The 144,179-nt window shown below is 32.6% G+C and overlaps 2 protein-coding genes across 4 annotated transcripts; both read right to left on the bottom strand.

Moving 5' to 3' along the window:
* Positions 1-27,991: 27,991 nt before the first annotated feature.
* Positions 27,992-89,136, bottom strand: LOC148629795 (uncharacterized). Of its 3 annotated transcripts, XR_015917659.1 has the most exons (5): positions 89,010-89,133; positions 82,116-82,250; positions 72,266-72,586; positions 53,202-53,332; positions 31,404-31,537 (listed from the first exon to the last, which is right to left on the bottom strand). XR_015917659.1 is itself a non-coding variant. In XM_088557212.1 (4 exons), the coding sequence occupies exons 1-4, from the start codon at positions 89,033-89,035 to the stop codon at positions 31,303-31,305; spliced, it is 702 nt and encodes a 233-aa protein (XP_088413338.1). In that variant the 5' UTR covers positions 89,036-89,136; the 3' UTR covers positions 27,992-31,302. The 3 variants fall into 3 exon arrangements, 2 of the variants coding, with proteins under 2 accessions (XP_088413338.1, XP_088413329.1); XM_088557212.1 differs by lacking the exon at positions 53,202-53,332 and having other exon boundaries at positions 27,992-31,537; positions 82,116-82,235; positions 89,010-89,136; XM_088557203.1 differs by lacking the exon at positions 53,202-53,332 and having other exon boundaries at positions 27,992-31,537; positions 89,010-89,132.
* Positions 89,137-128,037: 38,901 nt separating this feature from the next.
* Positions 128,038-132,041, bottom strand: LOC148629794 (cytochrome P450 7A1-like). Its single transcript, XM_088557194.1, has 5 exons — positions 131,893-132,041; positions 131,132-131,279; positions 129,957-130,885; positions 129,480-129,658; positions 128,038-129,213 (listed from the first exon to the last, which is right to left on the bottom strand). The coding sequence occupies exons 2-5, from the start codon at positions 131,209-131,211 to the stop codon at positions 128,926-128,928; spliced, it is 1,476 nt and encodes a 491-aa protein (XP_088413320.1). The 5' UTR covers positions 131,212-131,279; positions 131,893-132,041; the 3' UTR covers positions 128,038-128,925.
* Positions 132,042-144,179: the final 12,138 nt, after the last annotated feature.

The following is a 144,179-nucleotide window of genomic DNA, read 5'->3' as shown; positions in this document are numbered from 1 at the left end:
GGGTCCATTAGTACTGAAAGATACAAGTTGTTTGAATGACATGAAAATACAGATTGTTTCTATCACAGTCCTGAATACCTTTTTTGCGTCTTTCGGGACTGCTCCATTTTATGACCCTGTTAGTAACTCTATTTAGTAGAGGCGAAAGAACCTTGGTTTTTGGGTGACACCAAGGCACCAAAATGGCTTGTTGCAAGACTACATAGGTCATATACAATGTACATTAGCAGGGCCCGATATATATAAATATTAATTGCCAGTTTAATCTGTTACCTTTCGTTTATAGGGGCAATTGTACCTGTGTATAATAATGTTTTTAGGGAAGCTGCATCTCTGCCCTGTGGTATGCGAGTTTCCTCGTTGTTCATTGGGTAGCCTTGGGCTGAACTTTCATCTGGGTACGTTTGTTTTCTCTTTGGTATGTTCACCATACCTATTCTCGTCATATTCTATTCTATTTTATATATTAGGGTTATCTCGCTTTGTCTGTTTTCTAAAAAAGTAAAATTATATATATATATATATATGTTCTAACATCGTTGGGAATTTTTCAGACCTTTCTATACGTTTACATATCTTCCCTGTATCAATTTGATCCGATGGAGCAGTGCAGCGAATAGAGTCGTCACATTCTGAGACGTTGTATAATATTGATTTGTTGTGACATGCATCATTAATTTGATCCTCTATTCTACATAATAACATCTAAATGAACTGTCCCGTACTACCATACATCGTGTACTAAGTTACAGCCCTAGATTAATCCTACGAGGAGGAATGACCCGGCCAGCGAAAGCTATATTTAATATATAGCCTAGCTGGCCGAGTGGTCTAAGGCGCTGGACTTAGTGCAGGTGGTGTTGCCATAGATGTCACAGCGGTACGAGTTCGAGTCCCGCGGAGGGAACGACCAAATATTTGCATCGCAAATTTGACAGTTCTAACATCGTTGGGAATTTTTCAGACCTTTCTATACGTTTACATATCTTCCCTGTATCAATTTGATCCGATGGAGCAGTGCAGAGTCGTCACATTCTGAGACGTTGTATATATATATGTTGGAAAGAAATACTAATTAGTAATTATATTAACTTTAAGTTAAAGCAGTGGATGATATTGGACGACTCCAAATAGGTGTTTTATTAAGTATTAATCTATCAATTATTTTTTAAGCAATTGTTTTTTTTATAAACAGTCTTATTTGGGTATTGCTATTTATCAGTCAGAAGTTTTTTCATGAATATATTTTCAACATTCTGTTTGATATAAAAAATAAGAAAAATATTAACCATATTTACAGAGTGAAAAGATTTATACTTTTATCCACAAACTTTCATTAGCCTTTTTGTATTTTTAACTTATCAATATAGAATTGTCGAAAATTGTTGATCTAAATGTATATAAAATATACAAAAACATATGTACCACACATATTTATTCATACAAATGTAGTCTTTGTTACTTGATTTTCTAACTGAATAAAAGGATTCGCACTTCGCACGAGACAATATAAAATTCAGCGCAACAAATTTATTATTAAAAATAAACTACTTGTAAAAAAACTTGTAATTGCCTATTAAAACTTTGAATAACAAAAACAAAATTAAAAAAAAGAAAAGAAAAAGAAAGAAATAGCTCCTGTCAATGTGATTGGCATCGTGTTTACTCTTTTTCAATTTGAAACAATAAAAATTTCAATTGATGTCAATATATAGAATTGAAAAAACAGTAAGCAACATATATTTAAGTCTAGTGTCAATTATATTAATCAGAAGATGCAAAAACGATATAGTGTTAATTGGTACAATAAATATTATTTGAATATTTGTATTCAATTGTGATATTTTGATGAAATATTTCATGATAATATAAAATACCAAATTAAGTAAACACCTTTTAATGAAAAAGTGTATTTAAGTAAATTTTGTTTGTTGAAGGTACACATTAATACGATCTCTGTACTATTAAACAAAACTTGATATATTTTACGGTACATTAAAATATATGTATGTATTAAGATAAAAAGTTTATGTGAGTATCAACGTAACATCAATTTTGCTTCGTACTTCTCTGTTGAATTTTTGCCTGGCACCTTATATCTTGACATTCGATAAAAGAATATTTATAATAAAAATCTATTAACTTCACAATAAAATGCGACATTAAAACGCAGACTGTAATTTATTTGTTACAAATTTACTTGCTTGAATTATTTGAACCTTGAGAGTATTTACTGCTTTGAAAATATATTTTTTTGATTTTCGTTGTTCGGATTAAATCTTTCAAATAGATTAAAGATGGCCCATATTTCTCAACAAAATCTTATTATACCATTCACCATTCTTCTACTCTCAGCTCTGTAATTGTGAATGACTACAAGTCACACTGTCTACATAACGTAACGAGATGGTATTTTTTTTGCATAATGTCATCAATGCTCAATGCTAATTTTGGTTAGCGTTTTGTTAACTTGTTAACTTTGGCTCCTCAACTGACTATTTGGTGTCTCTGAAGATGAGATGATCTTTACAAATTAGAATTATTCAACAGACTTGAGCAAGATTAAACCTCTTTATTCTAAATCAAAATTTTAATCATCAAACATTTTCACAGAAAAGAAAAGAATTTATAATATTTAGATCCTATAATACATGTAAACACCCCTTTGAATGTGAACGTGGGTAAATTTTTTTTGCCCTTTACTTGGATTTTGCTAATTACTTTAGTTTGAACCATGATTTACTGATAATGCTAAGCTTTCTCGTATGTTGTGTATATTTTCAACATATCAATTTCCTGAAAGATTAATGTGTCTTCAAATATTTAGTACGTATAAGTATAAACTGGTATTTTTGTATTTAACTTTCTTTAGTTTTTGAAAATCAAGTTTACCATAGTGAAAGTACTTACCAAATCTTAAAGAAGTTTTATTTCTATATATTGTATATGTTTTATGGTAATTAAAGTTAGTTATAGTTGGACTGTATGATTAATTATCTTTAAACGTTAATTCATAATTGAATAATATGAAGAAAAAGCAATTTGTTCAAACAAATCAATGCCCGCTTGCACTGCATAATACATTAAGAATAAGCAAATTTCACACTGTAAATCTGATTTTTTGATAGTTGTATATATTTATTTACAAATATATGCTACTCCAGTATGTGATACTTACTTATTAATTTAACAACGCAATATAGTTCTGAGAATGAAGCAAGGACTTGATTAGAATGAAAAAAGTGTTTATAAACATCCGATTCTGGCAGGTACTCAGTTGAGGAAAAAAATAGAAAAAAAAAATAACGACTTCAAACAAACATGTGAAGGAATATATACTTCCAAGAGAATCAACCCCGATCCATTATATTGTAAAAAGTTTTAGCTTATTGAAAACGGGCAAGTTATATTGTGTAAAAGTAATTCTCCATCCCATCAAATTTGGGTAAACATTGTCTTAAACAAACACTATTGGAAATGACGGATAGAATTATTAACTTTTAATTTAGATTACGACAAAAATTGCCGACATGAGCAAACCTAAAAATAAAATAGCTGTCGCTTCATGACATCTAATTGTCTTTCAAAAGAAAATAGCAAGCAAAAAAAATAATAATAAGGTAAAAATATCAAAAACAAAAACCAAAACCAAAAACGTTGACACTGTAAGTTAATTTTAAAAATTTATTGGCAACAAGGAGTAGAAAATTCATAAATTGGCAACACATTATGTGAACAGTGAGTTGAAATGAGTTAAACAATACCCTAAATTGAAAATACTGAGGTTTAAAAAATATTAACAGTGGATATGTTTGAAGTAATTTCTATCAAACACGGCAAAAGACGCAGTGAAGAACTATGACCACAATCTCCGTGATCTTGTAAAAGCTGTCAATATAGACTAAGTCATCATTACAACTATTACTCCATTTTTAGGATAAACAAACATCAAAGATATTTAGTACTAATTCTTAATGATCAAAATAGTTTGTCTCGGAAGGAAACGAAGATGATACTATTAATAGACCAATTAGTACATGATTTGCTACAGTGCTTGAGTCAATGTTGATATTTATCAAAGGAAAAGAAAAGTAGATTTGGAATTAAGCACCCTCATGATGTTATTGTATATCATATGATAGTGTCTCAATTGTTTATATTGTAATAGTTGATAGCTAGGCTTCTGAAGTTTAATGGTACGAAGAGGTCTCGATGTCTAATCCTCTCCTATCAAGTTCAGAGATTGTCTGTTGTTTTTTTTTATATCTTTAACAAGTTTTCTTAAGTGAGAGAAGTTTCATAAGCATTACACGTAACCTGTAAAATGTTGGCATTCGGGTTTTCACAATCAAGACAGAACGAAGCAACTGAAAAAAATACAAAATTTGAATGAAATATAATAAGCAGCCTCAGAAGACAAATAAAGTAAGGCAATAGCTTACTGTGGTAATCATATTGTAATAGATTCCCATTATCGTGTCGGTACATTTACACGCTAAGTGGTCGCATGTAATAAGAGTGAATACATTTAATTCTTAACTCTACTGGTTTGTAGAAATTCAGAAATATGCCAATGAAATGTTAAAGCAAGTTTATGTTTTGAAATATGTCTTGAAATCGGTCATTTGCAATGGATTTACAATGCAGGTTAATGAAATTATAACTCATATGCCAAACGAATATGACAAATCTTATCTGACTGAAAACTCACTAATACCATACGTAGTTCTAAGTGTAAGATTTAGTCATCCTTAAATGTTGTCAATGGTACATTGTCGGACATTTGAACTGAATGAAAACTATTAAAATGTAAATTTTTTGAGTCACGTATTTTATATGTGGGATGTTACTCTTTTAAGGGATATTTCATAGTCGTGAATTATTTATTTTTAAGTAATTAAATTAAAATTTATCAGGTGATATTTTCTTTTATTTCTGTGAGCATATTTTGAGCAATTTTACAAAGAAATTTAAAAATTCATGTTATGTAAATCTATCAATAATTTCCGAATAACTATATCGGTTGACCAAAAGTTAATAGCAATAATAAAGATTAAAGGTTTGCAAATTTGATAAAAATTGGTCCCCCACAGAAATTTTAAATCTGTAAAACATAGGATTAGCATAACTGAATATAGAAACAGAACTTAAAATTGTTCCATTATATAACAAGTACATCAAGAGGATTAATATATGACCTCTCTCTCTCTCTCTCTCTCTCTCTCTCTCGATATATATATATATATATATATATATATATATAAAACGACTCAGAATGTGACGACTCTATTCGCTGCACTGCTCCATCGGATCAAATTGATACAGGGAAGATATGTAAACGTATAGAAAGGTCTGAAAAATTCCCAACGATGTTAGAACTGTAAAAATTGCGATGCAAATTTTTGGTCGTTTCCTCCGCGGGACTCGAACTCGTACCGCCGTGACATCTATGGTAACACCGCCTGCACAAAGTCCAGCGCCCTAGACCACTCGGCCAGCTAGGCTATATAAAAATATAGCTTTCGCTGGCCTGGTCATTCCTCCTCGTAAGTTACAGCCCTAGATTAATCCTACGAGGAGGAATATATTTTTATTATTGACAGATATATACCTCTGTATACAAATTATCATTTTGTCACATATATGTAACAAAATGTAACGACTCTATTCGCTGCACTGCTCCATCGGATCAAATAGATAAAAAAGGAAGATAATAGATATAGTATATAGTATAGTATAAAGTGGTCTGAAAAAAATGTCTGATCAATATTACCCATATTTCTTGGGTGATTAAAAATGCGAAACGAAAACGAAACGAAAAGAATCGAAAAGAAACAATTTGATCAAATGAATCAAAACGTAATAAAAAGAAAATTAAACGATACAAATCGAAACAAATCGGAATTTTTATAAAACAATAACATAACATACAACAAGGCAAGGACATATACACAAAGCTATACATACAATCAAGCAAAAAATAAGCATAGCATGCACATATTAATATATAATTACATGGCAGGGAACTAAGCATAAAAGTAAACATACAAAAACTAAATCTAAAGCAGAAGTACTATTATTCTAGTAGAAGCCAAACAAAACGTGTAGCTAAAATAAACATGAGACACAACAGAAAGTTACCTGCATGCTGAGCAGCGACATTCCGAGCCATTACAGGACTGAATTAGGCTTTTGAAATGAGAAAAACTGTTTTCTGTCCTGATATTTGTGGGAAGGCTGTTCCAGAGTGTTGCCGCAAACAATGATTCCTTATGAATGCCGGACATATCGCACTTCGGCTATCAGACATATCAGACAATGACATATGTCATTACAAAATTTATCATATTTGAAGGTTATAAGTATGATATATCAAATCAGAACTGACAAAATGATCAAGGTTGTTTTTAAGGTAGAAAAAACTTTCAATCTCAATTTCCGCTGTAAAGATTATGTATAATCGTTAACAATCCTAGTTTCGGGGATTTGATATATCGCATCTACCTCAAAGAACTTGAGGTAAAGGATACTACTATGAAGTCAGCCTCATATCTTGATCTACACTTAGAGATCGATGGTAAGGGAAAATTACTGACCAAACTTTACGACAAACCTGATGACTTTTCATTCAGAATTGTCAACTTTCCTTTCATCTGTGCAACATCCCTTCAGCACCTGCGTATGAAGTTTTCATATCACTCATATTTCTCCTTGCCATAACTACGCAGACTTTTTATATCGGGCTAGACTTCATATAACTAGGCTTCTGGAACAGGATTGTATTGCTACAAGATTGAGTTCATCACTACAAGAGTTTTATGGTGGTCATCATGAACTCGTGGATCGTTACGGTGTATCCATCTGCACCATGAGAACTGATTTGTTCAACGTGTCACAGTTTTTTCCTCTTTCCTCTACCCCGGACATGACCTTCTATAAGCAACTCGACGGGTGTTTCTAGGAGTGCACCTGGTCCATGCTCCCTGTTTTTAGTGGAGTTGCTCATTTACTTTTGTTACTTTGTATGTATTATTTTAGTTACTTTAGGTTCTTTGTCGTGTTTTTCTGTTATCTACACACAATATATACGAATATGCACACCGTGATAAAAAAGCTATAATACTAATGTTAATATCAAGATGTATACAGATTTCATTTAGCACAATAAAAAAGAGTACAAACGGTACGGTTGATTGATTGATTGATTGATTGTTGGGGTTTAACGAGCAGCAATATCTCAGCTATATTCAGGCGACGAACATGAAAGGGATGATAAAATGATCATGAAATGATGATGAAATAAAAAAGGGATGGGACACAAGGATAATAGGGTCGATAAATTTTGATTGCCACAAGATAAAAGGGAGGGATGGGTAAGGTCGGGCAATTTAGCCTTCTGTGGCGGAGCGCAAAGGTTCCTTCTCCTATCGAATACCACAGCAGGATTCTTTAACGTGCGAAGAACGTGGCATCTTTCCCAACACGGTGCACCGCACCACTATGGTTTGCGGTCAGGTTTTCCGTATTATAGCCTGACAACCCCAGCATGTAACACGCCAAGGGTACCCCATTCCACCACCTGGGCACACATCCCAGTTGCTGTGTGGGCAGAGCGCCTAGCCCCCGGCTAGGTTTCTGAGCACTATTTAGTCGCCTTTTACGACAAGCTTAGCGCTACTGCAGGCCTATTCTTTTAACACCCGGATCTGCACGGGGCCAAACGGTACGGAGGTGATGAAATTAAATGGATTAGATTCCCTAAATTAGAAGATGTCAGTGAGATCTTTTCTATAGATTTTATTACTGGTATGACACCAATAATTATCGAACTATATTCAATCAGCAAACTTAAATGGTACATCTATGTTGCCATCGTTCACGATCGCTGAACTACAATCAACCATTCTTTGGACAACAAATGGACCGGTGAGCTTCCATGCTCTTAAGATAGCGAGCAATTTTATTTCTAACTCAAATCCGTCAATGTTCATATGCATGGACACTTTTGAATTAAATTCATAACTTACATGAGATAAAGGAAGAAGATATTTTACACATAGTGTGTGCAGTTGAAAGTGGTATATTATATTACCACATGAAGGAAAAATATCATAAATTGATAAAAAAAAGCATTATAAAATTTGGCACTCGGTAATATTAGGTGTTTATACCGAGAACTGATAAGCTAACACATATTACTCTTACTAACCTCTAGAGATGGGCCTTTTGAAATTCGCAGATAATTTCAGTATTCAAATCAGATGTCGTTTAAAAAAAATAGTAACGTCGGACCAATATTCTTAAAATTTGAGAGTTGTCTGCAGCGTCTATAATACGTCAGAAATTTGTTAGGACCTAACTTATTATCCTGAAAAAATCATAAGAAATAATTGATAGAACCACATTAAAAAGTGTGAGTAGAGTAGAGAGCCAAAATATAAAATTAAAAAGCATGAAATATTGCATGCGATACATATAAACAAAAAAGTCCTGCATGCAGTTGTCGTATTTCTGATCACAGCTACTTTTAAGTTCCATCACATCACAATACCGGTACAAAGGGTCAGACTAGAAAAAAGCATAGTTCATATTTTCTACCTAACGTTGTTTACTTCCAATGCATGAGGTATTTGCAAAATTCTTTCCACCAAAGTATTGAGCATGTGTCGACGTAATGGTGTTGCATCGATGTATTATTGCTGAAACTTGAAGTAGCTGTCGTTTTAAATTTCAGATGGGAGGTGGTACATGAATGTCAAAAACCCACAAAAATTATATCTATATTTTATTAGAAACAGTTACAGACATCAAACTATTTGGTTGTTGCATTTTTGAGATAAATATGTAGATTGTGTATGATATTGGCACTTTGTGAAATTAATGGTTATAAATCGGATAAATGTATGGTTTCTCAATAATGCATAAATGAAAACAGAAAGGAATATCGTTATGTAACATAATGTACAATATGTAGACTGAAAAAAATTATATTTTGATCGGTTAATTTTTCTGTACCAAATCACATCTGTCATTTTATATGGTACTTACTGAAATAAAAAAAAAACTCAAATATATTTTTGCATTGTTGCAGTGTTATATATGTGTGTTGAGATTACTATAAAAGATACCAACAGCAAAACTTACATATTTAGTGAAGTGCGGATTGCATATTTTGTTCCTGAACTTCTGTAATTATTACTTTAGTTTATTGGTCATATTTTGTTATAAATGGTGATTTGTGTGTGAACTTTCCTATTTCTTGATTATTAAGGAAAATTAAGAAAATTAATGATAGTATAAGAAAGTCTTAACATTTCAAAGGAAAGAGGATTTCCTCTATGAGTACATTCATATTAATATGAAACGGATAAAGAACTATCAGTTATCTCACAGCACCATATATGTTAAAGCTAAAGACAAAAATAAATGAATAAAATAAGAGCATGGTATAATATCTGTAATACAATACACCATATATAAGATAATGTCTTATGGTTGCTCATATCATAATGAAAAACAAAATATCACCCTACTATCCTGTTACTTTACCATAATCAAGAATGGTACACCAGTTTTTAGCATGATGTGAATCAATTAACAAATAATCAAATTGGCACATTCTCAAACTCAGGTGTTCTACTTATGGTGTATTGTTTTAAAGGTGTGGTTGACTTTGACAGCATAAACAGTTTTCGATGTCGAATGTTATCATCTTTTGACCTTCAAAAGTCAACACCTGCTCAGATTGATCAAGGCTAAACTAAATATGTACACTTAAACACAGCAATTATGATGGTGCATCAAAACTTGTTCCCTTTGTTGACATTTTGAAGGTCATCTGATGACAATGAGTTGTCAGGAAGCTATGACTGGTATTTGCCATGCCCAAATGTATGTTAACTTTGAATAAATGGAAAAAATGGCGTATATGATTTAAGGAAAAATGCATCAAGGTATAACCTAAATCCTCAACAGTAAATACTTTCAGAGATCCCAAGAAAGGCCTTCTACAAGTGTAAACACATCTTTGAGTAAGCTCTGAAAGGCCGGACCACAAAAGTAATAAATCTTGAAAAGAATGACAAATCTTGAAAATCTAATTAAATAGTAATATAACGACACAAAGACACATTAATGAACATCATCTTCTGAAAATGGATAGGCACATTGGATCTGCGATCGGCTTTAACTAGTTTTCTAAGGTATTAAGAATCCCCCATTTAATGTAAGGTAAAAAATGAACTAAAACACCAAACAAGCACACCATAAAATTAACCTAATAGTTCATCCGTTTCCCCCATTATACATGTACACCATATAGAGAAAATGAGAAGATCCACTTCAAGAATGATCACAGTCACTGAAGGCTAGCTCAGAACATATTGAAGAATGACAATATAATAAAAAAAACTACCAGCATTGGAAGTAATTGGTCACTACAGTGGGGTAGTAACGTCAAGTACTAAATAGGCAAGATTCGATGTAGTGCAATACTAAAAAAATATCTTGAACTTAGTTTTCGAAATTAGGATTACTTACGGCCAGAATTTCATCATGATATAGAAAAGTATTATTAAATTCATGCAACGGATCATATTTAGAGTGATCTTTAAAGACTTTAGCCACGAACTGTGATTCGTAAAAGTCGGGAAATAGATAGGCTGTGACAGGAGCACAATTATTACCCATTAAAATACCAACAACATTTCTGCGTCTCTGTATAGAGCATTACCAAATGATAAAAAATGAAACATTAAAACTATCAAGTTATCTCCAATTAATGTATTTGTTTTAAATCATTGAAAATGCATTGTAGTCATTACGAGAAGTGAATTGAGACCCAGATTTATCAACGGATCATTGAATTATATATGACCTCTTTTCTTTAATAAGTTTATGTGGCAGCGTTGCATGAAAGAAAAAATGTGATAACCACAAACCGATTCATACGAATCTTGAACGTTATGAAGTCGATCTATCACTCAAATGAATGTTTAACACTCCAAAAATAGTTTACAATATTGTATTGCAATCACTTATGACAAAGTTTTTAATGGTGATTGAAATAGAAGTACAATGTAAGTAATTTGGGAACGTTACAGTTGGTAGAAGATTAAATAAAGCGTGATTTGAACGGCTTTTCATAAAGTTCAGGTATCCAGTATAACTCGGAACGGTCATATGATCAGTGGAAGTACACAATAAAGCAGCTCATTAATAATGTTCTGTATTTACTTTTCTCTCTGTAGATTTGGAAAGTTCTCCAGTTGGTTATTTCGTTACGCAGTACTTCTATATATAATTATTTATTGCAGAAAAGCTTGAAAGAATAACTATTATTTAACTTGCTTTTGTGTAATATCTACGTTGTATGTACATGTATGTATATTTTTAAATCTTATGTGGAATTTGTTTTTGGTCAAGTTAAGTGTAATGTGTCAAGTAGTCTTTAACTATTCTGCGGAAGCACTGATACATGCAAACCATATCACAATTAATCGGTATACGTATTATTAATTCAAATTTCAGCCTTTTTATGCATAAACTGTCTGCGTGTCAACCGTTTTTATTGTTAATAAAATATTTTCTTATCTTTTTTCTTATAACTATTGATTTCTATCACCGTCCTTGATAAAATTGTAACATTTCCTCATGGTTTTGACTTCTTTATAATTTAAAATTGAATTCATTATCGAAAATATTGAATTGAAATTTGTTATGGCTTCATTGATTGTTATTTTTGTATGACGAATTCATGTAGAGGAAAGGTTAGCACCGTATTTCAAATGCTGCTGAGCTATTCCGGTGTTACTTTGATTAACATTAACAGGCACCAATACATTTATAAGAATGGCAAATCTTGAAAAAGAAATTTGATAAAATGTACTGGTCAAGGAGCAGTTCTCGTCGGCAAGTAATTCTCGCCAAACGAATTTTCGTCCTCTCCTGTGAAACAAATTTTAAGACAAAACAGATTGCTGATATCTTTAAAAATGAGCTATCATACCACGATTTCATAGAGAAATAAAATTGTGGAGAGCAAATTGGTGAGAATTGCTTTTGTGTTGAAAATGGTGATATATATACTCTGAACAGTAACGATATTGAAACTATAGCACATCATGTTATCGTAAAGACACGTTCCTGCCTTCAACTCTTGGCTGAACTTATGTTCTCCATAATGAATTCGTCAATAGTCAACATTAATCTACTCATATAATGAATAAGGTTCATAAATGATTCTAAATATTTTGCCTCCCATCATGTCATTTACACATGACCTAATAGACTAATATCAAGTATTTGGTTCCAATACCACTTGCGACCTCGATATCTAATAGTTCTTCAAAGATATTCTTCATTTTTATACGGACTTGACTTTCAGTGACCAACTTGGCAAATGCCTTTCAAAAAGTTTTAGCTGCTCACCATTTTTAGAGCACATAACTTTCTATTTAAGTATTGTTTGCTATGTTTGTTTTTTTATGTTTGTGGGCATTTTGTAATACATATGTATTGAAGATTTTCCTCTTTATCCGTTAGTCTGGGTATGATTGGCATTGCTTTGTATTCGTTGTAACGGTATTGCATTGTATTTGGTGTAACCGGTATTGCTATGTCTTTTGTGTACCGGTTTTGTTATGTCAATGGATATCGTTCGTGTCTTTGAAACTGCTACTTTTTTCTTTTTAATACCTCCTTTTTGTGTTGCTTTGTTTTTGATGTAACCGCGTTGCTTTGTCTTTAGTGTAACCGGTATTGCTTTGTCTTTGTTGAAACCGGTATTGCTTTGTCTATAGTGTAATTGTATTGCTATGATATTGTTATGTGACCGGTATTGCTTTGTCTTTTGTGTATCCGGTATTGCCTTAATTTTGGTGTAACCGATATTGTTATGTAAACGGATCTTCCTTCGTTTTTGCCTTCGATTTTGCTACTTTTGTTTTCAATATGAATCACACTCTTGTATTGCTTTGTCTTTGTTGTAATATGTTATGTTTTGTCTTCAGTATAACCGGTATTGCTATGTTTTTTGGGGGGTATTTGCTATTACTTCATTTTTGGTGTAACTGGCATTGCTTTGGCGCATGCAGGTTTTATTAAGATGGTTCTAGGATACCGCCTTTGAAGTTTTCAAAGACCAAACTAAATATAGTATCAGCAGATTAACTAAATATATATTTAAACTGAAAGGTATTGATAATTTATTACAATTAAGTAAACACTATTCTAACAGCTAAGTCAGTGCATGCTTAAAGTATGTAGACGCAAAATATTTTCGATGTTTTATCTGTGCTAACAGTTTTTTATGGTTTGTATGAAATATTAATATTATGTACAAGGGCTTAGGTATTACATTGCAATAAATTTCTTCGGTGTGGGCTAGCATATATTCACGGATTGAATGTTAGACAATTGATCAAAAAGGGCGAGGAGTAGATGGTTATTTATGATTTGTCATTTTTCCAGACAGCCTTCTGAAGGTAGTCTTGTTAGAAACAATTTATCGAAAACATTACATTGAATTCTTGACCATAAATAACGATATCCGTGCTTGTATTTTCATCGAAAAAAATCTAAACAATTTCATAAATCATATGAATGAAAGATTTTACCAATACTGTGAGTATGTTTTCGTGTATTTAAAATTTTAACATATGTTTCACGATGACATAGTACTAAACAATTCTTTAAAAATGTGAACAAGACTTCTCATCTTGAGCTATTATTGGATGTTGTTCATTCAGGAAAAAATCCAGAAATCATCATGTATTGCTTTGTTACAATAAGTACCTGAATCAAAACACGTATATTTGATGAACTTAAACAGCTGCACATTTTTTTTCACAATAAGCAACAAAGAGAACAACCTTAGCATTTTATTTTAAGAATTCGGGCCTTAAATCTTCGTGAATTTTTGGTTCTGTTCGATAGTTTCCGGGTAAAATGCGTTAAGTGAATAATTTTGGCTGCTTGGAAAGTAGAAACAGCAACAGACTTATATTGACCAACTAATTTTTAATCAAACATTATCTTCATAGGAGGTCATCTGATAATAATCAAACATTGATATCAGTCATATATAGAGAACGAAAATAGAAGTTTTGTCTTTTGTTATTTATAATATTATTTTCAAATTATTTTTAAAGTAATAAGAAGGTCATTTGTTTATTCATTTTGTCTGGTCGATATTTGCCTCTTTGAAGTAAGTGTGTAATTTTTTACCGTCAATCAAAATGATTTATATGTTATTGTGTAGGAAGGATCTTATTGATATCCTACTGTGAAAATATATTTTTGTATAAGATTACGAAATATACCAATCAAGTAAGTTATTTGTGAATCTTCATACTTAATACTTCATTCTTGATTAAAATAACTATTGTTTTCTCACTTTAGTGCAGAAGAACATAAGTTTGATGTAATGAAGCAATGCTTTCAACATGATTGCACATTCATGTATAACGATTGAATAGTCATTCTTAAACATACTCCTATGTCATGGCTTACTAAAATATGCTCATCTGAAAAAATCTAAATATTCAACTAGCAGTTATTGTGCAAATGCTATATCATATTATACATGTAATTATACTTTAAGATAGGTATTTGACACGACCTGGAAATTAGTTAATACATTTTTTGTAGTGAGAAAACAATAGTTTTTAGGATAGTGACAGTTTCTATCTTCACAATCATGTTCTAATACTTATCATAAAGTTAATATCTTTGATAGTGCCGGGTATAAATTTTGAGCTCGTTATGCTTAGGTGTGCCTAAGGAGTGAAACGGTTTTCAAGGCCAAAAGAGGTCTCGGATTATAGGTACACACAACTTGTTCAAAAGAGGATTTGTAATTTTGATTGAAATGCACCTTTCCTATAATTTGAACTTTATTTAAACAAAACCTTAGATATAGCACATTAAAAGTGGAGAAAATATCAAAAGGTCAGAGCAAATCCGACATCATACTTTCAAATGAAAATATAAATAAAGTCTAAAGGCACGAGAGTTTTGTTTTTGAAATTCCCATTTCAAAAAATAATCAAGAGAACCAAGATTCTAGCAGAAATCAAAAGAATGTAATCCAGGGGCTGAGACCAGACATGGAAAACGAACAAACACAACGAAGAAAATAAAAAGATTAAAACGTTTCCATACAAATCAAATGTTTTAAATTTCATCACTTCTACGGTTTTTCTTGAGTTCTTTTTATTTATTTCGATTCGTCGCATTTTTGCCATTTAAAAAACACACTTATTTTAATGCATGAAATAAAATTTGAAATAAATAACCTTGAACAAATTTATAAAAATTATTAACAAAAATCAATATCTTAATTGCAGTGCATGACGATTTGGTGAATCCCTCAGAAAGAATTGAAATCTCCATTTACATCACATTGTTCAACAATGACAAAGTATTTCAAGAAATCTTAAATCTTTCTGTCAACCTTAATATTTTGTGGTTTTCAGCTCATCGCACTGTTTAAAAAATAACACTGATCCTTTTGGTCATAAGTTTAGTATAAAACTTAAACTTACCCTCGACAACCAAAAAAAAAAAGTAAAAAAGTAAATGTACAAACAACAAAAATAGATTCACGTACAATTTTTGGTTGTTTTCAATTTAACAAATGCTGTTTTGGACCGTAATTAACTAACAACAAGGAAGTCAGTCGCAAGGTCGGGACGCAAGTCGTTTTATTGTAAAGGTATCGTTATGGTCAAATCTTATATCATATGTAGAGGTTATTTTGCATATCTGATTGTTTAGACAAGTTTAGACACCAGGATAAAATTTTTAAATTAAAAAAAAAAACACGACGCTGCAACAATGTACTGTTATTCATTCTTTTGTTCTAGCCCTATACTACAGTGCATAATATTGTTTTCAGTTGTTTGATTTTTCATGCAAAATGAGATTATAACTCCCAAAATACGAACCTTTGCTTCTTTTGAAGATGACAGCATATATACCTATAGAATTGGTACCAAATAAACTGACAACACTACGCATGTTAATGTTAACCGGAGGCACTTTAAAATTAAAGAACTGTCATTTTTAAAATATTGTATTTATAATGGATAGTGTTTGGCCAATAATATTTGTTCGATTTTCTAAAACATAATTTACAAATAGAAAGGAAATAGAGCAAGTTTTAATCGACACAAGCTTGTTATTATTAAAAATAAAATAATACGTTACCGACTTGGGTTAAAATTCTTAATCTAATTTATACAACCCAGTCTACTCAATTTAATATGAAATACATTTAATCTAATATAAATTCGCCTCTACACAAAGGTGGGAGTAATGGGATTGAAATAGACATTACAAAGTTGTAATATTACCAATACCTCTTGTATATGATCAGACTCTTTCTATAAATGTTCAAAATGCAAAGCAAATAATATTTTAATTTAATTCACAAAAGAATCTTTAATTTGAAATATTTGAAATAATTTTTTTCTGAATTGAACAGCATCTGATGGCTTAGAAAGTAAATTGACGAAATCAATTTCAGCGGAACAAATGAAAGATATGATCATCTTAATTTCACGAACACCTGTACAAAAGCGAAGAATTTTAATTGCGTCACCTCTGTTCAGAATATTAAAGTTTTAGAAAAATATATCTGGAGAGCAAAACGTTGGAATACCTTGAGACTTTGTCATTTTGGAGATCGACAATGAAAAAGTACTTTAATGTTAAATACTTATTAAGTTCATCTGTTGTCATTTATATATACAAAGCTTTAATTCATCACTAATTACACTTGTCGCGGGTAATGCTTAAAGTAAAGTGTGTTATATGACAGAAGGATCTTTAGAACCACATGCAAATATTAATCGCATGAAATTAATGTAAAACTCGCATGACCTTTACATTTATTAACGTTATTTTCACTCGAAATATACACAAATTTCACGTGAAGGCTCGATTCACTCGATTTTCACGATAACTTTATTTTATTTGCTGTCACGTAAAATTCGTGTGAAAATCATGTGAAATAATTTTGCCTTTGTATTTTCATGGTTCGTAAAAACCGGTATTATCAATATATCATCATGTTAATTTGTAATAAAACTTAAAAATCAATTAAGATCTGCATTTGATTTCCTGTTTTTTTCTGTCATGTCTGACTTTCATATATGCAAATACAATAAACATTTTTGATATAATTCGAATTCAAATTGACAAACATATTCGATACAAATTTACTAATGCTTATTACTCAGTTCACATCTTAAGTTTCCAATAATAAGCATTCAAAATATTTCATTGAACTTCGCATTTTACAGCCATCATCTGAGTGTCCATAGTTCCTAGTGAATATTCACATACAAGTGAAATGAATGTGAAGAACATATTCTTCACGTATGTTGCTACAAGATTGAAGTCATCACTACAGAAGTTTTATGGTCGTCATCAAAAACTCGTGGATCGTTACGGTGTATCCATCAGCACCATGAAAACAGATGTATTCAACAGGTCATAGCTTTCCTTTCCTCGTTTGTCTACCCTGGACTTGACTTTTTATGAGCAACTCGGCGGGTGTTTCTAGAAAAGCAGAGGACGCTTACCCTACCAGTTTTTAGTGGAGTCCGAGTTGCTCATTTACTTTTGTTACTTTGTATGTATGATTTTAGTTACTTCATGTTCTTTGTTGTGTATATCTGTTTTCCATGTCTGGTCTTTGTCCCTGGATTACATTCTTTTGATTACCGCTATAACATTGGTTCCCTTGATTACTCTGTCAAAACGCTGAAATTGTACATAAGATTTCATACTGGAAAATGATATTGTAGTTAACTGAACGGTCAAACAAAGTCAAGGGAGGAGAAAAAAATATTACTGAAAAAGTATCCCCTAAAAAACAAAACAAACGCGTGAACATGTTTAACGTCGAAGAGAAATGGAACAGTCCAAAAAATTAATGTATTCAAGTATTTTTACTGAAGCTTAAAAATAATCTCAACCTTGGTGTAAAATAATCAGAAAAATACAATACAACTTCTCGTACAAGTGGGCGTGATAAACGGAAGGAACATAATTATATTGCCCGGTTACAAATGAAGACGTAGATTTAATACCATTTTACGAAAGGCATTTGTTAAAGCCATTGGCCGGTTACTATCAAATAGTATCGACTGATATGTTCGCATGTAATAAAAATAATTATTCTTTCACTGAGTTACATGTAACTTGGGTATACATGTTCGCTGCTGGCATGGTCTTGGGAGATCGTCATTTGGGACTTGAGATGTGACAGGCACTCATCGCTTAGAGAAAAATTACAAAGATCACAGTTTCTTTTTAAACCACTTTAGTGAGTTTTAATAATTTCAACATTATTTACATTGATACTGTTCTGCTCTTACTTTTGTTAGTTTTTATGTATTATTTTAGTTATTTTTGTGTTTTTCTGTTTTCCATGTCTGGTCTTTGTCCCTGGACTACATTCTTTTGATTTCTGCTGGAATCTTGGTTCCCTTGATTACTCTGTTAAATATACATTTAAAAAATACTGCTATTCGCTATTCCAATGTATTTCTTCGTAATTATAGTAGTTGACCAATACATTACATCGTAAAATTGTGTGATCTGTGACACGACATGCAGTTATTGCAAGAGGCAGACGTTGAAGGGTTTGGTTGGTCGACAAATTGAACATACCACAAAGGAATTCAAACCATATAATGTATTTGTATCTTTCTAATATCGTTTAGCTAGATCCTTTATTCTCAGTTTCTGCTATATAGATGACGTATTATCGTTAAACAAACCTAGTTTCGAGGATTTGATACATCGAATTTACCCCAAAAGAATTTGAGATGAAGGATACTACAGACACTGTAAAATCAGCCTTATATTTTTAGACACTTAACCACTTAGAGATCGATGGTTAAGGAAAAATATTGACCGAATTAAGAGACAAACGCGATGACTTTTCATTTCGTATTGTCAATTTTCCTTTCATCTGTGACAACATTCCTTCGGCACCTGCGTTTGAAGTTTTCATATCGCAACTCCTACGTTATGCCAGAGCTTGCCGTAACTACGCAGACTTTTTATATTGCGCTAGACTTAAATAACTAGGCTCTTGGAAAAGGATTATATTGCTTGTTTTTTTTTTTTAGAATCTTGGTCCCTTGGTTACTCTTCTAAAGAATAATTAAAGCAATATCCAATAATCAAGTATAATGTCGACTAATCTAATCTAATATCCATCTTCCCATGATACATTTCAATCTTTTATCTACATATCGACCTTGATCTCAATGTCTATGTAGTCTCAATCCAAATATAATATATTTGTTATACCTTGTACAAGTAACGCAATTTACATAAGCAATGGTAATATAGACTGATGGTCAACAATTTCACTGGAACTGCCCTTGTTCTAGAAAGGATTATCAACTGTCCCCATATAATTCCTTACAAGTATATATATATATTATAGCCTAGCTGGCCGAGTGGTCTAGTAACGCTGGAGGTGTTGCCATAGATGTCACAGCGGTGCGAATTTGACAATTCTAACATCGTTGGGAATTTTTCAGACCCTTTTATATATACATATATAAACGTCTCAGAATGTGACGACTCCATTCGCTTCACTGCTCCATCGGATCAAATTAATACAGGGAAGATAATGTAAACGTATAGAAAGGTCTTAAAAATTCCCAACGATGTTAGAACTGTCAAATTAACGATGTAAATTTTGAGTCGTTCCCTCCGCAGGATTCGTACCCATCTCATTGTAACTACAAAACAACCAACAAAGAAAATACAAAATAACACTAAATGTTTGACTTTTTATTCTGCTCTCCTCGATCGTTACAGCAGCAAGATATAAAATTAAACAGCAAGTATTAAAACGTATAAAGTCTAAGCTCGGGTTTGAGCTTTAGTTCGAATTTCGATTGTCATTATGTAATTGGGTAATTGTATGTTGCTGGCTTTAGTAATGCGCAGACCATTTTATTAGCGAGGCTTTCAAATAGAAACTTCCATGTGCAGCTGTTGCTTAAAAATAAATAAACATCCTTTTCACGCTTTTACAAAATAAAAAAAAATTAGACTCAACAAAAAAGGACTGCAGTGTTTTTAACTACCAAGCATGTGCTGTATACTAGTATTGTAACATGAATCTTCTTTTTTCCTTTGATCTTTTTATGGAATAACATAGAGACGACAAGCATGTACCAAAATGTATGCTCTAAATTGAAGCAACCAAATAATATTGCATGAAAGGTCACATGGGCCTATATAATGCAATGAGGAAACAGCCATGAAATAACCAAAACACTAAAACCAATATTGCATGGGTAAGCTCCGCCTCTTTGGGAAAAGATTACGCCTACAAAAAGCACACATACAAATGTCAATTTTATTAGGTTTCATATAATAAAATACAAATCTTTAAATCTCTGCAGGTTTTCTTTGCCAGACAGAGAACAAAAAAGATAATGTCTACTCATTAATTTAAAGATAGAACCGAAAAAAATACACATTTCTTTACTTTTGAAACATATTAGCAAAAAAAAAAAAACAACCCCCAAGTTGAACATAATGTATCGAAATGAAATTTTGCTCAAATACAGAGCTAAAAGTTAATAGATTTTTTTTACATTTGGGCCAAAAAAGGGGGTCCATGCCCCGAATAGTTGTGTTTAAAAGCATTCAAAAAGACAATTAGCGTAAATCAGTCTAATTCAATTAAAAAATACACACCTGAGAGAGAACCAAATCGTCGCTTTCTACATTTTCAATGTCAAGCCAATCTGGTAGAGAGAATGCGTCTGCCATACTGCCTACTGTGCGGGTTATTAGATTTTCCCGCCAAACGTCATTTTTTTCTGCACGGACTGTTATGGGCGTGTCATTCATGTTACAAATCATTTATAGCAACGCCTTCCTCGTTAGCCAAATAAACTTCTCACGCTGCGCGTTCGAAAGTTTATTTGTCTAACTCGGAATACTATGCTATAAATATAACATAGATTTTTTTATTATCTTTGTCATTTTTATTATCATTCAAATAACACTGTTTTGCTACCTTTAGTTTATATCTATTTTCAAAACCAGTTTCGAGTAAAGTGACCGTGATTGTAAACATTCAAGACTAGAATTGAACAATTTACACAGAAGATCAACAGAATTCGACTCTGCACAACTTACAAAGTCGCATGAGATTAAGCAGATACATTTTTTTTACTGTCGTCCATTAAGGCATTATATTTAACAATGCTGTTATTAGTTTCTCGAATATTTCAATTTTTTTATATACTCATACGTGCCAAAAACCCACGAAACTCATTTTTATTCAGAAACATAGACCATATAATCATTAATTTGTTGCACTAAATACAGGCATGATTATCGTTACGTAGCAATATAGCATCGTTTGCTCGGTGGGTTTTTCTACATAATAAATCATCTCCAACATGAGCAGTGTCTGAATTTTTATTGACTGGTACCTAATCTTTCGTCTAGAGAAAGTCGTTCCGAGTCTCCTACTAAAAGTAAACAGAATATTTGCAGCAACCAGACTTAGTAATCTGATTTAGCATGACCTTGGCAATATCGCAATTAAGAAAACAAAATATTATCATGACATGATGCGCCATGAAGATATTGGCATACGAATGCTTACTTTCTTTAATAAGGTGTTCAATTACAACATTGTTATTTTAATAAAATACGTATAAGTAAGTTATCTGTAATAAAAAAAATCATCATTTGACGTCATCACCTCTCCCTTTAAACCACTGATACGTGTAGGTGACCAATATTCAACGTGCACAAGCAGACATCATTATTTTTTCTAGAATTTTATTTCTATCGGTACCGGATTTCTGTGCATATCTTACATAACCGCGTGTTGCTACTATTTAGCTCCTACTCAAAAGCTTTGATTCAGGTCTTTGTCAATATTCAAAATTACCAAGTTCCTCTATATGGACAAGGCAGACGACAATGAACAAAATTAAAATAACTGTAACAATAACAAATGTCACTCGTTGTGTGCTTGTGTGTGTGTGTGTGTGCGCGATATTTTTTTTTGACGTTCTACTTAATTTATATTTGTTTTTCATTTATTTAAGTCAGGCTTGTATTCCTGTTCATACGTCAAGGCGCGTATATACTGTAGACGGGTTGAAACTATACGCGCCTATACAGTCTATAAAACTTGCAATCACAAATGGTTCAAGCCACTGTTTGCATAGAAAGGACCTTTATCTATAGGTTACAGACCACCAATTCAACCAATGAGCATTTGGAACGTACGCAAAAATAGTCCTACGCAGAAATTACCCCTGTTCCTCATAGTGCTGTGAAAAAAGTTCTCATCTTATTTAAAAAAATTTAACAGTTTCTGAAAGGAAAAACATTTCTGTACATTTTATAGGTGCATTTTGCTTCTTGTGATATGAAGCCTAATCTCCATAATGATTTTTAAATATACCCCTATCTTGTGAAAACACTGGGATTTCCCATGCTATTTATAGACCCTTCACTTCCGGTGACCAGTACTGCACTGCAAGTCTGCTAACCCCACATGCCATTCTGAGGATTGTGAGTTGACATATGTAGAATCATGCTGATATATAGTCCTCTGCAGGTTAAAGTTAAGATAAAGTCCAGAGAAGCCATTGAATATTGTGAAATTAGCATAGAAGCCTATGGGAAGTGGAATTAGTGGTTTTTAGCCTTAAGCTGAAGCCATGGCAAAATGAAAAGTTTCTTGAAATAGCTTTAAACTACTTGAAGATCTTGTTAACTTTGCCATGAGAGGAATACACTACAAAAATCCTTCAAAATATGCATTTTTTTAAGTTATAGGTCCAAATTATGGAAAATTGGTCTTTTTGGCTGATTTTTATGTCCTATCTTGTAAAAAGTGTAGAAAATTTAGTAAAAATATCAAATATTAAACTTTGAGGGCTATATTTACCTAAATATGGTGGTAATAAGCACTTGAAATCAAGTTTTGTGTAGATTTGAGCAAAAATTAGGTTAGAAATGAGGAAAAACTCACTTTCATTACTGCGGTTAAGGCCATATAAGCATTCCCCTATGGCAACATGGAAAATCCATTATTGAGCACTTTTTTTGCTTTAGGTGCCCTTTACTGATCATGTTTTAATGTGAAAACACTGTATTTACAAATTTAAAGCCAAATATATCACCTTTTGTGAAAATTTAAAGATTTAGGATTTTTGACATGTGATCAAGAAAAAGGGGGAGGCATGTCAGAAATAAATTTTTAAAAATAGACCAATTTCTCAGAAAATGATTACTTTTAAAACTATTTCTTCATTAATATTGTTAAAAAACAAGTTGTGATTGATATTTTTTATTTGAAAAGTCAGAAAAAGTTCTTTGCAAATATTTAATGCATTTAAGTATGGTAGAATATTGTCACTTTTTTGCTCGCACAACTTGGTTACCCTATATTTAAAAATCAAATATTTAAAAAAGTGCTTGTCACATTTCACTGAAACTTTGCAAATGCATTCAGTATGTGTGTATGAAAATACCTGTATAGTTATTTATTTTTTCTAAGACAAAAAGTGACTCTTTAGGTTACGGACCACCAATTCAACCAATGAGCATTTGGAACGTACGCAAAAATAGTCCTACGCAGAAATTACCCCTGTTCCTCATAGTGCTGTGAAAAAAGTTCTCATCTTATTTAAAAAAATTAAACAGTTTCTGAAAGGAAAAACATTTCTGTACATTTTATAGGTGCATTTTGCTTCTTGTGATGTGAAGCCTAATCTCCATAATGATTTTTAAATATACCCCTATCTTGTGAAAACACTGGGATTTCCCATGCTATTTATAGACCCTTCACTTCCGGTGACCAGTACTGCACTGCAAGTCTGTTAACCCCACATGCCATTCTGAGGATTGTGAGCTGACATATGTAGAATCATGCTGATATATAGTCCTCTGCAGGTTAAAGTTAAGATAAAGTCCAGAGAAGCCATTGAATATTGTGAAATTAGCATAGAAGCCTATGGGAAGTGGAATTAGTGGTTTTTTAGCCTCAATATATATCGGGCGATTTTTGTGTAAAAACTAACTTTATAAACCAAACACAGACTAGTGCCAGGCGCGTAGCTGAGGCCAAATTGAAGTGTAGGCAAAATTACGGCAGGGGGTCTGGGGGCCTTAAGTGGCCCCCAGCAGGTCCTGGGGGCGACGCCCCCCCCCCCCCCATTATGCATTTAATATCTCTTATCAATTTCTTAATATCAAGGCCTGTAGTTTGCAGTGACTGAAGGCTTTTTAGCACTCTATGACCTTTCACCTTGGATGCAAATGAAAGGTCACATGGACCAAAGATCAATGATGAAGGTCCAATGTCTCTACAACTTCCGGTTCTCGAAATATGATTCTTAAACTTTATTATGATATTTCTAGGGATATAACTCCCATATGGTTTGATAACAAAATACAAATCTATATATATTAATTAGGTCGTCTGCTTATGTACATGAAACCATTTTCAGACTGATTCTATGTATTATGGTTTTCAAGATATGAGCGATTGAAAGAAATTGTTTTAAAGGGGCATAACTCTTAAAGATGATAATAAGATCCTTAGCAGGATCAATTCCTAATTAAAGCTGATGACATCTACATGTTCACCAAATATGGCGATGATATCTTGAAAAATGGGTTCGGGGTACCATGTTGAAATAAAAAACGTTAATAAAAGGGAGATAACTTCCACAATGGATACTGGAATTCTTCACAGGGTCATCTTGTAAAAGTTCTAAATGAGCTGTATCGATGGTCTAAATTTGGTAATGATATCTTGAAAGATGAATAGGGGGACCATGTCAAAGTAAATTTTACAAATGAAGAAAGAATAAAAAAAATATTAGAAAAACAAAAAGGTCTTTCCCATGTAGGGAAAGACCTTAATAATGCAATAACTCTATTGTTAAGTGTAATCTAACCTGCATGTTTCATTTTTAGATCTTGTCATCTTTTTCAAAATGCTTCACAAAACGCAGTTTGATACGACTGTAGAGTTGAACCCTGTATAGTTGGGACAATTTAAGCTTGATATAGCTTTGAAGTTTGAATAATAATATAACCAGAATTGAAGTGACCCCTTTGAAGTCCATAATTCCTAAATGATTCCAGTCGTAACCTTCAAAATAAATTTTAAAGTGACCCATTTCTGCACCAGAATTGAAGTGACCCCTTTAAAGTCCATAATTCCTAAATGATTCCAGTCGTAACCTTCAAAATAAATTTTAAAGTGACCCATTTCTGCACCGGGTCCCCCGCCATGCATTATATGGGTCACAACTCCAAAAATAAAATTATGAAATATGCTTCACTCGTTGGCGATTCATTATTTTTAATCCCAAATCAATCCAAGTATGACCCTAATGTTAAAGAATTTTTACTGGAGTTATGATGTTAAATTCTATGAATAGCTTGTTTCGGCCCCTAATTCTAAAACGGCTGGGAGGAGAGCCCTAAAATTCAATACCAAACTCCCTAATATGATTTGGAACCTTGCCATTTAATTTTAAAAAGGATAACCAATTAAAACCTACTTTACCACACGACAACGTACTGTCTACTAAGTATGACGACAGTGACCATTTAACAGCTATAAATTCATAACATCCCCAAATGTTAGAAAAAAAATCAAGATAGAATTGTTTAATAATAGATAGTTACACTTCTTAAGGATTCTTTCTCTTTATTTGGTATATTGTAAAGGCATGGAATGGATGCACTTAACTAACACATTATTTTAAAAAAAAACTTGTGAAATTAACATTTTTTTCTTTCTTTTAATATATTTGATACTAAAAGCTTATTAACATGTTTCTATTTTGTATAAATATATTTACAATAAAACATGATGTTTCTTAATCACAAAACTCCACTGAGTTTCACCTTGAAATAAGTACACTGTATACATTTAACTTTATATACATATTAGGTATTCCAGCAAGTAATAGTAGGAGAAGGTTGAACAAATTATTTCCTATGTTTCTTATAACTGTAATAATGCTCTGCCTGGCACAGCTTGATATAACTGAAATTAATTTTTTTTGTTTAGGTAATAAAAAAATTAATTCATGTACTACCAGGAAATAAAACTTTTTTTCAGTAATGAAAGTTTGAAAAATGTCACCCTCTATATAAGTTTACAGTGCACACTCATTCTATATTTATACTGTAAAACCTGTCTAAACTAAGCCCTGAATTAACCGAAATCCTGTCTAAACCAGACACTTCTTGAAGTACCTTTGTATTATTAAACATGAGTAAATGGAAAACCTGTCTAAACCAAATAAATTCAATAGTCCAAAAAGGGTCTGGTTTAGACAGGTATTACTCTTGCCTCAACATTATATCACATGATATGTCCAACCATTCACCTTAACTAAAGTGATATGTAGCCAGTATTAAATTTTTGGACAATAAAAAGCCTGTCATGCACAACATGATACAACCCCAGCAAGTTAAACTCTGTTCATTTGGGGCAAGTGCTGACACAATTTAAGTTTATGACCACTAAAACATAGGGACAAACAGTTCATTATGGACACGACAACTGATTTGGATACATTAATACTACACAATATTTTGAAATTTAAGTAAAAAGTTCTGCTTTGACGGTACTTTCTTGGGAACCCATTAAATCAAAAACAGTTTATCATAGTGTAAATTTGCTAGCATACTTCTTCAAGCTCTTGTAAAGAGGAACAATGTAAAAAAAATGATTACAATCAGATTTGAAAAAAAATCTTCCAAAAGTTATACGTTTTTGGCCCCTTTGACCCCTTATTAACTCAAAACGACTACTGATTGAACAATGCAAGCATGGCTTCCCAAAAGGAATCAATTGTTTTTTTTTTCAAAGCTGGACCAGAAATAAAAAAGTTCAATTTGGGGGCTATTAGCCCCTTTGGCCACTTGCAACTTCGAAACAGTAACAGATACCTGAAATCTAATTGAATAATGCAGGTGTGGCTTTTCAGAAGAAATTTAAATTTATTTTTTTTAATCTCTTTACCTGACCTAATACACATGGTCTAGGTACAGGTCTCTTTATACTGATGCTTCATCATTCCTGGGAGCTAATTAGATTCCTGCATCTAACTAAACCTGACCTGAATAAAATTATGGTAAAACCCCAATAAATTTTGAAGCCTTAGAAAGCAAAATTACACACTTATCTTTGGAACAGGATCCATAAACCACTTTTATATAGTTTGGGTTGTAAAATTAGTCTATAATTGTGATAACAAATAAGTTATAAGAAGCTCTGTTACGCCACGACAGATGTATCCAAAGAGAAAAAGCAAGAGGCTCCCAGGAGCCTAAATTGCTCATCTGGTTATTTTTTTGGGATATTGGCTGAAAACTAAAAAAATTAAATGTCATTTTTCACTCTTCAAGGGCAATAACTCTTACAAGCAATCATCTGACAACTTTGATCCCTTAAAGACTTTTGTAGGCCATATAAAAAGGATCCTTATAATAAGGATCATTCAGCTATTGAAAGAATTTGGCTAAATATAACGGTTTTGGAGATATAATATGCGAAAACTACTGTCTGACCCCTATGTTCCATTTTCAGTAACAGGAGCCATTTTTTTTATAGATAAAAAATCCCCATGTCAATTCTACACAGGATACCCCTAGATAAGTTCAGACTAAATTTGGTTCCGATTGGTCAAGAAGGGTCAGAGGAGAAGGGTTCTGAATTTTTTAAATGAAGACGAGAAGACGCCAGTTGATGGCAATAGCTCACATGGCCTTTTGAGAAGACTTTTGAAAGAAATAACATTAAAATAGCAAAAAAAAGTAGTGTCAGAGGAGAGGAGTTTTGAAAAATTGTTGACGAAAATGAAGATGGACGCCAAGTAATGGCAATAGCTCACCTGGTCTTTGGCCAGGTGAGCTAAAGAGGTGAAAATAATATAACAAACATTCATTCAACTTAAAGTTTTAAATTACTATAACAGTTAGACTGGTTCAATGCACTTGCAGGAATAGCTATATTATACTGTTATAAACAACACATTAAAGCACTGGAATGATAATAATGACACAAACAAACTTTGGAATAAACAATGATGTCAATTCAAGGGTTCAAATTTACATTCAGAAGTGAAATGTTTTGACTTTATTTCATCCAAATGAAAGGTTTACAAGAACAAATTAAAAAGTCTGGTAGGTCCTGGACTTTGGTAATGAAATTTCAATGGTTCTGCATTAGAAAAAGAGTGACATAGACCTTGAATCAGCACTTATTTGAACCCTACAACTATGACATGTTACTACATTTGCATAATTTACAAAGCAAAGAGAGCTGGATAACATGAACAATGATGATAGTGGCATTTTACATTTTTTTTAGTAAATTTTCACTGCCTTCATCATGGCAAGCTATCCACATGAAAGGGTAAGAAACTACTTAAACTGTTTACTTCCCCAAAAAGAAAATCATAATTGGTTCTAAACAGCTTCGCCAAGCACAGCATGATACAACTGCAGTGGTCAAACCCTAAACAGTTGGGGGAAGTGTGGACACACTATCAGTTTTTGACACACTTAAGCATAAGGACTTACAATTCATTATGGACCCATCAAACAGTTTGGACACTATATTGCACAAAATTTAAAATTAAATTAAAAATTTTCAAAATCAGACCAAAAATAAATAAGAGGTGTCCAGGAGCCTGAATTGTTCACCTAATTAAACTTTTGCTTTTCAAGGGCAATAAATTTAACAAGGAGTTGTCAAACAATTTTGACTCAAGAAGACTTTGGTACGATTTATTAAAGGATCATTTTATCAATTTTTCTGTCAATCTATTATAGTTTTCAAGATACTGGCTGAAAACTGGAGAGAAAAAAAAAAAAAACTGCCATTTTTCACCTTTCAAGAGCAATAATTCTTACAAGAAGTCGTCTAACAACTTTGATCATGGGGAAGAGTTTTGTAGGCCTTATAATAAGGATCATTTAGCAGTTGAAAGAATTTGGCTAAACCTGACGGTTTTGGAGATATATGAGAAAAACTTCTGACTGACCCTTTTGTTATTTTCTTAGTAATGGTGGCCATGCTTTTCCACAGATAAAAAATCGCCATCATTTCCAATTGGTCTATAAGTGACCAGGAAGAATTTTTTTTTTAGAGATATAACAATAAAAACAGCAAAAAAAAAACTTTAAAAAAGAGCAATAAGTCCAACATGCCTTAAAAGATAGATCTCATTTTGCTGAACATTTTCATCCCAGAATTTGGCTAAACCTAACAGATTTGAAGATGTATGCAAACAAACTGACAAACACCTATGTTCTATTTTATAGTAACAGGGTCATGTTTTTTTGACAGATAAAAAAAAACCACCACAGTTCTATGCAGAATACCCAAAGGAACATTCTGACCAAGTTTGGTCCCAATTGGTAGTAGTGTCAGAAAAAAAGACTTTTGAAAGAAATACATTAAAAAATAGCAAAAAAAGTTGAAAAAAGCAATAACTCCTACATGGCTTAACAGATTAAAAAGACAATTTGGCCACAGATAGATCTCATCACATTGAACACTTTAACCCATGACAGAATTTAAATAAACCTAATAGTTTTGGAGATACAAGTAAAATTTTGTCTGACCTCTATGTTCTATTTTTAGTAACATTGGCCATGGTTTTAGATGGAGCGAAAATCGCCACTCAGTTTCTAAGCAGGATACCCCAAGGAACATTTATACCAAATTTGGTTCCAATTGGTCAAGTAGTGTCTGAGGAGAATTTTCAAAATCAGACCAAAAATAAAAATGCTGAATTTTTTGGATTTTGTGTTTTTCCATCAAATACTATGTCTGTTACAAATTATCTGAATGAGTGAGTGGACGACGTTGGTAACACGGTATCAACCACACATGGACATTCTAATAAATAAACAAAAAATCGTCTCTCAGACTTTTTTTATCACACTGGCAAACAGCCCAGAAGTTCTCAGTAGATAAATAAAAGAAAATCATGAATACATCGTTTATATTTGTGTTGACCTCTGTGTTAAAAGGATTCAATTAATAAATTAAAAATTACCAACCCCCATTAACTCTTTGTTTCAGCACCACATGCTTTCAATACCACTGAAAGATCGGCAGAAAAATAATGGGGTGTGTAAAATTTTTGTATGTCTTTTTCTGAATTTTATAAATCAAGTAATAAATGTATAATTCCCAGAGTCACTTCAATTCATTTGAATACTTAATTGTGCTGCACATGTACTGTTAATTTACTTATGCAATCAACTAATCAGTTACAGGTAAATCACAGTCACAGGTGGCTGCACATCGGCTAAAATTGACACACACCGGTCAATTAATTTCCAATAAACAATTAGGAGAGAAGTAGACAGGATGTTTAGACACTAATAAAACCATGCAGATTGTAATTTATACTATAAGGGCTGACATTTTTTTATGTCTGATATTGGAAAATGGTCATTAGCAAAATTTGTTGGACAATGACCGGCATTTTTGACTGGAGCCTTGGTCCCCAGACAAAGACGACGACTGTGCCATAGCATTATAAAACTGCCATTTTCAACACTAGTAGGTGTTTTTGTTGATATTATTATGGTAATATACATGTATGTTACACACACACCTAAAATGAAAATAATCATGGACTACGATTTGCATTAAATTCTCAAAAGGAGTGTCATTATTCCCAGTTCCAGGAGCAAACATTTGCCTAAGAACAATTTCTTTTTAAGCTAGAAAGATTTTAACAAATATTCATTAACCATGAATGTAGTGAAAAATTACAACTTTGCAAAGTTACTGTATCAAAACTGGCCTAAAATGAGCAACCAATAATACATATTAACATTCACAGATAATAGTTAGTATTTTTTCAGATAATAGTTAGCATCTTTTCAGATAAAACTTTAACAAAACAAGAAGATATAAAAAGTTGCTATAATTATACAGACAAGATTTTCCTGAGAGTTTACCCTTAAAATCATCACTTCAACTCATTGTACTTGCATCTCAGAAAAACAACATAAACTACAATATATAATTGTTTAAAAATCTTGATCAACTCAAGCAATGATTAATTTGCTACTGAGATATGAAAGAAAAAAGTCAGTACATCTTATGTACTATGAAACATGAAAAATGATGAGTGAATGAAAGATTGAATAAAATTCAATGAATAAATGAAGCAAGCAATGAAAAATGAAGTGAAAAAATGTTAATAGCAAATGAAACTAAAATAATGAGAATCACGGGTGATGATGATTTTCCAAAATGAGATCTTCGGTATTACAATTGCTGGCACCAGAAGTAGATGAATTATCACTATTGTCCATATGATTCACTTCTGTTGAAGTCCTTTTTTCTTTTTTGACAACTTTTTTCGGCACATAATCAGTTATAATAACTGTCACATCATTCACTGTCACAGAAATCTTTTCTTCAGATCTCTCAACTTTGTCTGTTTTCTTCACTTTTGGTGCCCTGGAAAATAAAGAATACCATTGTCAAAGTAATTCTTATGATTTTACTGTGCAGAATTATGAATGTAAAATCAAAGATTTCATGTACATGTAATATGTCCTAGATACATAATATGAAATGAATCCTTTCATTTTATGTATGGTTCTGTCTAAAAGTCAAGAAAGTAATTAATCACATAACAGGCAGCCTAGATGTAACTAATAATAATCTAACAATCAGTTTTATAATGTAGACATTATTGTATATTCCTTACTTACTCCACCCGTTACACTGATTAACCACTCACACAGATTACCTCCTCAGAATTTATCATCCTGTTTATTTGTTTACTTCACTGTTGACCAGGAATTATATCAGTATAATGAATACATACATGTAGTCCCTGAAGAAGGGGGGTGTTACATAATACCAACTATATCTCAAGTGATATCTTAACAACCCTGTGTGTACACCCATGTTACACCATCTAATACAAGCACTATGTGTATACCAGATAATAAATAGTCTTCAATGTTTATATACCAAGGAATCCTATAACGAAATACTTTTCACTGGTAATAGTGTAAAACGGTGCTTTGTGGGAACTTATTCATTTTTTTTTTTATAGTAGAAGTATATTTCAGTAGCTGCCCAACTAAAAAGTGTGTGCAGCAGGGGTGGTTCATAAGTTGAAAAATCTTTTGGGTATATAGAATACTTCAGATTATTGAAATCTAAAAATAATTTTACATTATTGTTTCTTCTAGTGGCATGAGGAAAATTCAGTGGAAAGTACTATCACTTTTTTAAAGGGAGTTAGCTGTAATTTTGACAACAGGCCTACTAGAAAGCTTCAAACAAAAACAAAAAAATCATTGCCCATTTACTCAAATAAATAAACGGCTGCATCAAAAGTGCATGATACACCTGTCCTCATGATTGAGTAAGAGTGATATTTGGGGGAAAAAAATCACAAACATCATTTTTCTCCTTTTCAAGGGCAATAACTCTAACAAAGATCCAATGCAGACTTTTGTAGGCCTTAATATCAGCATTTGAAAGTTTCTTTCTATTTATCATAGTTTTCAAGATATTGGCTAAAACTTTACAAAAGAAGGTCATTTTTTTGCCTTTCCTAAATCTGACTTCTGTTTGCCTTATCATAAGGATCATTTCTGCAATTGAAAGAATTTGGATAAACCTAACAGTTTCGGAGATATATGAGGAAAGCTTCTGTCTGACCCCTATGTTCTATTTTATAGTAACAGGGACCATGTTTTTCAATAGATAAAAAATCTCCACTCAGTTCTATGCAGAATTCCCTCAGGAACATTCAAGCCAAGCTCGGTTATAATTTGTCAAATAGTGTCAGAGGAGAAGATTTTTGGAAGAAATAACAAAAAAATAGCGAAAGAACATATAAAAAAGGGCAATAACTCCAATATGGCTTAACAGAACAAAATAAAAATTTAACCACAGATAAATATCATGCTGAATACTTTAGCCCTGTCAGAATTTGGCTAAACCGAACAGTTTTGAAGTTATATGTGAAAAACTTCTGTCTGACCAATATGTTCTAGGTTTAATAATAGCTACCAGGTTTTTTTGACAGGTCAACAGATCAAAAATCCCTAAATCTAATACATTTGGAGATATATGAGAAAAACATGTCATTGAATTTGGAACTACGAAGTTTAAATTAGGTCTGTTGCATAACATAAAAACAAAGAAGAAACAAAACAAAGACAAATCTCCCACTTTGAAAAGACCTCTCTCTTTAGAGTTCTTGAAGGTTTACACCTATGTATGAATCACCTATACTATAGGTTGTGAGTTTCTCTATATGAATCACTAATATTATAGGTTGCGAGTTTCTCTGTATGAATCACCTGTACTAGAGGTTGTGAGTTTCTGTGTATGAATCACCTATACTATAGGTTGTGAGTTTCTCTATATGAATCACCTATACTATAGGTTGTGAGTTTCTGTGTATGAATCACCTGTACTAGAGGTTGTGAGTTTCTGTGTATGAATCACCTGTACTAGAGGTTGTGAGTTTCTGTGTATGAATCACCTATACTATAGTTTGTGAGTTTCTCTGTATGAATCACCTATACTATAGGTTGTGAAATTTTGTGTATGAATCACCTGTAAGAGAGGTTGTGAGTTTCTGTGTATGAATCACCTATACTATAGGTTGTGAGTTTCTGTGTATGAATCACCTATACTATAGGTTGTGAGTTTCTGTGTATGAATCACCTATACCATAGGTTGTGAGTTTCTCTGTATGAATCACCTGTAATAGAGGTTGTGAGTTTCTCTGTATGAATCACCTGTACTATAGGTTGTGAGTTTCTGTGTATGAATCACCTATACTATAGGTTGTGTGTTTCTGTGTATGAATCACCTATACTATAGGTTGTGAGTTTCTGTGTATGAATCACCTATACTATAGGTTGTGAGTTTCTGTGTATGAATCACCTATACTATAGGTTGTGAGTTTCTGTGTATGAATCACCTATACGATAGGTTGTGAGTTTCTCTGTATGAATCACCTGTACTAAAGGTTGTGAGTTTCTGTATTTTTTATGAGATGGTACTTAAGAATTATAGAATATCTAAAATTATATCATAATATTTGACAAATTATCATTAATACTTGTGTAATTTTAGATGTATTAATTACAATTGTAAATAGAATCTGTTTTCCTATTGATGTCGTCATCAAACCAGATGTTGTTAGCGATTAATAGGTTCTTACACAAGTCTACATTGAAGATCTGGGATTTCTTCCAGGAGTGAAAAGACAAAAAATTTCTCACATGAGTGGGAAAAATCCCAGAACTTCCATAAATGATGAGTGTAAGAACATATTTCTTCTGTTTTACAGCAAAAAGCGGTAAAATTACAATAAAGGTCTTGTATTACTGGGTGCTGATTTACCATGTGCAATTAATAGTAATCACCCGAAAATTCTGTAACACAGTAATTAATTCTTTAGTTTTTGTTTTTGTATAATTTGAATATATTAACATACACTGGCATACAAAGATATGGACCTGCATACAAAAAGTTTAATTAATTAATTCAATGATCCTCTGAACTTTATTGGACTACTTTCACTTTGTGTATTGTGATTGGCTATTTTACCAATGACACACAAGGTTGCATTCAACAGTCTTTCATGGGTTGTCTGTCACAGAAAAAAACAACAAAAACAGAAGAACTTCAATTCTGATTACTGCATGCTTCACTCTTATCAAAACTTACAAATTTTGTAAAATCTGCCTTCCTTTTTTAAGGCCTGTTGATCTCCTAAATTTATTGTTTATCCCTAATTTCTACTGTTGATAGCATTCAAAGCCAATGATCCATTTGTATTTAGTTTGCAATAGACCTTTTTTGACTTTTTTTTTTTTAGTTTTGAGCAAAGGGTAAGTAACTCCATAACCTAACAATCTGGTTTATTGTTTGGTTTAAGTAATGCATAGAAGTGTACTTGAGATATTTCACTTGTATGATCTGTGGTACTTACTTAGATACTTATAGAACTTTTTTCAAACCATTAAGCTACTTACTGAAGTAAAAATAGTTTAAATTTCAAAGAAAAATATTTAATGTTCTTCCTTCCCTGAATGCCAACCAAGTTGTTGTGTGTTGGTCAGTTACGTCCCTTTAAAAAAAAATTGCTAAAATATGGCTTGCATTCTATAAATATCAAAAAGGACTATTACTAGGTACATCAATGTGATGAACAGTTGTCAGAATTTTCTATTTTGTGGTATTACCTATCATTATGTGTAGGTGTTTGTAAGAATCAGGCAAAATGAGAAAAATCAGAAACATGCATATCAAAACCCTACTGATCTGACAATAAAATGTAACTCATGGATATCTTCTCCATTTGAAAAGACCATTGTTTAATCTCTGCATCACTGGCTTTGCTCAGAATTTTTTTCAATAGAATAGTAGAAAAATGAGTTTTTGACAGAGTTGTCTGCTCTTGACATGTTCATTTTCAGTGCATTTCAATGAAATTGTAACTCAATGGTCCAGCATGATATGAAAAATCTTGTCTGTTATCCTTGACTCTGATGGTGAAAATAGTCAAATTAAATCCTATTTTGTACTAATGAACATGATAAGTTGTTTTTATGTTATTCTCAAATACTACTGAAAGGTTCTTTAAGAAATAAAAGCTTTAAGTTTTAATTTCGTACTTTCAGGAAAAAAAAAATCCAATGTTGATCTGTTTCAATAAATAAACATTTGAAATACAAATCCAATTACACATTAACAACAAGTGAAGGATCAGATCTCAAATGTCATATTTCAGCTTAAGAAAACATTTCCATGATGAACATAAGATTTCCCAAAACTACACTTTTATCAATTTGAATTTTCCCACCAATTTTACTTGGTTAAAATCACTGTTCTTCATTTCCTGTTTATTAATGATAAACTATTAATGAAAAGCTGGAGAATTTCACAGATAAGTGTTAAATTGAAGATTCTTAACACATTTTATGCTTCATGACATAACTGCAAGAATTGAATTTCCTAAATACAAATTTATTACTAAATATGATCTTTCAAGGCCAAAAAGGAGTCCTTCAAATCTTCAGTTAATATGAAGACCAGACCTCAATTCTATCTGCAGAAATAATAGAATATTATTGAGCTGAATAATTGCAAGAAACACATTTACTGGTTATAAAAGAGGTATTGAATGATATAAAAGGAATTACAAAAAAACTAAAAAGGTTTTATAACTTGTGACTACAGCAAAATATCAATTCATATTATTTCATTTAAAGTCATAACAAACTCACCCAGGCTTGTATGTTATGATGGTGAAATTAAATTCAGTTGATATTTTGTGATATTCAACTTTCACTCTTTATGAAATCTATATCACTGAACAGTTTATCCCATATTGAAACTGAATTATCCTTTTGTAGCTGCTATTTTTGACCACTATTTGGACCAATTTGGGTAACAAATTTTACAAGAACAACTGTGAACACAGAATACTTAAGTATACCCAGTAACCATATTGTTAAATTATAAGTCATCAAACAGGGAATTAATACCACTACAGTCTGCTGAAATTGAATCACACAACAGGGCATACCTATACAGTACTTTCAGTGGTTGAGAAGTAGTTGCCGAGACTATAATGAACAAGTGGACAGATGTGCAGAAGAAGGAACAGATGGACAGACACCAGGATCATTACTGTATATGTGGTAGTATAAATATCAAGTGGCTTTGATAAGTAGTAGCAGAGACAAAAAAAATTTGGTATTTTTAATTATATGGTTCAAATGTAAACAAGGGCCTTTTACCATTAAGTCGATGTTGCTCCAGTCTTAAAACATATCCCACCATACAGCAAACCTATATGAAGGGATACAGGATAGCTTAGCCCTCCAAAAAGAGGCACTGGCTGGAACAGTCGTGAGAAGCTGTAGTAAGAGTAATCAAGGGAACCAAGGTTGTAGCGGTAATCAAAAGAATGTAATCAAGGGACAAAGAACAGACACGGAAAACAGACATACACAACAAAGAACATAAAGTAACTAAAATCATACATACAAAGTAGCAAAAGCAATTGAGCAACTTGGACTCCACTAAAAACTGGGAGCATGGACCAGGTGCACCGGTAGGGTAATCATCCTCTGCTTTTCTAGAAACACCCGCCGAGTTGCTCATAAAAAGTCAAGTCCATATAGACAAATGAGGAAAGGAAAACTATGACCCGTTCAATAAATCAGACTTCATGGTGCAGATGGATACACCGTAACGATCCACGAGTTCATTATGACGACCATAAAACTTCTGTAGTGATGAATTCAATCTTATAGCAACATAACCCTGTTCCAGAAGCCTATTTGTTAGAGTTTTAGTGCAATACAAAAAGTCTGTGTAGTTTCAGCAAGCTCTGGCATAACGTAGGAGTTGTGATATGAACACTCCATACACAGGTGCTGAAGTGATGAACGGAAAGTTGACAATTCTGAATGGAAAGTCATCACGTTTGTCATAAAGTTTGGTCAATAGTTTTCCTTTACCATCAATTTCTAAGTGTAGGTCAAGATATGAGGCCGACTTCACAGTGTCTGTAGTATCCTTTATCTCAAGTTCTTTGGGGTAGATGCAATGTATCAAATGCCCAAAATTAGGATTGCTTAAAGATAATATACCATCTATATAGCGGAAACTAAGATTAAAGGATATAGCCAAACGATATTCCTTCTTTCGGATCAGATCAGCTATAAAGTCAGCCTCATAAGAGTAAAGGAATCGGTCAGCAAGTAAAGGAGCACAATTTGTTCCCATTGGAATGCCAACCGTTTGTTGAAAAACACGTCCACCACACTGGACAAATATGTTGTCGATTAAAAATTCCAGTTTTACAGTTGTGTGGCAGTATGGTAAAATCCCAGAACTACGCCTGGCTAGACAAGGCAGTCTAAATTTACATACACTTTTTGGCTCAGCTTTAACTTTTTTCAGACTCAAAATAAGCATACACCTTTGGTAACTTAATTTCTAAACATAGTCAACAACTAAATATAAATTTCACCTTGTGATATCAATAAATCAATCAAACTTCACAATTTCACATTTCCTTATCTATCATTCATTGTAATTACAATTTACTATTTAATTATTTTTCCCATTATTTATTTATTTATCTATATATCATATTTAATTATTTATCCATTTATTTATTCATCTATATATTTTATTTACGTATTTATCTACATGTATATATTATATTTACTTATTTATATATATATTTTATTTACTTATTTGCTATATATTTAATAGTATAGTTGATATGAATAAAAGTATTCATTTCAACCACAAAACTGGGCTGTCCGTGTCAGACCCAACATGATAGTCAAGGATGTTTAAAAAAAAACCTCAGTCAGACTAAGCCCTCAGACCACTCTGACCAGGACAACTTGTAGTGTGCATTTTGACAAAATGACAACTCAGACCATCAAAAAGACAATGATGACCCTGGAAAAATGACACCTGAATGGGTTAAGATTGTGTTTCAAATGCAAAAAAAGCTAACATTTCAAAAGGCCATCGCAGACCTACAATACAGTAATGTAATTCACCTGATGACAAAGAAATAGACCACTTCAAATCACATTAATTAAAATAACCAGTTACATATTCAGCCCACTATCTGGGCACTGTCCTTGACCCAGACCCCTCGCCATAATTTGGGTTTCCTCCAATTCATTTTCCATATCCTGCTATTCAAAAACTTTATGAAAACACTGCAATATAAGTTGGATATGATGAACAAATGTGTTCATTCTTTTTTTTTTAAATTTTCTTTCATGTTTTGAACACACCGATATCTTTCTGACCCATACAACAGCACTGGCTTGACATTACTGTTGCATATGCGTATTTTTGTTCTCTTGCTGTATACCTTTGAATTCCATACAGGTTTTAATCTGGCGAAGACAGTTCGAGCTTTCAATAATCTTGCCTGGATGTCTTTGTGCTATTGTCAGAGCTTATTATGCTGCCTAAATATGTGAAGCCTTCAACTGTTTCTACTGGCTTTTTATTAATAGTGATTGGGTTGGTAAGTGTCTTGTTGATGGCCATCACTTTGGTCTTGGTGGTGTTTATATTTAGGCCAGCCTCTTCTGCATAGTTATTCAAAGAATTTGTTTTCTCTTGCAAGTGTTGTCTTGATGTTGATATTTCTGCATGGTCATCTGCAAAATCCAGATTGTCGAGTTTGCTAAACATTGTCCATTGTATCCCATGACTTGTTCATGTGGTTTTCCGTTGGATCCAGTCTATGGTCATTAGGATCAGTATAGGTGACAATATACAGCCTTGCCTTACACCGGATCTTACACTGAATGGTTGAGAGATGGCATTTCTCAGGATGACACTACATTCAAAGTTGGTGTAGAAAAGTTTAATCAAGTTGGTAATCTTTGATGGAATTCCATATGTTCCTAGAATTTTCCACAAGGTCTCTCTGTGGATACTATCAAATGCCTTCCGAAAATCAATAAAGTTGATGAAAAGAGGCATATTCCATTCTATACATTGCTCTATGATGTTACAGAGCGTGAATATTTGGTCTATGCAGCCAAGTCCTTTCCTAAAGCCAGTTTGTTCTTCTCTTAGCTTCTTGTCTACTGCATCATCTATTCTGGCAAGAACGATCTTACAAAATACTTTACTTGGAACTGACAGTAATGTTACTCCTCTCCAGTTGTCACAGTTCAGCAAATCTCCCTTTTTCGTGATTTTGACAATAAGACCTTTCGACCAGTCAGGTGGTATGTGTTCATTTTTCCAGATATTTGTAAATAGGTTGTATTCTGCTTGAGGTGTTGATATCAGCTTTTGGTAATTCTGCATTGATGGAGTCAATTCCAGCGGCTTTGTTGTTCTTCAGCGATTTAATGGCTTTTTGCACTTCGTCTAAAGTTGGTGGATCAGTATCTATGTTGGCATCTTCAGCAACTGGTGTTGGATCTGCTATAGATGTTGGATCGGTGCAATTCAAAACTTCTTTGAAGTGCTCTACCCAGCGTTTAGCTTGTTCTTCCTCTGTAGTCAATGTACTGCTGTGTTTGTCTTTGACCTGTGCAGTTTGTACTTTCACTGTACCACATAGTTGGTTTGTGATTTTGTATACTGTTCTCATTTCACCCCTGTTGGCAGCTTCTTCTGCCTCTCAGGCCATAGAATCTACAACAAATTCACGCCTGTCTTTCCTAGCACTCCTTTGACTTCTTTATCCTTAGTCTTGTATGAAGTCTTGAGTTGTTCTTGTATCCTCGATGATTTGGAATTAAGAATTTTCTGTTTGAGGTCCTTATGGTCTTCAATTTTCTTCCATGTTTCCTCAGATAGCCATTCCTTATTTTTCTTAGTTTGGTATCCTAAAGTATCTTTAGCTGTTTCAAGATACATATCTTTTATGATCTCATACTGGTTTTGTATATTATCATTCTCAAAATTTTCAAGAACACTGAATCGGTTACGTAGAGCAAGATTGAATGATCTTTTGACTGTTGGGACGTTCAGTCTTGATATATCTAACCTTTCCCTGATGTTTTCTTGTTTCGCTGTTTTCCTAAGTTTAAGTTGTATTACTGCTCGTATCAGATAATGGTCACTGTTAACATCTGCACCCCTGAAGGATCTTAAATCTAGAAGGGATCTTCTCCATTTTGAATTTATTAATACATGGTCGATTTGGTTCACAGTATTCCCATCTGGCGACTACCAAGTTAGTTTATGGATGTTCTTATGTGGAAAGAGAGTGCCTCCAATGATACATCTGATGGTAAGACAAAAATCAACAAGTTGTTCTCCATTTTCATTTCTTACACCACAACCATGTTTTCCAATAACTTGTTCTATATTGGTGTTATCTGATCCTACTTTAGCATTGAGAACTTCAGTAACAAGTATCATATCATGTTGAGGAATTTGATTGAATACAGCTTGTAACTGGTCATAAAGGTCATTCTTGTCTTCCTCATCCGCTTCGTTCGTAGGAACGTAACACTGTATAATGGTCAGGTTGCAGAATTTGGAATTTGATCTTGCAGTTATTAAACAGTTGTTTATTGGTTGCCACTGTAATAATGTTTTCTCTACCTTTTTGCTGATAATGATAGCAACTCCACTGACATGATTGGTATTTTGTCCTGAATATAGAATTGTATGTCCACTGTTCAGTTTTATTTTTCCTGATCCTGTCCATCTCCATTCACTTATGCCAAGGATATCTATATTAAATCGCTTCATCTCTTTCGTAACTTGGGCAGGCTTGGAAGTTTCATACATGGTACGTACATTCCAAGCTGCAACTTTGATCTTATGTTTTGGTCTCAAGAGGCTCTCTTTCTGTCTTCTAGCTTCCTGGTTTGGGCTTTCACTAGAAGCTGTCATACTGCAAATGGTGTCTTCTTGGCTAGAGTCTTCAGTAAGACCATTTACGAAGTTATTCATATTTCTTGTTATGGTTTCTGTCAATAGGTGTTTTTATCTAGGATGGGGTTGTTAGCCCCACACCAAACCACTCTGGTGGGCCGGGTTTTCTCTCTGGGTACACACCAATAAACTACCATTAACCAGCTTGTGATTTCAGAATTTGGATTTTCAAAAGTGAGAATGCCTTTTTTTTTTGTGTGACAGTTTTGCATCTTTTTATGTCATAACTTATTTGCCACAGTGTTTCTTATTTTACAGAAACATGAACTCATTTATGCCAAAATCTATTGTGTTATAATGCACCACTTGTATAGTTAAGAACAGTAAAATTTCGAACATTTGGAAAACAAATTAATACGGCTCTCTCAGGTACTCCTATATCAGAGATGGAGTGATTGTAATTGTAATCATTAATCAACCAAAAATCTAATTACATGATGAATTTAATCAAATTGCTATAAGTAAAACCCCTGTAATCCTCTATCTGATTACATTCTGATTACAATGAGAAAAAATCTCAACTGTGTCTATGAAATTTTCAGTCTAATTAAAATTAGCCCCTCCGACTTTGATTTGTTTCGCCGGAGGCTTGCTTACATCAAAAATAAAAAACCGCAAGGTCTAATTTTAATTAGACTGTGAAATTTTATGATCTACACTGACACATAAAAAGTATTATTAACCAACTACCCAAAATACGTTAAAATATGTCAAAAACTGACCAATTGATATGAATTCAAAGCGGGCATCTATACAGGGCCAATACGGCATCATAACTTCCTGTTGTTTGACACTGCCATTTTGAGTTCAAATTGGATTTCATGAATTTTGATAATCAGGACAAAAAGCTGCAGAAACTCAAAAAAATCCTCCATTTCATATTTTTTACATATATTATTGACTGGCATTCGGATATGAGCCTAAATATGACCAAAACTACCAATACAAAACAAAATACAAAAGTGTGCCAATACAGGATTTAGTCATCCAATACGGCTCTTACCAGTCCAATACAACTTTTACCAATCCAATAGGACTTTTACCTGTCCAATACGGCTTTTACCACTTCAATTTGCCATATTGGCCTTAGGCAATATTACTTATTGGACTAGTTAGTCAATAAAGGTACAATTGTGTAAGATTTTCCATACTGACCGAGATATATGTCCTCAGCTAGCAATATTGGACTTTTGCTTCTGCTACATCTCAGTCTAACAACTAAGCCAATATGGAAAACCTTATGCAATAACATATGTTAATAAATATGTAATTTCATATTGGCCCTGTTATAGGTTTGAGGTCTGTTATATTGGTCGAGGCGGTTGTATTGGTTCCAAGACATCGCTGACGGCCAATAAGGCTGTCAAGGCCAATATGATTGACCGAAACCTATAGCAGGGCATATATGAAATTACATATTTACTGACACTTTCATTAACCAACTCAACTAGAGGATTTGTAGAACAGTTGTTCTCATGTTTTACCAGGTTTATTTGCATTATTCTGTCTTAAATATCCTTTTTGTATAAAATGGAAGATTTTTATGAGTTTCTGCAGCTTTTAGTCCTAATGATCAAAGTTCATGAAATCCAGTTCTAACTCAAAATGGCAGTGTCAAATGACCAGAAGTTATGATGCTATATTGGCCATGGTTTGATCCATATTGGCCCTCTTTTTTCATATTGGCCCTGTATAGATGCCCGGTTTGAATTCATATCAATTGGTCAGTTTTTGACATATTTTAACATATTTCGGGTGGTTGGTTACTAATACTACACAGACAAAATTATTTCACATGATTTTCACACGAATTTCACATGAATTGAGCAAATAAACTAAGTGACAGAGTTCACATGAAATTTGGGCGAATGGAGCCTTCACGTGAAATTTACACAAAATGTTCACATGAAAATCATGTTAATTTCATGTGAATTTCACATGAATTCCATGTGAAGCTCGATTAACATGAATTTCATGTGAAAAATATTTGCCTGTGTATAGTATTGACATCCAGTATTTTTCATACAAATGGTGCTTTTCATTTCTTTCAAAGAAAACAACATGAAATGTGAAAACAATACTTACAAGAAAATTATTCTAATTCTAATGAAATAAAATGTTTGTTAGATCAATCAAGATAACCTGTTTGATAGTAAATACAGATATTAAAACTCCACTGTATACAAAATACAATATTTTTTTTTATTAAATCCCCATGATTGGTCTCTATCACTTTCTGCCCTGCACCCTTACCATCATTAAAATTCTAATCAACCCAAGATAGAAAAGTTTTATAATAATCTTAGACATGTTTAAATTTCAATCTTTTGTTTATATTGTGTTTATTGTTACATTTGAAATGACAGGTAAAAGCTGGGACTGTTTCATGGCTGTTACCTTTTGTATGTAAATGTTCCTAAGGCATAATATCAGATCAATTTTTATCTGATGCAGTCGGTAAAGTTTCGCTTTTTACCCTTTGACCTTAAAGACTATTTTCCATGGAAACACAAGTCACCTGATCGCAATTGTGTTTCCAGATTGGCCAAATACTGATAACAAAGTGGTATTCGAAAAAACTGTATTGAAAATTGAAATTGCGTGCCATGTGTTATTTCCTGAATGAAATGTGGAAAATTAAAATTTAAAAAGAACAAATTTTACTGTGTCGGCCATCTTTTTTTAAAGATAGTACTTGTTTTTTTTTTTAAACACAAAATATATGCCTGTCAGGTAGTATTTAGATACAGATAGTTTATTCTCACAAACCATAAATAAAATGGTACAGAGACATTACAAAATAAAAATGAAACAAAATAACACCAAAAAAAAAAAAAAATATGGCCAGGCAACAAACACTCCCACTTTACATAAACCATGAAAACATTTACTTTTTAAAAAGTTAAAAGGTTATCCTAGAGAAATCTGTAATTTGAGATGAAATTTTTTGCTTCGCAAGTGCAATATATTTATTTATATTTAACCAGCAAGCAAAATCAATATTTCTACTTGAAAATATGTCTTGTTAATTAATGGGGAGTTTTTTTTTCAATAAATAAATAACTTGAACAATTTTTTCCCCATAATTCCAACCCCTTACCCCCTCTTTCCCCTCACTCTCAAAATGGTCAATAACTTTACAGCACTTTGCAATGCTTTACATTTTTTATCCCTTGAGGACTTCTCTAGCAACATCCATTTTAGTTTTGGCCTGTCAGATCAATCTGTAGAGATACCAAAAATATTACAGTGGTGGGAATATTTTACACATATCATGTGACGTAAACAAAATTCAGACTACAATTGCAAATTCCAAACAATAAAATGATTGCCTTTCCTATCTTAGAAAAGCTATGCTTCGATTTTGATAAAATAATTGGAGTTATATTTTTTTCCGAGGTGGGTTAGGTTCTTGACAACAGCAACAGTGGAACAGCAGAAATACATGTACATACATCTACATGGTTTTTCCCGAAGTTTTTATAAACATAACATTCACTTCTTTAAATGAGTAAAACAAATTAGAAAAGACTTGAAAATTATCAAAAAGAAAATTATCTATTTTTACTGAAACATAATCTTAACCTCTATTTTTTTATTTGTTTGACTGAGGGAAATGATGAATTTTCTCCGTAAGGACAGTCACTTTTTGTTACTTCCGGGACATGACTTTTTTTTCGTTAGTATATTGGGGAACCTTAAAGGAAATTTAGAACGTACACATAATAATGGTAGAGCTCACACCGCTTCGTGGCCCTCGCTATAATTTGAACAAGACATCATAAGAAATAGAAGACAGTTTTTCTTCTTTTCAATTTATAAGAAGCGCCCAAAAAAGACAGCATTTTTGCTTTGACATCAACATTCACTTGCATTACGCCAAGTTCACCATTTATCATATTATTCGGTGTAGTAACCATAGTTGAACCCTTTCCAGGAAAATTTTAATTTACTAAAACCCCATGTAGTAAAACAGGTTCAACCATTTTATTGAAAAGGTTGATTTGACACTCAATTGACAAATTATGCGTTCTCCCTCTTATTAGAACATCATTCATTGCTTTTCTAGCCTTTTCTTCCTGCTTTTTAATAGCTTTATTGAAGTTTCCTGTCCTGTTGAATAAAGTACCAAGGTAATTAGCTAATTCACAGTTTCCAAATCTGATCCATTGAAATTCCTATCTACCGAATGAGAAAATCATAATTTTGATTTTTTTTCAATATTAAATTTTTTATTTTTAATGTCTAATTTGTCATTAAGGCAATTTGAAATAGTATCTAGTCTTGATAATTTTGCATTTTCCAAAAAGATTTGCATATTGTGAGATGAAGGGCAAAAAGAAAAGTTCAGAGATTTTCACCTTGTCTGACACCCATATTATATTGAAAACAATCAGACTTGTCATTGTTATATACAATACAAGATTTTACTTTTGTATGCATAATAAGAACAACATTATACATTTTACCATTTAAGTAATATATTATACCAAATGCACCTCTCCATACCATATCAAAATGGTAAAATCTATAAAGTCACAAAATATTTTTTTCCTTTTTAAGAATTTAAAAAAATGGAAAAAAGTGTGAATAAACTGTCTGTAGTTATAATGTTTTCATTTAAGAAAGTATACAAGTCTATCTTTTAAAAGCTTCCCATGACAACTTAGAATTGTGATTGTTATTAACTTTTTGATTCTGGCATCGTTTGCACCTTTAGTAAGACTTTTTAGCATCCGAGGCAAAATATTTAGACCAGTCAGATGAAGACTTAATTTCAAAATCTTTCAAAGTCTGATGATGATAAAGTGCAATGGCTATTAGCTATATATTGATTCAATTAATTACTACACACTGAAACAATGTATATTCAGTGATTCATATACTATACTAAAGATTATCACTAATTTTTTAGATATTATTTTTTCTATCAGAAAATTTTTTATTTCATAACAAATATCTCTTCTCATAACATTTGATTAATATTCTATTTACATATATACCGCTACTATATATGTTACTCCGTTATATATCAATTATATGGGCCTTTGCCAATTATTGTAATTGTGTTTGTGCCAATAAAGAATATTATTATTATTATTATTATATAGATTGACATAGTATCCAGTGAAAGCCACTAATTGTTAAAAATCTTTGTGATTTATTAAATTGGTGGAAGTTAAAAGTCAATAATTTTGAAAACAATGTGTATCCAATTAAGTTTGAAAAGCACAGATATGGGGGACACAATAAATGCAACATCATGGTCTCACTAACCACTTCCGGGTCAAATGGCCATCCCCCTATGTAGTACCAAAAACACACTGAACCTAGACATATGCATTGTAAGTGCATTATTTGTGTGTATTATGATTAAAAGTAGTCAAAATAAAGCTGAGAATGTGTACTTTAAAATCATATATGTAATTAACTACAAAAGTGTATGAATATTGTTTACATGTGTGAGTAATTTGCCTCCATGCTGTCAGTTAGCAGAACAGGTAAAAATGTGGATTTTCAGTATTATTTATTCAAGTAAATTTTGTGAAGAATTTCTACAATCATCGTACCATTAGCATAATGATTTTGGAAGCCTTATTTTCCAAGCTTTGCAACGGTATGCAGCTTTAAGATGTCATTCGTCCTGGGAATTAACAGTGAAACCTTGAAAATTACTTTTTTAACATGTAAAGTAATGGAAACGTTAGAAGTGGTTAGTGAGACCCATGTCATAAAGTCATTTGGACTAGAACAGAAGAGGTATGGAGTAAATGTGTATTTGACACCCCATTGTAATCATAAATAATGATTACATGTCACTGTAACCATTAATTTAATATTATGAAACAATCTGCAAAGTAATTGTAATTTAATCAATTATATTGAGAGTAAATCAGACCCATCTCTGTCCTGGCTGGGAATAAGGAGTATATAAAAGAGTTGAGTGAAACATTTTAATAAATAATTTGATTTCTATCCTGGTAAATATTCAAATATTTTTTTTACCTTCAGAATCAATACATATAAAAAGTAAAATTATAAACTGACAAACCAAATAAAGAGCTGAGGTTAAGCATATGATACGCCTGTTGCCCTTTTAACATGTCCTTTTGCATTTAAGTATCAGTATCAGACAGAAGGTAATTCATGCATATCAAAAACCCACTGAATTCAGTTTAATTTCTTCATCAGAAACAGTTACTAATCACATAACCAGTCTTAGTTTTTCATTTTGTGATTTTGCTTTTGAGAAAAAAATTATATCGGTTGTACATAAAATTGGAACTTTGCAAGAGTTATTGTTCTTGATTTTGATTGATTTGGTTAATTTTAGTGGGAGATAAATGTGATGTTTTCTCAAAAGGGCAGATATGAATTCAGAAATAAATATTATGTAAATAAATAGCATATGTAGATTGAAAAAGCATTGTTTGTTCTGTGGGTTTTTCTACACCAAGAATCACTTTAATATTGGCATTGTCTGAATTTTTTATTGACTGGTACTTAATGAAGTTATATGATCAACTATAAATACTGTGAGCCCTCAAAAAAAGTAAAAAAGGTCCGTTTTCAATGATTTTTCAACAAATAAATTTCCTTGTCCGTTTCTGCCTTTTTAAACAGAAACAGAAATATTAAGTTTGACATTTATACAAATCGGAAGGGAGCTTATTTCAATAGATATGAACAACTCACCAAAGTTTCATAAAAGTTAGTAAAAGTGTTTTTGAGTTCTTGTCTGAAAACTTGAAAATGCCCCTTTTTAAAGTATAAAAATTCATTACACAGAAACGAAAAATCTGAAATTAATAAAATATCGAAAAAGAGCTTACATAAATATAGACAATTCACCGAAGTTTCAAAAGTAGGTGAAAGTGTTTTTGAGTTATTGTCCGAAAACTTGAAAATCCTCCTTAAGTATAAAAATTTATAACACGGAAATGAAAAATTTGAAATTTATAAAAATCGAAAGGGAGCTTACATCAATAGATACGAACAATTCACCAAAGTTTCATTAAAGTTGGTGAAACAGTTTTTGAGTTATTGTCCAAAGTGTTGATGATGGACAGACGGACAATGTTATACCATAGTACGTCCTGCCTTAGACAGGCTAAATCTGTTAGAAATTAAAAAGTCATTATGGTTTTTTTTTCTTTCTAACCACATATTCATGTAAATTGAGCAGGTATTGGAGTGATAAAAAATGTTAACACTTCATTTTTTATGATAACTGTACATCTGACAAGTCCTCAACAAAGTGTAAATGAAAAAGGTCCAGAATCTCATTTACCCAAGGTAACCAAGGAAACACACTATATTTATGTTCTCTGTTTCTACAATTAACGTCCTTCAGAAGCTCCACATAGCAGCAGATGTTAGTTTTCTCTCTAACTAACCACTGTAGACAGGTCTTTCATAATACTCTGATATAACCCCAACCAAACGTTGTTTTACAATCAAATAATGATGGATACTTGAAACTGGTTATAATTCTTGAACAAAAATAATAATCTAGATTTCCAATTATCATATTTGATGAGGTAAACATTTGTATCTTCACACTAACACAATTAATCCAACATATCAGTTTAGTAAGTAACCTGTGAAATTGAATATTTAATTTACCACTTTCACTAGGGGGGATTTTGTTCAGATTACCAATTCTCATAGAGTAGTCATAGTAATGATTCCTACATTGATTCATGTATCTACCATAACAAAAGAAAAAAATAAGCTATCTTTTGTTACTGCTTCATCAATTCATTCATTTCTTCACTTGATCAATTTAATTTTGTTTTTGACAATTATAATAACATTTTCATCCTCAATTACATAGTAATTATGTAACCAAAAAAAATCTTGTCTCAGTATCATAAAAGTCAATATACTAAGTATCTTTAACTACAATTAAAACTATGAGATGGAAAAGCTTTTACTTTTAAAGATAACTAATCAGTTAACTTCCTGTCAACAAAAATTGGCAGCCCGTAATTTTTCGGCTACAGAATTGTAAAATATCTTTTGCTCAATCCCAGTATGAGGTCTGCTGTATCTTAATGAATAGCTAACAATATGTCTGAATTCAGGTCAATACAGACTATCAAATTTAAAGACTAGGAGCTCTAACAGAGCCTGAATTACTCACTGGAGAATTTGAAATCATGTGGTTTCATTTGATCCTGTGGACAAAAAAATGATCCATCTTTTCATGAAGTTCAGCAAAATAAGAAAAGTTCAAGGAAGACAGAAGCAAAATGATGCCAAAGCTCAAATGGATTAAGCCCCATAACATAAGTGATTTACTGAAAAAAAAATTATTTTAATACTTTTTAGTTATTCTTTCTATGGTACTTTTCTGCAAAACACATGACTATCAAATCAGAATATATACTTTTGCTATTCTCTGTAAGAATAGGGCATGGGTGAATCATGATGGAAGAAAACACACAAGTCTTTCCATGAAATCTTATTCACAATATTATCCGAAATGTAGAAATGGCATACATTCTTTTTAAAATGTCAGTAACTGAAAGTATTAATTACATTAAATGCATTGAAATTTTATCATCAATGGGAGATAACTCACTTTTTCCCTTTTATTATATTGTAACTATGAGCTCCTTTTATTCTTATTTTATGAATGGACTGTCAACAACAACATCAGACCATAACTATTGTAAATTCTTGTGTTTTTTTTCTAAGCATGATTCATTATTTTTCAATTTTGCCTGATTCTTATAGATTCCAGCACTTAACTACATATTTACCAATATTGACAGTTTCACAAAACTTGTTTGTAGGTCTAATGATACCTGATTTTAATTTTCTAAATGTGCCACTTATTGAAAACAGCCCTTAAACCTGCCATCCTACTTGTAATTTGTCTCTTTGAAGGTATGAATTATGGTTGTTCTTCAAAGGACATCAGAGTTTGTTTCTAAGTGAATGACTTTAACTTCATCTTTAATCGAAGATATTTGAATAAACTCTCTCAAGTAACAACAAAATTAAGAAATTTTGCATTTTCTATGGTATGCAGAATGTATATAAATTTTAATTATAATATCATAGACCTGAACATAAATCCATTTTTGCTTTTAATATACAAGATTACATCTAAATTATTTGGAAACTTGATTCTTGGTTAGAAGGCCAAAAGCAGGCCACCCAGATATAATGTTTTCCCTAAAAGGATGGGGATAAAAAAGAATCCTCCATTGACTGTAAAGAGCCTAGTAAAATAATACAACACTCTTCAATAGTGGTTGCTCATGTGTTTAAAATGTAATAAAATTTTCAAAACATTAATGAAATGGTATAAATCATACCTCAGCATTTGACATTTGTGATCATGAGGCTTCACTAGTTAAATGATATTAATGTGTTCAATCAATTTATACAGCAATGGAACAGGTGTGAAGATATTTTCCCCTTTTTTCTCTAGATTTGCTTGTCATGGAACACTCATTTTATGTCCTGATTATTTATTATGTCTAATTATATAGGATCCAATAATTAAAGGCATTTAAACTATGACTAAGTAATGATTGTGAGATTGTCATCAATTGGAAGAAGTTGGCCAACCTATCATTTGAAATCATATGCTATTAGGACACTCACTTTTTTAATCTTTAGTCATGTGACAGAAACATTAACAAAAAAGATACCATTTCATGAAAGTCATAATGTACACAGATGTGCAAGTCAATGAAGCTATAACCTTTATTCAAAACCTACAGTTATTTCACTTAGTGCATGCAAGTACATGTATATGCACTATTGCATTTAACTAAAGTATGAAAGAATTGATATGTAACACATAAATGTACATTTGTATCCATCATTAATCCACTAGTGGATCCAAAGGGGGGTGCAGGGGGTTGACACCCCTTCTTTACAATTGAAAATTTGTCATTTTCATGTGTAAAATTTCCCCCCAAAAAGGTAAATAATGTCCTAGCATCCCTTTTTTTTTTTTTTAAGGAAAACTAGTTTGTGAGTATTTCAGCTAATTTAATGCCTTATATTTTTTATCTCATGATTCTGCTGTGTAACTAATTTATAATAGTCCTTTTACCAGAAATTGACTATGTGGACAAACAGAATTTATGTTTGAACATCTTGACAGAACATGACATCTTGGCCTTTTGGGGTAGCTGTGGTGATTTCTATTTCTGTGTCTGCCATTATTCTATAAATACAAATCTAAGTGCCTGTCTGATTTGATAAGTCTTTCCAAATGGGTCATTGGTAGTGTAGTACTATGTTATGTCATAAACTTTTATGCATTGAAATCCTTAATTTAGGCTACTACTACCACTACAATGTGTTGTATTTAGATAAAGTCTATATAGTTAATTAAAGAGGAGTAATTTATATCCAGTAAAAATAAATAGATACATAATTTTAAAAGATTGACATTTAACTGTCAGAGGATTGTCAAAACAGCTCAAAAATAGTTCAGTTATTCTAAAGATACACAAGACCTGTTTAATGACAATACAAGTATCACTTTATGTATGAACATTATATTTAGTATGAATCATTTTTAATTTATGTCAGTTTCAGTGGACCTGTCTTCTTATTGTTTTTCTGTGCCAATCTTCTTAGTTAAATTTTCTACTAAGGTATTTATTAGTCAGGTACCAATATATGAATGGATGATTCACAAATTAAATGAAAAATGATATTTCAAAGTAACAATATCAATAATTCATACAACCACATAATTAAGTATCTATGAAACTGCAAATTTTGAAAACCCACAAAAATTGATGAGCTCAAACATTAGTAAAATGATAGCACTAATATTCCTTTAGGGGGTCCACCTTGTTGAAAAACCTACTGTGAAGGTGACTTTAAGGAGAAAGTATGAGAAATGACCTAAAGGTACGTTTGGCAGACTAAGAACATATGCATATATATAATACAGTTTTTGCATGTATGGTATTCAAGAATATGCATACATAATATTCTTTGATAATACACATGTATGTATACATGTACAACCTTAAACAATGTTACCTCACTCTGTCAGAAACCATTATAAGTCCTATGAAACCTTAAAAATTTTTTTCCATGGCTTATTATTTGAAACATTTCTTCTTATAAGTCATCTTAGACTTTTCTAAAAGGTTAAACATTGAAACATAGTTTAATCCACTGTTTCTATTAGAAATGCTAGTACCAAGTTAGGACCATTCCAGTGGTTTCAAACTTTCCAGTTTTTACCCTTTTACCGACTCTCCTTTTTGACTATTGCCTAGTGTTTATCAGTTCTGTAATATTGTTACTATTGAACATCTTATTTTTACAAGTTTCAACTCACAATGTAACTTTTTTTATGTCATACAATTATATAATGTTCTAAATGGCCTTAAAGCTATCATTTTTCTATATGTATATGAGTGGTACAACTTCAAAAGTGCACTTTAGGCTGTTTCTAAGTTAAGGTATGCTTTATTCATGTATTGTTCTGTTTCAAGCATGTACAATCCCAATCCCAATGTTCAGACAGCAAAGAATTATAAACAAGAGGCTCTTATAGAGCCTGGACAGCTCACCTGGCAAACCATACAATATTAACAAAGTAAGTACAGGTATCATGCTCTGTTACCATGTTTGACAAAAAATTGCTGAAAAAAGAGCATATATTGATGACTGTAGTAAGTTAACTAAGCACCTTAGGCACTGTGAAATGTTGAACATACACTCAAAGTGTTTTAGAACCTCAGGAAAAAAATTTAGGCAGGGGTCCCCCTATGCCCTGTTATTCCACCAGATCTGAGGGGGCATTTGCCAGGTATTCATTTGCTGAAAAAAGAACATAAAATGAAGTTAAACCATGCCTATACAACATCATCATTATTCAATTCAGGAGACCATGTTTACTCTGTAAACCAATTATCGTTGAAATCAAAGCAAGTATAAAAATTAGCGGGAAAATTGTCGCCCAAAACAAACTTTCTTTATCACCATTCAACTTAGAACACAATGTTTCCTGAGAAAACCAGAAATTACTGGAATCTGAGCAACTGGTGAGCCAGCACTCCACAGTATTGTAGAACTGCCTAATTTTGGTCTTGTAATCTGATGCTTTGTAACATTTATCACTTTAAAAAATTGTCAAGCATCTGTAAATCTATATATCTAGAAATAGCTCAAGCCCAGGCCATCAGGATGCAGTAAAAATTTTCTGGAAAAAAATTACCCACAGCATATAGGGTTACCATAGAAACCATGCAAAAATATGCGAAAATTTGCAAAAAAGTTCATAAAATCAGGTTTAAAAATATCAAATTTCCCGCAAAATATCTGAAATTTTTATTTCAATCCCTGAAACTGTTCAAACTTTTCCTTTCAAAAACCCCTTCCTCATATGGGCATCGCCGGTTAGATTTTGAGCTATTTCACTTTATAATCCACTTATTAAATTTAGCATGGTAAAAAATTGACTTACTTTCACTTTCACAATGAAGTCAAATTGTCATTGAAAAAAAGCCCCTTCAACATTGAAAATATGTAAAGCATTGCAAAATACTTTTAAAAGTCCCCTTTTTTTTCAGAAAATGTTTTATCAACAATAGATTCTTCATTTTTAATCACTATAGCAACCACCGGTTTCCATTAATGTCATTTTTCATCCCTAGCCAAAAGTGCGAAACTAAACTAAACTGTGGAGTGCTGGCTGAAGTGGTTGCACAATGGCAGCCATTTTGAAAAGGGCCACCAACAAAAAAATTTCAAAACTGCCAGTCAACTCAGAATATCATGTATACTTTGTAAGAAATAATTCCAAATCATCTTCCAAATATACAGAGGAAGATGTTTACAAAATGCTGGAATTTTTAATCGACAACATATTTGTCCAGTGCGGTGGACGTGTTTTTCAACAAACGGTTGGCATTCCAATTTGAGAAAATTGTGCTCCTTTACTTGCTGACCTATTCCTTCACTCTTATGAGGCTGAATTTATAGCTGATTTGATCGGAAAGAAAGAATATCGTTTGGCTAGATCCTTCAATCTGAGTTTCCGCTATATAGATGATGTATTATCTTTAAACAATCCTAATTTCAGGGATTTGATACATCACATCTACCCCAAAGAACTTGAGATAAAGAATACTACACACTGTAAGGCCAGCCTCATATCTTGACCTACACTAAGAAATTGATGGTAAAGGAAAACTATTGACCAAACTTTACAATAAACGTGATCACTTTTCATTCAGAATTGTCAACTTCCCTTTCATCTGTGGCAACATCCCTTCAGCACCTGGGTATGGAGTATTCATATCACAACTCATACGTTATGCCAGGGCTTGCCGAAACTATGCAGACTTTTTGTATCGCGCTTGAACTCTTAACAAATAGGCTTCTGAAACAGGGTTATGTTGCTACAAGATTGAAGTCATCACTACAGAAGTTTTATGGTCGTCATCATGAACCTGTGGATCGTTATGGTGTATCCATGTGCACCATGAAAACTGATTTATTCAAAGGGGCATAGTTTTCCTTTCCTCATTTGTCTATATGGACTTGACTTTTTAAAAGCAACTCTGCAGGTGTTTCTAGAAAAGGAAAGGACGCTAACCCTACCAGTGCACCTGGTCCATGCTGCCAGTTTTTAGTGGAGTCGGAGTTGCTCATTTGCTTTTGTTACTTTGTATGTATGATTTTAGTTACTTCATGTTCTTTGTTGTGTATGTCCGTTTTCCAAGTCTGGTCTTTGTCCCTGCATTGCATTCTTTTGATTACCGCTATAACCTTGGTTCCCTTAATTACTCTTTATCTCATGAGTGGCTTTCATCTTCATTATTCTTTATAGTTAAGCATTCTGACCCCTATGTTCTATTTTTAGTAACAATGGCTATGTGTTTTGACCGATGATTAATTTTAAATGATCAGTTTGTGCAGGATACCCTAAGAAACAATTATGCAAACTTTTCATCGCATTGTTTCAGGGAAGATTTTCAAAGTGGTACAGGTGAAAAATAATAAAAAAAATCTTTTTCGGGGGTCATAAGTCCTACATCATGCAATAAATCATGCAAAAAAACTTTCAGCATTAGTTCATCTTCTGAAGGTGAATAATATTTTGCAAAATTACACAGTTTTTAAGTTATTTGCAAAAAACTGTATTTTGACCCCTATGTTCTATTTTTAGCAACAGTGGACATGTTTTTCCATGGATAAAAAATCCAAACAATATTTTTACAGGATACCCTAAGAAACAAACACATCAACTTCCACTAAATTCTATACAGTAGTTTCTGAGGAGAAGATTTTTGAAAATAACAACATCAATAATGAGCAGAAAAAACAAACCCATTTGATTCTAAATAGTAGTTACAGAGAAGTTTTTGAAATAATAACATAAAAAATTGCCAAAAAGAGCAGTTACTCAACCATCAGTCGACAGATTTTCTGAAAAATAAGCAAAAAAGGTAGATCTCATCGTTATGGACACTTTCAACCAGCCAGAATTAGCTTCCACCTAATGGTATTTGAGATATTAGCAAAAAAATATTGTTTAACCCCCATGTTTTATTTTTCGTAACAGTGGCCATGTTTTTCGACAGATTAAAAACCAAAACATAAACTTTGTACACTAAAGAACAATCATGCTAAGTTTCATCCAAATCCATTTGGTTGTTTCAGAGGAGAAGATGTTGGAAAAATTGTAAACGATTAAGAAGACGTCAGACGCCAAGCAATGGCAATAGCTCACCTAGCCAATGGCCAGGTGAGCTAAAATTGGATTTATGAATGTTTCAACTGGTAAAAAACAGTAAATTTGTATAACAGCTAATGTAAGCATATAAATTGGCAACATAGAAAGGGCAAATGGAAACTTTAATGAAAACTATTTGAATGTAACAGTGTAACAATTTAAAATTACCTAAATTTCCCATATCTCTCATCAACCACATCTTTACCACACAAGCAGCTTAATCATTTACTGGGGCTAGAGCCCACTTGCTTGACAAGATTTTACATGACTAAAACTTGGATTTACTTAACAAAGTCTATGTAAAATAACACATTCATAATATTAAGGTGAGTGTGATTCATGTTAGTGCTGCAGTAAAACATGCTAGTCTGTAATAAGGTGATTAACATCAAATCAATATCACTGTTTTAAAGCCATGTGACTAATTTTCATTTTTTTCCTGGTCTGGTTTTGATAAGAAACTCAAGGAAGTCTGCCAAATTATGTACTTTTAGCAATTAGATAATTTTTTTAAGGGACTCCTTTTTTGTAGAACTGTTTAAATGTCAATTATGGATGTATACTATTTCCTGTATTTTAAATCAGAGAGTAAATCACTCTTGATTGAAATATATGTAACAAAGATGACAAAGACCTTATCTTGAAAATTAAAGATGACCTCATTTTTTAAAAGTCAAGGTGAAACAAAAGACCATGATTCACATCAAATTGTTTATCTCTTACTTAACTAAAATCCCCTCTCATAAAATTTGACAACACAGTCACACCAGTTTTACAACATGAAATCCATATATCTCTCATATAAGAATGGAAACACTGGTTTGTGTTAAATTCTACTTGATTTATGTAAGAAATTTTAACCTACATCTGTTTACCATCTATGCATGTAATACAAACCAACATCAAAAGGAAAATTTATTGCCTTTTTCTTAAATACTATTTGATATTTAAATTTACTAAAAAGTAGAAGAATCCTTCAAAGTCCACTGACTACTTATTAAATAACTTGCACAAGAACATCATTGATGTGTCAAACAAATGTCTTCATTCGTTGATTTTCTTGCCTGAGCAATATAAATTCTAGACCAGCTAAATCATAAAAAAAATTTACAATAAAGAGCTGTGCTTAAAGCGCAAGATACACCCGTTGCCCTTTTAACTTGACCTTATGCTTTTAATGAATTTGTATGATCAACTAGAAATACTGTGAGCCTTGTCAAATACACTCCCCCCCAAAAAAAAGTAAATAAAAAATGCACAAAAAATTTGGCACTATCAAGGCTACCTCAAGTTTAACCAAGTTTGTTGTCTTGATTTTTCACTCATACATTTCTATCTTGTTTAAAACATACTTTTCTGACAAGGTTACCAAGTACCTTTTATATTTATTAGTCGATCATCATAACAAATGGTTTGTTTTAAACGATTTTTCAACAAATAAAATTTCCTTGGCCGTTTCCGGCTTTTTTTTAAAGAGTAAAACTTCATAACACGGAAATGTAAAATGTAACATTTATACAAATCAAAAGGGGCTTACATCAATAGTTATGAACAATTCACCAAAGTTTCATAAAAGTTGGTGAAAGTATTTTTGAGTTATTGTCTGAAAACTGCAAAATCCGCCTTTTTTTAAGGAAAAAAATTCATAATACGGAAATGAAAAATCTGAAATTTATAAAAATCGAAAAGGGAATTTATGTCAATAGATATGAACAATTCAACAAAGTTTCATTAAAGTTGGTGCATGCACTTTTGAGTTATTGTCCGAAGTGTGGAGGACATATGGACGAACAACAGTATACCATAATACGTCCCGTCTTTGACGGCATATTAAAACTTGTCCAAAATTCCAGATATTACATTTTGCAAGTATATAATACATGTAAATGTAATCATCAACCAAAAGGAGACTTTGGTAGACCTTAACTTCAGGGTTATTTGTTTTTAATTTGTTTTTATTTCTATCTGAAATCTTCTTAAATCATCCTTTTTTTTTACATTTCATGGGCAATAACTTTAATAAGGACTCATCCAAAAATACAACTTTGACCCTTTAATAGAGATTCATTATAGGATAATACATTAGTCCCTCTCTGAAACGGCCCCCTGTCTCATGCAACCACATTTCAATTGCATTAACAACTTATAGTGCAAATTGACCTCTTATATAAACGGCCAACCCTCTGACGCGACCAGCAGCCACAACTTTGAATGAAAAACGAAGATCTAGCCTATTGTATCCAGCCATGTTCATCGTCAGTAAATAAACTGTAGGCATCAGCAGAGATCAAGTTGAGCCTCTTCCCCCAGTATTTCAAGTTACTCAAATTAAGTGTCAATTACTCTGCAGCACTAAGATCAGGTGTTTGAAATTGTAAATATGTCAAGCTTGGGCACCGAAGTGTGAAATTAGTCTGATGATTCTGTCAAAATAACGACTGGTATTTAATAACAAAAACCATTTACAAATTACAAACAAGAGTTGTTAACTTTTTAATCTGTTTGCAATTAGCCATTTATGTCAGAGCTTTTAATTGATTTTAGTTAGCAACCGTGCGTATGTGTTACGGCATACCATAAGTGGGCATAAATTTGCATATTAAAGGACCTATAACTTGGGAATGCACAATCCGAAAATGTTTAACCAGTAAGAGTATTCAAGGGAAACAAGGTTCTAGCTGAAATCAAAAGAAAGTAATCCAGAAAAAAAAAGACCAAACATGAAAAACAGACATACAAAACAAAGATCATTAAGTAACTAAAATAATACATACAAAGTAACAAAAGCAAATGAGCAACTTGGACTCAACTAAATACTGGGAGCATGGACCAGGTCCACCAGTAGGGTAAGCGTCCTTTGCTTTTATAGAAACACCTGCTGACTTGCTCATAAAAAGTCAAGTCCGGGGTAGACAAATGAGGAAAGGAAAACTATGACACACTGAACAAATCAGTTTTCATGGTGCAGATGGATACATCATAACAATCCACAAGTTCATGATGGCGCCCATAAAACATAACAGCTGCGAGTATATAAGTTAAAATTTTTTAAAGAGGTTTAGTGGTACATTTTGTAGATCCTGCTATGTAATGTTGTTTGTATGGATTCTTGTGAGCTTAGAAATCTAGTACATAGACAGTAAATCACAATCATCATCTTTGGTAGAGAGACCAAAAGAGGATAGCACAGATTTATGGAGTGTGGTTCAGGGTACTTGGGACCTTTAGAAAGGATATTACGCTGAGATTTATTTTCGATGGTGGTTAAATCTCCTGTAATGACATGACCGGAAGGACCATATTTGAATGGAGAGTTTTTGCAAGAACAGTCAGGTGGTTCTACAATAGCCTTTCATAATTGAAAATTTTGGATGCAATGGGTGAAGTATAGGAATATGAAATAATCGGTATTGATTTGTCCTCGAAATATGGGGGAATTTGTTGGTTAAGTTTTTGTGATGGAGAATGTTAGCCAAATTAATTGCATCTATATCTTTGTTGACAAACAGTATGGAAGAAATGATCTTTTTTCTTCATCTTGACTCTTTACACAAACTGGTTTAAAGAGTCTGTGGAAACCAACACCCAAAATGATGGTAACACATCTATATAGAGATGAGGTAGGTTCAGAAACAGATGTGTCATGACTTGTTTTGTAAAGGGAGTGTAGTAGAGTGAGTGGTATAGAATAGAGTTTGGTTCGGTGTGATGAAGTCCAAGAGGTTTTTGTATAAAAGGAAGAAGACAATCTATGGAGACATCATGTATGGTAGGTAACATATAATGGTGATGGCCATGACTCCTTTTCTGTCTTAGATTTTTGTCAAATAAATTCATCACATTTATGCTATTGTTATATTGGCTTGAAAGGTTTCCTATACTTTTGATGTTGTCATTGCACCAATAAGGTATTGCAGTACCTAGTCTGCATATCCAGTATTCCTCTCTTTCCCTACAGTAGTTTTTACTTAGAACGGGACTGTTTATTGGATGGTAAATTTTTTCTAGAATGCAAACTTTCATAGAGAGGATTGAATTATCTTGTTGATTAAAATGTTGATAAATGTTGGGAATTTGGTGGTATTAATTCCCGAACTATGACCACACATTCGTTTGTTTACTTGATCTTGTGTTACACAACATATACTAGACTGCCTAAGTTGCATTTTTATCCATAAATTAAGTTTGTTGATTTGCAAGTAAAGTCATTGTGACTTCTTGTGTGAAAGGTTTTGTTCGTAAGAGTACTAGTGAAGAAAGAATAGGTTATTAGAATGTTGCATGTAAAACATGTTACAACATTTCTTGTATAGTTTATATATTCTGACGGTTTTTAAGTTGTGTATTCCTATGAGCAAAGATTTATATAACATAGTCATATTCGATAAAATCTATATTGATATGGATCAATTATCAATGGATCGCTGGTTTGATTGACAGATTTTTACACACAAATTACAGATAAATGTAATGATATAATTTTACTACATAAGCTCAAGTTGGGGAAAACAATGGGTTTTGAAGTTCAAAGGTCTACAAAACAAATGTCTGAAGTGATGAATTGGTGAAAAAAAATCCTCTTTTAGTCTGAAAGATTCGATAAAAAAACAAAAAATTGCTCAATAGTTCATTGCCACTTTGCTTTAAAAAATAAATTACATGTACATTACAAATATGAAACAAAATAGTATATAATTTGTGTACTAGTATATTACAATGTACATGTAACAGAAGCAAACAACATATTCAATGGTAAGCAGAAATTGTCCTAACCTCTCTAGAGAGGCCACCTCTCTTATGTGGCCAGTTTTAGATTGCAGTATGGGTGGCCACATAAGAGAGGGACTGCTGTAACATCAATTGAAAGTTCCTTCCTACAATGACAAAAAAAATCTGATATGGTTTTCAAGATATTTGCTTGGAACTGCAAAAAACATCATTTTTACAACTTAACAATAACATTTATTAAAGTACAGACCCTGTGTAAAATCAGAAATTCTTACAAATCAAATTTAGCTCAAAAACATTTCATGAAATTTTGAGTTTAATACAATTTGTAAATCTCAAGTCTAGGTAAGACTGGCATATTAATAAAGACAGGGATCCCATCCATTTTTCACACATTGAATTCCAGGTCTTTTCAAGGAGTTTTCAATGTCTTTTTGTTACCTGATGCCATTAACCAGACATTATAAAATTTATTTTTCAGTTTTGCTCACTATCTATAAAACTAAAACATAAACATTGCTGGATGTAAACCAAGTTACTTGCTGTGATTTCACACATTAAAATCTAGTACCGGTAGTTTGACCATCCAAATATTAGAAGACAGTTGTACTGCAATTGAAAATGCCCATAGCTGATACCAAGATGCATTACTCTCACTCCTATCAATAGTATCAATACCAAGAGTATGAAGTCTAAAAACTGATGTAATTGTTTACATATTTTTGAAGGGAGACAGGCTTTTAAGCATGCAATTAGGTGTAGGTTCTTACTAAAAAAAAGTCAAATACATTGTAAATTTAAAACAAAGATCCACTAGGGGAAAATTAGTTCAGCAAGCACATGACCATTCAGGATAATACCAAAAGCCTAAAATGGAGATAAATAAAATATCTTCTCAATGTTATTTCTGATTGAACATCACAATTGATCTTGTACACTTGCTTATAAGTTTTTTTTTTTGCAGTGTATTGGCAAAAGGAGCTTGAAATCTTACCAAGAAATGCTGTGTAAATGTCTTATAAATATGGGATCAGTATTAGAAGTAGTGAAGTGATAGCCAGAACCCATAATTCAGAGTTTTATACAGAATTATTGGTAAGATTCCAAGATCCTATCATTGATGTGGCTTGGTCAATATTTTGGGTTCCAAAACCAAAGTCATTACACTTTTGCAAAACACAGACTGTAACCATTTGACGACTTCTGCATTTTTTTATCATGTTATATTTTTATTTACTTTCTAGGACCATAATTGTCAACTTTACAGAATATGTTTTTAACATTTTTTTTTTACACAGACCTCAGGGCAGAAATAAAATGATCCAATATTCCACTCATTTCTTTATAATGTAAATTAAAATTTTCAAATGTAAATGTCAACTCTGGATGCTGCTGAAATAAGAAGTTTTTTTGCCTTGTGGAAATTTTCTTTTCTTACTTAATAAATAAAACGAAAACTCCCCTTGGGGAAAACACTGTTTCCTAATATTTAGAAGTTGTAATTCTGTTCCTCAATGGCCAAAGTCAGAAAATAGCTTGCCACGCAACCTCTTACACTGCTAAATATAATGAGAATAGGTATGGTGTATATGTCAAAGAGACAACCCTACTGGGATGAAAATGTCAGCCAAGCTGGGTTCAAATTAGCATTGGCCAACCTTTGAGCTAATTGGATTTAATGAAAGTCAGACTTCATATTTGGTAATTACCTGCATCTGACAGACTTTTGGTTTGAAAGATTTAGAAAACATGTGTTAATAATTTGATTATAGATGCTCATATTGATTACATATTTGTTTACTATGGTGCTATAACTGCCCTAGACTTACTTTAACATGCATGTGATATTTAATACCTGGTTTAAGATTAGAGCAACAAGTCATGGGCACTTTCATCATTTTGAAGCACAAGACTCCTTTTTATAGTATATTTCTCTTTTTAACTTACTGGTAGTACTCATTGCTGACATCATTAGTGTTTACAATTAAACTGATTTTTTAAGGCCATAATCAATACGAAGTTGTTTGCAATAGCCCAAACAACCCATTATTTTACCCCTGACTGAAAAGTTTTTATTGACACTGTAATGTTTTTTTTCTTCAATTTTCTGACTTCAGTTTTTTTTTTCAGGCTTATATCAATGTCTGGTTTTAAAGCGCTCATCTGATGGAGCTGCATAGCATACTGGTTTGATTTCATTTAAAATTTTCAACAAATTATCAGTAGAAACCATCACACAAAGTCCAATTGAAACATAATCTGTTGAAGTTGGTTATTACCTGAATATGAAACTGAAGCAATCACTAACAAAGGATCAGGCAGAAATGACTTTCATGTTTCAATGTCTCATTCAATTGACAAACCAAACAGCCTAACAGATTGCATTGATTGGAAACACAGAACAATTTCTGTTTTTTCCCACTTTTAATGTCATTCATTATTATATTAGTTTATTTAAACTTCTGCTAGTAAAATCAGCATGGGTATTACAATAATGCTCTCCCCCCAGTCAACAATATTTCCTGCACATTGAGGAGGCTCTTGGGTTTGGACAACTTTCACAGTCAGTATCCGTATGTCATTGTCAGCACAGATGACACCTATTTACTATAAGGGAAACTGGTTTATTAAATAGATAGCAGTGATTTACCGAATGTTCAAAATGTAAATTTTTTTTTTTGATAATTCACACTGTTAAATAAATTCTGTAATTTCACTCTCCGGCTTTCCCCCCCCCCCCCCCCCCCCCAAAAAAAAAAAAAAAAAAAAACATTATACAACACGAATATCAATCCACTGTTCACAAAAATTGAAATGCATGTTGAAAATAGCAATGAATAATGAAAGAACTTTATATAACAAGAGGCTACCAGGTGCCTGAATCACTCACCTAATTAAATTTGTGCATTTAAAGGGCAATAACTCCTAACAAGGAGTTGTCAAACATATTTGACTCAAAGAAGACTTTGGTAGGACATGTACCATGAGGATCATTTCATCAAATGAAAGTTTCTCTTTATCTAATATGGTTTTTAAGATAATGGCTGAAAACTGCTAACAAAAGGCTCCCAGGAGCCTGAACCGCTCACCTGGTTAAATTTTGCCTTTCAAAGGCAATAAATTTAACAAGAAGTTGTTCAACAATTTTGACTCAAGAAGACTTTTGTAGGACTTATCATAAGGATCATTTCAAAAATTGAAAGTTTCTTTCTAACATAATTTTTTCCTCTTTAAAAGACAATAACTCTTACAAGGAGTCATGTAACAATACTTTCATCCCTGAAGACTTTTGTAGTCTTAATAATAAGGATCATTTCAGCCATTGAAAGAACTTAGCTTAAACCTAACTGTTGTGGAGATATATGCAAAAAACTACTGTCTGACCCCTATGTTATATTTTAAATAACAGCAGCCATGTATTTCGACAGATCAAATATCCCCACATCAGTTCTATCCAATTGGTCGAATAGTGTCAGAGGAGAAGATTTTCGAAAGAAATAACATAAAAAATAGCAAAAAAATCATCAAAAAGGGCAATAACTCCAATATGGCTTAGGTCTCACTAACCACTTCCGGGTCAAATGGCCACCCCCCTCCTCCTATGTAGTACCAAATACACACTGAACCTAGACCTATGCATTGTAAGTGCATTATTTGTGTGTATTCTGATTGAAAGTAGTCAAAATAAAGCTGAGAATGTGTACTTTAAAATCATTTATGTAATTTACTATGAAAGTGTATGAATATTGTTTACATGTGTGAGTAATTTGCCTCCATGCTGTCAGTTAGCAGAAAAGATAAAAATGTTGATTTTCAGTATTTTTTATTCAAGTAAATTTTGTGAAGAATTTCTACGAACATCGTACCATTAGAGTAATGATTTTGAAAGCCTTATTTTCCAAACTTTGCAATGGTATGCAACTTTAAGGTGTCTTTGTCCTGGAAATTCACAGTGAAACAGTGAAAATCACTTGTTTAACATGTAAAGTAATGGAAACATTAGAAGTGGTTAGTGAGACCTTAATGGATTAAAACTTGGTCAAGTAGTGTCAGAGAAGATTCTTGAATGAAATAACATTAAAATAGCAAAAAGACATTGAAAAAGGGCAATAACTCCAACATGGCTTAACAAATTAAAATGAAAATTTCACCACAGATAGATCTTATCATGATGAACACTTGTCAAATTTTGGTTAAACCTAACTGCTTTGGAGATATATGCAAAAAACTATGTCTGACCCCTTATGTTCTATTTTTAGTAACAGCGGCAATGTTTTTCAACAGATCAAAAATCCTCACCTCAGTTCTATGCAAGATACACCAAGGAACATTCATACACAGTTTGTTTCCAATTGGTCAAGGAGTGTCAGAGGAGAAGAGTTATGAAAAGTTTTTAATGACGACGACAGATGCCAAGTGATGGCAAAAACATCACTTTTAGTCTTTTAATGAAAATAACTCTAACAATTAGTTTTCCAACAACTTTGATCTCTGAACACTTTTGTAGGCCTTATCATAAGGATCATGTCAGAAATTGAAGGTTTCTTTCTATCTATCATAGTTTTCAAGATATTGGCTGAAAACTGTTTAAAAAAAAACACCATTTTTCACCTTTCAAGGGCAATAACTCTAACAAGGAGTCAACTGACAACTTTGACCCAATGCAGACTTTTGCAGGCCTTATAATGAGGATCACTTGAGCAATTCATAGAATTCGGCTTAATCTAATGGTTTTGGAGATATATGTATATGCCAAAAACTTCTGACTGACACGTTTGTTCTTTTTTTAGAAACAGCCGTCATTTTTGCTACAGAACAAATATTCCCAATCTATGCAGAAAACCACATGGAACACTCATACCAAGTTTGGTCCTTATTGATCAGGTAGTTTCAGAGGAGAAGATTTTTGAAAAAAAATAACATTAAAAATAGGAATCAAAGGGCAATAACTCCTACACATCTTAACATATTAAACAAAAAATTAACCAAAGATATATCTCATCATGCTGAACAATTTTATGGAACATTCATTCCAAGTTTGGTTCTGATTACTTTAGTAATTTGTGAGGAGATTTTTGAAAGAAATAACATTAAAAACATTGGAAAAGTGCATTAACTCAAACATGGCTTCCTTTTTTCAATGAATTCCAATGCTTTCTATGTAATTCAATTAAAAACCAACATTCAACTTTCAGAGTGGATGCATTTGTGATATGAAATAGTTGAAAACTTTTTGAAAACCAAATTTGCCATTTGTCACCGACTGCCTGATTATTGCTTGTGCACCCTCTTAAGACCAAATTGTTGCAAATTTTAATCAAGGTTCACCAGCTATACTCTAGTTAAAAAAGGTAAACCAAGTGTCAACAGATGATATATGTAGGTAGATAATGTCACTGACTCTTTAGATGACTGCAATTTTTTATTCGGTCACACAAGTCCTTTAGAAGTTAACGGTGAAATTATGGGTGTAAATGACCTACTAATTAACCTTCATTGTAAATATACAACCTACATGTAGTTTACTCCTACATGTACATTTGCCAGCTCAGATGTGTAATTAATTTATACAGCTACATGTCTTAGAAGTGTTACTACATGTAAATTTTATATATATATATATTAAAAAAAAGAAAGTTACTAATGGTTAGTTCACCACTTGTGCATCTTGCTTTATTTCAAATTCTATTTGTGCAATATGAATATATAAGGAGGCAAAATGGGCAATAAATTTTGAAGTTTCTAACACTTGGTATAAAATAAGTAGACACTGTTGGGTTGCTACAGCTAACGCTCAGTAAAAAATACTGTTGTCACAGAGATAAGTCTCGCCTGTTTGATATTGTCAATACAATGATGTGTTTGTTAAATATCTGAGTTGCTTTCATATTTTGTATAATAATATGATATCATAAAATTATCATTTTTGAGTTACCACTACAAAATGCACTAGACTGCAGGTTTATATACGTAAAATTGGCATTAATTTTTTATGCAATGATGGTAATGCATCTGTACACCAAATATCATCGACCCAGCATAAGGAGTTCATATTGTAATGAACTTATCAGAAACTTAATACTGAACTTTAACAGACCATGAGTGCTGGGGTATATGCGTAAAATTGGCATGAATTTGTGATGCAATGATTGTATTGCATCTGTACACCAAATATCATTGACCTAGCATAAGGGGTTCATGTTTACATTTATCAGAAAACTGAACGTTTAGTTTTGTGGACGCCGCCATCGCCGGGAAAAGCAAAACCTAAGTCTTGCCTTCCACAACTTTCATTGCAGGCAAGACAACAATAGATAATAAAGACCCAGCTCATGTGTAAATGAGTACAACACCAAATGGATTAATTCTTAAGGCTAAGGATAAATATTCCTACATAACAAATGCAAGTTTAATGTGAATATACTACATGATTACACCAAATGTGTTAATTCATAGAAACATTTTTTTCCATTACAATGATGAATCTTAAAAGTAATTTAAAAACAAAAAACAAGAGGCTCCTGGGAGCTTGAATCACTCACCTGGTTGAATTTTGCCTTTCAAGGGCAATTCATTTAACAAGAAGTTGTTCAACAATTTTGACTCAAGAAGACTTTTGTAGGACTTATCATAAGGATCATTTCAAAAATTGATAGTTTCTATCTATCATAGTTTTCAAGATATTGGCTGAAAAAGTAAAAAAAAAACAAAACAAAACAAAACAACCCGTCTTTTTTCCCCTTTCCAGGACAATAACTTACAAGCAGCCGTAATCAACTTTTATCCCGTAAGACTTTTGTAGTGCTAATAATAAGGATCATTTCAGCTATTGAAAGCATTTAGCTAAACCTAACGGTTTTGGAGATATACATGTATGCGAAAAACTACTATCTGACCCCTATGTTCTATTTTTAGAATGTATGTATAAGTAGGCCAAAAGGGCAATACATCATGCTGAACACTTTTACTAATGTCAGAAATTGGCTAAATCTTACAGTTTTTGAGATATACATGTACATGTAAACTCCTTCCTTATTCTCGCTCTATAGGAATTCCTAAGACATGTTTCATAAAATACCAAATTGGAGCAATAATTCTGATAAAGGGAGCAAAGATTTTGGCAACGAAAATTTTGTTTTTATATAAACTGAAAAGGAGAAAGTTCCGTAAAGACCCATTTTGGCCTCATAATTTGAGCATTTTTGAAAATGTGATTAATGTTGATTTCTAGGTAGTAGAAGTATAGTAAAATGGTTGCAAACACTGAATATAAGATGTTTTTGATGAAATTTATGAAGTTATTTCAGAAATAACAGTATGCATTTATGTAACTTTTACAAAAACCTTTAACTTAAACATTTCTGCAATTTTTAACATGGTTTTTGTGTGGAATTGAAGTGGCCACACAACTGCTGACTCAAGATATTTTTACATGAGTTGTAACAGACAATTATACAAAAAATATATGAAGCACAAGAATCAACATGCATGTTGCCATTGTTAGAAGAGTGAGAAACTGCACAAAATTTGGTGTTTTCCAGCCTTTTAAACAGATTTACTCAATCTCAGCCAAGTATGAAGGGCACATTGGACCGTATATGTTCAAATTAATACCATAAACCAATCAAATCAACTATAAAACACATTAAAGACCAGGAGAAACAACAAAAATATTTCTTCATGTACGCTTTCTTTTTGAGGCCAAACTTTGCCCTAACTGAACCAAAGTCTTTCAAAGCTCCATAAAACAGAAAGTTGATAGAAGAGAGAAACAATAATTGTTACAGCATTTTCAGTGTTCATGGAATAATGTTTCTCTTAAATAAATACCCCATATTGGTTCTTTCTAAGGACTATTCCATCAATAAAAGTATTGGAGGGCTAGACAGAAGGTTTTTGTGACCCAACCACCCATACACATTTTTTTAAGGAATAACATACCTTTTGAATTACTCAAACAACAACAAATGTGAAAAAAAAAAACCCATTCTTAGAAAAAAAACTCACTAAAAAGTATACAGATCTTTAGATTAATTTAACTAACAAGGGTGTAAAGTTTTCGGCAATAATCAAAAACCGTTTCTGAGATACAACTTGACATTTCACACCCCTATTTTAGTTACTAAGTCCTGTAACTCAAAAAGTTAAAATTTACAACAGACATTTGCATACGTCTCGTCAAAATTTTGACAGGCAAATAAAAATACCAAAAAAAAATAAGTCCACAAAGGGCAATAACTCCAACATGGGTCACCATATTTTTTTGAAAATATGGCCACATAAAAATTTAATCATACTGAATACTTTTACCCATCATTTGGCTAAGCCTTGCCATTTTTAGATATATGCAAAATGCTGCTCTCTGACCCCTGTGTTATATTTTATATTAAGAAAGGGTGGCCATGTTTTTTACCAGTGTCACGTGATACTATGACTCCCATGAAATATTGACCAAAGAATTAAAATATCATATGATATCGAAACCCCGGGTCAATATTTTGTTACTTTAACCCCCTAGAACAGGGGGTAAACAAAAATAAATTTTCATTTTTGATTTTGTAAAAAACAAAGATGAAACAAATTATTTTAATTCAAAAAGTGGACGAGGTGACCTTTAGATATAAAAATTTGATAAAGAAGAGTAGATTGAATTCTGTACATCTTACAAATCTCCATTTTAATCATGTACAAATCTTGAGAAGATGTTATACATTTTTCCAAGTCACAATTGGGGAATTCATAGCTGAAATTTGGGGAATCTAGATCATATATCTTTGGTTGGGAATGGGGCCTTGACCCAACATCAGGGTTGAAAAATCACTGTAATATCTGGACAAATTAAGCCGAAAAACACATTTACTATAGAAAAAACATTAACATGATCTTACATGCTACATGTTTGTCATGCTGAGAAAACCCCCACTAAACAATATCTGTTAAATCTGGAAAAGGGAGACAAGGTGCAAGCCATAGATATTAATATCTAAGCATTCTTTCCAACAGAAGCAGAGAAATCTGTTAAGAAAATTTCCATGGTATGTCACTTAAAAAGAATGAATAAATCGTACGGTATACATGTTGATAAGCAAAGAACCTGAAAAGGTATGACACAGTACAGATTATCACATGCAAAAGCAATAAACTAAATATCAGAGCATTCCCTCTAACAGAAACTGAATTTCAAAGCATTCCCTCTAACAGAAACTAAATATCAGAGCATTCCCTCTCACAGAAACTAAATATTAGAGCATTCCCTCTAACAGAAACTGAATATTAGAGAGCATTCCCTCTAACAGAAACTAAATATCAGAGAGCATTCCCTCTAACAGAAACTGAATATCAGAGCATTCCCTCTCACAGAAACTAAATATCAGAGCATTCCCTCTAACAGAAACTGAATATCAGAGCATTCCCTCTAACAGAAACTGAATATCAGAGCATTCCCTCTAACAGAAACTAAATATCAGAGCATTCCCTCTAACAGAAACTGAATATCAGAGCATTCCCTCTAACAGAAACTGAATATCAGAGCATTCCCTCTCACAGAAACTAAATATCAGAGAGCATTTCCTCTAACAGAAACTGAATATCAGAGCATTCCCTCTAACAGAAACTAAATATCAGAGAGCATTCCCTCTAACAGAAACTGAATATCAGAGCATTCCCTCTAACAGAAACTGAATATCAGAGAGCATTCCCTCTCACAGAAACTGAATATCAGAGAGCATTCCCTCTAACAGAAACTGAATATCAGAGCATTCCCTCTAACAGAAACTAAATATCAGAGCATTCCCTCTAACAGAAATTGAATATCAGAGAGCATTCCCTCTAACAGAAATTGAATATCAGAGAGCATTCCCTCTAACAGAAACTGAATATCAGAGCATTCCCTCTCACAGAAACTGAATATCAGAGAGCATTCCCTCTAACAGAAACTGAAAAATTTGTTACAGAAGGACAGACAGATAAGGACATTACAATTATAGGGTGTATTAAACAAATCTTATAAAGGATAGGTACATTTCATACTCAAGAAAAAGATAAATTTGAGTGAAAAACAAAAGTGTGATATGCACTGTTTAGTGGATGATAAATTCATTTTAAAATAGTTTTAAATTTTCACAATTACATCAGTTGTCCATTTTATGAAAGCCTTAAATTTGCCAAAACAACAAAATTGGAGAAAAATGCCAGCTTTCAATGTCACTATTGTTATTTTCAAAGGCTTCCACCAAAATGACCCAGGGATACATTGTATCTTGATTAATAAGGACTCCTATCAAAATGGGCATTTAGAAAAAAATTAGGTCAAATTGGAAGAGACACTTAAAAATTGCATTAGAAATTCATTGATTTCCAAATTTTCAATCATTAAAAAATAACATTCTTACAAATGTGGATGAATATGCTAAGCCATACATTTAACAGTCAAAATAACAGAAAAAAGGTCCCCTTATCATATTTTTAATTTCCAGTCATGCAGGAGGCCAAATATGGGTCTTACCATACATGTGTACATTCTCCTTACTAACATAAAAATGCAAAAATTTGGTATTTGTTTGATATGATAATCAAAACTGGCACATCCCTATTTAAATTACTTTAAATTTAGGAATCATTACAATTTTTTATTATTGCTAACTACATGTATGAGACTGACCTAAAAAAATCAGAATAATTAAAATTTCTGTTCAGAATTTCAACATAACTGTTGCAGAAAGAGAAATCAAGGGAACCAAGGTTATAGTGGTAATCAAAAGAATGCAATCCAGGGACAAAGACCAGACATGGAAAACAGACATACACAACAAAGAACATAAAGTAACTAAAATCATACATATAAAGTAACAAAAGCAAATGAGCAACTTGGACTCCACTAAAATCTGGAAGCACGGACCAGGTGCCCCGCTAGGGTAAGCGTCCTCTGCTTTTCTAGAAACACCCACCAAGTTGCTCATAAAAAGTAAAGTCCGGGATAGACAAATGAGGAAAGGAAAACTATGACCTGATGAATAAATCAGTTTTCAAGATGCAATTGGATACACCATAACGATCCATGAGTTCATGATGACGACCATAAAACTTCTGTAGTGATGACTTCAATCTTGTAGCAACATAAACCTGTTCCAGAAGCCTATTTGTTAGAGTTCTAGCGCAATACAAAAAGTCTGCATAGTTTCGGCAAGCTCTGCAGAGTATTTCTCAAAATTGCAAAAATAAAATCACAATCCAATTAAGAGACAAAAACCTAATAATTAATGAACATAAAAGTATTACAACCTTACCTATTAACTTTTCTTGGCTTCTTATCAGATTTGACAAGCTTCTCATGTTTCTCCTGTTTTTGCTTTTCTGGCTTTTCTTGTTTCACAATTTCAGGCAAGACTTCAGGTATGTCGGCAGAATTTGCAACATTTAAACTTTTATTTAAAGGTTCTTCAAACATGTGAGAATTATTTCCTTGATTGCTGCTGTCACTGAATTCATAATCACTATTAAAATCAAGACCAAGAGAATTCCTTTCTCTTTTTGGTGCAGTTGGAGCTACAGGTACAAACTGTTGAGCTGCCTGCTGAGCCACAAGCTGGGAATTTAAACGAGGCTTTCTGAAATGAAAGAAAACCTATGTTACATACATTGCACTAAAATAAAGTGACTTTTTTACTACATTTTTAAGACTGATTGATTGATGGTTTAACGTCTGAGCAGCAATATTTCAGCTATATTCAGACGATGAACATGAAATGGATGATAAAATGAACATGAAATGATGAAATGCAAAACGGGATGGGACACAAGGATAATAGAGTTGACAAATTTTGATTGCCACGAGAAAAAGGGAGGGATGGGTAAGGTCGGGCAATTTAGCCTCCTGTGGCGGAGTGCAAAGGTTCCTTCTCCTATCGAATACCACAGCAGGATTCTTTAACATGCAAGGAACATGGCATCTTTCCCAACACGGTGCACCACTATGGTTTGCAGTCAGGTTATCCATATTATAGCCTGACAACCCCAGCATGTCATGCAGCCAGAGGTACCCCATTCCACCACCTGGGGCACACATCCCAGTTGCTCTGTGGGCAGAGTTCCTAGCCCCTGGCTAGGTTTCTGAGCACTATTTAGTCACCTTTTATGACAAGCTTAGCGCTGCTGCAGGCCTATTCTTTTGACACCTGGACCTGCACAGGACCATTTTAAAGTGTGGGCACTTTAAAAATTTTGCCTGTTACCAGACATGATTGTACAAAGCCAACAAAGAAGCAGCAATTGACAACTAGAAATACTGTGAATACCCTCCCCCCCTCAAAAAAAAAAAGGGTTAATAAAAAATGCACAAAAAATTTGGCACTATCAAGGCTACCTCAATTTTAATTAAGTTTGCTGTCTTGATTTCACCCATACATTTCTATCTTGTTTAAAACACACTTTTCAGACAAGATTACCAAGTACCTTTAATATTTATTAGTCGATCATCATAACAAATGATCTGTTTTAAACGATTTTTGAACAAATAAAATTTCCTTGGCCGTTTCCAGCCTTTTTGAAAGAGTAAAACTTCATAACACGGAAACGAAAAATCTGAAATTTACAAAAACAGAAAGGGAGCTTATGTCAATAGATGTGAACAATTCACCAAAGTTTCATTAAAGTTGGTGAAAGTATTTTTGAGTTATTTTCCGAAAACTTGAAAATCCCCTCTTTTTTTCAGTAAAAAAATTCATAACACAGAAATGAAAAATTTGAAATTTATAAAAATCGGAAGGGAACTTATGTCAATAGATACGCACAATTCACCAAGTTTCATAAAAGTTGGTGAAAGTGTTTTTGAGTTATTGTCCGAAAACTTGAAAATCCCCCTTTTTTAAGGAAAAAAATTCGTAACACAGAAATGAAAAATCTAAAATTTACAAAAATCAAAAGGGAGCTTACATCAATAGATATGAACAATTCACCAAAGTTTAAAGTGAAACAGTTCTTGAGTTATTGTCCAAAGCGTTGATGACGGACAACAGTATACCATAATACATCCCGTCTTTAACGAGTATATAAAAAAGTGAAATTCTGTTTTAAAGCAGCAGAAAACTGAACATTCTTGACTAGTTTGTGAGTGACCAGTCATTCCTAACCAATATAAGGAGAAATGGCATTATGGTATTTACCCGTACAAGTTAAATCTAAATTGAATAGACTTTAATAGTTCCTTTAATTTTGATATTTTCCTGCCACAGCCCAGGTTATAGGAGGGTTGAGAGCTCACAATTATGATTAACCTTACCACACACAAAATACAATTTATGTGTCTGTCCATAGTCCAGTGGTTGTTCTTGTCTTTATGTTCATTGTTATTTGTTTTACATTTTTTCTATAGATTAGGCTGATTTTTGTCTTTTATGAATAGTTTTACTTCAGTTACTTTGGAGCCTTTTACAGCTTGCTTTATGGTTAAGGTTATTGAAGACATTGTGTTGACCTGTTGAAGTTAAATGTTCTTTGCTTGACTTTGGGTGGATTACTGTCCCATTGGCAATCATACCACATTACTTACTTTTATATGTATATTACTATGTTTAAAACTATTTCTGTCCTATTACATGTACAACTGACATTATTGGACAATGATAATGACCTAATGCCCCTAAATCTTCAATAGATTAAAACATAAAAAATTTCCAAACCAAGTTTTACTTTAAAATGAATGCACCTACATTGTATTAGGGTGTTGCTGTTTGATATTAGAATGAATTACTTCAAATGTGACAGACTTAATAAGTATATTATTTGATTAAGATTACAAATACAAATTAGCTTAAAAGGTTACCATACACACAAAAAATACAAGTATAAGACATGACAAGCAGCATAATTTTGTTGGGAATCAAATACAGGTTTTTCAGTATTGAGTACAGTACATGTATCATCTGTACTTATCAAAACCTATTATACAGCCTTCACATGACAAAATGATACACATGTACATTTGTGAGCAGTAGTTGACAATGACACATTGTATTTCCAGTGTCCAATTAAAAAAAATCATTTTGTTACTAACTGCAGTTAACTTGGGAGAAAGCAATGATTAAGTGTTTTTAATCAACAGTTTTTCATCGGTTGGTGAACACATAGATGTATACATTTAAAACATGAACCTTTAGTTACCATGCCTAAACACAGTTAATTTTAACACAGGCTTTTAAAATTTGATGTAATAATTTGTTCTTAAATAGTGTAATTGAGAACTGAAAGAAATTCTTCAAGGCCCCGAGTGAATATCCATTTTTAGACTTAGTCTGTTGATAATACAGTGCCAGTTCAGTAAAGGAATTATTAAAATATTAAACACAGTTATATGAACAACCTGTTTATCAATGACTATACAAATGTATTAAGTTAAACAAATGTGTTTTATTATATATATACATGAATACAAAACAAGAACTAGTTCAAAACATCGTTCCTGCACATAAATGTACTTTTGTACAATTCTACACTTGCACTGCACCTTTTCACTTGTTTACTTTCAGTACACATCTAACAGCATCTGTGTTAACATAATTAATTAAAAAAAAAGAACATGGTGATGGAGCAACACATGAACCTGAACTGTATAAGTAACACTTTCTGTGGCAGATATTTACCAAACGAACTGTCTCACATTACCACAAACTACTGACCTATGACATGAATCAACAATGATAAACCATAGATTCCTCTATAGTGGAATCCATTTTCACCACATCTTAGTGTAATGTGTATGACACACAAGTGGTGGGTCATTAGCTTCCTTTAGCTATGCAAATTTTGTTTCCGCTATCTTCACATGGAAGTTTTTCATTCAGTTTCAGTAAGATACCGTGTAAACATAGTACTATCAAGAAACTAAATCCGTCACTCCTTAATAAAATAAAACTCAGCAGTATTTATCTACAATTAAATTACACTTAAAGTATGTCAAAGTGTCTATTAATCTTTAAATGAAAATAGATATATAAACCAACATCCACTCCTTTAATATATGAATACAGAGAAATACATCAACTTCCCTTTATAATAGAAAACCATATTGTTGTACCTTAAAGTAATCAATACAGCACAATATGATCAACTACCTATGGTGACAAACAATCCTACAAAATTTGAACAAAACATGTTGAGCCATTTACAAGAAGTAGAGTAAAAAAAAAAGTTCCTATAGTGTAGCATATATAAATTCAACAAAGTCAAATAACTCCTGTAAAATTTGTTAAATCAAATAGAGGTTTCAATGTGATCAACTGCATGTGGTGACTAACAATTATACAAAATTTAAACAAGACCTGTTAAGCCGTTTCCAAGATTGTGTCCACAAACTAAGTCACAGTACTCTTTTGGTGATCTCTTGAAAGTACATATTTTGTATTTACATGTAGGTCATACGCTGGTTTATTTATTGTTTCACCATTTCTATTCTTTTCTCTACAGAGCAATTAAAATGAACTTTTTAAAAGTTGCTCTAACAGCAAAACATGTTTTAAAAAACATATTTATCTTTATGATCATTAGTGGGACAAAGTTCACTTATGCAAAATGATAATGCCAGTTTGATCTGCTAATAAAGGCAACGATGTCTATCCAGACAATGATGTCAATCCAGGACTAAACTATAAACCTACAGTATATATGATATGCTCATTGTGGAGGAGGTTAACAAATTGGTCAAATATAAAAGCTTTCAGATAAGGATCTAATAGAAATTAGACCTACATGTACCAATTGTTTCATCCAGTCATTGCATGCAGGATCTAACAACACTCCATTCTACTTTCTGTTCAGATGACATTTTCAGAATTTTCAGGTTTTTCCCTTTGATTAATGCTTTCAAACAATGGCAGATGAAATCTGATTGGGTGATAAAAAGGTAGAAATTAGAATGGAGTATTGTTAGATCATACATGCAGTGACTGAATGGAACAAGTTTCAAACTGTTTTAATAAACAAATTTGTCTTTTAATAACAAAACAACAATGTAAAGTTTAAAGCAAACCAAACCAAGTGTTTTCAAGATACGGTGGAACATGCACAATCTTGACCTTCATCCTTTTTTTAACAAAATGCATTGCAAGGCACAGCTTGATACACTTGCAGATGTTGAACCCTGAACCATTCAAACTCAATACAGCTTTGAATTTTGATTATGATCAGATATTTGACACAGGATAAGAATTTGACTAGAACAAAAGTGGTCACTTTTTGACTCCTTCTTCCTAAATGGTTCCAGTTGAAACTTCCAAAAATCAATCCCAACCTTGCTTTTGGAATTTGGCATCTTGTAGTACAATGTCAAAGTGACTTTTACTTAAATTATTATCAAGAAATCAGAAAAAAAAATACTGGTTTCTGGCCTCTATGTGGCCCTTTATTCACAAATCACAACCTAAAAAAATCAATCCCAGTCTTCCTTTTGTGATATGTCACCTTGCAAATTCTCAAAGAGATCCATTCACTTTTACTCAAGTTTTTTTGTCTGGACATAGGGAAAATGCTTGTTTCTGCCCCTACCCTCTACATGGTCCCTAATTTCTACAATGATCAAGTCTTAACCCCCAAAACGAGTGTGACAATTGTGGTACAGAATATTGTAGAATAATAATTATAGACATACCTATGCTTTGACTGGATTCATCTAGTTAAAATTCATTGAAATGCTTGTGTTTGAACCCTTGTGGCCATAAACCCCAATATCAATATCATTTAGTTGTTTGAAACTTGGTTTAAAAAATTAAGATCGACCAATATTCAAGTTATCACACGAAAACCAAGTGTCTAATGTGGGCAAAGAGGACAACAGCGCCACACCATTAAACAGGCCCCACATTTTTTGCTGCTGTGTTAAAAAATACAGCTTAATCCTATTATTTTAACTAAAGAATGTTTTTTTTTTTTCGTAAAAGTACAGACCATAAAACCACCATAATAAATAATTGGGTACAGTTTTTAAGTTTGTAGAATAAGCCATTGACCAATTCCTCTGTAAACAGGAAGCAGCTTTCTGAAAATGGCTACCAATGTACGACATACCTACTGGAAGAATGTGCTAAATTTTCAAGCTGTTGTGATGAGTAGTTGCCAAGAATACTATAATGGAAAAAATTGTTACAGAAATGCGGAAACACATAACAAAGGTAAAACAGCATACACCTTCGGAACAGGGGTATAAATACTAAAAAATTTACATTTTTGATATGCCATTGAATAAGCGCAAATGGGGAAAATGTTAAAAGACTTTGTTCAGGCGGTGTTGCCATAGATGTCACAGTGGAACAAATTCGAGTCTCGTGGAGGGAACGACCAAAAAATTGATAGTTCTAACTGGGTTGGGAATTTTTTTAGACCCAATTAAAATTTGACAGAATTTTGTGGAATGAAAATATTACCGGTGCTTCCTGGTAACCAGTTGTTCTGATCAAAAAACATTTGGATCATCATGCTTACAAAAGAGTAATCATATCACAGGAACCAAGATTCTAGCAGAAGTCACCTGATTTTACAGCATATTGCATTCATGTCATATTGGATGTTGACAGCAAGCAAAAATCAGCTGCATAGAATATTTGATGATTAGCAACTTATAAGACTTCAGTCATTGATATAACATTAAACACTGCACTTGTTTCAAAATACACAGTAAATATTGTGTGGGAACAGCTCCTGCAAGTGATGATTATTCTATTAACATGTTACATACTACTTGTACATATACTTACCGGCACTTAAAACACTCCTTCTGTACTTTACATCATACAAACTTAAGTACAGACCATTTTTTTTAAGGAGGGCTTGGGTTTTTTATGTCGAGATAGAAATTTGTTTGAGCAATTGTGAAAATAATTTATTTATTTCAACAGCAGCTGTAGTTAAAAAAAAATTATCTGAGTATCTACATTTTTAAATAATGGAGGAAATAATTTTTTTTGTCTATTGCAGGTTAAATTTTCTCACATTTGAAATAATATTATTTTTTTCCCAAAATAATCCATGCCCCCTTACTCCTCTCAATATAATAATGGATGGTGCCTTAAACAAGAGGCTCAGAAGAGCCTGAATTGCTCACCTCTTCAGTAATGAAAGAGTAGTTAAGGGAACAATGATTCTGGCAGAAATCAAAGGAGTGTAATCCAGGGACAAAGGACAGCCAGGGAAAAGTATTGCCATATTCAACTCTTCATTTTGTAATCAAAATATTAGTGAAAAATATTTTTAATTCTGCAACTTCGGTTTTCTTGACAACATGAAAAAACAAGAAAAATTGTCAAAAGTAAATATTCAGGGGGATATCACTCCATGAAAGATAAACAGATTTTTCTGAAATTAGCACCAAAGACAGATATCATTATACTGAAGATTTTTCAATTCTTCCAAGGGCAAATAATTCTAACAAAGAGTCGTCCTACAACTTTGACCCAATGGAGACTCTTAGGCCTTAACAGAAGGATCATTTCACCAGCTGAAAGTTTTTTTTTATCCATAATGAGAATAGGTATGGTGAATATGTCAAAGAGACAACAACCAAACCGGGATGAAAATGTCAGCCCAAGGCTACCCATTGGTCTTTAATGAACAAGGAGGAAACCCTCATACCATAGGACAGGCTGTAGCTGGTCCAAAAACATCATTATATACAGGTACAGTAGGCTTTATCTTAAAAATCATTTCAGCAATTGAAAATTTTTTTCTATCATAGTTTTCAAGATATTGGCTACAAACTGTTTAAAAAAATGCCATTTTTCACCTTTCAAGGGCAATAACTCTTGAAGGGATTCATTTGAAAACTTTGATCCTGTATAAACTTTTTAGGCCTTATAATAAGGATCATTTCAGCAGTTGAAAGAATTTGGCTAAACCTAACAGTTTTGGAGATATATGAGGTAACTTCTGACTGACCCTTTGATCTGCTTTTTGTAACAGCAGCTATGTTTTTCCATGGATCAAAAACTCCTTCTATAGTTTTATGAAAAATACACTAAAAAACATTCATCCCAAATTTGGCTCCAATCAGTCAAGTGGTGTCAGGGGAGAAGATAATTGAAAGAAATATTAAAAATGGCAAAAAAAACTTTGGAAAAAGGTAATATCTCAAACATGGCTAAACAGATTAAAACAAAAATTTTAACACATACACATGTAGATCTCATTATGCTGAACACTTAAATCCCACATCAGAATTAGCTAAACCTAATGGTTTTGGAGATATATGCAAAATACTACTGTCTGACCCCTTTGTTCTATTTTCAACGGCAGCCATGTTTTTTTTTACGGATACAAAATCCCACTATTAGTTCTATGCAGGATACCCTGACGAAAATTCAAACCAAGTTTGGTTCCAATTGGTCAAGTAGTGTCAAAGGTGAAGATTTTTGAAAGAAAAAGCATGAACAAGAGGCTCCCAGGAACCTGAATCACTCACCTGGTTAAATTTGGAGTTGTCCTACAATTTTGACTCAAGAAGACTGGAAGGACTTATCATTAGGATCATTTCAGCAATTGAAAGTTTCTTTCTATCTATTATAATTTTCAAGATATTGGCTGAAAACTTAAAAAAAAAAGCATTATTTTTCACCTTTCAAGGGCAATAACATTACAAGGAGTTGTCTGACAACTTTCATTCCTGGAGACTTTTCTAGGCCTTATAATAAGGACCATTCCAGCAATTGAAAGAATTTGGCTAAACCTAATAGTTCTGGAGATATAATATGCAAAAAAACTCCTGTCTGAATCCTATTTTCAATTTATAGTAACGGCAGCCATGTTTTTTAACAGATCAAAAATCCCCACACCAATTCTAGGCAGGATACCATTCATACCAAGTTTGGTTCCAATTGGTCAAGTAGTGTCATAGGAGAAACATTTTAAAGAAATAACATTAAAAATAGCAAAAATACGTTGAAAAAGGGCAATAACTCGAACATGACTTACCAGATTACAATGAAAATTTGACCACAAATTGATCTCATCATGCTGAACACTTTCACCCACATTACATGGCTAAACCTAACGCTTTTGGGTATATATGCGAAATACTTCTGTCTGACCCCTTTGTTCTATTTTTAATAACGACAGCCATGTCTTTTTGAAGGATAAAAAATCACCACATCAGTTTTCTGCAGGACACCCTGACGAACATTCATACCAAGTTTGGTTCCAATTGGTCAAGACAAGTAGTGTCAGAGAAGAAAAGTTTTGAAAAATTGCTAACGACGACTACAGACACCAAGTGATGGCAATAGCTCACATGAACTTTAGCCAGGTGAGTTAAAAAGGGCAGTAACTCAAAAATAGGTAAAATGATTTCTTCTAGCCAAAGAGGCTTGGATGTCTCAGATTTCTTCTGTCATGGTTTTTGAGATATAAACAAAAGTATGTGGTGATACCCCTATATTATATTTTTAGTAACAGCAGTCATATTTTTTGGCAAGGGACCATAACAGATACAATTATGGGAGTATATATGCCAAGGATGATTGTCACCAAATTTATTAAATTATGTTCAGTGGTTTCAGAGCAGAAGATTTTTAAAGAAAAGTTAATGATGGACGACAGATGACTTAAATGGACACCAAGTGATGAGAAAGGCCAGGTAAGCTTAAAACTAAGACTGGTTATGTGGTCTTATAACATTTTCTGAATAAGAAATAAAACTGAATTGGTTGTTTTTTGACATGCATGAATCATCTCCAGTCTTTTTACAAAATCTGCTACTTAAATCACAAATCAAATAATTTTTCCAAGATAGGGATGGCCAACCATTCAACAGTATAATGGCACCCCAATGTTTAAGGAAATGACATTATTGGTCTTACATTACATATGCTAAAAATTCGACCTAAGAGACATTTTGGAAAATAACCATTTGAAGTGTACATTAGGACGATCCTAACCATACATCAGGAAGATTTTAACATATTGGAATCAGGACTTACAAATTGAAAGAAGGTATGAATACAAGTTTCTTTGAGAATGTTTCAGGTTTCACTTATCACATATTAGTATGTATTATTTATGTAAAATTATAATTGCATCGTCTTTGCCCCTTGAAAGCCGTAATTTGGTCTCATAAAAATATTCTAATATACTCTATAAGTACTGGCTAGGAAATAATACCTTGTAGATGTTCCTTTGCGAATATCACACATATCACACTTGTAAGCCTCTGGTGAGTTTCTGTACGTACATACACTGCATTCCCAAAAGCCATCTTCAGGAGGTTTTTGTCGTTTAGATCTGTGATGCAAAATACTACAATAAGTAGGCAGAACTGGATTAAGATGTGAACATTCACAGATTTTGTTCATTTCTTTCAAAATTGTTCATATACATGTATGATTTCGGGAAATCAGGGAACTTTGAACTATGTGCCATAAGTAAATGTACACGTGTGTAAACTTTCTCATTGCACAAGATTTTGGCCTTTTAAATGTAGTGCTAGTACCTCCCAAAGTTGGGGCCATTTTACACACTTTAAAAAATAAAGCCAATTTTTGGAAACATTCTTTGGGAGAGTGGAAGTAATTATAGCCATACAAATATCACTGACATTAAGATTATGAAATGATTTATAGTACACCACTACACGTACATGTACTTCATTTTGATATGCATATAACACCAGATAGCAAACTTCTGAATGAAATTTAACTCAAGTATATACATATATATGTGTATACTGCATTCAAAGAAAAAGGTACGTTTTTTTCAACGTTGTTTACTACGATTTTTACAATGAATTGTTATGTCTTGATTTATGTCTCTGTTTTATGGGTAAGGTTTCAGGGTAAGAATACTAATATGATTTTTTTCACTTTTTTGTGACATAACAATTTGAAACTATAAATGCATGATGGGTTATATACATAATATTAAGTTATTGTCAAAAAAAAAAAACAGCCTGAATGTGCACAAGACTTAGTAACCATGCAAATTACACATACAGCCTGAACTTTTCAACAATATCCTAATATTGTTTTTATTCTGCAATGAAATGGCAGTAAATTGTGCTCTCTTGATTGGATCATATTATTACATTTGTACACCTATTGCACAGGTAATGCCCAGTTGCATAGAAATCTTTAAAAAAAAATATGGATGTCACCTATAATACAGGTAAAAAAGTACATGTATACTGTGCTGTATTTCAAACCTTGTATTTCTATAGGAAGAAAATGATTGTACATACATTGTATCTGCTCATGGTAGTCTACATGTACATGAACTTGAATAACTCAAAACAGTCACTGTACAATATACTTCTCAAGATGAATATATATACACTGTACATGTGTATTTGCATGCACAAAGTTTGTACACTCTCCTACATTTTATTTTGTATCTATGTACATGTATATCTTCTACTATGAAACTGTCATGAAGACAATGCAGGGGTACAATGTATGTCAAGGAACTTGGGTCATAAGTGTTGTTTCAAGGGTTCTCCACAGCCTATTAAAAGTACATGTACATGTAAGTTATTTCACTATATATCTTCTGTCTGAATCTTGTTCACCCTAGCACCTGTTCATGCTGAATCCATGTATTCTTAATACATGATTTACTTTAAGAATATCATACCCATTGGCAACAATAAAGAGATATTCATGTGTATACAACTGTATTTTTTTTGTTGTTGCATTTGAAAGCATATAAGTGGTTACGGCAACCATGAAAATAACAAAATGCTTCGAAGAGAACAGCTAGATATGCCTGCAGAAGTCTGACCCTGAATAGATCAGGCAAACATAGACACATCTTACTAAGTTCAAGCTTGATACAACCTAAATTTTGGAATGTGGTCGAAACATTTTTGAATTAAACTCCAAAACTGGGAAATTCGCCCATATCTGTATAAATCAAGTCCAATTACTCAAAAATGTAAAATCCAAAATATATTAGTATCAAATGGTCACCTTACACAAATAGTAGGGCTACAACAATACATCTACCTCACAATACATATCGTGAAACAAGAGTGACAATACAATACGCAACAGCATGCTGGCCTATATATTTTCTTCAATTTGGAACAACGAATATTAAACAGATTAAATATGATGACTTTTGTTGAAGCCAGGTTTCATTCTTAGTCTATAACCTTGATCTTAACGAAGATTAATGATTTTTTCCTCACAAGACATTTCCTTCTCTCCTATTTGTGCAGTAATTTCATTGATTGTTTGAAAAAACAAAAGGCTCCTGGGCGTCGGTTTAACAAAAAGTCGTAAGTGTGAAATTGATCGTAAATCATTACGTCACAATGCTATTTTAGTTTATGACGTCATTACTTACGATCAATTTTACACTTAAGACTTTTTGTGAAACTGACACCAGGAGCCTGAATCGCTCACCTTGTTGAATTCTGCCTTTCAAAGGCAATAAATTTAACAAGAAGTTGTCCAACAATTTTGACTCAGGAAGTCTTTGGTAGGACTATCACAAGATCTTTTCAACAATTGAAGTTTCTTTTAATCTATCATAGTTTTCAAGATATTGACTGAAAACTATTAAAAAAAATTATTTTTCCCCTTTCAAGGGCAAGAACTCTTACAAGGAGTCTGAAGACTTTTGAAGTCCTAATAATATGGATCATTTTGGCTACTGAAAGAATTTGGATAAATCTAACGGTTTTGGAGATACCTGTGAAAAACTACTGTCTGACCCCTATGTTTTATTTTTAGTAATTGCAGCCATGTTTTTTCGACAAATTGAAAATCCCCACATCAGTTCTATGCAGTATACCACAAGGAACATTCATACAAAGTTTGGTTTCAATTGGTCAAGTAGTGTCAGAGGAGATTTTTGAAAGAAATAACATTAAAAATAAAAAAAATCGTTGAAAAAGGGCAATAACTCCAACATGGCTTAACGGATTAAAACCAAAATTTGACCAGAGATAGATCTCATCATGCTAAATACTTTTACCCGTCAGAATTCAGCTAAACCTAATGGTTTAGGAGATACATGCGAAAAACGACTGTCTGACCCCTATGTTCTATTTTTAGTAACGGCGGCCATGTTCTTTGACAAATCATAAATCCCCACGTCAGTTCTATGCAGGATAGCCTAATGAACATTCATATTAAGTTCTAATTGGCTGAGTAGTTTCCGTGAAGAAGCGCTTTACATAATTGTTAATGAAGACGAATGCCAAGTGATGGCAATAGGTCACAAGGCCTTTGGCAAGGTGAGCTAAAAATTACAACTACCTGTATCTAGTTCTACAAGAAATAAATGTTGTTAAGAAAAGCATAAAATAGAAAAATTTGCATTATGATGCAGTGTTTAGATTTCTCAGAAATATACAATAAAATGCAGATCAGACTTCAATACAAATGTATGCTCTACATCAGAAATTCTGAAAGGGAACTAAAACTCGAACAAGGCTAACAAACCCTATACTCAAGTAACATAAAAATAAAATAAAGGTGAGCACATAATGTAACATACAGAGGTCAGAAACTCCTATGCTACATGTTAAAGTGCCCTATTCCCTGCACCCCTCTATTTTCAAATCCCAGCTAGAACACTTACATTAAACTTATTTTTCTGATGCAACATCTTTAACACTCAATTATTGCTTGCAAAAAGGTGAGGGAAATTTATGTGCTTAAAATATGTCCTACTTGCATCCACTGCATTGAAACGGAAATTCACTAAACTTATTTCTTTCACACATTATTTCTACAAAAAATCGTATAATGGCAATATTCAGGGATGCACTTCAATTTTTCTACGTGTTGTCATAACTTGATGATCTTAATTTCATTCAAAATGACAGCAATTTTCTGAACAAGATCATACAAAAATATGAAAATGGGAAACTAGTTAAATATGTGGTTTCAAGATTTACGTTTAGCCCACAGATGTAGTTCCAGCACAACTACATTAATAATGAAAATGTGCATCTTCCATGTTCTTGTTCTAGCAATGCCGCCATACAGTATGACCTGTGATATAGTCAATATATTGGGATCTCACTGTAGTTAATTGTTTCATATAGACTGAGAAAAAAACGATGTCTGTAAAGTGTTTTTTTTTTCTTTTGTCAGAAGTCAATAACTTATTGTAAGGCCAAATCAATTTAAGTTTGTTTCCCATACCTACCCATAAAAATTGGTCTTTGGATCATCATAATTTTTTTAGCTGAATTTCATTTTCATTTACATTCAACTTGAAACCAATATTACTACCATGACCATAGAGCAAAATTTGAAAAATGGGTGAAAATCATGTAAAAAATTGGAATCTGTTCCAAATTTTCCCGTCCTTAAAAAAACTTGTTAAGGCAAAAAAGATATGTATTTCTTTCAGGTTTCATGCTTAAAAAAAGGGGAAAAATGTACATTTTGTAAGTAGGTATTACTTTTTTCTTTACCTAATTTTTTTACCTTGACTGCTCAAGTAAATGGAGCCAGAATCTTATGTTTATTAGTGCTTAGAACAAAATGACAATCATAATGCTAGAAAACCCACAAAAATGGAACAGGTAAGAAAACCAGAAACATATATTTTTTTTTATTTGGCCAAATTACATGTGTTTACACTTGGTTCCTAGTTCAAACATAACATATACTGACAATGTGCATTGTCCAGTGTTCCTGTTCTAGCAATACAGCAGGACCCATGATATAGTGGGAACAGAGTATACATTGTTTGTTACTTTGAACTCCAGCAGTGCTAGAGGTTGTCTGGTAAGCTATTTTCTGACCTAGTGCCATCTTAGCCTCTAGCATCTGACATGTTTAAAGTCACTGCAAATGTTGATAAGCTAAACATGTGTTTTATAATATTTAAAGTTTTTTATTTACATGCAAGAAGTTAAATCTACTGGAAATTTTGCGATAAAAATTCTAATTTTTGTTAAATCCTAGAAAACATTTATAATAAAGACTGTTATCAAAGTGACCAACCATTCTAAATCAGGTCATTAACTTTACAGAATACAATATATTTTGGACAATAAGAACTTGAAGTTGGTAATGGCAATTTGTTGGTTAATTTCTCAAATTAAAATCTGTAATTCAATCAACCGAATATACCTATTCAAAATGCTGAAAACCATATGCAGGGTTTTAGCTAGGATTTTTAGGGCTTTAGTCACTTTTGCGTACAGCATGAATAAAATATTATGGGCAGCAGAATTTTGTAAATAGTCAATAGTATCATAAACTTAAGACATAAACACTCTTGATATATTCATTTTAAGTTTACAGATACAGGCATAACAATAAATACAATAAATGTTACAACAAAATAACTATTATTTTCTATAAGAAAACATGTGTTACTTAATAAAATAAAATAGTTACTATTAGAAAAATAGTAAAATAGAATTGTTTTTTACATCATGACAAAGCTTTGATGCATTCAGTCTAAAAATTGCTACTATTTGACATTAGCTACTATTATGGTATGACCTGACACTCAACTAATAAGTGAAAATCCTCCTGTCCTTTGCCAAACACCACACCTCAAAAGCCCTCTTCAACCTAAAACTCCTCAAATCAGAAGGGTGTAGACAGATCTTTAGAAGAGAATGCTATTGATTGATGAAACCTCGAGCCTGTTCCTAAGATAGGTCTTGATCAGATAGTACCTACTAAATCCCCTCTCAGTCACCAGAAGGTAACGCAGAAACTAGACCGACAGAAAGGACGTTGGCCACATTGGCATAGTCAACTGTAGAATGTTGCACTCTGTAAGCGGTTGCTGCATGATATCTTACTGCTGGGTAGTAATTTTTGTGTGACCTCAGATCATGAGTAGAATTGAAGACGTTCGTGATATTGTGATTTCGTTTCAAGAAGAAAAGAGAATCGTAAAATAAATATTAATCATTGATTAATACTTCCTAACTGTCCGCTATTGCATTAAAATTAATTGAAATCCATGAGATGACCAGTCACACATCGGAGACATTGTTTTTGTGTGCATTTAAATTTCTAAAAAAAAAAATAGCTATAGATGTTGCGAGGTTCATGAAGGGTTTGTTTTTATATGGGAGTAAAATCGGTTGGTATCCATTAAAGATTGAAATCGTTAAACACGACTAACCCTTAAAATAAGGATATATATATGTTACATTTTAAACGTACTTAAAAGCAGAAATGTCTCGTCAACTCAAGGCTTTTTTCGGCAGTCAAAACAACAACTGAAGTTGAGAGAGAACTCTGGGATTACCTTTTGTGGTCCTAATGATCAAACAATTGATAAATTATTATTTTTAAGGATTATTAATGATGCACATATCAGGGATGCCAGGTTAACAACAACAGAATGTATTTCACACCTGGTTGACCAGGTAATTAGCAAGCTTGGGGTCATAAACTTGTCAGAGCGTAAGGCCAGGTGAAATGATGTTAACTTTCGATTGATAGTTTTTAACAATATTTTTATTTAAGGTGACGAAAATTTATCTGAAATACTTTTTGAATGGAATTTTTTTTAATACACTTCTCAAATTTTAAGTGACGAAAACAATCTAAAACATTTTCGTCATTTAGGAAATCCTTTCGTAAATGGCGAAAATGACGAGCGCTAGCTAAATCACTGCATATCATATGTGAAGTTCATTTTAACTGTTTTTACATAGGATTTCCAGGATTGCTAGATTTTTTCATCAGGTAGGTCATTTGTTTTTCTTCAATTTAGTCACCTTCTCCCATGTTAAGGCGAAGAAACTGTATAAAATGTTCTAAGTGGTAAATATTTTACTAACATGCTGCCGATTTCATAGAACGTAGAACTGCTCATCATATTCATAATAGACTTTCAGTCACTAAAGACACTTTCAAGACAATTTTACCTTGACTGTCTTCATATAGTTAAAAGAAGTATGATTGTAGTAGAATAGTCATATTTTAAAAAGCGAACTCCCAGTGCAGTGTTTTGAACAGACGGGAAACATAAACAAAGAAAATGTCTAATAAAATGGAAAGTTTGGATTGACTATGCACAGTAACTGCTTTTTAGGTTACACTGAGGAAAATTAACGGGCTTTTCTACCTGTTTGATGAACGTGTTTCATCCATTTATTTCCCCTTTAAAAGAAAATCATAGGTTTTGGAAGAAAATTCGCCAAACTAAATTAAAATGGCGGCGTAAATGTTCATGTGACAAAATAAACCAATCAGCAATAGCGTACTAAAATTAATTGGTCTGAAAAAAGAAGAAGTTAAAACCTAAAGCACATAACCGGTGTCACTCAGTTCCATTCGTTAAGGAACTGCTAGTTTTCGGTACGTTCATATCGTTAGCTATATGTTATACAGTACTTTTGGGGAATTATCTATATTCGCTTTCATGTTCATTCCTGTTTGGCGCGTTCGGTAAAAGCTTCTTCATTACACTTAAAGGAGACAAGACACAAAAATTTCATTTTCAAACGTTTATATTTATAAAAACTACAGTTTAGATGCGAGTATAACAAACGTTTCGTCATGTTCATGCGACAAAAAAAATCTATTTTTTCAATTCGCTCAGTTCGTTATAGTGTAAGAAAGCCTTTATGATGATCATATGCTTTTAGTGGTTTAAAGTTAGTTGTGCCACTCAATTTTGGGATCCCAACATATTGCTTATTCATCACCTGGAGGCAAGCATTTGCTGATTGTGTTATTGATCGAATTTGTACTTGGCTTACTCTATATTAGATTTGGTCACTACTAAAGAAACATCTAAAGAAATGTCCTATACTTCAGGAGCATTGTATATCTATCCTTTCAGTGGCGTGCTTCAACATACATGCAACAGAAATCAATCTAAATCCCCCTTTTCTGCACTACGAAAGGCTTCCATGTTGATTTGGTCCTGTCTATGCCACTGCCTTTCTTTTACCGGTATAAGAGTTTAGCTTGCATTTACAACAACTCTTCCGTAATATTTTGCAGTATAATAAAAGTTTAACATGATCGATGGCTCTAGAGACCTATGATAAGTATCTGGCTTTAAAAACAAAAACAAAAACAAGACAAAATAATGACAAAAACAAAAAAGAAACCAGAAAAGGGACATACAGACACACATAAAAACAACATGAAACTTATCTCGAATATTAGATTGTATAACACCATTTTGGTGGTATAAAGAGTCATTAACCCTTTTAATATACAATTTACATACAAGACAAAAATCAAAGATGACGTCATTCAAGTGACTGATATATAAAAAAAATATTTCCTGGTCTGAAAAAAAATAGAATGAGGTTCACCCATGCACACGGTTTAATTTGTATGATTTTTTCCTGAAGATTCTTAATTATATATTAAGCGCCTCCAAGAAACGTTGGGTATTTAGTGTTTGTTGATTAGACAGAAATACGATATCGACGGATGTTTCTAAAGAGGACGCTTACTCTGCTGATCCACCTCCTCAAGTGTTAAGTGATGTATGGATTGTAGCTCTAGCTTGAGTATTCTTTTAGTTATTTTGTGTTATGTTATAGACTGGTTTTTTTAAGCCGGTAATTATTCGACGTATTAGGTTGTTGTGCATACGAACCATAGCGACCTAGACACTTAGTGACATCTGAATGCAACCTAAACACTACATTTGGTGATACCAAAATAAAACATACACATAAACCTGGTGATGCATGTAGGCATTCCAGACATACGTTTGATGGTTCAATCTTAGATTCCGGCAAACCTATACATTAATCTCCATATTCTAGCATACAACTTAGGCAAATATCTGGTGTTCCTGTATAACACATATATATATACAGGAACACCAGATATGTGCCATGTGCCTAAGTTGTATGCTAGAATATACATGTACTTGGCAATACCACCTAAATAAAATGGTGATTCCTGCATGCAACATGTGCAACCTAGACAAACATCTGGTGATTCCTGTATATGATGATACAACGAAATTTTGACATTCCACCTGAATGATTGCTTAATTCAGTTCATAGCTAGAAAATTTGAAATGATTAATCTTGTCCTATTTCAAATTCAATATTAATAAATTGAACGATGTGAGTATATAAATCCAAATTTGATTTTAGACCCTTATTCACTGGATAATTGCAAAATGTATTATGATTCAAGATTGTGTTTAATTTGATTGATAAAAATGTTAAAATTATACACTTGAAGAGACAACATTAAATATTTCTTAAGCTGTATTCATTACCTTCATTCAATACTTGACATAAATACAGTCATGGTAGAAATTGGAATGCATTTAACAAAAATTCTTTATTGAAAAATATTTAATCCAATTTAATTTCGTGTATTAGTCTCATTGAAATTCGGTCTAGCAAGGCGGAGAGAATTAATATAACATGTTTTTAATAAACCTATCTCCTAAAATTAAAGTTGAATTACATTTGCTATCAGTCTCTCTTTCCTTTGTGTACATGATTGAAATATCAACTTTTGGCGTAAACCGAAAAAAGGCGATTACCAATATACATTTATAATAAAATCTTACTGAATCAGTCAATTATTTATTCTTTTATCGGCAAAAAGAGGTTTTAATCACATTTTATTAATATAAATCCAGCTTCATTTTCGCTTATTCAAATTTTCAATCACTCTTTGAAAATCAATATTGAGACAGCGAACAAATGCAAACAAAAAATAAAGTATATAAATTGCCTCATTTGAAATTCATACGCATAATGTCTACGTAATGAACAGTTAAAACCAATGTAGAAATCTTAATAAGAAATGGGGCGGGTTTTCTTTATGCAACGAATAACAATGTTACGGATAAAAATGCGAGTATATTCAAACGCTCAGCAGACGTAAAAAAGAAAAGGCTGCAGTTGGTGTAAAATGAAGCCTCCTAAAAATGGAGGAACATAAAAAAAATCCTAAATTGGATAATCCACTTGCTATTTTTCGCTCCCCAGCTACGACCACTCCACCGTCCTTGCAAGTACATTGATCTCCTGGGATATTAGTCGATAAATGATACTTGAGAATGAGGAAATATTCAAACATCATAAGATTCACCATGAAAAAATAACCAAAATACAATATGAGATATGTAGTCGAAAAAAAAAGAGTTTCACATGTCAAAAGATATCACAAAGAATAGAAATTTTTAAGTTTCATTAGATTCCATTTCCCCAAAAAATACTGAATCACGTAGCTTTAAATAAAGTTACACATGTCAGAAGATATCCAATCTTAATTAGACCTTTCGCACAAACAAAATAATGTTGTAGTACACTCATTTTATTTAAACATATGGAATTATTTGGTATATGACTTAAATTTACAAATATAATTATGCGCAATTAATTTAGATTTAAAGTGGAATAATCAGATTTAAATATAACATAAAAATAAACTGAAATTTATACAGTTATGTAACTAATTCAAACGTGCATAAAGTGAAAAACCACCCCAATGCTGACAAATTTTTATTGGTGGCAGGTGTAGAATGCCGTTGTTGAATGTAATTGGTCAATTTAAAGTGTATGGGAAAGATGCATTATACAACCAATTCTTAGATATTTTACATACAAAACTGGGCTCTTAAGGTCACGTGCTTACGATAGGCCAAAGGAGAAGCGTGACAAGGCAGTTTTCGATAGGACAAGCTCTGATGCTTCGGCCGTATAGCATAGTGCACTAGCAAGTAAGATATGGTATAGTTACCACATTCCATTACACTTCTATATGTATGTTACATAGAGTTGCTGTATCTAGATTTCGTTGCAGATCCTCTACTGTCTAGTCCGATACCATCAAAGGTTGTTCTATCCAGCCACACCAAGTGCTAATGTTAACACTCTGGATTTGCTTACGAGGAAGTGTCACTCGGTTAATGAAAAGTATATTTTATATAGCCTAGTTGGTCGAGTGGTTTAGGGCGATGTTGCTAGAGGAGGAATTCGCTTCTAAAAGAGTGAGCGACCAAATTTGGATCGCAAATTTGAAGCTTTGCATCAATTCTATAGTTTGAACGAACCTTAACACTTGATTTTTCTATGTTGATCCTTGCCGCACATGCTATAGTGGAAGTAAGATGGTAGCGTTCCCATACCCCCTTCTATATGTTTATTACTTGGTGTGGCTGTATCTGTATTTCATTGCAGATTTTCTATTGTTTTACCCGATGCCATGAGATTTTGTTCTATTACAAATGCTATCCAGATACATCATGTGCCAATGATCACGCTCTAGGTTTACTTATAATAGAGCAGAGAAGGAGTTTCGAATCCCGTTAAGGGAGTCATCGCGCCGATTTAGGAGTTCAGATGTAGCTTAGACTTTATATATATATATATATATAAATATAGAAGGGTCTGAAAATTCCCAACGATGTTAGAACTGTCATTCAATATTCTCAGTTACGTCCTGTTTGTACATGTAGCATCCTTATTGTACAAATGGACTAACAGATGTGTCGTTTGTGACAAGATTTTCACTTTTTATCTATCAAGTGGATGTAGCAACATATTCTATAATATATATTTTTACACCAAATATAAACATCTCAAATTTGCGATGCAATTTTTTTAGTCGTTCCATCCGCGGGACTCGAACTCGTACCGCTGTGACATCTATGGCAATGCCACCTGCACAAAATCCAGCGCCCTAGACCACTCGACCAGCTAGGCTATATAAAAATATAGCTTTCGCTACATATATATATATATATATATATATATATATATATATATATAAAAGATTTCACATGTGTAGATAATATATTCATAAAACTAGTAGTAAGATAAGTAAACAATATAATAGTTCTATCGATTTCATCCTTCTGTAGGGACTCTTCAGGATAACTGAATTGACGTCGTTATGGGTAACGTCGTTAATGGTAACGTCGTTAAGGAGGTTTATGACGTTCCAGCATTGTTGTACATTAAGTTTTTGTATTCCCGGGATTCAATTTCGACTTGAAAGTTTTTATGAAGTATCGCTCCATTTCATCCCGGTAACATTTAAAAAAGGCATAATTTTAAGGTATCCTTGCCACATATATCCAGATGGGCACTTACTGGTGTATTCCTGTATGCAGGATGTTTTATTTGTTCCTTATGAACACGTACCCGTTCACAAATTCCATCTCTGAATGTTTTTGTTGTGCCTACTTCTAAATATATATAGTTTTTTTCCGCAAACACCACATCTAGAATCTTCACATGATTTTATCGAAAATTCATTTTGTTGAGATTCAAATCTAGCTCTGGTTAGATGCTTTTTAAGATTTTTCGGTTGTCTCCGACTATAAATTAAATTCCCTTCCTGTACCAATTGTTTCATCAATTCACTTTGATGTAAAAGTGGAAGATTTGATTTGACGGTGTTAAATACGTTTGGTAACCTAGGACCGTATGTACTAACGAACGGTATTGCTTTTGTATCAGTTTCTTTGATTTTCGGGGTTCGTAATTCTTGAAGTGTTAATTGCTTTGCTTTACTTATTCCACATTTGAATAAATCTTCTGGATATGACTGTTGTGTCAGGTACGTTTTCAGTTCGTTTAATCTTATTTCCCGAATTGTATTTCCGATACTATGGCGCAAATCCGTCTGGCCATACAATAAGGAACAAATAAAACATCCTGCATACAGGAATACACCAGTAAGTGCCCATCTGGATATATGTGGCAAAGGACACTTTAAAATTATGCCTTTTTTTAAAATGTAACCGGGATGAAACATATCGGAAAGAAATGGAGCGAAATTGAATCCCGAGAATACAAAAACTTCATGTACAACAAACAATGCTGGAACGTCATAAACCGCCTTAACGACGTTACCCTTATATATATATATAAAAGAACTCCAGCAAAATTAGCCGGGATAATACTAAACATAAAATACCAAATAAGCTTTTCTTTACCGTAGCTTAGGTACTTTAGGGATTTCGACATTGAAAAATACATTGTGTCAAATTAAGCCATTTTACTCCAAAAACCCTGAGTGTTACAGCAACTGATCTTGGTGCTATTGTAAAGCTGAGACATTGGGCTAGATTATGATAGTCATATGTATGTAGTTTCTTCACAAATACTGTCCCAGGAAGACTTAGACACTCGAACAACTGAGTCAAAAAAATCTAGGCTTTTGGACCAGGTGGAGTACAAATATAGGCTTATACTGAAAAAGATTCTAAGAATATTCTTTGGCCGACAAATTGTTTCTATAATAGGAGGTATAAATATACCTGAAAATCACCATGGAGTTAATAAGTAGGTGGGAGGTGTCACGGTGGACCATCCCAGCCCTTGAACTAAATATGAAGACAGCACTTTCGAGTGGTACTTAGCATCACTCTTTATATTTTTCTGTCTATGATTGATGATTATTTATAAATCACCTTCTTTTCCTTCCTAGCTAAACATCAATTGTGAATAACATGATTGGAAAAAAAACCTGATATTTTAGAAATAACTGTAAAGTGTTTGCATTTAAACCTTAACAGGCTATGCCATTGGAACTTTCATTCTGCTGCGGTTGCAAGAGATAGTTGCAGATGCTAACAGGCTTTACTAATCTATAGACTCTAGGTATATCTTCGACACTGTAATCAGAATTCCCTGGAAATATTGACTTATATCACAGGGTCACGACGTCCAAAACTACAATTTTCTTGTCATTATGAAAATATTAATAAGCATACGTTGTCATGCACTGTGGCTCGTGGACATGGGTATCAACATAATTGAGGAGTTTTAAACAAAGGTGATTATCATAATAATAAGTGTGAAGAATGTATAAATTTCAAGATATTTTGGACATCGTGACCCAGCGAGTCAACATCAAATATTGCTACGATATCTCTGGCGACTGCTATATCTTCACACTGAAAAGAAAATTTTTCAGTTTATTCATATTGGATCAATGACCCATTTGGGTGAATCAAAATATTACTACGGGCCAATAATATGAAAAATGTAGTACTTTCGTACAAAATGTTGGCCATTGACCCATGCCACCCTATATTTTGAGGTATTTTATTTTATTTTATTATTTTTTTTGGCATTTTAGGGCCAATGGCCCATGACACCTATCTAAGTCATCCCTGCTCTGTAATCAGAATAAAGCTCTTTCATGATTAAACCCTTGTATCTTCCCATCATATTCATTCTATTAAGATGAACGTTGTCACTTTTGGTTAGAGTCACGATACAATATAGTTAGCATGCACAATGCAAAATCAGCTATCAAATGAGCGATGATAATAACACTTGAAATAGCCAGGACTTGTATATTGTCTATCATTTTCACCTGCGTCAACTGTGAAAGCAAATCTAGTAGCCTATCTACCCTGTCCGTCCGTCCGTCCTCCGCTCTTAGGGATACCTACTTTGTTTAATCTGTACCACAGAAGTATTTATACCCAATAATATTGAAGCTTTGCACATTGTTTTATATACATATTGAAACTTTGTCAATGTTTTTTTTTACATTTTTAGCATGATGAACTTGGCCATTTTTCATTACTTTGTGTTGTAGAGGGTACCCATTTAGTGTAATCTGTAACACAAAAAGTATTTACCAGATAAAATTGAAACTGCTCAATGTTTCCATACATTGCACGTTGGTGTTTTCCTTACATACACATGATGAATTTAGCAATTTTTCATCTATTTATGTCGTCTAAAGTACCTTCTTTGTGTATTCTGTAAATCAAGAAGTATTAAACCAGTTTTATTCAAATTCTGCACAGTGTTTATATACATATTTAAAATATTAACCTCCTATTATGGAGAAACTTGTAAGTTTTTTTCTCTAATTTCTCGCATGTTGAACTTGACATTTTTCAGCAGATTATGCTGACATACATTAGCACATGAGAACATGACTTTAGGAAATTTGAAACCCACATTCTTAGTGTTTATACATTGAAGGTACTTACAATGTATAAACCCTGACAAATGCATGGTGATGAGACAGGTCCAGACTTTTTAATATTGTTAGCGACTTCTTTCACTTGTAATTTCAGTACAATACATTCGCATATGATTTGCATACTTATATATTACTACTCCACATTATCTGATGATCGCGGTGCCATGTTTACCGTCATAGCTTCATAATTCTAGCTTCATACGAGATCAAAATGTACCTCTTAAATATCATACACATGTGTTCTACGTGTGTGTGTGTGTGTGTGTGTTTTGCTCGTATGAGAACGGGAAGTTTACATTAAAAGATAAAATGATCGGTTGGCATGGAACATTACCCGGTTTCCGATTCAGATACAGGGGCTCGTTACAATTGACTATATGGATCACAAACATGTAAACAAGGGTCTGAAAAAATTCCCAACGATGTTAGAACTGTCATTCAATATTCTCAGTTACGTCCTGTGTGTACATGTAGCATCCTTATTGTACAAATGGACTAACAGATGTGTCGTTTGTGGCAAGATTTTCACTTTTTATCTATCAAGTGGATGTAGCAACATATTCTATAATATATCGTTTTACACCAAATATAAACAACTTGTTTCATGATAATGAACAGTGTTCTACAAAATACCATCATCATGTATATTTCACCGACAGGCCATTTATTAGGCGAAATCGAATATGTCATTTAAAAATAAACAAACAACGTGTTATATTTGTAACTAATTACTTCATTTATGAATTTTAATGCATTTTCCCGAAGTTAATAGAAGGTCATACAATATACCTATATCTATACCAATAAGTAATAAGGTTCGTGAAAAAGTAACAGTAGTATCCAATTAAAGTGTTGCAGATGTTGGCAACTAAAAACTAATAATCGAAGAATTAATACATGCTGCAGTTGGTGTCTAACTGTCCTTGATTTTTTGTTGTTAGTATGTTGATATCATGAACTCCTGGATCGTTACGGTGTATCCATCAGCACCATGAAAACTGATTTATTCAACGGGTCATGGTTTTCCTTTCCTCGTTTGTCTACGCCGGACTTGACTTTTTATTAGCAACTCGGCGGGTGTTTTTAGAAAAGCAGAGGACGCTTACCCTACCGGTGTACCTGGTCCATGATCCCAGTTTTTAGTGGAGTCCGAGTTGCTCATTTACTTTTGTTACACTGGGATCATGGACCAGGTGCACCGGTAGAGTAAGCGTCCTCTGCTTTTCTAGAAACACCCGCCGAGTTGCTCATAAAAAGTCAAGTCCGGGGTAGACAAACGAGAAAAGGAAAACCATGACCCGTTGAATAAATCAGTTTTCATGGTGCTGATGGATACACAATAACGATCCACGAGTTCATGATGACGACCATAAAACTTCTGTAGTGATGACTTCAATCTTGTAGCAACATAACCCTTTCCAGAAGCCTATCTAGTGCGATACAAAAAGTCTGCGTAGTTTCGGCAAGCTCTGGCATAACGTATGAGTTGTGATATGAACACTCCATACGCAGAAGCCGAAGGGATGTTGCCACAGATGAAAGGAAAGTTGACAATTCTGAATGAAAAGTCATCACGTTTGTCGTAAAGTTTGGTCAACAGTTTTCCTTTACCATCGATTTCTAAGTGTAGGTCAAGATATGAGGCTGACTTCACAGTGTCTGTAGTATCTTTTATCTCAAGTTCTTTTGGGTAGACGCGATGTATCAAATCCCGGAAATTAGGATTGTTTAAAGATAACACGTCATCTATATAGCGGAAACTGAGATTGAAGGATCTAGCCAAACAATATTCTTTCTTTCTGATCAGATCAGCTATAAAGTCAGCGTCATAAGAGTGAAGGAATAGGTCAGCTAGTAAAGGAGCACAATTTGTTCCCATTGGAATGCCGACCGTTTGTTGAAAAACACGTCCACCACACTGGACAAATATGTTGTCGATTAAAAATTCCAGCAATTTGTAAACATCTTCCTCTGTATATTTGGAAGATGATTTGGAATAATTTCTTACAAAGTATGAGGAATCTCTACCAAGTTTGAGGTAAGTTGATACTACAGCTACGAAAGTTTTGCTTCATTTTGAAGCTGTAGATACATAGACAATGATAGATTCTGAGGAAAAATCAATTGTGATCTAGTACCTCAGTTACCTCCGCTGACCTGTAACGGCTTCCTGATTGACTATGTACCATCCCGCTATCTTTGCTATGCAGGATGTGAAAAAATGCACAGGGCATGGGCACAAATCTGTACTGTACTAATTTGCATAAAGGGGTTGGCCACTAGGATTTATCACTGAGTGTGACAGAGATATAAAGCTTTGAAACAGTGAACATACCCTAAGTGCAGGAGATTGCCAGTACCCAGCAGATTTTACCTCTATATGATCGCTCTATCCAGAATAAGGTTAAGTCATTCTTGTATAACATCATACAGTTCTTGATTTCATTATTCTTTCTGCATAATTTTTTAAGCTGAGTAAATGACAATCATCTAAAACATTTCAGCTGCTATATTGTTATACATGTATAAGTGATTTGTAAATATTTATATGCCATTCGTTTGGTTGTCGTAATTAAGATATATAATGATACCACCTTGAATTTAAGGAGTAATCCGACTTTTCTTGTCATGTTTATTTATTAGTGCAGATAATAATGTGCTCACTGATGATGGTTGTCACAAAGATAAAAAAAAATAATTTTTAACTTTTCTTTTTGTCGATAAGGTTTACGAAATGACATTAGAATGAAGAAGAATAATTTTTCACGAGGGCGTTTACAATACAGGTAAACTTAATTACAATGCGATGTTAAGAGAAATCGCACTTCGTAAGATTAATCTGTAAATATCGAACATAATTCATATACACATATTTTGTGGATCGCCTGCGTTTAGTCAAAATGTATCGTCAGTGGAGTAATTCGTTTCAAAGAAAATCGAATAAAAAATTCATTTACTTTCACAACATGAAATGTTTTTCTTAAACGTTTGCGCTCTCATCTGATTAAAGAGTAATCAAGGAAACCAGGATTCTAACGGAAATCAAAAGAATGTAATCCGAGGCCAAGACCAGACATGAAATACAGACATGCACAACAAAAATAAAGTAAGCCTCATAAGAGTGATTTGGTCAGCAAGTAGAAGAGCACTTTGTTCCGATTGGAAGCCGACCGTTTGTTGAAAAACGCGTCCATCACACATGAAAATTCTAGAATGTTGTCAATAAAAAATTCCAGAATTTTGAAATAATCTACTTCGGTATATTTGGAAGATGATTCGGAGTTATTTTTTTTTTAAAGTATAAGGAATTCCTACTAAGGACTACATATTTGTATCTAGGTGTTCCGTCTTTTTTGAGTGACAACGATTTATAATGTTTTTGAGTCGGGATTTTAACTGATTATGGGTAATAGAAGTATAAAGAGTTGAAAAATCAGAGGTTTTAATGCTATTATATTATGATAAAAATCTTGAACTGAGTATCCAGAAAATCTTTCCAATTTTTCGGAGGATAGCACAGATTAATGGTTTTCCACTATCTCTAATTTTGGAGAGTGTAGTGGCAGTATAGGTCTGATCACTGCTATAATTTTCCACGTCTACCTCTGATAATAAACATTGGATATAATACGTTTTGCAGACCAAAACTATGTTGTTTTTGGCTTAGTCTTCTGATACGACAACATATTTGTCATGAATAGTAGACAATGTTTTTGTTACATTCGGGTCTTTGAAAACTGATGTAGCACTGACACTCATTGACCAACTGAAAACTTTCATACGTTTCAAAATTAAAGACCTCTCGGCTTTTACCCATTCTGACAGAGAATCAATGTTTTCTTGTTCTCGTTTTCTATAAAAAGATTCATAAATTTTAGTAAGAAGTCGAAAGAATATGGGATTTATACCATCTTGCTGCTGACTCAGGAATCGATGTGAGCTGCAAATTTGCAATGTATATTTCGTCGCTCCCGAGCGAGATTTGAACCTATTCTCTGCTCTATGGCGACACCGTCTGCACGAAGTCCCTGCTCTAGGCCATCCGACCAACTAGGCTGTAAATAATACAGCTTCCATTATCTGAGTATTCCGCCCTTGCGACATATGTCTATGAATCATGAATCTTGTTCAATTCATTTATGACTTATGAATAGTTGATATATACTGGTAATCAAGGTAACACAATATCACTTAAGTACAAAAAAAATGATTAAATAAAAAGCTTGTAAAATTACATACGGCAAAATGACAACGTTGAAATGTTTTTATGTTGGTCCTGTTTGAGGTGAGTTATATTGGTCGAGGCATCACAGAAGACTATTAATACACTAAGGCCAATATAACTGATCAAAAACCAAAATGTATTGCTACAAATTTATTAACGAACTGCGCAAAAATACATATAAATATTTAAGTTTTTGTCTGTCTAGTTACAAATTTTGAGATGGTCATTCTACGATTCAGGGATATATTCATTATAATTTTTTTAATAAAACGAGTCAAGAAATTGTTTTTAGATCAAATTTAATTATAACTAACAATAAACGTTTATTCAAATTTATATTGGCACACTTTTTCATAATGGCCTTGCAAAGATTTACAATAAAATGCCATATTATCATTTGGATCAATATTTTTTGTAGAAGATTTTTCAACCAAACCATGAATAGAACGGGTCCACAAAAGTTTTAGGCAAGTGGTTTCTTCAATGATTAGCTCATATTCATCTAGAAAATAAATAATGTGTCTTACCGGAATTATTTGTCAATGAATAATATCAAGTGTACACGAGACGAGGCTTTGGAAATATATAGCAGGAATGTCAAGGTGAACAGTTTTACTCCAACCAGACATCAAATTTTATATATAAAAATATACATGATATTAATCAGACAACGATATACAACAAAACCAGCAATAGACATTTATCATTAAGAGATATTTACGTTAAAGTGACTGTTACAAAGGAGAATCAATTCCAATTCTTATTATCACTTCACTAACCGAAACAATACAAGCGTAAGCGACACTATATGCACATAATTTGAAAAAAAAGGTGAGAAAAGGTAATTATCACAAAAACAAGATGTAAACCTACATGTGTATACCATAGTTATAAGCTGAACATTGATATCTATAATACATATATCACTTTAAATTTTTACTCTGTCGTATTAATTAATTCTGATTTGATTAAATAGGACAACATTTGAATGAACGTACGTAGAGGTAATCATTTCAATAATATTCGCCCTATTTCAATGAAGTTTGTTATTTGTTAACCAACATATTTTTCAATCAATCAGTCAAAATCATAACTGTAGCATGTAAATGCATTTGTTTACGACTGGTGTTGAATATTTCTGTTATTGTAAGGTCATATTTGATGTAGTACAGACAGAAATTATAGATTACTTGCATTAATATTCTTGTCTATAGGACCTCGCCCCGGATTCGAAAAAAAAGTTTAAATGTAACGAGAAGGGAAGCGATTTGTCAAAACAATAAATACTAACAAATTGAAAACTTGATCACATCTACTTTATGCGATTTTTTTATGAATGCTGAATTTTTCATTGTGCTTAAAAAAAGACAGATGAAAATAAGAAGTCACGATTATACTCCTACACAATCAATAGATTAAAACAGCCATTTAGATTAATGAAAACATTTATAACATCAATCATGAACCTTTAAAATTGAACTTATTTCAAGACAATGTCCTTGTCTAAGAACAGTAAAACGTACTACTCAAGACCAACATGCACAGTGCAATCGGATTGACACAGGTATTACTTCTGTATATTGACATGTAAATGCAAACAATCATTATACTTGCGCATGCCCGAGTTTGATAAAAAAAAAATCTCAATTTGAGTTTATCCTCGAATCATCGTTTTCAAGTGATCGGGTTGGTCGGAATTTTAATTCTTATTTTAAATGAAATATGGTCCTGGGATAAATTATTGCAGTATAAATAGTGTTGTTTTCTATAATGTACCAGTTCTATTTCCAAAGTCTGTAATAATGGGCCACAAAATGACAACGCGAGGATTATAACAGTCTTCCAATGGCCACTATTACCAATGGAGGACTTAACTGGTCTTTTTAAATATAGATAGGAAATTTCTAACCCATTGTTTCTCTTATATTTAAGTCAACATGCAATAAAATCTTTTAACAGGTAGGGTTAGCTTACCCCATTAAAACCGGGAGTATGGATTAGGTGCACCGATAGGGTAGGTGTCCTCTGCTTTTCCAGAAACACACGCCGATTTGGTAATAAAATGACACGTAAGAAAGAAAGAGAAAAGGAAAACTATGAAAATCGAAACTCTGTGATATCTTCTAAACATCATTCGTTGCGCAGAGCATTACTCTTGTAAATATAGCATTTCTGATCTTGTGGAAAATAAACCTAAATTTTTAATAAGACCTCTAATAATAACCTCCTATATTTCTTTACAAAACCTCAAAACTGATGATACGTATTAATATTTATATTGACTATTAACCTTGACATATACAAAATAATCTGACTCACGCGACGCATATTTTTTTTTTAAAGTAATAAAAATTGAATATAAAGAAATAAAACGAGTTAAATGAGAAAGGAAAGTCCAAGTTTCCAACCCTACCTACCAGCTTTTGTTAGGGACGAATGACACGGAATTAGAAATAGGAACTTTCCATTTATATACCAAGTAAGACTGATTTTTCTCGTTTGGTGTATACAATTGGGTGTTACTCCTCATCCCTTGTCCGCCGCCAATGGCGAAGGCCATAAGACCGAAAATTTAGGCCCCATTTACTTTTGTTAGCACGCATGTTTTATTTGTAGTTTGGTTGTATTTTGTTATGTTACACCATTAAATATTACTATTTGACTTATATGTTGACAATGAAAATATTGAGAATTTTACTGCAGCCTGCATTTCCTAAATTGTTCGCTTAACATCTATCTTATGAAAAAGGTAATGAAAATATATTATCGCCTAATCCGTTATAAAGATTTTATTTGTGATAACTTTTCATTTAAGAACGAATGGACCTCTTTTCGGATGCCTTTTTGGTGCTGTAGTTCGACTGTACGATCTGGCCACATCGGAGGGTAAAATAAGAAGTTGCCACTTCTCTGCAAAACGCATGGTACATATTATAATATATCTGAATATAATAGCATTACAACCTATGATTTTTTCAACACTGTATACTTCTATTCCCCATACTCAGTTAAATTCCGACTTAAAAACATTATACATCGTTGTTTTTAAAAAAAAAGATGGTACACCTAGATACAAATATATAGTTTTTGGTAGAGATTCCTCATACCTTGTAAGAAATAATTCCAAATCAACTTCCAAATATACAGAGGAAGATGTTTACAAAATGCTGGAATTTTTAATCGACAACATATTTGTCCAGTGTGGTGGACGTGTTTTTCAACAAACGGTCGGCATTCCAATGGGAACAAATTGTGCTCCTTTACTTGCTGACCTATTCCTTCACTTTTATGAGGCTGAATTTATAGCTGATCTAATCTGAAAGAAAGAATATCGTTTGGCTAGATCCTTTAATCTCAGTTTCCGCAATATAGATGACGTATTATCTTTAAACAATCCTAATTTCCGGGATTTGATACATCGCATCTACCCCAAATAACTTGAGATAAAGTATACTACAGATACTGTGAAGTCAGCCTCATATCTTGACCTACACTTAGAAATCGATGGTAAAGGAAAACTATTGACCAAACTTTACGACAAACGTGATGACTTTTCATTCAAAATTGTCAACTTTCCTTTCATCTGTGGCAACATCCCTTCAGCACCTGCGTATGGAGTGTTCATATCACAACTCATACGTTATGCTAGAGCTTGCCGAAACTATGCAGACGTTTTGTATCGCGCTAGAACAAATAGGCTTCTTGAACAGGGTTATGTTGCTGCAAAATTGAATCTATTACTACAGAAGTTTTATGGTCGTCATCATGAACTCGTGTATCGTTATGGTGTATCCATCTGCACCATGAAAACTGATTTATTCAACGGTACATGATTTTCCTTTCATCGTTTGTCTACCCCGGACTTGCCTTTTTTATGAGCAACTCGGCGGGTGTTTCTAAAAAAAAGGACGCTTACCCTACCGGTGCTCCTAGTCCATGCTCCCACTTTTTAGTGGAGTCCGAGTTGCTCATTTGCTTTTGTTACTTTGTATGTATGATTTTAGTTACTTTATATTCTTTGTTGTGTATGTTTTCCATGTCTGGTCTTTGTCCCTGGATTGCATTCTTTTGATTACCGCTATAACCTTGGTTCCTTTGATTACATTTATTTTCGCGACTTAGTGTACTGGTTAAGTACAAGAGCAAAAAAAAACCAAAATAAACAAACAAACAAACAAACAAAAGAAAAAATGGCAATTCTTAAAGAATCCTGTCAGTAATGAAATTTGTATATATCATAGGTTATAATTGTTGTTGAAAAAAACCATCAATATAACATCATTTGAAATCTATAAAAACAAGAGGGTAAGGGGTATTTACACTAATTCAAGAACATGTATACCACTAGTTGTGTTCGGAATGTCAAAATGTCAAGTTTCTGACACAAATATGTATACCGAAGAGTAATGTACCAGTATGTTTAAAGCATAATAAAATTCGACATGGGCACCATTCGTAGTGTGTATAATGGTAACTGAAGCGGTTGATAAATTGTGTTATTTTATTCTCCAGATAATAGACTTAAACTTTTAAAACATCGCTTCACAGATTTAACATTCAATTCCATATTGTATTCTGATCAATCTAAATATGAATAGTATCGAGAACAAATCATCGTAGGATTATAACGCAATTTCATATTTTATTTTTTCTATAACCGGATAGCAAAAATATGTGCCGATATATTCATTTTGAATAGTATTAGTTTGAAACGACTGTCAATTAACAAACATTATGAGCTTAAATCGTTCATGGTGTACCACTGACGATCACGCACTGTTATCAAATTTCAGAACACAACATTCCTTCCTGTATTAATTAAAAAAACACACACGAAAATCGGTCGTTTACAATTTGGGGAAAAGGGGGTTTTCCAGATATGCGACCGGTGTGAAAATGCATGTATGAATTGACATTCGATTGTAATGAATTACAGGTAATTAGCGGTAAAGTTCACCTTAAGACTATGTTTTATATCCGTTATTCGTGTGATCGATCGTCATGCCAATATTCAATTAGGTTTTATTTTACATTTTAAAACAACTTATTAGCAGTAACCTCACGTTTCAAAGTGAATTCAAGGGAAATTTCGGTTAAAACAATGCCTTTAAGCAAAGTAGAGTCTATAATAGAGAATTCAAGATGAAATGCAAAAATAGCAGAACTAAACATCACATTGTATTGTAATTGTCTTTACACAGTTTTAAAAATTATCTGAACGATTATGACTCAAATATAACGTATATTACATAAAAAAAACTATTTTGTTCAGTCGAAGATAGTATAATGCAATGTCACCACTGCTGTCACTGCTGATGACCTGATTACCCGGGTTACTTGGCATAATTACCAGCCCAGTTGTCTGATATAAAGTATATCACAGATGATTTTAAAAAAAATGCAGTATCACAAAATTCATATGAAACAATCTTGAGGCTTCATTTCTTGTTTTGCGCATGGTAGAACTTCTGGGTATTTGTCATGCAACGCCAATATTTTTTTTATTTTGAGTGACTCCTCGAAAAGGAGCATTTTTAAGATGTGATAACTTTCCTTATTGATAGGCTCGAACAAGTGATCGTCAGTAGACATATAAACTTTATTATTACGATTCTTTTCTACGCCTTTAAGGTATATCATACATAATTTATTTTGTCTACAGATTTCTTTTTCTCTGAGCTGATGTTTAATTCAGAATTTGAATTTAAAAACTTATGTCTACGAATCTGATTTCGATATAGTTGAGCCTGAATGTTTGACATGTATTTATCATATAGGGAGACTATAAACAAATCTCCTTTAATAGAATTTCTTAAACATTAGTTAATAAATTACTTACTTATTTTTTTTCTTGTGATTAAAACCAATCTAAAATTCCTATAATATTTCTATTGAAGAATTTTCCACTAATTACCCATAGGCAGTGTCCTAAATTTTATCATTTTTAGTTTCAAGTCAAATTTTTTTTTCTCAATAATTTGAGGATTAAGAATTTACGTCATATCAAACATCGTTTGCCTTTTGAAAATTCACATTTATATATCACTTTGCAAAGTGGCTGCAAGCTATGCTTCGTGTTATTGGAATTATTTCTACGCCATGTCGCCTGAATATAGCTGAAATATTGCTGCTCGGGCGTTAAACCCCAACAATTATAACCATAATCATCTACGCCTTGTATAAACACTCTCTTTTAGCAATGAGTGGTTTAGATTATTGCTCCTCTCGAGAGTAAAAAATTAAAATCTGAACTCTACCATAGAAAGTGGTGAAATGATTTAAATTAAAAATACACAGAAGGTGAATCGGTTTCTCCTATGAAATCTGTGAAAATTTAGGAAATGTTTAATGATGGGAAAACTCTCGCAGATATCAAATCTCCCCCGGTAGTTTAGAAGTTACGTACATTTTTAATAATTGGCTTAGAATTGGCGAATACTGGTGTTTAAAATGCACGTACCTTTCAATTTTCGGGCGATGGCTGTATTACATTTTCGTGTGTTGACTGTGATATTTTGCAAGATAATTACGACTTAAATTCGCATACGAGTGACAACGTTACGTGTGGCGTTGGACAGCATACCATATAGAATCTGATTGCTTAGTTTGCAGGAACGCGAATAAAGTGACAAAATGTGCTGAGTACATGAAAGGTGTTTTAATAAAGGAAATGACTGCATGTGAAATAAAAAAGTAAATAACTTTTGACATACAGTTAAAAGCAACTCAATCATCATGGCATAGTTACATATAGAAAATGGCCGCTGTTCTGAGCATCATATCGGTTTCATGTCAGTGCACTGTTATAGTTAATATTCAAGATTCGGTTTGTACAGGATTTGAAGCTGTATTCAATATATATTTTTAAAATCAAGAAATAAACCTAAACTTTAAGTATTATATATATGACTTTAATTCTTTTAAGTTCAAGTCAAAATGCTGTCTTTTTTTTTTATCTAAAAGGGAACTTGTATTTCAATACTGAAATTATAATCTTATTTACCTAACGTCTAGGAAAGGTCTTTGATGTTTCTTTTTATCGTACGTCGATTATTATTTTGTGTCAGTACGTTGATTCTAACGTGCCTTATGTGCTGTTTAATAGTTTACTCCCATTTTCAGTGTTATAACCTGGTTATAGTGGTGAAATTGCATGTGGGCGACCTCTGTAATAAAAAATGACAGCAATTAACATGTAAACAATATAAATATATATCTATCATTGACTGCACTTATACAATAAGATGAACCAAGTCTGTTAATGTACAAGAGGTGTTGTCCGATTTTATGTTCATACATGTGCCTTTTGTAGTTATATCATACCACCACGATGCGCATATTTATGCAAAACTTGTTATGAAGTTAGTCGTATTCTTTGGAAGAACTGATCAATATTCTCGATTATTTTTCTCAGCAAAATTAATACACACATAGACACACAACATACACATCTATATATTATGTTGGCAATTGTTTTCATTAGGAATCAGATTTTCAAAAATATAATTCGAACTAAAGAAAAAAGTTGATTTTCTGGGACATAGCCGCTTTAGGCCCTAAATGACTCAAAATCAGTAAACAATATAATAATACTGATTAAAAAAGACATGAATACATGCAGTGATTTTTGCAAGGTTTCCAATTAAAAAAATTCAATATCGGACCCAATTTTTCATTCCTATAATTCCAAAACGGTGTTTTTTATCAGTTCTTATGATCTTATAATATCACCAGTTTTCTCCTTTTAAAGAGTGGAGCAAAATAAAAAAAAACAACAAACAAACAAAATACAAAAAAAAACAAAAACAAAAGAAACAAAAAACAAAAAAACAAAACAAAAAACAACCCCCCCACCGAAAAAAAACCCCAAAAAATGGGAAAAAATGCTTAAGTATGAAAATATTCTTAATTCCCATTGCTCCAGATTGCTAATCTACATTTGTTTCTCTGTAATTGTCATTTTGTTTATATCATATATTTGTTGATTTATCTTGTCCAGTCATTATAGTTGGATAATTTTTTTATATAACCTTTCGCTGATGTTTGTTTAAAAGTATACGTTTTTTTTACTGTGGAGAAATCGTTATTGTTCGATACAAAAAAATACCAATAAAATATATTGTAAATATCGGTATGCTGTACTTAAGGAGTAACCTTTCATCAGCATTTAGCAATTTGTAGGAACATCTAAATCTGAGTTGTATACAAGAAGTACTCAAACCTAATCTATCTAAATAGGAAGCCGAATCCATCATTGAGAGGTTCTATCGTGTGCAATATAAAGAATGAAACCTCAGTGCTTTAAGTATTTTGAATTTGTAATACTGCAAATGTCAAATGATATGATAAACAAAATCTGATATAATTCTGGACTTCAATCAGGCTTTAAGATATAATCAGGTTCGTATGCATGAGCTATATATTTTCCTAATAAGACTACAAAGAGGGAATGCGTAAAGCAACTGCATGAGATAAGTAATTGTAATGAGAATTCAGATGCCAACACCTACATAAAACACGTTCTACCTCCAGGCAGTCTAAGTTTATTGGAATGTGAATGAAAAACATTCTTTATGCGGTGTCGTCGTTGGATTTTTTTTTTCAGAATGGAAATATTGTCTTTTTATGACTTTAAAAAAAACTGTTCAATAAAACACAGTATCCTGCAGATTCAATTCATTTTGTGCTAGACTAGAGTTAGTGCTAGCTGTAGATTAAGCAATAGTTTTCATTTTCAATGAAATAAAAGAAATTTTCGTTTGAATAAACTATTTGAAAACATGTAACTAAAGTTTTCGAGATTTAGTCTCAGTTAGGATCGATGTTGACGTCTCTTGAATGAAATTGCTTGTTGCATTTTTGTTTCGTCGGTTTATTCTCCAAATTCAATAATACTCTGATTTTTTGTTTAAATTTCGTGAGGTTTGCGTTGTTTTTACTTTAATCTAAGGATTATTTTGTGAGATTTTGAACTAATGTTGAATGTATTTTGTTGTCGTCGATGTTTAAGCGTTTAGCTAGATGATATTCCATCATTATTATTCTGTCATCACATGAATTTAGTATGTATCAACAGATGTTTTAAGTCATTTTGACTTCATCCCATTTATAAAAGTCAATCTAAAAAACGAAACTGTCATATTCAAACGGAAGTGACGTAAAGATTATATTTTTCTTTAAAAAATGACAAAAACATAAAATATATAAGTGACCATCGACCACGGTTTGACATACAAAAAAAGTAATAATTTTTATTGGACCACTGCAAGATTATAAAGACAACGAAAATGATTTTCGTATGATATTTTTTGAAATAATGACATGTTATGATTTACTAATATATACTTTTTAAATTATATTTTCAAATTTCGATTCATTGGTTTTTTACCGAGTTGTGCTCATTTGTAATAATAAAATCTAGTATTACTTTGGTAAAATCCATTTAAGTGATGAACTTGTTCTCTAAGTATAATCAAATGGCAATTGTTGTTCTGTTTGTCTTTACCATCAGTTTGTTTTCAAACCTCACACTTTTGGTGGTAACGAAGGCCACTTATACAGTAGTCTTTGTAAGTATCATGCAAAAAAATGTGACAAACACCAAAAAAAGGCTACATATTTTTATTTTTGTAAATTAGTTGTTTAATAGGGCTATATTATGAAATGTGTAATTATTCATTCCAATCTGTCTGCTCTCAGAAAATAATTATCATTGAAAGTCCTATAGATTTTATTGTACTTGAGTGTCATTTATAGAGTTATTTCCTTCAATTTTGAAATCTACAGTGAATTCTATATAATTTTTATCTCCTAAGAACACGGGTTATATGAAAAACCGAGTGTTAATTGCTGTTTACTATGGCATTGAAAACAAAATATCATAATACAAATATGTAGGCTTTTCACCCATGAATCACATTTTGCATCATTCTTAGCTGGAGTGTTACTTAAAACAAAGAAGTATATAAGTCAACAAGAACTGGAAGAAAATTATTCGGATGGTATATAATTTATACAGTATTGAACCTGGACCAATTCAGTTAAAAAATTATCAGAATAACCGTGTTAAGACACTTATTTCCACCCGGTGGAATACAAGTTTCTGTATTAAATTAACTTGTACATGCTGTCTGAAGACGATCTCATATTTTGTTATGTGTTCATGGTTGTTATGGAAGCTTACTAGCCTTTTTCTGCTGTCTTATAACAAACTTTCCGTATTAAGTGCAAAAAGGAGAAAACATTCTGTGAACATATAATATCAATAAAAAATAATCACAAAAAAATTATTGTGAAATAGATATTGGTGAAGAAAACTGAATTCATTTACGTACAAGTCCTTATAAAATTCAGACACTGCCTGTGGTAAAGGTGATTCTTGGTGTTGAACATCCCATAGATCAGACAATGCTTTTTGGTCCACATATGCTTTATTTTAATGTAACGATAGTCCTTTCTGTGTTTAGACATGTACTTTTGAGAAAAATGCACTTTAACGCATCACTGAAATCAACAAAATCAAACCAAATAAAGAACGATAACTCTTGCAAAGTGACAATTTGATGTACATTCTATGTAACATTTATATCAAAAGCGCAAAGATCAAACGAAAAACTAAGGCTGGTTATGTGATAAGTAACTTTTTCTGAGCAAGAAATAAACTGAATTCGGTGGGTTTTTGACATGCATGAATCACCTCCTGTCTGATTTTTACAAAGATTACTACTTAATAACAATTAGTATATTCTGTTAAATCATTGGGGTATGGTTGTTCTATTTCATAAAACAACAAAACATCAATACTATTGATGTACAAAAACAAACACAGAGGGGTCAAGTTAAGGTTTCTTTACATCATTATATCGTATATAAGCAAGTTTTCTGGTAGATTTGGAATATCCAAAATGATTTATCATTGTTTTAAATAAGAACGTAGATATGCAGTATAGATACGAATCTATTTTCATACAATTCAGTCAAATAAAAATGAATTTCCCTACGTGTACATCTTAACAAATGAAATTTTATTTTATGTAAGACGCCATTATTACGGTGTATAAGCAGTTTTCAAAATATTTGTTTTTCTTAAAATGTTTATAGTTTCTTTTGATTAATTCAAGATTTTAAATTTTTTGTACAATGAAACCTGTCTGAACTGAATCCCTTTCAGACTTTAAAGTTGTTCGGTGTAGAAAGGAGCTCGGTTTACCCTGGTTAAAATACTAAATATTAAAATTGATACAAAGGGACTTCAAGAAAGATCTAGTTTAGTCAGGTATTGGATTATTCAGGGTTTGGTTTAGAATTTTTCACTGTACCTAGAAATCTGAACCAGAAAATCAGTTTTGCCTTCATAATTTAATCAGACATGCCTGAAAGAGAGTTATACTATCAGCTATTTACCGGCATTTGCAACCAAACATAATTCAAAAGAAAAAAAAACAATGTATTATTGGAAGAAACATGCTCAGTAGAATCTGAGAATATTTAATCGAAGCGTCTTAGTTGCAAAAAGCTTATTAGATGGCTTATCACAGAAAGGGATGAAGGTATTGTCATTATCGAACAGACACCATAAAATGTTCATACATCACATATAAAGGTCTTATCAGTAGCTACTAACAAGACAATGTGCGAAAAATAGATTAATAATAAAGTTCTCACGGTTTTCCTTTGTAAACATATGATGGATATAAAGGAACAAAAACAATAATTATGATTAGTAATTGTTTTCTATAATAACAAGTCACAATCAATCACACAAATGACATATATTTAGTGGCATCAGTCATTATCACTATGTATGCTATATCAGCCCATAATGTGATGGTTTCTTCAACTTGTGCCTTTAAACGTCCCAAGTTTCAATTTTGTTACCCTTTTCTTGTCATTAATATTTTTGCTTGATATAAATATTTTTGCCTGTAATCATTTTACTGTTGTTAAGAAATAATTATATATTGTTTAATATTATTTATTTTTTGCATGTCTGTTCAGGCTAATAAATCATAAATCCATACCAAGATATCATTTTACGTACACTGCTTCGAAAATATTGAATTACTTCGTTGCTTATGATCATTTTTGTATACGAATTTTTCAAATTGACCATTAATTAAAGCATTAAAATCATTGTATCAGTACTTGAAATAGTGATTGCAGTATCTATCACAACCAAAAAATCAAAAATAAAAGATCATTTAGAAATTTGTAGGAACATCTATATCTATCTAAATAGGAAGCCGAATCCATCATTGAGAGGTTCTATCGTGTGCAATATAAAGAATGAAACCTCAGTGCTTTAAGTATTTTGAATTTGTAATACTGCAAATTTCAAATGATATGATGAACAAAATCTGATATAATTCTGGACTTCAATCAGGCTTTAAGGTATAATCAGGTTCGTATGCATGAGCTATATATTTTCCTAATAAGACTACAAAGAGGGAATGCGTAAAGCAACTGCGTGAGATAAGTAATTGTAATGAGAATTCAGATGCCAACACCTGCATAAAACACGTTCTACCTTCAGGCAGTCTAAGTTTATTGGAAATGTGAATGAAAAACATTCTTTATGCGGGGTTGCTGTTGGATTTTTTTTTCAGAATGGAAATATTGTCCTTTTATGACTTTTAAAAACTGGTTCAATAAAACACAGTTATTCTGCAGGTTCAATTCATTTTGTGCTAATTTTGCTAAGCTTTTTTGATTTGCTAAATTTTGGGTTTCAAGTGTTAAAAGCTTTTTCCACACTCAAAAAGTTCAGAGCAATATTTCTAAAATATTCGAATTCGCAATTGTACGAGTAGCAATAGTTGTTTTACAAATAGATTTTCTTTTCCAATTAAACAGTTTAAATGAATTACTTAATATAAGCGTTCATTTACTTTTAAAAGACAGGATGGCAATTTGGTCTAAACTGAAAACATTTTCTAGACATACCTCTAATCATAAATACGTTAATCCTATAAAATAACTTAAAAAGACAATTGTCTTGAATATTTAATAGCAGTTAACTAATGGTGTCGAAACAATACCCTTTATGACAAAACTGGCCTTAGCAAATGCTACATGGGATTGACCTAAATTGGGGACAGTTCCAGTGAGTCATTGTATGTATGTTATGTGGATAATTACATGAAGCTGCAATATTATGTTGAAGATTACGTTAAAATCTTTTTAAGCTCCAAATAGGTAATCTTTCAAATATTGCTATGACTACAATTCCTATAATTTCCATTAGACGTCTATTAGTAGAACGAATTTCACAACAGGTAAAATCAAAGACTGAAAGTCTTCAAAGTCAATAATCGTCAAATATTCTATGCCACTGATTTTTGCTTGCTTTCATCATCCGAAATGGCACGAATGCGATACGCTGAAAAATCGGGTAACTTTTAGTGAAGTCCGAGTTGCTCATTTACTTTTGTTACTTTGTATGTATTATTTTAGTTACTTTATGTTCTTTGTTTTGTTTGTCTGTTTTTCATGTCTGGTCTTTGTCCCAGGATTACATTCTTTTGATTTCCGCTAGAATCTTTTTCTCTTGTTTACGCTTCCGCTAGCATCTTGGTTCCTTTGATATGATTGCTCTTCCGTAACCGTGATGACCCGAATGTTTCTCTTACACCTGGTTACCGGGAAGTGCGGTTAATGTGTTTGTTCTACAAGTTTCCCTCAAATGTTTAGCGATCTTTGGGTCGCTTATCATATTGAGCGGGGAACCAGATTAGGAACCAGATTAAGCAACTGACAATGGCTATGGGTCATAAACATTATTTGGGCCCGATATATATAAAGTCAATTGTAACAAGCCGCTGTATCTGAATCGGAGGCTGAGTGATATTACATTAAGTTCAATGCTAACAGATCATTTCATCTTTTAATGTAAACTTCCTGTTCTCATGCAAGCAAAATACACACGTAGAACACATGTGTATGATATATAAGAAGTACATTTTGATCCCGTATGAAGCTATCAGCAGGATAAGACGAAATAGTAATATAAAATTATGCAAACCATATGCGGATATAAAGTACTGAAATTACGATTGCAAGAAGTCGATAACAATATTACAGATTTAAGTAAATTTTATTTTATTTTGTTGATATCATCACTTTTGTCAATGCGAGATATTCTCTTGTGTCATTTATACAAAAATGAGTTCTTTCTGATCTATTGACAGAAAAGATAAAGAATACTAAGTAAGCAGAAGCAAGTTTTATTGAAAAATTCATTTTAATGTTATGAAACTTTCATACTGATGTCTTTCACATAATAAACTTTACTTAAATTATTCTTAATTGATTACGTTGCAATAAACCTGGACAAATAGTTGGTCAGTCTTTACAGACTACTTAATAGATAAAAACGTTACGCCATAAGACAAAAAATACCATAGTTCGACTATATTTGGGTAATGAATGTCAAATTTACTCCATGTTTTTCGTCATATGTTGATGGATAATAACATGTTAGGGAAGTATATTATGTACCACTTTATCTATGTTTATGATCAAACATTAAGTGATAATTTGTTTTAAAGTTTTTTGTGTTTCTGTCCACTCGGCTTCGTTCAAACACAACAAATTCATAGTCAGTTTTTTTTTCATTATGTTACAAACAAAACTTGACCCGAATATTCACTATTAGTGTAGACACCTGGAAAAGAAATATATTTATTTTTATCTCTAGGTCTTAATTAGTAAATACACAGTATATACAGACATTGTGAAGTCAGCCTCATATCTTGACCTATACTTAGAAATCGATGGTAAAGGAAAACTTTTGACCAATGTTTACGACAAACGTGATAACTTTTCATTCAGAGTTGTCAACTATCCTTTCATCTGTGGCAACATCCCTTCAGCACCTGCGTATGGAGTGTTCATATCACAACTCATATGTTAGGCCAGAGCTTGCCGAAACTACGCAGACTTTTTGTATCGCGATAGAATTCTAACACATAGACTTCTGGAACAGGGTTATGTTGCTACAAGATTCAAGTCATCACTACAGAAGTTTTATGGTCGTCATCATGAACTTGTAAATCGTTACGGTGTATTCATTTGCGCAATTTTGAGCTTTTGTCTTTTTGACATACACCATACCTGCTTTATATTGTCAAAATTCACCGATGCTAAAACCACATTCGACTCAGTAAAAATTAACCATAACCCTTCTCCCCTGCAGGAAAGTTTATAGAACTTTTTTGGGTTCATCATTGATATATTAAAAACACATTCTGCCTGTTTGCCAAAAACACAAGTCCAGCACTAAAGGCCGTTAGCAGAGATGCAGTGATTGATACTCAATATTCAAATGCTTCGTAGGGTTGAGAAAGACAACCGCCCTGCTGACGGTTTAAGGGTGAAAGCTGATACCTACGAACTGCTTGCTGGTGACCATTCATTTGAATGATATTGAGTGTTATTATATGCTTGAAATATATGCTCCGTTTGTCTCTACGTACGGGAGTGACTGCTGTACTCTTGGCAAGGAAGTAAGTATATTTGTCACCCCGATATCTTGAAGTCATCACTACAGAAGTTGTATGATCGTCATCATGAACATATACATATACAAATTATAAGTACTTGTGTTAAACCACAGCTCATGGTTTTCATATATATGTTCTTTTCACATAACATAACTCTAAAACGCCATAAATGTCAACTTTCCAAGCTAAGAAGATAATAAAGGTTCGGCTCATTCTCAGGAATGACTCTAAATATGAACATATTATTATGAACTATAGTGTTTTGTTATAGTTAATACCATCAATTGATTTGTATCTAAGTATGATTGATTGATTGATTGATAGATTGTTGGGGTTTAACGCCCGAGCAGCAATATTTCAGCTATATTCAAGCGATGAACATGAAGTGGATGATAAAATGAACATGAAATGATGAGGAAATGAAAAATGGGATGGGACACAAGGACAATGGGGTCGACAAATTTCGATTGCAACTGGAAATAGGGAGAGGTGGGTAGGGTCGGGCAATTTAGCCTCCTGTGGCGGAGACCTATGGTTCCTACTCCGGGCGGATACCACAGTAGGGTTCTTTATAACGTGTTTATGACGTGCGAGGAACGTGGCATCTTTCCCGACACCACTATGGTTTGCGGTCAGGTTCTCCATATAATAGCCTGACAACCCCAACACGTAACACACCAGGGGTACCCCATTCCACCTCCTAGGGCACACAACCCAGTTACTCTGTGGGCAGAGGGCCCTAGTCCCTGGCTAGGGTTCTGAGCACTATTTAGTCGCCTTTTACGACAAGCTTAGCACTGCTGCAGGCCTATTCTTTTGACACCCGGACCAGTATGGGGCGTATCTAAGTATGAAATAAATGTATCATATAATAAAGTTAATTAATTGAAGAAAATTCAATAAAATATTCCAATCCTCAATCTTTGATGAGGGTGGTTTCGCTATATGGGTTTCTTGTATCAATATTAATAGTGCTTTTGAAGTTGAAGAAGACAAGGATCGAATCGATCTTTTGTATATTTTACCCTGGCCCGTTTAACAAACACACTATCATTTATTCATGAGCAAGTTGTGCTGAATCACCAGCAAGGGAGAGACATCGTTAAGCTGTATCTTATGACTGGTATAAGATAGTAAGAAAGTGATATGGGAAAGTTCTCCAAGCTTCAGAACTATATGTTACCTTGAACTAATTAAATGCATTCGGTAAAGGCATATTTTAAAATTTGATTCACTTTTTACAAAGTTAAGTGATATAACTAACGTTAGCGTAGTTAACGCTTCATCAACCGTAAAGAGATTAATAAACAAGCGTTAATTGTTCAAAAGTTAATTACAAGAGCATATCTTAGAGAAAAATTGAATGTGAGTTTCTAGTCGATCCACATCCAAGTGAAGAATCGATACTTTAAGCAAACGTTTATAAAATTTCGGATTATTTAAATGACGGAGATCGGAACAATCGAAATTTTTGCTGTCACAGTACCAAATTATTGTATACAAAATAGCCAAGGAGAAACAACTATTAAGGAGCTCTACTCCTCAAATTTATTTATTTTTGTTAAGACGAGTTAAAAAATAATACATTCAATTCATCTGACAAAATAGATTTGTACATGTCTTAAACTTGTTTCATATCTTATTGGTGTGAGTATTTGTTAGTTTAATGGCATCCTCTGGGATGACAGAAAAAAATACGGACAATAGTTTTGCTAATTTGAAAAACTCAAATTTATATTGAAATACAGTTTAGTTAGAAGTGTATCTACATGTAAATATAACCTCGATAAATATAATAAAGATATAATATTTTACTTTGACTATAAAGCCGAAAAGTAACAAGTAACATCATTTTATAGTGTTTTCTCTGTGTTATTTTAAAGACATTGTTCAGGCTTTGTTTGAAAAAAAAAATATCGTTTTTATTTATTTCAACATTAAAAATCCTTTTCAACGGAATGAAATAGTATACGTGGTTTGTATGTTATACTGAAATAGACGTTATAGCATGTTATTTTATGTGTTAATAAACACTTTTATTGATGTCATTCTTTGATGTTTTGTATGGGCAGTGGAAATGACGTGGGAGTCCATGATTACGGGGGAAGAAGTGAGAGTAGGGGCTCGGAATGCGGAAATAAGGAGTAATGTGAGTTCCTTTTATTATAACTGCCATATATTTAAGGATAACTTCGTTGTTTTATACAATCAGAGAAGGGATGTTGGTGCATAACGGGGAGAAAGAATGAACAGGGAAATGTATCCCGGTCATCCACACCAGAATAGGTCCCCTTTCTTCGTAATATGCAGTGCAAAAGTAGAATAGCTACCGGTATTCAAATTCAGTCGTGTATTGACTGTAAATAGAATAAGTATATCATGGGAATAAAGTAAGCTCCACGCAGCTGCAGACGTTCGTTTCCTCTCTTCCTAACAGCTGCAGACAGGTCATTCGAATTATCGGACATAATTCAAATCAAACGTCGTTTTACAATCGGATAACGTCTCGTAGAATCATTCACTTTTTCCCGACTTTGCAAGATTCTTGCATTTTCTAGGAGATCTGGTTGCAGCGTCTAGATTGACTTTTGAATGTCAGACGCTTTTCGGAACTTGGGAATAAAGGTCTCAGGGGATTTATTGTGCTTGTTTCTTGTTTTGATTTTGTACTAATTGTTTACACAGAAAAATTATACGCTTAGATAAAAAATCAAAGAAGAATTATAAAACATATCTACAGAACAAATGCAGTTGAAATCCTGTTTATTTTGAACTCGTGGATCGCTACGGTGTATCCATCTGCGCCATGAAAACTTATTTGTTCAACGTGTCATAGTTTTCCTTTCCACTTTCGTCTACCCCGGACTTGACTTTTTATGAGCAACTCTGTGGGTGTTTCTAGAAAAGCAGAGGACAATTACCCTACCGGTGCACCTGGTCCATGCTCCCAATTTTTAGTGGAGTCCGAGATGCTCATTTGCTTTTGTTACTTTGTATGTATGATTTTATTCACTTTATGTTCTTTGTTGTGTATGTCTGTTTTCCATGTCTGGTCTTTGTCCCTGGATTACATTCGTTTGATTACCGTTATAAACTTGGTTCCCTTGATTACTCTTTTAAAGTATAGGAGATATAAACATTTCCACTGAAAATTTAATGCCAAAAACACAAAAAATATCAATTTCAAACAACAATTTGTATGAAAACCAAAATACATTGAAATAAAAATCATAACTGTATACTACTTTATTTTAAAATGGCTTACACCACATATTTCATATCAGTTAAATAAGGCTTTGAGAGTTAGGTTTCATCAGTATTTTAAATCTGATTATCATTGTATAAAGTGGCATGAAGGTTTTGCTAATTCAATAGATATACATGTTGGACAGACATAAAATGAAACTTTTTTCTTGATTTTTTTTTCCTGAATCCGTTACCAAATGAATATGTGTAAAAGAAAAACGAATTGTTAGATGATTAAGATATAATATGTTAAAAATGTAATTATAAGAATTAAGTATAAGATGCCTATGTATATACAATGAAATTTTAAATAGATTAGGCTCATGTACTAGTTTTAATAGTACTGCGACCACTGTCATGCATTTGTCGCACAATATGGATTGCGTCTTTATTAATTCCTCACTTATATTCACCTTCTAATGCAGCTGTCCTCTCATTTACCTTTTTCCCTGTAACATTATTTTTCTACCTTTTCTAACTGATGTTTTGGTCCCTCTTTCTTTTCTTTTATTGGGTTCATCTAAATGCAAGGCTGTATACATCTAGGAGTATTTCACACCTTTCGCGATCTTCTTTTGTTTTGTTTGTATGTTAATGTATATTTGTATTTGACTATACTATTTCTCCAAAAGATCTATATTTCGTTTGGTCAGTAAGTCTTACAGTCTTTACAGGCATTTGCTGTTGGTGCCATTGTATACGGTAATCATATAGAAATCCGAACCATCGAGAAGAACATATTTGATACTTATATGAATTGTACCATCTGACTACAGAAAAAAAATGTTCATAAATATGAAGTTCTCAATCCAGTTGATATAAACTTTCCCTTTTCAATACTTGATATTTTGCCATACGTTGATCAGTTATTTGTACGTACTAAAGTGCCTTGTTATGACAATTTTTAATCTCGATTTCTCAACACTACAATTGTAGTAGGTGGTCTTCTGGCATAAATTTCCTCCAACAGACTTAACAGTTTATTTTAGTGCTGATAAAATCACTTAAAACTTGTCATTTGTTACTTGAGATGAGCCAGTTGTCACCCAAGAAATATTATGGCTTTATGTACATGTTAAAGTATAAAATCAAATTTCTTCACAGTGTTGATCAAATTTTACTGGACATTTTCATCGGGTAATCAGTTGTTACAGATAGTCGTTATCGTACACTGAGTCGTAAGTTATGACGTTATAATAGAAAAAAAACCTTGGTTATTCTTAAAGCCGGTTTGAAAGCTGAAGAGAATAATTCGGAAAAAAGTTTGGAGGCACATTTTGTAGACCTTTTAATTTATAACCCTGATATGAAGACTGATGCTTCAGAAAACAATTCTACCATTAGAAAAAATCCATAAAAAGAAATTAAATGACCTAACTGAGTGATATCGGCAACTAGATTCATTTCCATTTAAATAAATAATGCCGTTCTTTAAAAAAAAACTATCAAAATTTATTCATTTTTTTGCTAACAGGAATAAATTAAAACTGTGACGAATAATTTGTGTCTGTCTACAAAAACTATTTAAAATTTTCGAAAAATTCTTGCTTGACATTTCTGGTATAATTGTCTGTCCATGTAAAATATAAGACAACAGATTTTTACAGTTCTGCTCATAGAGTTGTGATTTTGTAATTATTTAGCAAAAGCGCAAAGGATTTTTCTTAAAATTCAGTAATCTACAAATTTATACTGGTAAACTGGAAAATAATTGTTCCTATAAGCTGTAATACATTTAAGTATAAATGTTGTATGTGTTTACGTTTTGCTCTCTACATAATTAGAAATTCAATTTTTGGATGTCGGACAAATTTGTCATTGCATTTTTGTAAGAACAGGGAATCATCAAAACTAAAATTGAAGAAAAAAAGAAACAAAACAATAACATGTATTTTAACCATTATGTAATGTTTGAACAGTGTTGTCTCGTTGCTGTCTAAAACATACAAAAACGTAGAAAACGATTAAATAGAAACTCAAGTTACTCAAATCATTCTTAAGTGGTGGGCGCATAGGTACGTTTTGGTTTCGTAAAAAAGCCCTTTTAGGTCGTTTTATTTTCAAAAACATACACAGTGGTTGCATCATAATTTTTAGACAAATAATTGTAAAAGAAAACAATGGTTAAAATGGTCTTTTTACTATTCGAAGAAATGGTGATTCTCTATTTTAAATTTTTACTCCAAAAGTAGAGCCAATTTAAATCTAAATTATATGGAAACTTGTCTAGTTTCACAGTTTTTCGTTCTCTTGTAGCACACATGTCATGAACTACAAAGTTTGAATACGTGTCAAAGGTAAACAGTTGAAGGAAGGGTCATGGCGCTTAGTCAATAGTTCATCATGGCCTACCCTTCATTGCAAATCGTCTGTCCTATTAAGAATTATTGTGAAACAGCATGATATCGTGCTATATGAAATGGGTTTTTTTAATTATCAAATTTTAGTACCAACTTCATTAGAAAAAAATGAATGAAAATGAGGTGCCGGTGGCGGAATATGAAGTTTTACTGGAGTTATTATTATTATTATTATTATTATTACAGGGCATTTTTATAGCGCGTTATATAACAATACAACTACTCTAAGCGCTTTACATATTAAAAATATACACAAATTATACATACATTAGAAAAACTAGTTAAAAATAAAGATAAAAGGCTGAAACAAATTTAAAAAGAGAAATCGCTTAAATGAAATAAAATGTTAAAGACAAAACTTAAGACACTAAAATCTTCCCCAAATAATTAAATTTGAACAATAATAGCCGCTGCTATAAAAGTTACAAAAATTACTAAAAATACATAAGAATATCTCATTGTAGATCAAAGTTCAGAGTTAAATAAAAGTATAACACGGCTATTATCCAAGTACAGCGTAATTCTAAAATAAACAATACTGTAGAAAATAGTATATCATAGAAATGTTGGACTATAAGTAATCTACGAAAGCAAATTTAAACAAATTTGTCTTGAGTCCTTTTTTAAATGTACATAGTGATTTTTCATTTCGTAGACCTGCTGGAAGGCTATTCAAAAGAGTCCCGGCGGCAACATCGAATCTCCTTTCAACCATATATCTTAGTCCGTACATTTTTTTCGGAATTTTAATTAAAGCAGCACTTTCCGATCGCAAAGATCTTGCCAGCTTGTAAAAACGAAAGAGATCTTCAAGATAAGAGGGAACAAGTAATGATCTACTGTCACAGATATAGTTCAATCATTGCTTATTAATGCGTCGGAATAGTTTCGCTTTTTACCCTTTGACCTTAAGTACGCAAGTCACCTGATCGCAATTCTGTTTCCAAATACTGATAATTTAGTGGCGTTCGAAAAAATGTGTCGAAAATTTGTAATTGCGTACCATGTGTTATTTTCCTGACAGAAATGTAGAAACTTAAAAATAAAAGGAGAATATTTTACTGCGTCGGCAACCTTTTTTTTAAAGATAGTACTTAAGATTATTATTATTATTATTATTATTATTATTATTATTATTATTATTATTATAGTAGTTCATTTGTAATTTTTTAAGCAGGTTAATAAAAGTATCTCAGTCTAATCAATTTTGATACTGGGCATTGTCAGCAGATATTTGGTCTTGAATAACTTCGGCGTTACCTTGTCTCAATACGGCCTCCACCAAACACCACTGTGCTTTTTGGTCTTGAATAACTTCGGCGTTAATTTGTCTCAAAACGGCCTCCACCAAACACTACTGCGCTTTTGATAATGAATATACTGCGGCTTTTGACAATAAACAAGCTAACACTTTCACTAATGAACAAGCTACGACTTTCTGTAGTAAACAAGCTGCGGCTTTCGGTAATAAACAAGATTCGGCTTTTGGTATTGAACATAATACGAATTTTGGTCGTGAACTGTGACGGAATAGAAGTTCCGCTACAATATTTATTCCAAAGACAATTCATTATAGAACAAAAATTTCAGCTGGGGTGTATTTTATGTAATATATTTTCCAAACGCATAATAAAAGTACCGATGCATCTGAATTAGTGTCACATAAAATAAATTCAAAAGGAACTTTTGTTACATAATATTTTTTCTTTGGAATAAATATTATGGCGGAAGTTTTATTCCTTGATAAACGTAATATTTTGACCTATCATTCATTTAAGTGATCCAAAAATTATGTTAACTTGCTTTAACAACATATATACAAATTAGTATTTCATGTTGCATGTTTCAAAAGCAAACAGTTAACAATTATTTGGATTTTTTTATAAAAGGGAAATATTCGTAAATGCTATTTCCCCTCTCCACTACGTTTCTCTTTGGTCTTGTTGTAATAGGATGGTTTTCATCACTTTCTGTTTGAGTATCTTCCTTAGTTGGTGAAGGAGGTGGCATCATCAAATCCTTTATGCTTATGTCAAAAGCATTCTCATTTACGATGATTGTGTAATAAAGGATCATAAAGATTATCATCAATATTATTGTTGTCATCTGTTTTGTTGTGTAAATCATTCCCGTCGTTTCTTTGCGTATTTAGTTCTTTGTTGTCAGATTTTCCATTCACTGCACTACTTTCCTTTGGCCTTTCTTTTTCAGTGAAAATAGTACTTGTAAAAGTATTATAAATTTTTTTTTCTGAATGATAAAAGTATTATAGAATATTTGTTCTGAATAGTAAAAATACTATATAATATTTGTTCCTTATATGATTGAAACAAATATAATACTGAAGAAAAAATATTCCATGACAGAACTTCTGCAGAACTTATATTATTATAATATTGTTCCCTTTTGGAATAAATATTATTAGGAACAAATATACGTTGACAGAACAAGCTGTGGCTTTCAGTAATGAACAAGCTACGATATTCGGTAATTTACCAGAAGCGGTTTTCAGTAGCATAACAAAAACAGAAATTATCGAATGTGGAATGAAACATTAAGACGCTGAACCCTGCACCTGATCTCTTTTGTCCCGCTATCTACTATCGCTTCCTTTTCTGTAGATTTAAGGTTGGCAGAGTTAACAAGAAGACAATGGGTATACATAATGTCATCACTTTGTTATCATAACAGTTAAGAGCATTAAAGCCTGGACTTCATTATATGTCATAAATGAGAAAAAAATTTATAAACGGTAAGAACTTCCTGAAAGATTTCGGACGAATACTCAAGTCATAATCTTTGATAATATAAAATAACAAAAAAATCATGTTAGGAAGTTTCAGTATATACGTAGACGAAGTTGGTATTGCTACTGTCATGACCAAATTCAGCTCAAACAAAAAGGCTGGATCATGTACGAGTTATTAAGTACACTGTAAGTTAGTAATTAATTAAACAGGTAGATTTTATTTAGAGTCGGCATATATATTCAAGTACCTAAAGTCTAAGGAGCTAGAGTAAATGACTGTAACACTTTCAACAAAAAAAATGTAAAATTCTGAAACTTCAAAACTTGTGCTGATCAAAATAGATACAAAGTCTTTTATGTTGCTCCTTTCTGTAGTCTGTGACAGCATTTTGTTGACTTTTGTACTGGTGGACAATATCAAACAGTGGTTACTTTGAAATCACGTGACACGTTGCAGATGTAGGTAGAGACAGATGTAAAAAAAAGTTCAAACTGAAGGATGCCTTGCACGAAATTTGAGACCTTATGCGCACCGGTCCTTAATTCGCTTTCACTTATTAAATCTCGTATGTTATGAACAAAAAATGGAAAAAAAAACAGATTTGTTAATACAATGAAAAATGATAAAGTAATTGATTTATAAAAAAAAAAGAATAAAGATAAACAAATAAACTTATACTTCAGCAATAAGACTGTTGATTTGTGCGAGTAGTACCTTTATGGGGTGTTCTGATACAAAATATGGACGTAGTCTTTGGTCGAAGAGGGTGGCAACTTCCAATCTGCAACTCCTTTCCTCGTTTGTATACCCAGGACTTGACTTTTTATGAACACTCGGCGGGTGTTTCTAGAAAAGCAGAGGACGCTTACCCTACCGGTGCACCTGGTCCATGCCCCTAGTATTAAGTGGAGTCCGAGTTGCTCATTTGCATTTGTTACTTTCTATTTATGAATTTAGTTACTTTGTGTCCTTTGTTGTGTACGTCTGTTTTCCATATTTGGTCTTTGTCCCTAGATTACATTCTTTTGATTACCGTTTTAACCATGGTTCCCTTGATTACTCTTCTATATCCCCGGAAAAGTGTCCTTTGTGCACCCCCGTTTTCCTTTCTAAAAATAAGCGTACTCCCTACTAATTTTCAATGGCATTATATATGGCGTAGAAAATCTACGTTGTACAAGTTTTCAGTAATGCATGAAAAAAAAAACATTTCTCACCAGACTCAATGTCACACCATGTACTCATAAAATAAATAAAATTTCTGTTTTGTCATGTTATGCCACAAAGACGAATATATCAATCAAATTAACATGTGGAACCTTTTTCTGAGTGATTTCTTCTTCTTACCTGCTAAAAAAGTCTTGCATTTTTTATTTTTAGTTTAATCCTTCACCATTGCATAAAATGTTCAGTTTTCAAATCGTAAGATATTGGCTGGGTGTATACATATATAGACCAGGACGAGAAGTCAATGTATGTTAATATACAAAAAGTCACATAAGAAATGTTTCTCCTTTACCAAAACATTTTTGATACGTATTCGGATGGTATCACCAACAATTATTTAATTAAACATCTATTAAGCAGTTTTTCGCGCCGTTTTTTTCGCAATTTCACAAACTTTTCAATTTCACTATGCTACTTTTCATGTGAAAGAGATATTAAAGCTCTTGTATATTTACGTCAATTATTCATAAATCTTTAAAAATTTCAAACTTCAAACTTAAGTCCAGATTTACTTGTGGTTAAGATTTCTGAATCATCCAACTTGATATCTAACGTCTTTACACCTGTCGTGTTTTCTAGTATAGTTAGGTGAAAATCATAGGTAAGCTGTTAAAGGGTCGCATGATATAATTGCTATCTGTGCTCCAGAACAGATAGTGTAATGAAAGAACGCCGCTAAGATTCGCATATGAAATTAACTGCATGACATTTAAGTCAACTTTAAACCATGTATTTGATAGACATTGTCTGTTTTCCCTGTTGGCAAACCTACTGTTGACAAAACCTTTAATAGTAATTTATATTGTTCTTATGATGCCTTTATATGCATTTTATTAATCTTCAATATTTTAAGTGTGCAGATAGCCTTTGCCAAAAAAAAACAAAACAAAACAAAACAAAACAAAACAAAAACAAAAACAAAAAAAAAAAACAAAAAAAATAAAAAAAAACATGCACTTGTAAATTGCATTATGTGATTTATACCAACAATATGTACATGTATGTACATGTACAGCTTTGTACACGAGGTTTATTTGAAAGTTCGTTTACACGATCGAATATCTTGTAGAACAAGTACAGACTACTTCAAGCTTTTGTTGATTTAAGGTAGTACAATTGGGCAAAAGCAGTCCTCCTTTCCTGGTAATATTAAACATCTTCCATTTTACTGCCTTATGTACTTGTTGGAAATTAAGACATAAATATACACAAATTTTAAGATGACAGTTATTTCGTTTTAGCATTTATGATCTGTTTATTGGTTTTGTATTTTATGTTGTGTTATTCAGCTAGCATTATTGATATCTTCGATAGTTTATCAATTGACGCACATAATTTCTTGTTAACTTCGCCAAAATTAAACTCACCCTGCTAGTAAATATTTCATTCCTGAAAAAAACTAAAGATTGTTGGAATACTTTCCTTTTTAATGCAGTTTTTTGTCAGCGGTAATGCAGCCGTTCATATTTGTTGTTTGAAGTGTTGAATTAGTCTGTTCACAGTATTAATATGGATAATAAAGCGTCAAGAATTTTTTCGAGCTTTATTTCTAACAACCAGAGGAGATATTCTTAGTTGACTATTTGAGAACCATTTAATATCATAGTATTTCGATATTTTTACACATTTGGGTGAGAAATCTATTTTTAATGTTAATCCACCAAGTACTAAGTAATACTATCTTTTCATTTTCTGTTTGTGTGTTGTTTGATAATGAGACTAAAGTATGAACTTCGAACTTCAAACGAGTTTTGCTTTAATGGCAGTCCATGAACTCTCTTTGCTTGTATCATGAAATATCGATGCATCGATGATTTTTCATTCTGTCTTTTCGAACGCGCTCCGTGTAAAAATAAAAAAAAACTTCCACCGTACCAAACAGACATAAGATAAATTTATAGTTATTCAAGACTTTATTGTTTAACAAACTTAACAGCTTGCTGTTAGATAAAAGCACCAAAATATTCGACAATATATATGGACGTCATTAACCCGAATTCTGCTCATTCATAATATTCGCTTGTTCTATTTAAAATGACTATTTAAAATAAACAAATTGTATTACATATTATGCTTTGTAGTAATAACTCTGAAGAAAAAAAAACACTTTTTTTTCAAATAAAACAAACAAACAATTTCATTAAAAAACACTGAGCTGAAATTCTAGAATCACTAAATAAATAATAATGAGTTTGTACAAATGAAAATATAAATAAAATGCTTGGGAATGACAAGACTTTGTTTTTAAACATGGAATAGTTGTTTCCATATTTTAAAATTTAACAATAGTTTCATCACGTGGGAATGTCTAATTCAACTGTCATTCACAGAACGAGTTTGGCAGTGTACATTTCTAAATGCAAAGTTGTCACTTCATTTATAACAAAATGCTTAAATAAATAAATAAATATTGATATGATTGAAAATGACTGGAATGGTCATTTATAAATTAATAAAAAAAAAAGCACCCAGTCTTCCTGCCGTAGCCACTTTCACTTCAATTTGCAACTCACAAAACAATTATTCAACCTCACAACAACCATAGTCATTTACCCGTACGCAATAACAGGAAAGACTTCACAACTCAAGACATCACAGCCATACGGTGGTAAATGATTAACGGGACTTTATATTTTTTTCTTTGTATAAAAATAAAATTTGCACATTTTCAATAAGAACGAGCATTCTAACTTCAATTCAATCATTGTCACTCATACATCACAAACGTCCATAAATAATTTAAAGTTTTTGAGACATGTCCATAAATGCAAATATAACAATGTTATAAAAACGACAACTTTTCAATATTTTGTCGCAGTCTGTATCGTACTTGTACTTCGTTTGTTGGTGGCAAAATTTCATGTCCGTAGTAGTTAATGTCTGGTTGTGTGAATTCACCTTCACAAAGTTCCATATCAAAAGAATAAATACTGGATAACAAGAACCACTTCGACTGCATAATGGCGTATTTCTTTCCTGGACACAATGAACCGAATGCAATGATAGGATTTTTAATTTCTTTTCCATACTTATAAAATTTGGCATCCACGAATCTGTCGTATTTGTATTGCTGAAAAATTAAATAAAACAGAACATAATTTTTTTGATGATTAACTTTGTCATACAATACCGTTACATTTCCTTACGCAAGTATTAATGTGAACAGTGAATAATTAGTATCGGAAATACCCTTTTACATATAAGTCATGGCATTACTTCACCTACCACGTGCGTGGTGAAAAGAGTAAAAATAAGGAAGTCCTAATGAATGGTAAATTTATACAATAAAAATTATTTATAGATAAAAAAAATCGTAGAACTTTTTCAAATACTTACATCTGGGTTTTCAAAGATTTCTGGATCTTTGTGAATGGCAGGAGGGTACATGGCAACTTTGTCTCCTTTACGGACAGTAAACTGTTTGCCGTCCTCCATCTGGAATTCTGTGTCCTCTGCCACTGACCGCACCATAAAGACACCACTTGACACCCTGAGTGTTTCCTGGACTACGCTGTCTGTAAATGAAAGAAAAAATTTCATTATAATAACATATTAATAAGCATTTGTAATGATTACACTCATCACTGTTAAACAAGACCTCCTTATTGAAAATATAACCACAAAATTTTTATATGTAATGATAAAGATATCCTTTGTGGTTTTAGACAATGTTACGAGTGGCTCATTATTGTCGTTAAATATTTCTATTTGCGTCACTCAAGATATGGTAAAGGATACAACGTTATTTATTATACTGTTAAAGTCATATACATGCATATAACTAAACTGCAGCTAATAAACAATTAAACTTACCTAAAACTTTAAGTGACTCAATGTCGCTCATGCTAAACACAACTTCGGATTCTTCGTCGTCCATTTCTTCCCGCTTCGCTCGGACTACTTCCTCGACTTCTCGACGGAGAGCTTCCAGTGCTTCTCTATGTTCCAACAATTGATACAGGGTCCAAAAAGCCAAACGGAATGTGTTGTAGTTAACATGAAGGTATACAAGATTGTGTCCAATAATGTCCTGTTCGGTTTGGTTATGCTGAAGCATGAAATTAGTAGAGAATCGAATATATTCTGACAAGTCGTCTCTCTGCAGAAGTTCAGAAGAGCTAGGTTGTTGGCAAAGTCCTTCTAATGCTTTTAATGCTTTTGGGAACATTTTAACAGGCATTCCAAGCCACAAGAAATTGAAGTATTTGTGGAATATATCGAAGCTTTTGTAAACGCTAAGTGGTTTGAATCTTGGATCGTTAGAATCGCCCTTTCCGAAAATTGTGTAGAATAAAGATGCAAACAATGTATGCGAATTGAAAGAACGAAGACCCATTGATTTCCACTCTTCAGATGTTGATCCTGACTCAGTTTTGGTTACTTCATGGAATGTTTCATTCAGGTAGGATGAAAACTGAGACATCCCTTTGTTAAGATATGGTCCCCTAACAGTTTTACCGGCTTCTTTCAACATTTTTCTTGCGTTTACCAACTCAAAGCTGAATACGTTGTGATTCACCTGTTTCTGAATAGCGTCAAAGTCAAAGTTTCTTTCCTTAACAAATCTGTCATATGAATGAGGATCCATGATAACAGTCATATGCTGATTAAAAAGACGAATAGTGAAAATATCTCCAAGTTTCTTTTGCGTAGTGTGCAAAAATTTAACTGCGTTTTTGGCGAAGTCTCCACCATTACCCCAGAACCAGTTGCCGATCGGAATAGGAGGTTCATTTTGCCGTCTGAAAATGAAGAATAAAAACAAAGCTTATTAAATAAAAAGAATGTACACATCATAAGTAACCGTATATCATTTATGATCAATCGGATTAACTCAGAGGTATTATACAGTTACTGATAACTATTTGAGCGACTGATTTTAATAACTTAATCTTCACTTTTTAATTATATAAGCAAATGACCAACAATTCCAATATATATTGTCAGAATACGTTTAAGTCTTCTTTATAACGAGAATACATGCTTACCTTCTTCGGTATAAGAATTTAAAGTAAGCGGCGACGGCTACGACAGCTACCACCACTAGATATACTGTTAATGCCACCATTTTCGTGATCTCTGTTTAAACTGCTTTAGTCAATGACTTTACGGAAAAGATTTTTGTTTCTTTGTAAGCTGTAAAAAAAGAATTACATGACAGTCCTGTATGTGAAAATGTGATTTCTAACCTATCTTCTCATCAGTGGCAATGAATTTTTTCAAGGATAATCACAAAAAAGTAAAATTAAAGGGACGATTTTAAAGATAAAAAGTATAACTTTCACTCGAAATTCCTCTGTATTATTCAAAAGTCTGTGAGTTTACGGAAAAGTATTTGAAACAAACCATTATAGCCTTTCGTTTAAAAAACATTCTATTTATATCCTTTGTTTCACCTAACTACTGTACATGTTTCGTCATTTATTATAAATAGTAAAAGGTATACCACAGAACCATAATCAGGAGATTAAAATATCACAATCACACGTGCAATTTGGGTAAATCCCCATAGTTAATATTTTATGATCAATAGATTTATGAATGACAGTTATCATTGATAGAATTTCCTCAAATCATTTAAATATTTAATCGATTACAACAATAATTTATCAACTGACGACTGATGACCCTCGTATATACAAACCTTGACGAAATGACAATGATAAACTATATCAATATATTTTTTACTGTTAAGTCTTACAATCATTACATGAGATACCATGAAAAATACTAAGTTTTAAGTACTTACCTTTGAAGTTTAAGTTAATATAATACAAGTTGATAATACGAGTTGGATAGTAAAAAAATTCCTCACTTAATGATACGTATATAGATTACTTTATCAACACTTGTAGTTATTCCTTAAGAACATTGTTCTTTGGATTCACTTTAGAGTATGCAAGTTTCAAAAATCGTAACCGCTATAAATACACGTGGAAAATACAAGTGACATTGCATTGGCTAAGGGAATCCGGAAAGAGGCGTGTTTATACTTTAACTTGTCAATAAACTTTATCAATGAACAGAACAATAAGGACCGCCCACTTTTCTCACGCTTTTGATAGGTTTTCTAACTGCTTATGTGCAACTTGGCAGAATATCTGAACATTTGAGACTGATAGATTTTTATTTTTTATTCCTTTACCGCGTGTTAAGAAACACGTTCAAAAGTTATGAATTATCGGGAAGAAATAGACGTGAGTGATACGCGAATTCATAGTATTAAAACTTGAAATAATGAGAAAAAATCGTACATGCTGCATGTAGGAAATTAATTTTGATAAGTAAAAGGTAATTATGCTATATTAGACCGGTAGTACAATCGGTTACGAAAGTTTTTTCGTGAAAAGTTGATCCAGAACTGAATTGCACTGTTTATGCACGAATTGAAATAACTATAAACTAAATCAGTTTCGACATCTTAGTTTTATTTTATCTTCTTTTATTTTTACTTTGAAACGCTAAATACTGGTAAAATGTGTTTGAATCACAATATAATTCGTAGTTATGGCAGGAATTTATATAATTTAGCCTATGACATAAGTGTTCTACACATGATCGGATATGAAAAGCACGTCCTCTTGTAGATAAGTGGTTGTCGATATCACCAGTGTACTTTTTTGATAATTATTCAATTCGCCGCCTGTTCGATATAACAATGGAATTTTCAACCGGAATTCAAAATTTACTATGTATCAGCTGAGAAATTCCAGGAACAAGCCCGTTCCGTTCAAACAGGAATATTATCTAAAATTTCATAATCTGTCGCATGTCATCAACAGTAACTCGTTTTTTTTTTTTTGTTTTTTTTTAAAAGGGCACCAGTCAATTGTCGTTGTTTTTTTTCACTGTCGTTTGTTTTTGAACTATCACTCTTCAGCAAAGGGTCGCCAATGCTGTGTAATCATTTAAGCAAAAAAAACATGTTTGTCATGTGGTCACACCGTTAGCTAATTGTTCACCGTGACATTTCTTGTACACATGCTCATTAAAAAGTGCTTGAATGAACGAATGAATGTTTTTCATTTTTTGTGTTAGATTCATCCATTGATGAGACTTCATTTCTATGAGTTACCGGGGTAAACAATTGACTACGGCTCTCGTCATTAGTGTGTTGTTACAATTGCTATTGTAATGCTTTGCTTCCATTATTGGTTGACATTATTATTTTGTCACTTTGGAGTTGTCATAGCAAACAATAGTTCAGGGGAGGATTCATGATTTCATGTTAGGGGGCATTAATAGGAAAAAAGGTTTTTTTTTTCCAATTTTGATGGATGGCGTACGCTGAGCACACCCGTCATTGGATCCGCGCCTGTCGTTATCATAAGCTTAACCCTAAACCCAGCTCTACGAATCAAATCAACGAAAAAAAATGGTTAAGCAAAACAGAATAAAAATTGAAATACGAAACAAATGAACAAAATAACAGAGTTGAGTATAGTGTAATATTTCGTGTGGCATAGACATAACGAAAGTATTATATAGTGTTATCAGGGTTGCACTTCAGTTCGTAAAAATGAAATATACTTGGGCTGTTCACCTGCTAAAATATGAAAATATGTAAAATGAATTGGTAAAATTGCAATTTGAATCGAACGCTCAACTTACAACATATCCAAGAAGAATGAAACACTTGTGCGTAGTGGGAAAGAAGTTTATTTTTAAAAAGGTATATGACTACTTTACATTTGTTTCTATAAATTATATATATATATGAATAAGTTCTTATAAACAAAATCATAAAAATTAATTAAAAATAATTTCAAATGTACGTATAAGATAGTGATATTATCGTACAAGAAAAACACTTATGAGGTGCATGGCATTTATGAAAGCTTATTCGGGTCAAATAAAGCGAAAGGGATGAAAAAATAAACACGTAGCCGAGAATTAGTAAATCAAGCAACCAATGAGTATATAACCACGATTTTAAATGAGGTAATGAAGACCACCGTGTACCCCCTACATTTATTTTGAGAATTAGACGTTATAGACTTATCTTTAAATGTTTCAAGGAAGGCCTACAAAGAAAGAAGTCGGTTTTTTTTACCAACAGTATTATTTTTTTTGTGCGCGACACACTTTCATTCAGTTATAAAAAGTCATGCCAAGTTTCATAGCTAAACTCCAAAACGTATTAAAGTTAAAAAGCGGACACGATTTTTAACACTTGGAATTGAGGATACCCATATTCTATTCATCTGTTTTCGCTACGTCTTTACACCTTTACATGATTCGTTCTTATGTGTGACATACATTCTTATAGAAGTAAATAATCATACCAAGTTTCATCGCTGAAAATATAGAGCAGACTTTGTGACGATTTTGTGACGGACGGATAGAAAAGTTGATTAATATAGTTCATATCGAAAATCGGCGGAGCTCAATAATTATAAGAACTTTTTATAAACAATTCTATATAATCATTTTTCCTGTCTCTTAAACTTGAATGCATGTATTTATTTAGAAAACAAAATCACAATCACTAGATAGTACCTCAAGATAGTTGTGATTGGTCTACATAATACTAATTCGTGGCCACGAATAACTACTTTTTTCATTCCTTTTGTTTTACCCAAATAAACTTTCATAGACTTTTCAATAACATAGCCAGTAGTTACTTTATATTCGCGAAACTACATTGTATATATGTACAAGAAATGCAGTTAGCCTGCCCCTCCCTGTTAGCGATTCCCAAAACTGTTTAGTATAATTCAGAAAATTTGATTCATTCTTTCTCGGACTGCTGTGACTTCTATGGCAACACCGCCTGCACGAAATCCAGCGCCCTAGACCACTCGGTCAGCTAGGCTAGCCTATATATATAGCAAGTACGACACACGCATGCATATATTAACTACGGATGAAAATACTGCATACGAAAAAATTGAAAATATACTTATGTGTGGATTAACGGTAATTTATTTGCTCTTGAATGTACTCTTGTTTTATGACTTAGCAAAGCTAAATGAAAGATATCTTAAGGAAACCCCCGCAGAGAAATAAGTTACTCTTTCGACACCGTTGGTGTCAATACCCCCTACGAACAACCAGGTAGACCTATGATATATTGATGTAATTTCCCTAAGGAGAATGGATTATTTGACGAAATTTGGGATTTTTACCTATAATAGATAAAAGATTCTGATTATCACGAAATGAAAAAAAACATTAAAATGTGCCATCCTTGATAAAAATGTGAAAGAACAGATACCCGAATCACCAGACGTGTTCAATAATATTACCTTTAACATGTAATTTGTTTACAGTGTGAATAACTTTATTTTTAAAACCTGATTTGACCCTCAGTAAAAACGTTTTCGAATGGTAAACATTAAACAACTTTCAATGAGTCTTTGTTGGAAATTACTATGCGGAAAATTTTACTTCGGGTAAGATATTAGTATATACGACTGTCGTATAACTGTTGTGGGATGTCGATGCATTGTTCACCATTATTAACACTCAATCTACAACCGATGCTAAGCCTTTAATTGATCATCCCCAAAGGGTCAATCCCGGAGTGAGGGGGTGACTCCTGATAATTAGATGATCAAATTGTTCGTATTCAAATCACAAATTTGCATGTGGGGGATTGCAAGGACATTGATAGCGTGATTCTTGTTTTAATTCTTTATTCCTGTGAACTGTTACTCAGCACGTCTCTGTTTTTATTTATGTAGATATTGATCGATCTGGATTAATTGCACTTCCGATACACAGTATGGGTAGGAACACCTCGGACTCTGCCTACTGCGTATTGCTGATTTCATGCTTTGCCTCTTCTATTATCATTGCTTGCTTATCCCACATGAAAATATTTGTATTGTAAGCATGAATTGGCCAAATCTATCTACGACATTGTAAGTAAAACGCATCTGAAAAGGAACAATGTACTACTAAAATATAAACTCGTGATAACAAACACATTTCAAAAGTAAGTAATATTTAGTAGACTCAAATGGTCTGAAAATACCAAGTACTTCGGAATACAGATAACTGTTATCTGTTTAGACTTGTTTTAACACCTGTCAATATAAGATGTTATATGCTGTGTAGAAAGCAATTTTGCGCCGTCGGAGTAAAAAAATACCGTGCTCTTTAACAATCAAGGTATCAGAATACAGGAGACATATTAGCATTAAGTGTCAGTCTCTGTAAGAATCAGGCAGTAGGTGAAACATGGTGTAAAAAAACTCATCATTTTGATAGTATAATTTCACTATTTGCACCATTAGAATCAAGAAAAACAGACAAGATTTTCCATAACATGCTGGACCACTGAGTTACAATTTCATTGAAATGCACTGAAAATGAACATTTCAAGGGCAGATTACTCAAAAACCTCAATTCAAAAACCTCATTTTTTTCTAAGATTTTATTGAAAATTTTTTTAGGTAATCCAGTGATGCAGAGATCAAATAATGATCTTTTCGAATAGAGAAAGCACCCCTGAGTGATATTACATCATCAGATCTGTAGGGTTTTGACATGAATGTTCCTGATTTTTCCCATTTTGCCTGATTCTTACAAACACTTACACTTAACGGTTCCTTGTGTAGGCAATATATATTAGTATTAAACATGCTAGCTATATCTGGAAAATATATGTTATCAATCTATATAGTATTGCATAAACTTCTGCGGTTACAAAACCTAGCTTAAACATTACTAACGGATACAAGTAAGTTGGAAATTACAAAAAAATAGATTGGTCTTCCTAAGCCAGGAAAAGATTTTCATCATTATATGGGAATAAACAACAAAGGTCACTTTGAATAGGTTTATGAATTCTATGACGAAAAGCATTATTGAATTACAATGAAGTAAGCCCTTCACAATTGGACATTCTTCAGCTCCAAAAAAAAAGCGTCCAGGACGTTCGAAATTTATTAGAGCAATAGACGCTGCAGATATATGCAAGAATTTTGCATTGTCGGAAAATGATAGATTTGAATAAAGTCCGAGAATATCGGAAGGCACGAATGTTGATCGGTCGCTGTGTTCATTGCCAGCTATACTGCGATGTAGGAACTGTTTTGCATTTTCCTCTGTATATGATATATAACATAACATATGATAGTTAATGCGTCTTCTTATGACGAAAATTAAACTGAGGTAATTGTGTCCTCTTGTGAAAACCCGAAAGTACTTTCTTTATAAATAGTATTCGATGTTAACATTGTGGTATAACCCTTCCTCCCTATCACAATATTTCATTACGCCGGTACTTAGCCTAAGGAGTAAATATATAGGTACCCCATTCATGGCTCACTTCCATGTAAATAGCTTTTCATCTTGTTTTTGTCAATACAATTATAGTTTAAATGACTTTTGTAACTAAAATTACACTGCAGGAAAGATCAAAGATTAGGGTCAGGGTATAATTAAATATATATACTAGGATTCATATTAGATAAAACAGGACTTCCTGTGGCAGTGTCATTCACAGTGTTTAAGCCTTATTTGTACAACAATACTTCATTACACGGTGAATTTTGCATGTTAACTCTGAATTTGTGAATAGTTAGATATAATTGTAATTATAACTAGTTCCTTCTTTTATGTAATCAAGTGCTTAAATAGCAGATAGAATGTGGGTCAGGATATAAAAGTATGGTTAAATCATATAAATTAATATCATTATGATATACGTACTGTTATAAAGTTGATTAAATACGTTTTTTTGCTTTTCTGCCATACTTACATTTTTAGGGCATCTTCTGCCATACTTACATTTTTAGGGCATCTTCTGCCATACTTACATTTTAGGGCAATTGTCTAAAAGTCAAAAGATTTGTTTTGTTTTGTTTTGTTTATAGAATAGATCCATATCAACCTATAGATGTAATTAAGTACCCATCCATATAAATTTCAGACATTGTCCATGGTAGACTAATTTCAGACATTGCCTATGGTGGACTAATTTCAGACATTGTCCATGGTCGACTAACAATATTTTTGGTCTAATTTATGTAATGACAGTCCTTTCTGTATTCATGGAAATCTGTATTTTCTTTAGAATACCATTGATTTATCTTCAGTTTAAACAACTGTAGTAAGAACAATTTGAAAGTTCCAATTTATGTGTATCTAAAAAGTGCAATAGCTGAATGACAAACGGAGTTAGATTTATCTTTTCCTTACTCCAACGAACTTAAACAAGCAATGGGAAAATCAAAAATATTTCATTTTGGAAACATTACTCTTAATTGTACACCAAATTTTGATATTATAATGTGTGTGTATGCCTTAGGTAGAAAAAAATAAGCACAGAAAAAAAAATTAACTGGTGAGTTTTCTTTCGTAAAATTGACAATGGTAATCGATACATGTATACATGTAACTATGAGAGCCTTAATCTAGGTGAACCGAATAAAGTAACATTACAAATCAGCATCCCGAGTTTTCACTGAAGTCAAAGCTACATGTAATTAAGTCGCTGACCACTGTTTTTACTGTGATTCTTCTTCTTCTTATTATTATTTTAATTCTCCTGTCATAAAAATTGCTGAAGTGTCCGCCCTTTTTCTCAAAAGTGGCTGGTCTGATTGAATTGAAACTTTGCAGGAAGTTAGAACTACCCTTCGAGACTTGTATCATTATTTTTTATATTGGTTTCCACAGACTCTTTAAACTAGTTTGTGTGAAAAGTCAAGATGAAGAAAAACTATCATTTCTTCCATACCGTTTGTCAACAAAGGTATAGATGCAATTAATTTGGCTAACATCCTCCATCACAAAAACGTTACCAACAAAATTCCCCCACATTTCAAAGACAAATCCATACCAATTATTTCATATTCCTATACTTTACCCATTACATCTAAATTTTTTAATTATAAAAGGCTATTGCAGAACCTCGAGATTGAGGACTTCAAGGCTAAACCACATGACTGTTCTTGCAAAAACTCTCCATTCAAATGTGGTCCTTCTGGTCACGTCGTTTAACCATCATCGAAAACTAATCTCTGCGTATCATCCTTTCTAAAGGTCCTAAATACCGTGAACCACGCTCCATAAACTGGAATTATAACTTTAAAGTCCTTATGGATGCCGTCGAGGACTATGCAAGAAAATTGATAAAAAGAGAACAAGAAGACATTGATTCTCTGTCAGAGTAGATAAAGGCCGTGAAACGAATGAAAGTTTTAAGTAGGTCAACGAGTGCTAAGGCTACATCGGTTTTCAAAGACATTGTCTATTATACATGACAAATATGTTGTCATACCAACAGACAAAACCCAAAACAACATTGTTTTTGTCTGCAAAACGTTTTACATCCAATTTATTTTCAGAGGTAGCCGTAGAAAATAATAGCAGTGATAAGACCTATACTGCTACTACACTCTCCAAAAAAAGGGATTGTGGAAAACCATAAATCTGTGCTTTTCTCTTTTGGTCTCTCTACCAAGGACGATTATTGTGATTTACCGTCTATGTACTGGATTCCTAAACTCCACAAGAATCCATACAAACAACGTTTCATAGCTGTATCTGCAAAATGTACCACCAAACCTCTTTCAAAACTTTTAACTTCTATACTCACAATTGTCAAAGAGGGTCTACAGTCCTACCACAATACTTGTTACTCCCGAAGCGGTATTAATTCAATGTGGATCCTGAAAAATTCGAAAGATCTTTTGGACACATTCAGTTCAAGACTATAATCTGAATATAATAGCATTAAAACCTATGATTTTTCAACACTGTATACTTCTATTCCTCATACTCAGTTAAAATCCCGACTTGAAACATGATACATCGTTGTTTTTCCAAAAAAAGATGGTACACCTAGATACCAATATATAGTTCTTGGTAGAGATTCCTCATACTTTGTAAGAAATAATTCCAAATCATCTTTCAAATATACAGAGGAAGATTTTTACAAAATGCTGGAATTTTTAATCAACAACATATTTGTCCAGTGTGGTGGACGTGTTTTTCAACAAACGGTCGGCATTCCAATGGGAACAAATTGTGCTCCTCTACTTGCTGACCTTTTCCTTCACTCTAATAAGGCTGACTTTATAGCTGATCTGATCCGAAAGAAAGAATATCGTTTAGCTAGATCATTTAATATCAGTTTCCGCTATATAGATGACGTATTATTTTTAAACAATCCTAATTTCCGGGATTTGATACATCGTATCTACCCCAAAGAACTTGAGATAAAGGATACTACAGACACTGTGAAGTCATCCTCATATCTTGACCTACACTTAGAAATCGATGGTAAAGGAAAACTATTGACCAAACTTTACGACAAACGTGATGATTTTTCATTCAAAATTGTCAACTTCCCTTTCATCTGTGGTAACATTCCTCCAGCACCTGCGTATGGAGTGTTCATATCACAACTCATGCGTTATGCCAGAGCTTGCCGAAACTATGCAGACTTTTTGTATCGCGCTAGAACTCTAACAAATAGGCTTCTGGGACAGGGTTATGTTGCTACAAGATTGAGGTCATCACTACAGAAGTTTTATGGTCGTCATCATGAACTCGTGGATCGTTATGGTGTATCCATCTGCACCATGAAAACTGATTTATTCAACGGGTCATAGTTTTCTTTCTTCGTTTGTCTACCCCGGACTTGACTTTTTATGAGCAACTCGGCGGTTATTTCTAGAAAAGCAGAGGACGCTTACCCTAGCGGGGCACCTGGTCCGTGCTCCCAGTTTGTAGTGGAGTCCGAGTTGCTCATTTGCTTTTGTTACTTTGTATGTATGATTTTAGTTACTTTATGTTCTTTGTTGTGTATGTCTGTTTTCCATGTCTGGTCTTTGTCCCTGGATTGCACTTTTGATTACCGCTATAATCTTGGTTTCCTTGATTACTCTTTCTGCCGGAGATAACTCTGAAACATCTGGATTAAATTTACCGAGCAATGTTTTAGCGAGTAAGGCGAAAATTAGAACTCCATAAAATTTCCCGCTTTACGGTATGTATCAATATTTCTTAAATACATGAAACATCTTGCTCAAAAGCAATTCTTTATATCATTATACTAAAACATTCCCCTTTGAATCAGTTTTATTCATCAAAACAACTGATGCTTTACAACAGGACTGAAACAGAGATGGGCGAGGCTGAAATCTGAAGTATATAAAACAATAACAGAAGACGGAAAATGATGGAATAACGTACATGAAAGTAAAAGTTTACGCCTCATTTTATAACGCGCGATATGTAATTGGGTTAATCCAGAGATTAATATGTGATGTAATGGGAGTAGACAAAGGGATGCGATTGTATAATCTCTTGTATATATGTTGATTATTGATGCTCAAAATAGATGAAAGGTCAGTAGTTTCTAATAATAGTAAAGACATGACATATATTCAAGGTTTTTTATAAGTCTGTTTGAGTTTTAGAAATCTTTGAAATTTTTTTTTAACAAAGTCACTTTTGGAATTGTTGAAATATGGAGTTTGAATTGACAAATTCCTTGTTTTGATTTAACTAGCGAACTCGCGGTCGATTGAGCAAAGTGTGGACACTGTACTAATTTGACGGATCCAAACAAAATGACATGGCGTTGGGATCGGGGAATTTTGGCATGACTGCCGTTAGTTTGTTATCGATGATCCTGTTTTTTTTTTATTGTTTTTTGTTTGCTTTTTTAGGGGGTGTAGAAGACGAGGTTGGTAACGAACGTCCTTTTAATTTCTACTCCACCCAATAAAAAGGGCGGAAAATAAACACGTAAATTTTAAATAATTCAATATTTTTTCTCAAAACAATGGGTAGGGGGTTTACACGTGAAAAGAGGAGAGGTCCAGACTTTGGACAGGGGGAGCTGGGTTGAAATCCCTTTAAAAATGGTATATGTCGTTAAATTATGCAAAATAATGAAAATACAATACTCGTGTAACACATGTACACATGATTCGGGCAGTATGTCGATTGAGCATGCGAGAAAGCGTATTATAACACACGGACCAATGACGGTCTTCGAGTATGGATATTTCCCAAAAAATTCGCGTTTTTCGTAGAAAAAGATTGTTTCAAAGACAAATTTAGGCAGTACATAACCCTGCATTTATACCTCATATCGCATAAATATTCTACCTTGTATGGTATCAGAGGAGTTGCGGCTCAAAGAAATCGGTCTCTTCCTTTAGTAGTATGATTAGAAGTGTTTGGTGGTGATACCTGTATTTATTTAGATTTATATTTTGTTGTGCTTGCTGAGCAGTAAACTGTAATATGTTAGATTTTATTTGAAAAAAATAGTTTAAGCGAGGTACCCCTAAATCTGGGAACACCGTTTTGGTAGTGTTTATATACTAGTCGGGCTGCATATTTGATAGAGGGAGCAAGGCCCTGCACTAAAACACTACTTATCAATTAACCTTTTTAATGATATTGCAAAATGGCAGTGGAGTTTGTTTTTTTTTATATAGTATTAAAGAAGTAAAATGGACAATATTGATTTCACATACAAGAGTCAAACGTACCTTTGTGAATAGCGCTTAAATGTTCATAGGCATGTGTATATGTACATGTGTGGCACTCATTTTTCTCTAGCAGCTAACACAAAATTTAATTCCGTTTAAAATATCTTATCTGTATTCTGTTGTCTAGAAATATTCGGTTTTCTTTTTGCACAAGGGTAGAAAACTTAATAATGATGATAATTATAACAATAAACAAAAACACCATTCCCCTAGATGAAAATGGAAACCAAATGAAATGAATATTTAACATAAAGAACCCAAACACGTCAGGTAAATATTATTAAAAATTAAAATAACAGCACAAACCTGATAAAAAATCGATAAGTTTTTTATTCACTTATTCAATGATTAAATTACGAATTATTATAGGCAAACAACATACTCTAAAAACATTTCCTCTAGCGACCCACTTACATGTAGCAAGAGTAAACAATTTTTGTGAATGAATTTTTCCCCTTCCTTATTTGGTAATATCAGTATGTTTCTCATTAACATATTCAATAGGATGATAACATTTTGTGAATGGAAAGTTGTTCATGCAGATTAGATCATACGGAGGCTCGTAAACAGATTTATTCGTATCTTCAGTGATTGATCATATTCAAGAACGCAGCAGATTAATAAGATAATTAGAAGAGCTTTTTAGATATCACGGAAAAATAGTATGGTCGATACGCATTCGACTTCGAGGGAGTTGTTACATAGTTAGAGGAAATTAACTATTAAACAATACCAAGAAAAATATAATTAAGCATATTTAGCATTCACAATTACATCATACCATTATTAAACATTTAATGTAATACCTTGAACACAGTCTGTAACACATTTTGACGTTTTAATATAGGTCTTGACCTGATTCAATTACAAGAAATAACGGAAACAGCCTATGATGCACAGCATTAGAATCACAAGATTTGTTTTGACTTTGAACAGTATTGTTAGTGATAGTTGTGTCGTTTGACGTCATCAACGCTTATTAGCGCACTAGTATCAAATTGAAACGTTTACCTTGCTTTTGACAACAATTAATTACTGAATGAGGAGCAAGGATACATATCCTATAATGTGGAATGTGTGAAGGAAATGATAAAAACTAATCAAACAATAGCAGATCCACACTTCAGGTTGTATCAATCAGTTCTTGTGCAAAGCCTATAAAATAAATCGGAAATGAACCATTCTTAATTACAAACAGATAAATGTTCTATTTACGTCATAGCAATAACAATATTGTCAACTAAATTATGGATTTTGAATAAAGTTCTCGATCATATTAATCGGAAATATGGTCATCACACGCAAACCTTTCAATAAGAGACATCTTTAAATTTTGATTTTTGAAATGGACACTATTTAAATGTATTAAAGTCAATTTAGACCATGTAATGTATTTATCACATTTCGGTTAAGGTTGCAACACCCTTTTTAAAATAACCTTGGTGATATTGTTTTTCCTGCTTTGATCACTTCATCGAGCAAGAAAATAACTATCGACGTTACTGATAACATCAAAAACTTTCGCCCATTTTTGACTCATTTTAGTAGTATATTCATATTAGTGTCGTTT

Source organism: Perna viridis, chromosome 1, assembly GCF_037379345.1.
Source record: "Perna viridis isolate PV_CMFRI_1.1 ecotype Kerala chromosome 1, ASM3737934v1, whole genome shotgun sequence".
In the NCBI taxonomy this organism is placed as follows: Eukaryota; Metazoa; Mollusca; class Bivalvia; order Mytilida; family Mytilidae; genus Perna; species Perna viridis.
Note: the sequence above shows the minus strand (reverse complement) of the source record. Positions and strands in the feature narration are given on the sequence as shown.

Excerpts from the sequence above, each read along its gene's own strand:
- LOC148629795 (XM_088557203.1), bottom strand. The coding sequence starts at position 89,035 with ATGGATGAAACACGTTCATCAAACAG. Across the intron at positions 82,251-89,009 it reads GAAACACGTTCATCAAACAG|TATTTTGCATCACAGATCTA; the intron begins GTAGAAAAGCCC and ends TACTTATTGTAG. Across the intron at positions 31,538-72,265 it reads AAGCCAAGAAAAGTTAATAG|GGCACCAAAAGTGAAGAAAA; the intron begins GTAAGGTTGTAA and ends TTTATTTTCCAG.
- LOC148629794 (XM_088557194.1), bottom strand. The coding sequence starts at position 131,211 with ATGGTGGCATTAACAGTATATCTAGTGGTGGTAGCTGTCGTAGCCGTC. Across the intron at positions 129,659-129,956 it reads TGAGTCACTTAAAGTTTTAG|ACAGCGTAGTCCAGGAAACA; the intron begins GTAAGTTTAATT and ends TTTCATTTACAG. Across the intron at positions 129,214-129,479 it reads AAATCTTTGAAAACCCAGAT|CAATACAAATACGACAGATT; the intron begins GTAAGTATTTGA and ends TTAATTTTTCAG.